At 41.2% G+C, this 144,179-nt stretch overlaps 1 protein-coding gene and 1 long non-coding RNA gene across 3 annotated transcripts; both read right to left on the bottom strand.

Annotated features, from left to right (window-relative positions):
- Nucleotides 1-26,758: 26,758 nt before the first annotated feature.
- On the bottom strand, nt 26,759-127,079 carry opn7b (opsin 7, group member b). Of its 2 annotated transcripts, none has more exons than XM_085259563.1 (6): nt 126,793-127,079; nt 40,803-40,890; nt 40,554-40,716; nt 39,238-39,365; nt 27,474-27,808; nt 26,759-27,368 (listed from the first exon to the last, which is right to left on the bottom strand). In XM_085259563.1, exons 2-6 carry the CDS (start codon nt 40,888-40,890, stop codon nt 26,868-26,870), a joined length of 1,215 nt encoding a protein of 404 aa, XP_085115689.1. In that variant the 5' UTR covers nt 126,793-127,079; the 3' UTR covers nt 26,759-26,867. The 2 variants fall into 2 exon arrangements, with proteins under 2 accessions (XP_085115689.1, XP_085115688.1); XM_085259562.1 differs by lacking the exon at nt 126,793-127,079 and adding an exon at nt 45,286-45,859.
- An 8,214-nt stretch (nt 127,080-135,293) lies between these two features.
- LOC146550945 (uncharacterized) lies at nt 135,294-135,705 on the bottom strand. The gene is made up of 2 exons (XR_014890266.1): nt 135,583-135,705; nt 135,294-135,495 (listed from the first exon to the last, which is right to left on the bottom strand). It is a non-coding gene; the product is annotated as an uncharacterized LOC146550945 (long non-coding RNA).
- Between the last annotated feature and the right edge of the window lie 8,474 nt (nt 135,706-144,179).

Here is a 144,179-nt window from a genome sequence, read left to right as displayed (position 1 = left end):
GAAAAGAATTGGTCTGAATTGGATTCATGTGTGAATGGCCAGAGTGATGAAGGTAACAGACCATGGCTCAGATTAGTGAGGTGGGTGGGCAGGGGTGAGGTGTCAGGGGATGGTGTTTGTTGACAGTCTGAATGGCCCTGGGGAAAAAGCTGTTTGTGAGTCTATTGGTGTGGGACCTGATTGACCTGAGGCAAGGATCAGAGGGCAGCAGGTTAAACAGGTGGTGGGTGGAGTACAGGGGGTCACCTGTGATGGCCCTGGTTTTCCAGACACAGGAGGATCTGGTGATGGTCTCCAGGGGTGGCAGAGGGCAGTGGATGATTTTTTTGGGCGGTGTCAATTTCCTTCTGCACAGCCTTCTCTACAGAAAGGTGTTTTCAACCACTGCTCCTGTGCAGTCCTGTCAAATCCCAACTGCATGTTGCTGGAATAGAGAAGAAATACCAAAGAAAAAATTCAGATAAAAATGCAGTGTGAAAGAAACAGACAGTGGCTTCAGTTCACACTTTTCTTTTTTTTTTTTTTTTTTTTTGGCCTGTCCCGTTTGGCTCTTTTGCCATCAGAATTGTTGTCTAAAGGCAAAGAAAGATGCCCAACGGATTTACTTTACCAAACTGACCATCCCAGCCTTGCCGTAATGGTCCATTTGATTCACCTTTTATTGTTTATTTTATTTTCACTTACTGAATACGGGACAGACTTGACTGGGGGAAAGAAGGGGAGAAAGAAAGAGGGAAAGAGAAACAGCTGAGAAGAGGGACGGGGGAGAAGGGCAAAAGACAAAAACCAACAGAACGGGCAGAGAAAAAAAAATGCATATATCAGTCACCTGGATCACCTGTTGAGAAAGAAAAAAGAAAGCAAGCAGAAGAGAACAAGAGTAATAGAATAAACAACATCACAATGATATATGGGAATATGACAGTAAATACTAAATGTTAAACATTATTGTGCAGCACATAAGATCAACAGAACACAGTGTGCTTTGAGGTAGGAGCCAAAAAGGGTGTAGTTTGTGGGTGTGATCACCCGTGTGTACACCTGTGAGCATGGACGTGCTTGTTTTTTGTTTTTTTAAAAGGTTCCTTCATGTAATAATCTGCTAGAGGGTGTGGGGGGGCCACAGCCCCGTCCTCCAGGGCGTGAAGCAGGTGTGGAGGAGATCAAAACTCCAGACATCCAGAGGCCCCCAGAACACAAGAGACCAAGGAAGACCAACAGAGGGGCAGCTGCGCCACTGTCCCGGAAAGAGCTGAGGAGAGTCCCAGATGAGGGCTCACTCAGCAGCCGCGGAGCAGAAGCCAGGGGGAGTTGCAGTGACGCGCCCGTGAGCTCCGCCGGCAGCCAGCTGCGCCTGAGTGACCGAGCCCCAGGCCGAGAGGCCGGGGGCACCCCACCTCCGAAGTGGCCTGAGCGAGCCCCAGGCTCCAGGCCCCGATAAGCGGCCGCCAAGGAGTGAGCCGGTGTGTACCTGGACGCCCATCCCCGGACACAAAGAACCACCAACGCACCGATGTCTGAGGGGGTCCGCCACTGGCAGGGGAAGTGGTGGTAGGGGGAGATAGGCCTCCAAACCTTGGAGGGCCTGAGATGTCCCCAGAGAGGTGGCGCCTGACACCCAACCTGACATATAGACACAGACATACAGGCACACACAGATACAAACATCCATTCCCACCCTCATGCTCTCATATGCACTTACTCCACACTCAACCAACGTGGAGACAGACATAAAGAGACGTTGTACACACGATCACACTCCCCAAGCGTACTCTACAAACCGGGTCTAGGTGCCCCCGCCCCTGGAGGGGGGAACTGCACCCAGACCCAGGTGGTGTTTCCCTTTTCCCTGCGGTGGGGGGAGGCAGACTGCCCCGACTCCGCAGCAGCAGGAAGGCTCCACACTCCAGACCGCAGTCGGACGGCCAACTCCTCCTCCTAGTCCTAGCCCCCCCCCGCTCCAGCAGGTCGCAGAGAAGACTCCAAACCTCCCTCCACCCGTTCATTGTAGTGTTGATGCATGTGTGTTCTAAGGTGCAATTAAAACCCAGGAGGGCATGGAGCTACCTGCCAGAGAGCAGCAGGTAAGCGCATGGTCGCTCCTGCTAGCCCTCAATGTCTACGTGTATTTAACATTGAGAGGTGGGCAACGATGCCAGGGGTGGGGTGTACACCCTGATGGTACTTTGGACTCCGTGTATCGTGCCCACCCCCAAGATCCTATATGTATGTGTAATGAGAGTGTGAGTAATGTGAATGTCTAAGTTGTGGGATAAAATTGAGGCAGAGGCAGCCAGAAGGGGACAGAGGGGGGGGGGGGGGGGGGGTAGCCTCCTCTGCACCCTGGTGACATACCCCTACTCCAAGGCCCTGCATGTGTGGGTGGTTGTGGTGGAGCGGGAAGAGGGAGGCAGCTGGAGATGGGGAGGGAAGGAAGGGAGGGGCAAGTGACCCCTCCCTGGGGCCAGCTCCCCCGCTGACCCCAGTAGGCACCCCCATACTCCGCGACCCGCCAGGGAAAGGGGGCCCAGGCCCATCCAGACCGGGCCCAGTGCAGCAGCGCTGCCCGGCCCCACAGAGCCCGGTACAGTCCACCCAACCCCACCACAGAGAAAACTGCACCCACCCCACCATCCACTCATCTTCCAGACTACATAAGACAATAAACACCCAGGCTGAGATCTTCCTCCACCTCTCCTGTATCTCCCCCTCCTGCAGAGGGAGCTCCTGAGGAGAGGAAAGCTCCTGCAAGATGTGACAATCTCCCCCACCAGTTGAAGAGCCCCCCAGGTGGCTCGACGCACCGGCGGCACCCTGCTCCAGGGCTGGGCCCCCATGCACCCACCCGCCCACAACCCCGGCAACACACCAACCAGGACCCAAGCCCCCGAGGCCCGGTCCGGGTCCCAGCCCAGAGACGGAGCGCCCCCAGAACCTCACGCCCATCCCGGACCCACCCAGGGCCAGCCAGGCTACCAGGTCAGTAACCCACGTCCGTCAGCACAGACCCTCCCCTAGCCCCGCTGCACACAGCCGCGAGGAAACAGTCACTTGAGAGCCAACAGAGCCCCTAACCGGACATGACCGCTACCCCGGGTTGAGCCCCCCACTTTTCACTGTTTTAAACACTGTTCCACTCTTGACTTTACTCAGCACATACAAAAATGCTCTAAAACATGATTAAATTTGGCTGTTTTGACTGAATGCAGAGGTTTTTTTGGGTTAGCACTTTGGCCAAAAATATAAGATCCTAAGATCCTAATATGACAAAAACACACTGGATAGATTAATCAAATAAACCAAGAAAACAGGTGTTCTGTGTACTGTGTTAATGTTAGAATAATTAAGACATTAGCATGCAACCGCTGTAATGATGCATGAGATTATTTAATCATTTTGCATTAAAATTCATAAAACTATCAACTGTGTCTGTTATCTCAGATAGTGATTCCAGTAAATTGCCTCCTGTGTGAGAGGTTTCTCTCATCCATGCCCTTTATTCTCCTTCACATTATTCATGTCTTCTGTTGGGGTCACGTTTGCCTGAGCAAACGTGAAAAAAGATATGTTCAGTAAAAAGCAAATCAAGATAAGCTGTAGCTTGATGAGTGAGTAGAGAGATTAGGACCACAACTGCTCCACTAAGAAGTTAATTGTATAGCAGCTTGTAGTGGAAAGTAAATCCATATATGGGAGATAAGTTATATTCTGTCTGACAGCTGGAAGCCTTATCACTGCACTGTTACATAATTAAGAGGGGATCATTTCTAAAGATCCCTATGAAGGCAGTCAGAAGGACATGTGTTATGGAAAAATCTTCACTCTATTTATATCATGAGCAACTCTGTCTTTGCATCAGGCCACTTTACCAAACTTGTATTTGAGAGAAGAGCTTGCACATCACCAGGTTACTGGACATACTGGACATTTTAAGCTCATAGATTTTAATTTTTTCCAAATGAAAAGCTGCACACAAGTCATAGTTAATGTCTTCATCAAAGCATTTTTTTGTATCTTTGATATTTTATCAGAAACCAGATATTTTCTAATGGGGCTCTTTATCTTCTGTGCAGATTCAAGCAGAATATATTTATGACGTTTTTATTTTTTTTCTGCAAGTGCAAGAAATTAGAAATAACTAAATACATAATCATGCTTTTGATTCTACAGGGTGGGCCATTTATATGGATACACCGTAATAAAATGTGAATGCTTGGTGATATTAAAGTCCTGTTTGTGGCACATTAGTATATGTGAGGGGGCAAACTCCTCAAGATGGGTGGTGACCATGGTGGCCATTTAGAAGTCGGCCATCTTGGATACAAGTTTTGTTTTTTCAATAGGAAGAGGGCCATGTGACACATCAAACTTATTGGTAATGTCACAAGAAAAACAATGGTGTGCTTGGTTTCAACGTAACTTTATTCTTTCATGAGTTATTTACAAGTTTCTCTTTCTTCACAGCCATTGACATGTCGAAGAGGTTAACACATGAGGAGCAGTTCAAAATTGTGTTGATATCTGGTGAACGCAGTAACCGGGTCATTGCAGCAGATTTCAATGCAAGACCCCCTACGAGACCACCCATCTCCCATGCTACAGTTAGCAAACTGCTTGATAAGTTTCGTGAAACTGGTTCAGTGTTGGATTTGCCAAAACGTGGATGTAAGAAAACTGTCACTAATGAAGAAACATCAGTGCCTGTCCTAGCTTCATTCAGCAAGAGCCCAGTGTTGGATTCAGTGAGGACCAACTCCTCTGACTAAAAACCTCAAGTGACATATAGTGTCAGATTTTACAAATACCAAAAGTTTGCACATTTTTTTCCTTGTCTTTTTGCACAGTCTGTACATTCCCTTCAGATTTGCAGTAGTAAATCTGAGAGGTTACTCTGGGATACCACATAAACTAGGGGCTGCAATCGCTGCACATTCTTCAGGGAGCTACTGCACACCAGCTTATGACCTGCAAACACTCAAATTATGCATGCACAACTAAGCTTGTTGACAGTTTGTGTTAAGGTCTCGTTTTTGAAAAACACAGTGAAAATCAAAGTTCGACACCAGTAAAATTAGATGCCATTCTTGGTTTCAGTTTCTGGTGAAAATAGTCAGCACTGATACTGCTCTTTTATTCAGAACACTTTACAGTCACACCAAAACCACTCACAGCAAACAAGGGACTGTCATATTTATCAGAAGACTCTGGAGTTCTGCATTTCGTTCAGGGGCATTTTGACATGTGGACCGGAGGGGCTGCCCTCAGTTTTGGAAAAAGTGCTGCAATGCTCTGTCATCCAAAAACCAAACAGAATTATATTCAACTGTTCAAATAGAGCTCAGCAAGTACAGGTCTGAAACATGGATGTGCAGAAGGGCAGCATAAATAAATATTTTACTCTGTGTTCCATATGTTAAAAATGTGATTTCCTAAATATGATCAAAACAGGATGTGACTCATAACACGCGGGGTGAAAGTATGTCATTTAGAAATTCACTTGTAGTGTTATGAGTCATTACGGGGGTTGTGAATGCGGGGTGAAATTAAATGGGGAGCAAAAGAGAGGGACAGAAACAGAGACATATGGTGCTGTCACAGTAACAGACGGGGTGTAGACATGCGGTAAGTTGCGGATGTGAACAAAGATGCAGGGTCAGCAATGGTTTCATACACACATACACACATACAAAAACCACATCTCTTCATCTTGCAAAGCTTCTGTATTTAAAAAGCATAACAATGCTCCCACTGACTGACAATAAGAACTGCTAAAAAGATTATTCAGCTTACTTTTCATTATGCTCCAAATAACAGCAGATGTTTTTCATGCTAGTCAAAGAATCCTTTCTTATCCTGAATCAAATGCTGCATGCCTAAAATTAACAATTACCATGCCACTTACTTTTTTTTTAAGATTCTACAAGGAGATACAGAGTAATTAGTTACTTCTGACTGATATGTTAAGCATCCAAATTTAACATGGTACATTATATTAATAAAAACATAACCAAGGTGAAGTAACATTTGTAGTAAATCAGTTTTATGTCAGGGGAATATAAATGTTGTTTATAGGAGGTGGCTTAGAAAGGCAGATGGGCTATATTTAAAATAGAAGCTATAACTCAAAAGAATCAAAGAAGCCATGATCAAGACAATCTTCTTGTCATATAATGCTGAATTGTACACTTAAGTCATGTGTGCAAATGCAAGCTAATTAGACTGGATGTTAGGTGAAACTGGAATGGCAGATGTGCTTTATGAGGCATGTCTGCCTACAGTGAGGACATTAAAACATTCAGTTTAAATCATAAAATGTTCTATAGTCTCCTCAAATAACACAGCTGACAAAGTATCTGTATTAAATCCTTTCTAGGCAAGTGGGACTTCAGCAGCTCATTATCTGAATCAAGCATCGTGGTGGCTCAGAGTGAGGCATTTCTGTGGGACTCTGCATGCAGGGCTGCACAAGAACTAGAGTTGGCCCCAGGGCATCTCCTAAGATCTCATAATGATGTAAACATTTCACACAAGTTGTAAGCATTTTTAAAAACAGGATTAATGCTATTCATCATGTTTTCTATCATGTCTAAGTAGTCAAAGAACAAAGGATTTTTAACAGTCCAGGGTGTAATTATTTTCTGAAGAGACAGCACTGTAAGCTGTGAATGTCCTCCACGTGACTGTGTGTGTTATCTCCAGGCACTTTTTCCTACAGTCCAAAGACATGTGGTTAGTCGGGTAAACTGGTGAGTCTAAACTGGCTGTAGGTGTGAATGTGAGCGTGAATGGTTGTCTGGCTCTCTGTGTTAGTACCGTGACAGACCAAGTGACCTGGGATATGCTCCAGCCCCACTATGAGCTGAAATTGGTTGAATGGATGTATGGAAGGTGTATCTGGTGTTGTTTGTCTCTTTAACCAAGAAAAAACCCATATAAACAATAACAATTTATAAATAATAAATAATAAAGCTAAAATAAATAATAATAATAATAATAATAATAATAATAATAATAATAATAATAATAATAATAAAAAGAAACAAACATGTTCTCTCACTGTGACTGTAGTGAATGTTGTTATTGTTTCTGCTGGTCTTTACTTCCTCCATTAACATGGTCTGACTTGTATCACCTGATTCATGTTAATGTACATGAACAGGGTTAACATTTGGAGGCTTGAGGCTAAAGACTTCAGATTTTGATGTGTCATAAATTATTTTGTGAAATAACCATAGTCCCCACACGCAGCTGATTTACATTTCATTATCTGTGTTTAAGTTAAAATTCAGGGACTGACACTTTTTTCTCAAAGCTTTGGTTCTTGGTTGCCATGGTGATGAGTGCCCTGTGGAGAGTCTGAAGAAAAAGTACATGCTGCATGGATGAAACATACTTACTCTTGAAATACATTCATTGTTTGCTAACTGTATCCACCACATTGGTTTTTACACAGTCAAGATGTGATTGAAGTGCAGACTTTCAGCTCTATTTTAAGCAGTTTAACAAAAGTATTTTATAAACTTGACAGACATTATTGTCTTTGAAAACAGTCATTTTCAGAGGCTCAAAAGTAACAGGAAAATTGTATTGTATGAGTAGCAGAGTCCTTTTTATTCCATGACAAACTAGGCAGGCAAAAGATGTTGAGTTGAACTTTTTGTTAGCAGTTCACTGGAAGTCAATGATGCAGTTGATGCACATTAGGGAAACCATCATCATTAATCTGACAAAATGCAAAACAGAATAAACCTACTCAAGAACAATCAACAATCTGGTACATTCTCAAAAATGAATGAATGCACTGGCCATGATAACGGCCCAAAGCTTGGTGCAAAAGTGGCCCAAAAGTTTCTCAAGGCAAATAAATTAAATATCATTCAACGGCCAAGCATGCTTTTCAGATACTGAAGACAAAACTTAATGCAGAAAGACCCACAAACAAGGAGCAACTGGAAGTGGCTGCAATAAAGCAGAGCATCTCAAAGGAGGAAACACAGCATTTGGTTGTGCCCATCTGTTCTACGCCTCAGATGGTCACTGACTACAAAGGATTTGAATCTAAGTATGAAAAACAATTCTTATATTTAACATTATGTTTGTGTGCCCAATTAATTTTAAGTCTCTGAAGACAGTGGACTGAACTGGGTCCAGTTCCTCAAGAGTTAATGCAATATTTTGTTAAACCCTCTGCACATCAATCACATCTAGATTGTCTTAGTTAAAATAAAAAAAATGTCCAAAAAGTTATGAACATAAAAGCTAAAACTCTTTATGGAATATTATGCAGAAACACAATATTCCTCAAAATGTCCCAAATTACTCCATATTTGCTACAGACTTTATGTGAGTATTCTGATCATGTGTGACTTTATAACTGACAGCAAAGAAGTAAAATGATGGTAATCCGTCAGACTGAGAGCTTAATTTACTGCTTGTTAGTAAACTGTTGTTGATTTGTGAATGAGTGGATAAAGGGATGATTTTGAACACAGTCCAGAGGCTTTATTAAATCAACTAATCAGATTTTCACTAAATGCTATCATGAGAAAGTATAACGTGTTTGGCTGAAGACTGACAGAAGCTCTTATTCATCGTCAAATGAAATGTTTGAGAGATGAAACAGAGATATCAGCGGCGGAGAGAACATTTACTTTACCCCCCTAAACACTTACTTGCTTAGGTCCTGTTTTGATCCTGAAATGACCTGTATCCCCTCAAAAGGAGTCCTAGAAGTACACATACACACATCTGTTAGTGTTTAAGAGACTATTTTGAGATGCTCTCCAGGCTTAAATGTTTAATCCAGTTAAATTTGTACTTTTCAGATTGTTAAATCCATCATGTGGAATGTCAGCTGAGTGTACAAGGTCAGCAAAACGTTGAAAGTAATTATTCAGTGAAAGAGTAACACACTTTTTCTCCTGCTTCTGCCTCAGCCAGAACCAGTTAAATCTAGTTTCATTTACTGCCCCTACATGTTTTTCAGTAAAGTGAGCTTCTGCTACCTTTATAAATACCTTTATAAGCCTGTAATGATCAGAGCACCCAGAAAAAAAACAACACACCTACAGCAAAAGATGGATTACAAATTTAGACAACACTTTCAGACAAAAGAAACATTAAAACAAAAGCAGCCGTCACTTTCAGTTAATTAATAGTTAAATAAAATGAAATTTAATACAATATACTGTCGAGTGAGTTCATTTTTCTAGACATGTAGAAAGTTAAATCACCACCACATTTTAAACAGCTAACTAAAGGTCCGTGTGTTTTCCAGGTTCATAGAACAAATCTTGCAAAATGCCACCTGAAAGCAGTTGTGTGTTACATGAATGCATTGAACTGATAGATGTTTTTTTGCCTTTGTAAGTCTATGTTGAACCAACCCCTTTTTCTCGTTCTACAGAAGTGACTTTCACTTTCCCACACTGTCAAGCTGATTGTGACATCATTGGTCTAATCCAATCATCTTTCTGCTGACCTTCTTCTGGCCAATCAGCCTTGACACTGCATAAATCTTACTTTGGATCTGTCATTCTCCCTTGCTGACGCATTTGTGCAACCCACCTCCTCCCCATCACCGCATCTCCATCATCACTCAGACTCCATTCAAGCCTCCATCTTCATCTCCAGCACCAACGTCATGACTCCAGGGAGTCCTGCACTAATTCCTATCACTGCTGGGATTCCATTCTGCTGTGAAGGTCCGTCGGAGTCTAACCACAAAATACTTCAAACTGAATTCTGTACATCAATAAATCATTTTCAGTTCCTTCTAATGGCCTCTACTTTTTTGAAATACAAATACTAATAGTAAAAATGTTGTATTGTTTAAAAACTACACAAAAAACACTGAAAAGTAATAAATAAAGTGGAATCATTGTACAAAGAACAAAATGGAAACATTATTCATAGAACATTACTATTCATAGTATAGTATAAACAGTAAATTACTATCATATTCAAAGATAAACTGAATGTAAAGTGTAATGTGATTCAACAGTAAATTATGTCTACTGCAGTTACAGAAACTGTACTAGACGGTTGAAGGACTTTAGCAGGAAGTTAAGCTCCTCCTTGAATCGCTACCTTATCGTGGTGGAGGGGTTTGTGTGTCACAGGGATCCCAGGGGCTATGTTGTCTGGGGGCTTTTGCCCCCTGGTAGGGTCTCCCATGGCAAATTGGCCCTGGGTGAGGGACCAGACAAAGAGCGATTCATAAGACCCTTATGAAAAGGACACCGAGGGAACAGTTTACCCTGCCCGGGATAGGGTTACCGGGGCCTCGCCCTGGAGCCAGGCCCGGGGAGGGTGCCCGAGGGCGAGCGTCTGGTGGCCGGGCCTTAGTCCATGGGGCCCGGCCGGGCACAGCCCGAAGAGGAGACATGGGCCCATCCTCCCGCAGGCCCACCACCCGCAGGAGGCGCCATAGGGGTCGGGTGCATTGTGTGCCGGGTGGCGGCCAGGAGCGGAGGCCCTGGCGGACTGACCCCCGGCTGCCAAGACTGGCAATAGGGACATGGAATGTCACCTCTCTGGTGGGGAAGGAGCCTGAGTTAGTGCGTGAGGTTGAGAGGTACCGGCTAGATATAGTCGGGCTCACCTCTACACATGGCTTTGGCTCTGGAACCAGTCTCCTGGAGAGGGGCTGGACTCTGTCTCAGTCAGGAGTTGCCCTTGGTGAGAGGCGGCGGGCTGGGGTGGGTATCCTAATATCCCCTCGGTTTGCTGCCGGTACGTTGGGGGTACGAGAGGGTTTGTTCCCTGCGCCTTAGGGTCGGGGAACGGGTCCTGACTGTCATCTGCGCTTATGCGCCGAGTGGCAGTTCAGAGTACCCAGCCTTCTTAGAGTCCCTGGGGGGGGTGCTGGAGGGTGCTCCACCTGGAGACTCTGTTGTCCTGCTGGGAGACTTCAATGCTCACGTGGGTAACGACAGCGAGACCTGGAGGGGCGTGATTGGGAGGAACGGCCTCCCTGATCTGAACCCGCGCGGTGCTCTGTTATTGTACTTCTGTGCTAATCACAGTTTGGCCATAACGAACACCCTGTTCGAACATAAGAGTGTCCATAAGTGCACGTGGCACCAGGACGCTCTAGGCCGTAGGTCGATGATCGATTTTGTAATCGTATCAGCAGACCTGCGACCATATGTTCTGGACACTCGGGTAAAGAGAGGGGCTGAGCTGTCAACTGATCACCACCTGGTGGTGAGTTGGATCAGGTGGCGGGGGAAGACGCTGGACAGACCTGGTGCACCTAAACGCGTAGTGAGGGTGTGCTGGGAACGTCTAGCAGAGGCCCCAGTCCGCGAGATCTTCAACGCACACCTCCGGCAGAGCTTCAACAGCATTCCGAGGGAGACTGGGGACATTGAGTCCGAATGGACCATGTTCAGCGTCTCCATTGCCGAAGCTGCTGCATTGAGCTGCGGCCGCAAGGTGGTTGGTGCCTGCCATGGTGGTAACCCCCGAACCAAATGGTGGACACCAGAGGTGAAGGGAGCCACTAGGCTGAAGGAGTCCTATCGGGCTTGGTTAGCCTGTGGGACTCCGGAGGCAACCGACAGGTATCGACAGGCCAAGTGGAATGCGGCTCGGGCAGTGGCTGAAGCAAAAACTCGGGTGTGGGAGGAGTTCGGAGAGGCCATGGAAAAAGACTTTCGGACTGCCTCGAAGAGATTCTGGCAAACCGTCAGACGTCTCAGGAGGGGAAAGCGGTGCTCTACCTGCACTGTGTATAGTGCTGGCGGAGCGCTGCTGACGTCGACTGAGAAAATTGTCAGGCGGTGGAAGGAATACTTCGAGGACCTCCTTAATCCCACTGACACGTCTTCCGAGGAGGAAGCAGAGTCTGGGGATGAGGGGAATGACCCGCCAATTTCCGGGGGCGAGGTCACTGAGGCAGTTAAACAACTCCTTGGTGGCAGAGCCCCTGGTGTTGATGAGGTCCGCCCCGAGTTCCTGAAGGCTCTGGACGTTGTAGGGCTGTTCTGGTTGACTCGCCTCTGCAATGTTGCGTGGAGATCAGGGGCAGTACCTGTGGACTGGCAGACCGGGGTGGTGGTCCCCATCTTTAAGAAAGGGGACCAGAGGGTGTGTTCCAACTACAGGGGGATCACACTCCTCAGCCTCCCTGGGAAAGTCTATGCCAGGGTGCTGGAAAGGAGAGTTCGTCCGTTAGTCGAACCTCGGTTACAGGAGGAACAATGCGGTTTCCGTCCTGGTCGCGGAACACTGGACCAGCTCTTTATCCTCTCCAGGATACTTGAGGGTGCATGGGAGTTTGCCCAACCAGTCTACATGTGTTTTGTGGACTTGGAGAAGGCATTCGACCGTGTCCCTCGGGGTGTCCTGTGGGAGGTGTTGCGGGAATATGGGGTGTCTGGCCCATTGCTACGGGCCATTCGATCCCTATATAACCGTTGCAAGAGCTTGGTTCGCATTGCCGGCAATAAGTCGGACTCGTTCCCGGTGGGTGATGGGCTCCGCCAGGGCTGCCCTTTGTCACCGGTTCTGTTCATAATAACTCGTCGACCGTGGCTCAGGGGGTTGGGAATCGCATCTGTAACCGGAAGGTCGCCGGTTCGATCCCTGGGCTCTCTGTCCTGGTTGTTGTGTCCTTGGGCAAGACACTTTACCCTACTTGCCTACTGGTGTTGGCCAGAGGGGCCGATGGCGCGATATGGCAGCCTCGCTTCTGTCAGTATGCCCCCGGGGCAGCTGTGGCTACAACTGTAGCTTTCCTCCACCAGTGTATGAATGTGAGAGTGAATGAATAGTGGCATTGTAAAGAGCTTTGGGTGCCTAGAAAAAAAGCGCTATATAAACCCATTGCTACGGGCCATTCGATCCCTATACAACCGTTGCAAGAGCTTGGTTCGCATTGCCGGCAATAAGTCGGACTCGTTCCCGGTGGGTGATGGGCTCCGCCAGGGCTGCCCTTTGTCACCGGTTCTGTTCATAATTTTTATGGACAGGATTTCTAGGCGCAGCCAAGTGGCGGAGGGCTTTCGCTTTGGTGGCCTCAGAATCTCATCTCTGATTTTTGCAGATGATGTGGTTCTGTTGGCTTCATCAGGTGAGGGCCTCCAGCTCGCACTGGAACAGTTCGCAGCCGAGTGTGAAGCAGCGGGAATGAGGATCAGCACCTCCAAATCTGAGGCCATGGTTCTCAGCCGGAAAAGGGTGGAGTGCCCACTCCGGGTCGGGGATGAGTTCCTGCCCCAAGTGGAGGAGTTCAAGTATCTCGGGGTCTTGTTCACGAGTGATGGGAGAAGGGAGGCGGAGATCGACAGACGGATTGGGGCTGCAGCTGCAGTAATGCGGACGCTGCACCGGTCCGTCGTGGTGAAGAGGGAGCTGAGTGTAAAAGCGAAGCTCCCAATTTACCGGTCGGTCTACGTCCCTACCCTCACCTATGGCCACGAGCTGTGGGTAGTGACCGAAAGAACGAGATCGCGGATACAAGCGGCAGAAATGAGCTTCCTCCGAAGGGTGGCTGGCCTCTCCCTTAGAGATAGGGTGAGAAGTTCGGCCATCCGGGAGGGGCTCAGAGTAGAGCAGCTGCTGCTCCACATCGAAAGGAGCCAGCTGAGGTGGTTCGGGCATCTGACAAGGATGCCCCCTGGGCGCCTCCTGGGTGAGGTGTTCCAGGCATGTCCCACCGGGAGGAGGCCCCGGGGCAGACCCAGGACACGCTGGAGAGATTATATCTCTCGGCTGGCCTGGGAACGCCTTGGTATTCCCCCGGATAAGCTGGAGGAGGTGGCTGGGGAGAGGGAGGTCTGGGCCTCTTTGCTTAGGCTGCTGCCCCCACGACCCGGCCCCGGACAAAGCGGATGAGGATGGATGGTTAATGAACTGAGATCTCCAAATTTTGACAGCATCCACCTCTCTACATCTGTATGCAGAGGGTAGAACTCCACCCTCAGGACTAAGCTATTGCCCACCTTCACCAGACCACAGCATAGAAAACAGCATTCACCACCACAGTGTTAAAACTTTTCACAGCATCTACTAAAGACTCACTTACTTATATTGAAATTTTGAGGCATTGCCTGCATTGAAGTTAACATTACAGCTAATATTACAGTTTTTATATTTCTAATCACTATTGTCTGTGGCCTCATATTTATAATAAAAGTACTATAGATAGATAGATAGATAGATAGATAGATAGATAGATAGATAGATAGATAGATAGATAGATAGATAGATAGATAGATAGATAGATAGATAGATAGATAGATAGATAGATAGACACTATCTCTACTTTCAAGATTAGGCTTAAAACTTTCCTTTTTGCTAAAGCATATAGTTAGGGCTGGACCAGGTGACCCTGAATCCTCCCTTAGTTATGCTGCAATAGACATAGGCTGCCGGGGGATTCCCATGATGCATTGAGTTTTTCCTTTCCAGTCACCTTTCTCGCTCACTATGTATTAACAGACCTCTCTGCATTGAATCATATCTGTTATTAACCTCTGTCTCTCTTCCACAGCATGTCTTTTATCCTGTCTTCCTTCTCTCACCCCAACCGGTCGCAGCAGATGGCCGCCCCTCCCTGAGCCTGGTTCTGCCGGAGGTTTCTTCCTGTTAAAAGGGAGTTTTTCCTTCCCACTGTTGCCAAAGTGCTTGCTCATAGGGGGTCATATGATTGTTGGGTTTTTGTCTGTATCTATGAAGCGCCTTGAGGCGACTTATGTTGTGATTTGGCGCTATATAAATAAAATTGAATTGAATTGAATTGAATAGATAGATAGATAGCTAGATAGATAGATAGATAGATAGATAGATAGATAGATAGATAGATAGATAGATAGATAGATAGATAGATAGATAGATAGATAGATAGATAGATAGATAGATAGATAGATAGATAGATAGATAGATAGGTGGTGGTGTGGTGGTTAACACTGTTACCTCACTCAGTACTGAGTTTGACTCTACCATCTCCACTACAATCCAGAGATGTGTAGTTAGTGGGGTCACGTTAAATGGTGATTCTAAATTGCCCATAGGTGTGAATGAGAGTGGTAATGGTTGTCTGTCTTTCTGTGTAAGCCCTGCAATAGACTGGCGATCTCTGGCCTTATGACTGTTGGGATAGGCTCCACCCCTGAAAATGTTGAATTGGATAAAGGGAAGAGAATGGATGGATGGATGTACTCTAGATACTTACATTCTTGATCTCTCATATATAAAGGGCTAAACATCCTTGAACTAATCAGTTATAGTGCATTTTAGGAGGCACACATACTTTCCCACACAAATTTCACAGGCTACGATTTAAGAGAAGGATTTAAAGATTAGAATGATGGAACAAGACAGATGGTCAACTATATAGCATTGCCTGTCCAGTCCTGATAATCACATCTGACACTGACATGCTATTATGAAATCATATCATCCCACTGCAAGAAAAATTCTGTTTCTGAACTGCATGAATACTGTTGATCGTTGCAAAATGATTCCTTGTTCCACCTTACAGTGAAAAAACAACGACCAAAAAACATGCAAATATTGCAGATAATCATCAGGAGGATTTACACACATCAATAAGTAACTGCAGGCACTGACAATAGTCTGCCCAAAGAGATGAAAAATACCTGCTTCTGGTTTCCAAATCTTACCTTATTCTACCTGAACATGACAGCATTTTAATGACCAATCATTTTCCCCGATCAAAGACAAGTGTCTACAACACCTATATTATAGATGTATCATTAATATTAAAGACATACAGTAGATTAGAGGCATTGGCACTGTCACACATCATTTGTAAAATTAGTTTTGAATGTCTACATGAGGAAAATATGCCCTGTCATTCAGTAACTAGGGGGAAATTACATAATGTCCATGTGAATAACAATAGGGGCTTCTCCAAATGTGGACCTTAACATGAGTGTGTATTATTAAAAATAGATCAGAAATGGCCTCTTTAAAGCCTGATCCATAAAACAATTGCCGGAAAAACATGTTTATTGATCACTCTGACAAATTAAAAAAATCTGGGGAGGGGCATCACACTGGTGATGTATGTAGAAGTGTCAAAACTCACAAAAAATGCCGTATCAATATGTCACACATGGCATTGCAAGATTATACACCAGTATAAGCAGTATGGCAAACAGCAGTAATAGTATAAATAGATGTTTTTTCATTTGACAGCGGATTGCAAGTAGTTGTGGAGTGGTTGAGCAACATCCTAAACATCTGGTTACTGCTTTCAATCGATTTTAGATTTTTGTCTAATTCATAAACACAGACAGTGCAATCAGTCTGAGACGGTCTGCACCAATAAGTGCAGCTTGTCTGGGACATCTGCCTTTGCAGTGGGGGACTGGACTGAACAGGTTTCCAACAGGTTGGATTCTGATTATATTTCCATAAAAATGAAAGCTGCTGTGTGCCCACTATATGGTTTGGTTGCTACCAGCTGACCAACTTGCCAACCGGTCAGAGAGTAGACATGTTTCCTTGGTGATTGGAGGTTGCCAGGGGTTGCTGACTGGTCGCTTGGCTTATGTGACTAATTGCTTATTTAACTTCACTCAATCATGATTTATTGAAATTATTTAAAAAAGACCCTGTGGCTGCTTATTATATGGGAAATAATCACCAACCTTAAAACCAGAATATTTATTACAGTGTATTGTTTTTAATAGTCAGTGTTTTGGGCTCGAGTCTTAGAAAACCATTTAGCCTTTGGCACAGTTAATTATACAGTAACCTCAGTGGCTGTGTTGTTATTGCAGCTGCAGACTGGTTCACTCATGTGTTGCACTCACATTTAAAAAATTTCTGTTTGTGTTTCTGTATATTTTAGGGCGAGTTACTGCAAACTACAATTTACATACTACATGCTATTTTCTAAAGCACCCAAAATGTTTTGGGAGTGTATAAATTAAATCTCATACCAATTAATCTGTCAGAGCAATAATTTGTAAGTCATGTACACATTATTTTCTTCTTTTATGCTCTTTGCTTAAGCACAGAAAGGTATGAGTTTTCTTCTGAAAGTCTGGTGGGAAAACATTAATGCTTAACACAAGCATGCTACAAAGTAGGCAGCATCTCACTCTGTCTGAGGCACAGGAAATATCCATAAAACCTCTCAGAGGTAGCAATTATCCAAACACACTGATGGGCTCAGAGCACTTTGAATATCACTTAATTTCTACACATATTCTCAAGATATTAACGTTTGTTGAAACATTCTGGGTAATCTTTGTGTTGAAAAATGTAAATCCTATTTAACTTTTCCTTGCAGGTTGGGAATGTAAATAAAATACATAGTGTGGCTTGGACCCAAATTTGATGTCAGGAAAATCTTCAGAATGAAACGAGTGATTCATTTTGGCTTCATATCACTGTCACCAGGGTGCAGGATCTTAAAAATGAGCTAACTGTTGTTGGCAATATTATGACAGATGTGACTAGAAGAGACGTACTGGCCCTGGATGATGCTCAGGCAACTGAATGGGAAGATTAAAATGACAGTACTTCTTTGGTTTTCAGGTGGGTTCTTCTTTGTTCACTACCGCTGGAAGGAAACAAAAATAGTGTTTCTATTACAGCTTTTTAATTAACTCTCTGTCCTGCGTTACTTTCTTCCTCTTACTTGATTTGTGGCAGCATGCCTTGCAGGTACAGGAGGGGAGGTGTTGGCAGATGATAACACCTCTAAAACTGACAACACCTGAGCACAGTGATCCATTTAAAACAGTTCTTGAAGCCCAGTTTCTGTCCTAGCTGACACTTTTTTTGCACCATACTGCATCATACTCAACATTCTATCCCACCCATCTTCTCACAGCTTGTCTTAAACAAATTGGCTTGTTCAGTGACTTCTGCAGTGACATACTTCTACTTTTACAAAGACAGCATACAGAAAGAGACCACCATTGTGTTCCTTTCTGAATTGGTTGGTTATTTCAGTTGTGTCTAACCTACTTTAATACTATTCCAGCCAGAAAATCTAATTAGACTAATATCCTGTGTTCGTGGATGACTTATTCATGTATGGGAGATTGGATGTTATTATTCATTGATGAAATTATTGTTACTGGCAGTGTAGTGTAGTTTGAGTCACTACAGCATGCAGACTGTGGAAGTGAAGACAAGGGTAGGGATTCTAAATGAATTTTAAGCAGGAAATGATGACTTGGCTTAGGTCTTAACAAGGACATTTTTCACATCATAAGATGTGGAACCAGGATCAAGAGAAGAAAGAATCCAACAAGTAAATAAAATGCAAGCATAAGTGTGAAAGCACAAAGGATTTGATCCCTGAAACTATTAAAAACACTGCAAGTACTGGCACTTGGAGAAGAAGTTTATGATTAAAAGCTGTCCCTGAAACTGAAGCCTTGTTAAGATTAATTGTACTTCATTACTTTGAAATAAAGAAGGAGGAAAATGTAATAAATTCACATTTTGCTGCTTTTTGCTGACAGTGTATACAAGGACCTTGGGATTCATTTACATATGCTCAGCCCTGTTTACACAGCTAGTTCACTCATTATTTGGCTCACTGAAGTAAATTTTCACATAAAGGGACAACAGTCAGGCACCCTTCCTGGTGCCTTGGGCAAGATTAGGATTTGATGTGCAGCGATTTAGGTAATTAAGTAATTTATTATTTATATTCTTCACAAAACAAACCAGATGATGTCTGTTAGTCTGGATTCTTATTGATCGACCAGCTGCAATTACCATCGTAACAAAGGCTGTGGGAAAGTTGCTAGATGATAGTGTTGTCAATGTGTCAGGACAAAAACGCGGAGGACAAGCTTGTTCCAGATGGAAAAAGTTTGCTTTATGTGTTTGAATGTGAAGTGAATGTGTGCCTATATAACCTGTATTTATTTATTTTTATTTTTAGTAAATCTAACCTCAAAGTTTCTGATAATGAAAACCTACAAAGTAGAAGGATGCATGAGATATAATCTTGTTCCTTCTAGCTGAAAATCCTAGTTTAAACCACCACCTCATGTGTCTCCAGTTGTAAACTTTGCTTAGTGTGTTTGTGCTTTCTCATTTGCATTTTGCTTTATTTCAAAGTACTACCCTGCGAGGGGAAAAACACTGCTAAAGGGGTACCCAGTTCATTGAAGTATAACCAAATGGGGTCAGAATGTGACGAGCCGGCAGTGAGAATGTGTTGACTTAGCTTCTGCAGTCACTCCACGATCATACTTGCCTCCCCATCCTGCTACTGGCAGAGTGTAGCTATTTTGGCAGATGGCGTTCAGCAGGGACATCTTGTTCAGGTGAGGTAGCCAGATCACGTCCATCTGTTTGCATGGAGTGCAACTGCTCTCAACTATATCTAAATCTGCAGGGTTAATGCAATAAGCCAGGTGTGCAAGGAAAAGAATGGGAAAAAAATGATGGGCAGAAACAACAGCAGCTGATAGTGTTTTCAATCTCCCATGAAATAAAATGGGGAAAAAATATTTGGCTTTTTAACGTTGTTTCAAGGTCAAAGATGTTGCTAAAACATAGATTTAAATATATGAGCTCAATTTTTCTTTTTCACGTTCATACTATATCCACGCACACAAGAAAGGAAGTTCATGTAAAAACCTCTCATTTTAGGTGAATAGCTGACAAATAATCACCACTGTCAGTCAGGATTCGTGTTTTGGAAGTGCACACCGCTGTTGTAAAAGTCAATTATGACTAAAAGTCCATGCCATCCTCTTAATGAAACCCCAATAAAACATGATGTACATGTTTGTGTGTGCACACAAGCAGGACATAATACAAGAAAATAGGGATAGACACAAGTTACAAGTTAGCAGAGACAGAGAGAGGCTGACCTTCACCTCAGGCAATGCTTTTCCTTAGAACATTTTTTTTCCTCAAACTGAAGGCTGATGCTCAAAAATACACGGATCAGTAAAGTAATCTAGTTGGCGGTCACTTGACAGGACCGTCTGAGATGTATGGCTACAAGCTGATATGACAAAAAGTCTATTATTGACCTTTGGCCTAGGGTACTGCAGTGACAAGTGCACTCATAAGCTACTTCATGCTTGAACATGATATTTGCGATAGCTTTTTAATGCTTAGTGCAGAACAATCAAAAGCTGCTATGTTTTAGGTCAGGGAGGCCAATCTTCCCATTACTAACCTCCATGTTTTTCTACTGAAGATGAATGAAATCCCCACATAAAGACAGATATATGGAACTACTACCATATTATGGTAAATGGCCTGTATTTGTATAGCGCTTTACTAGTCCCTAAGGACCCCAAAGCGCTTTACACATTCAGTCATCCACCCATTCACACACACATTGGTGATGGCAAGCTACATTGTTGCCACAGCTACACTGACAGAGGCGAGGCTGCTGGACACTGGCGCCACCGGGCCCTCTGACCACCACCAGTAGGCAACGGGTGAAGTGTCTTGCCCAAGGACACAACGACCGAGACTGTCCGAGCCGGGGATCGAACCGGCAACCTTCCGATTACAAGGCAAACTCGTGGTTGGTAAGATCCAGTAAGTTAAAGTGAGGTAAGGCTCTCCAGGAAAAACACCAGAAAAGCAGTAGTGATCAGCAGGGGCTTGTGGCTATCCCGTCACAACAAGAAGCCCTGCCTATGTCTGATGCCTGAACTGCACTGGACCCAGTTTCAGTGTTTATGGTTGGAGGACTAAGTTGTGTCTTTTAGGGCTCTGTGTATAGTATTTAAAAGTAGTTAAAGAAAACCCCAATTAAATACCAAATAATATTTATTTATCATTCCATTTTACTTCTGAACAAATGATATTGCATTGGCTAAATATATGTTACACTTTTTTAAACAATCTTTAATAATTTTAAAACAAGAAACAAAAGCTGTAAACATTTTCACAGTGCATCTGAAACATCACTGACAACAATGAGAATAATTTAATACATCTAACGCATTTGTTCAAGCCTATGTAGTTAGACAGAATTGTTTTCATATACATACATACAGACACACATATACATATTTACACAACACATTCAGCTTTGTTTGTGTCTAAAAAGCTGAAGAAAGGTGCATCAAAACTCCTGGTGTTTGTGTACTCATGAACAAAACTGCATCTCAGAAAATAAAAAGGGAAACATGGACTGATTTAAAGACTTGGCTGTTTTAGTCAGAAAATTCTAGTTGCATTGCTCAATTACATTAATCTTTATTTACAATGCATTAATACAGCTATTATAACACAGTGCAAACAGAATGTAACGTAATATTCTGACCAAGCATAGACTCAAAGGTCTTTGCCATGTTGCCAGGCTGTATCTTGACAGAATATAGAGATACAGAAGATACAGATACAGAAACCTTCAGAAAGAAGGTTAAGATTAATATGATTAGCAAAAGTTTTAACACACTCTAATGGTGGGAACAGGATTTATTAATGCAAGGACTAACTATAATTGCACCAAGCTTGAACTTTTTCAGACAGCTCAGACATATTGGCACTAAATGTAACCTCCCTCATTGTAAAATGCTCATATAAGCTTGTTTAACAACATTAAAGCCTTCAAAGTACTTAAATCTTTCAATTCAAGTTCACCAGATGCATGCACATTAACATCATTATAGATAAGTTTTCCACTTGGATAATGGGCTTTATATTATGGCCAATTGAATATCCAGCCTTTTTTCTCTTTTCTATAGACATTAGAAGGGGGAAAAGGAAGTAAGCAGCTCGTTTGGACTGAAACTTGTTTGGACTGCATTTAAAACATCAAGAAAATAAAAATCATCACCATTTCAAGACACTGCAAGGTGTTGCTCCATCTCTATTTTCATGTTTTGACTGATATTTATAATAACATACATCATAATTAGGCATTTGTACAAACACGTATTATCTTCATCCATGCAAACAATCGACATGAAATCCCTGACGTCAGATATATACAATGCAATATTATTTGAAGGAGTAAAGTCAGTGTAGATTACCCAGGTGAATGGCTAGTAGTACAGACTGCACACCTAGGTACTTGCAATATTTGTTCATAGAGTAGAACAGAATAGAAAAAATAGACATCAGAATCAGATTTTCACAGTTATGTTTCCTGTTTTGAATGTCCTTTTTTTGCCCAAAGACTGTGGGCAAAACAGAGCCTATCAAGCACTGGACTTGAAGCCGAGTCTTTGATATGTTGTTTTTCATTTTCTTTTCTTTTTTATTATGTTAACCTGGATATTGGTAGAAAAATATGACAGTCCAAGACAGTATTTTTTTGGCTTTGACAGTTAGTGTAAAGGTGACTGTAACCTTTGGTTGCAGCATGACAAGCAGAAACTTCACACACTTCAGTTTTTATACTACTTTTCTCATGTTTAAAATGTTATAGTTACTATGAAACCACCATCATTAGTCACATAACAGAAAAATAAGTACAATCATTTGTTTCTTTCTAGGAAATGTTTACCATACCATCCTGCACACAGTTCAAAGGCTTTGTGTCACTTATTTTTTTCCAACCTGGAGGTTGTGGAGCAAGAAACAGCAATGAGCTGCTTACCCTGAACATCCAGGAAATCTTTGATATATAAATGAAAAGCTGAAGATAATGTTGTCTACAACATCCTCATAAAAAATAAAAAACTGACTCTATGAGTCCGTGGAGAGCCTGTTGTTGTCTTTGCAAAGGGAGCAAGTTTTCACATGTACATGAGTCAGCTGAAATAAACTCGAGCTCCAGACGGCCCGAGGCTTTCCTCACCTCATTTCACAGTTAGCTCCAGGTTCAAAAGATTCTCAAACTTGAACTTCACAACACTTGACGTGTATAACTCTTTTAATATGGCCAGACTCGAGATTTTCCATTGCTTTTATTCTCGTGAAACCTCACAAAATAGTTTTAAGAACAATCAGAGTTATATCACAGCAAATACTACAGATCTGGGCTTTGTAAACTCTGAGCTGAAGGTTGCCTGGGGTTATCCCACTTTAGAGACTGAAGCAGCTGTCATTTGGTGTTCAGCCAGGAAACAGCACTGCAGTAGAAAACGCAAAAGGCTGCACTGTTGGTGGTGTGTTGCATGAGGATGAAGACGCACCAACCTAGTATCATATCGCATTAAAGTACCTCCTGACTGATCTTTAGTGTCGGTGTGGGAGAGAGTTTTTATGCGATGCAGAAAGTGTTGACCTTATTAGCTTTGATTAGTCGCATAACCAAAATGGATACAATCATACTTATGGCCTTCCCTTATCTTAATGACATTGTAGTTAATGAATATTGTAGGAAATTATATATTCAATAAACTAATAAGATGTGACTAACTAATAAATAAAACTAAACTAATCATAAAGTCAGTAGTGGATCTGATTGAGTAACATATTCATGCAAAGCTGGTTTAAGTAATAGATGAGTCCCATCAGATGGCAAAAAACTGTGAAGTAATTCCTAACACCGAGACAAAAGTTAGAATTACAACACTATGAGACATGCTTCTGCAACCTACCTCTCTCATATTCTGCATTGCTGTCACATATTTAATGAGTATCTAGTGAGTTATCACATTTAATCACTATTCTGCCCTAACTTGTGTCTTTTCTTTGCAGAAGTAATTTCTTTAAAGGTGGAGAATCTGGCACTCGTTCATATCTGTGACATATATAAGTAAGTATGACTTACTTTAATTTATTCAAACTCCCTGGATTCACAGTGCTCATACGTGTTTCAGAAAGAATTCTGCTAATATTTTAAAAAATTCCTGGATTTGAAATAGTTAATAAGTTTGGCAGTGTTTTTTGGGACAATTTTATTAAAGCTGCTTAATAGAATAAATTGGACTTCCCCCTCCTTTTCTTTCCTGGCTTGTCCAAGGTTATACAGTTTACTGCCTGTGCACAGTGCCAGAGCAAGTGAGGAAATACTGTGCAGCTGCTGTTTTCGGCATCATCCACATTTGAATAATATTGTGTGCAGCTGTGCATATTCATTTTCATATTCAATAGACCTCACCACAAAGTTTTACATGCACAACACCAAAAAGAGAAGTACATAATTCTGCTGAATCTCCCACGTATCAGTGTTCTAGCCTCAGCAAACTGAGCAATGCTAATGTCAGCCTGAACACAACTTAAGTTCACAACTGAGAAATGAGCCTTGAGCTAACAAGCGTCTAAGCCCAGGGCTAAGTGTCTTGTGAAAAGCCCATGTGGAGTATTATAGTTCAGGTGGTATTAGTAATTTTGAATCCATTTCTCCATAAACTGTCCCGACTGAGGCTAGAGGAGTTATTGTAGCAAACAGCAGAATGCACCACATGTGCTGACCTGGTTGTTTTGCATGACTTTAAGCTAATTATTCCATGCCAAACTGAACGTGAAAGCAGAAAATCTGAAATGCTTTTGTAGTTTTTGTGTGTGTGTGCGCGCTTGTGTGTAAACTGCACAGAACTGCAGTCTTCGGTCTCAGCCTTTCTGTAAGAAAGGAATAATGGTATCAAAGTCATGCCAGTTAATCACAAGTTGCACTCCAGCACATCCAATTAATTTTGCCCATGGCAGGTCGTTTTGTACTTTTGAGTTGATGGCCTATGCTGCCGGGAGGGAGGTGGTATAAAATTGCTTGTTGGACAAACATTTCAGTTAACCTCATCCATCCTCACTATGCTTTTTTTTTTTTTTTTTTTTTTTAAATTAAAATAATGTTGATGGGTGCTGAGGCAAAGCCTTGTGTCTCTCACATTAAAAACAAGCAAAAGAAGTACTAAAGGCAAGCGTTCTATCCACAGGCAGGCTTTTTTCTCCCATTTTGTTAAAATGGCTCTGATTAAAAGATCGCTCAGCTTTATTACAATTTTGGGTCTTAGTCTCATAGGTTTGGTGCTCAGTGAAGCCAGTAATAATAACACACTAACTTGTTTATTTGCGGAAATTTGGAACAGGACAACATTTTTTTAGTACCCTGATTAAAGCCTCTTTCCAAGCCCTAAGGCAACCAAAGATAATGAAAAAGTTTGTTTTCCTAAAGTGCTTGTTTTAAACCAAATAACCATCACACTTTTTCCTTGGCTAGTTGGGCTACATTGTAGAGATGCTTCTGTGACATGAAAAAAAAATCCTAACCCAAAATATGAAAAATAAGCTTTTAAGTTCTAAATGCTGCAGGTGTTTTTTTTTTTCATTTTATTTATTTATTTTTTCTTCTTCCTTTTGAAAAGAATGAAAATATGACCCAGCTCTGCCACCAAAGGCAACCTTATAATCCCAGGCTCGGAATTCAAGATAAATAAATCATCAATCAGCCTTTTAATGAGTCTTTTCCACAGTTAATGTCATAAAAGATACTAATTCATTTGCAGCAGAAATTCTGCACAAAGAAATGTCTTTTTGCTCTTTTAAACTGGTCTTCAGAAAGTGCTAAAACCACCCAAACAGAATCACTGACAGAGTTCAATGTAGTTCTGATCACAAACAGTTAGTGTCCATAAGTATTTGGACAGTGTTTTCTTTTTTTTTGGCAATTTTGCCTCTGCACACCATCACGGTGAGTTTTAAATCAGACAAGAAGTTTAACAAAAGTAACTGCAATAACCTAAAGTTTAAGTTCAGAAATTACAGTCATTTTTATTGTATTGTATTTTATTTTATTTTTTTTTCAACTTTATATGTCCCTCAATTTTAGAGGCTCAAATGTAACTGGACGATTTACTGTCAAAAGGTTTCATGCCCAGATGAGACCTGTTCCATCGTTACTCTACGACAAATTAAAATTGATGAAAGAATTGGAGTTAATTGCTGAACATGCTTTTTGGTAGCTGTTCACTCTAAATGTTGATATTTTCTTTGTAGATTAGCCTAAAAAGTCATATAAAATCTATCAGAGAGATAGTCTAAGGAGCTTGGAAAGAAAGTGGCTGAACTTCTTTAAGTTTTGTGAAGATGTTGCATGAAGACTTTTCACCTCTTCAGTTCTATCAGAAAAAACATTAGGACCGGTGAAATCAACAACCTGGTGACGTCCATGTTCTAGATTTCAGCCAATGATTGACTGCAGCGTATTTTCATCGAAGTATTGAAAACAATAAAATTATGTTAGTTAGTCCAATTACTTTTGAGTCACTGAAAAAGGGCTTATTATAAAAAATGGCTGAAACGCCTAAAAAGCTGACACTCTCCACTCCATCAAAATCTTCTTGCCTGGACAGAGGTGACTAGGAAAAATGGAAATAGAAGACAACATCTCCTCCTTGCAGATGTACCTTCTGGACAAAAAGGTGGCTCACCAAGCCAAATCTTTCCCTAAGTGCTTTGTATTAACACCCAAAGTGTCTGCTTTAACTATAGGAGTAGAGGTTTTGATTTCTCCTCGACAATGAGGTGAAAGCACTCTTTTCATTTTAGATACAACAACAAAGACAACAACAACAATAACAATAACCCTGTGGTCCTTCAATTTGAGGCATACATAAATACATAATATTTAAATACAGTACTCATAATAAACAGATAAAATGTGGTTCAGGGAGTAGGAAGTTTCATCGTCAGTTCCTCCCTCCAAGCCCAGCGTAAAATGACTTGCATGGTGACTCTTCAGTCTTGGTTTACACTTGAACTGATCACATAGTTGCTGACACTTGTTCATTTGACCTGATAAAATGCTGATGCACACACCAGTGAAATGTTTGGCTTGCTTATCCTCCTGTATTGGCTTTTAACCACATATTTTTTTGGCAGTATCACATATTTGAGGCATGAAAGTAGTTTTAAACTTTTTATTTCTTTTAAATCAGTCTTACCATTTTTGTTTGTTTGATTGCATTTTCACTTTCCCCCCAACTTGCACTTACTGTTATTTGGGCTTCATTCGTGCCACTTTTTGCTTCATACTTCATTTTCCACTTGTTCCTCTAGAGAAAGTCACTCTGCATCTCATTGGAGAGCTGGCTGACAGCCACTTCACTGTGTACGGATCCTTGAAGAATCCTGGCGGTTTGCTGAGGACTGTAGTCTATACAATTTTCTCTATTACCGTTGTCTGTTTCTGGGCAAGGACAGTGTCTGCAGGTCCTGTGGTTCTCTGGTAACCCATTGGATAACCTTGTAGAGTTGCATTCTTCTTTGTGATGGGACTGCCTGCAAATTCCCTTCTCTGCAGAGCCACCCTGGCACAAACATCCACAGAGTCTCCTTCTGCAATTCGCCACATCTTGACACAAGGACTTGCGAAAATTGGGCTTGAAAGCCAGGTAGACGATAGGGTTGTAAAGGGTGGAGGACTTGGCAAAGATAGCTGCCACAGCAAAAGCTATAGGTGGTACAGTTGTTGAGTTACCAAACGCTGCCCACATAGACGCAATAGCATATGGACTCCATGCTGTCAGGAAACCGATGCAAACTGCCACTGAAAGCTAAAAAATAGACACAACACAGCAAATAAAATGCAATGCAAACATGAATTCATGAAGGAAATAATATTTAGTATAAGTCATTTGAAAAGAAAATAATGCACGTACCTTAACGATAAGCGCTTGTGCATTGGTGATCTTGTTCTGTGGGGACATATGCTGCTGCACAGCCTGGTGTGAGCCACGGACAGTCAGCAGGATGAATGTGTAGGAAAGAAAAATTATAGTGCAGGGCAAAATATAGCAGAAGAAGAAGAGACAGATGATGTAGCTCATAGCTGCAGAATTATAGTTCGGCGCATGCCAGTTGATGCAGCATGCTGTACCATAAGGCTCAGGCCCGTACTCTCCCCAGCCCAACAGGGGACCGACAGCAAAGACTCCAGCGTAGCACCAGATGCCTGCAACCAGCAGGCATGCATGGACATATGAAAACTTGTTACCTAAAGACGAGTGTGAGAAGGCAGAGGGAGGACAAGAGAAAAGAGTTTTAGAATTGATTATTGACAGATAAGGACATAAAGAAGATATAGTAGGCTCCATTTAAGATACACTGTGATTTATTAACATACTACAAGTAGTACTGCACTTATCCAGCAAATAAGGGGCTCAGAGAAAAATGCCAAAACAACCCTGGCAACTAGTGATGTGCGATACCACTGATTTCCTTTCCGATCCGATACCAAGTAAAATTCAGGGTGGTATCAGTGATACTGATCCGATACCGATACTTTGTACAAAAACATATTTTATTTATTGTATCTTTTACTGTATCTCAAATTATAGCTTCATAATGATTACGGGACATCAGACTACTTGTTCTTATCGCTTAATAATGCAGAATTATCATATAGAAATAAAAAAAAACTGAAGTTGTGCCTACTTGAAAACATTGCCTGTAGCACTAAAGGACTCCGTGAGAGACGTCTGTCTCCCTCTAGCACCACCTGTCCCTCTCCTCCTCTTCAGTTCGCCTCAACATACACTCGTCATATTCTGTGATACGATTTACTGTGAGGTGTTTGATGAGGTTAGTGGTGTTGCCACAACACCTCACTGTCTTGCCACATGTATAGCAAACCACGTCTCGGCTGTTTGTGGAGGTAAAATACATCCATGCATGACTCCATTTAGGCTCAGTCATTGTTGTGAGTGCGCACGCCAAGGGGCTGCGACACATTTATACAGCCGTATTTCACACATGACTATGAAAGGCGGAACATGAAGTAGTTCCTTCAAAAGTAGACAATTATATAGTTTCTTTCCACTGTGTTCCTATTAAAGATAAACTACAAATTTACCCTAAATTACCAAAATATCGATATTTTAATATGAGAATCGATTCTAGAACATAAATGACTGGTATCGGAGGAATCGATATTTCAGTATCGATTCGCACATCACTACTGGCAACACTCTTCTAAAGTTGTTGTGAGTGAAGTGAAGATGAGAACAGAGGAAACCTTACTCATGACACCACACAGCCCCTTCAGCAGGATGCCAGCCCTTTTTTATGGTTCAAGCTGATGGTGGGGGGTCATTTTGCCCCAAGGCACTCACTCAACTGTGTCAGCAATTACAGTTGGCTTTTATCTGATTTTGGCCACCCCTTTCCCAATCAGAACTCCAGCTATCCACGTGGCACATGAAGGAATTATTATTTCTAAGAAAGTCCTCAACTCTCCCTTTTATAGTCTAGCCCACTGGAAGCTATTAGAATCATTCTTACATAAAGTAGCGTGAGACCAAGGATTTCTGAGGCGCAAATATGTTGGAGGCTTGCTCTGAGTCAATAAATTACACTTATTCTTGGTCTAACCTTCTGCTAGCAGATGGGATAAGTTGATGTGAAACTCCTGTCACTGCATTTTTGCGATTATTGTCTGGATCGAAACATCCACATTGTTTTGTTTGTGTGCTTGTTTGACTAGGAGGGCTGTGTAACAGTGTATAAAAGCAAGAAAACAACACATTTGAACAAAGTTTCTTGCAGGAAAAAATATATGACAGTGTAATTATTTGTGCTCATTTGCATTTCAAACACATTTGCTTGTGAAGCTTGTAGTCTCTTGGCTTTTATTCTCTGCATTATAGACTGTGCACCACTGAAAAACAGACAAGAGGAGCTATTTCATAACACAGCCTTCAATTATAATGTGCCTATTAGCCAAAGTTAGGACAAATCCTGAAATATCTGCATCATATACTGTAAGTGGACACTTTTCATTAGATGTATATAATCTCCACCTGCATCTCATAACTCATCCTGCAGCACTACATTAGTTTTGTGCTCTCTGTGCTCTTTTTTCCATTTGTTTTGATTTTGTTTCTTGAACAGCTTGACCTGCTTTTCTATTATATTAAAGTACTAGAACATGCCTGTTAGGCAGGGTTTTACTTAGTGGACTATAAAGATGATCGATGCAGCCCCCAGTTCTGTGATCCCTGCAGTGTGTATGGGCAAGTGTGCAAAGGATATAAATGAGAATATTGCTTAAATCTGGCACTTAATCAGCACACCCATTCATCGAGTGAGGATAGTAATAAGGGTTCCTAATTAAAACTAAATTACAGGTTATCAATTAATTTATGCCTGCATATTCAGTGTTTTTTTAAATTATGATATAAATTATGAATTATAGTCAAGTGCTGCTTCGGATTATCAAAGTTTCAAATATTAAAGAAAAGAATGGTTTAATGAAGCACATACAAGTAAATGATAAGTCTTGAAAATTAACCTTTATCAACCATGAATTCAGTGCTTTTTGGATGTGCTAACGGTGTATTGAAATGTTACACTGATCCAGAATCAGCTATTTGTGCTGGTTTGGCTTAGTCATAAATAACTGTGTAGAACAACAAATTCTCAGAGCCCACAAAACGTAACTGTGCTTTTTAACATTTTGTGGAGGAGTGCAGCAGCAGAATTTCCCTCAGTTTATAGTGTCCCATAAAACCCTTGGTTTCTATGGATTCAAGAGGAAAGGGCACCATATTACCATCAGATTTGTAGCAGTACAAACGCCAGCATGATGGTGAGAACTAAAGAGGTAAAATCCAGGATTAAAAACAAAATGCTAACTGTGAATAATTAATATATATGACACAATGAAATTTTAACTGGTTTATACTGTCCAGCTACACAAACATGAATGTTGCAATAAATGTTTCTCTTCCCTAATTCTGTCCCTGTTTTGAGAATTTAATTTCAAAACTTCAGCATTTCTAAATCTGGTCTTTTTTTCAATAATCAGTCTACTTTTACTCTTTTACTGCTGCTAATTAGCAAATAGCTGAACCCTTTTAGTTGTGACTGGAAAAAATCTCATTATTCTATCTGAACTCAATGGAAATTTTATCTAAAACTTTTAGACTATGGATGCAAACCCACAAATAAAAGAAGGTGAGTAGAAGTATGATTAGTGAAGCTTCGCATAGCAATAACACTAAGACTCTATTGGTATATATTGAAAAAAAATACTCACTTTAACCTGTGTAAAGAGCTGATGCTTTGAAGACGAAACTATTATTATTATTATTATTATTATTATTGTTGTTGTTGTTGTTGTTGTTGTTGTTGTTGTTGTTGTTGTTGTTGTTGTTGTTGTTGTTGTTGTTGTTGTGCAGCTAACTCTATGATTACCTTAAGTACTTGTATGAATACGAAGCAGACCTTGAGTTAAGCTAATACAGATAAATAATAAAGAAACGGTGAAGAGGTTTGAAAGTGAACACGTAAGGACCATCGTAGCTGAACTAAAAGAGCTTTCAGACAAGCCTGGCACACAGTTTTGAAAGGTTGAGATCAAGGAATCAACACCTTGATTTTTAACCCAGAATAAAGATGCCTTTGATGCTTTCACGATATTTAGATAACTGAAATACTGAAATGTTACATTCATTACAGTTTTTAAGAACAATTACCAGTTTTTCTATAACATCTGAAGTGGTAAAAATGCACATGTGAACAACTAACATTTTAAAACACACAATGAATGACAGGAAACACAAACTTTTATGTATTACAATTATTTGGATTCATTCAATTCATCTATAGCAGCCTTTCTTGCTGCTAAATCTGCAGTCATTAGTTGTTTTCGGACAATGACACATTTCGCGTTGTAATTTCTGTCTTTGTACACACCAGAGTGGATGATTAAATAAATTGTGACAAAAGTGCAGACTTTCAGCTTTAATTCAAGGGGCTTAACAAACCATTAAAATAGTACAGCTATTTCTGGCCTTCATAATCTTCAGTGTAACTACTAATATAAACCTTGAGGAAACCCTCTTGTTATCTAGTCATGAAGACATATATTGACTATAGACATATCTTGATTATAAACCTTAACAATGACACGCAAACTACCGTGGAGATGGAAGAGTTTTTCTTAACCATGGAAATAATTCTGTCATCACGCACTTTAGTTCTCGTCTGTGGTCTCTCGTGCCTTTTGGTTGTCTGGTGGTTTATTTCGATTTTTCAATCTATACAGTGGGGCAAAAAAGTATTTAGTCAGCCACCGATTGTGCAAGTTCCCCCACTTAAAATGATGACAGAGGTCAGTAATTTGCACCAGAGGTACACTTCAACTGTGAGAGACAGAATGTGAAAAAAAAAAATCCATGAATCCACATGGTAGGATTTGTAAAGAATTTATTCGTAAATCAGGGTGGAAAATAAGTATTTGGTCACCTCAAACAAGGAAAATCTCTGGCTCTCACAGACCTGTAACGTCTTCTGTAAGAAGCTTTTCTGTCCCCCACTCGTTACCTGTATGAATGGCACCTGTTTGAACTCATCATCTGTATAAAAGACACCTGTCCACAGCCTCAAACAGTCAGACTCCAAACTCCGCCATGGCCAAGACCAAAGAGCTTTCGAAGGACACCAGGAAAAGTATTGTAGACCTGCACCAGACTGGGAAGAGTGAATCTACAATAGGCAAGCAGCTTGGTGTGAAAAAATCAACTGTGGGAGCAATCATCAGAAAATGGAAGACATACAAGACCACTGATAATCTCCCTCGATCTGGGGCTCCACGCAAGATCTCATCCCGTGGGGTCAAAATGATCATGAGAACGGTGAGCAAAGATCCCAGAACCACACGGGGGGACCTGGTGAATGACCTGCAGAGAGCTGGGACCAAAGTAACAAAGGTCACCATCAGTAACACACTACAACGGCAGGGAATCAAATCCCGCAGTGCCAGACGTGTTCCGCTGCTGAAGCCAGTGCATGTCCAGGCCCGTCTGAAGTTTGCCAGAGAGCACATGGATGATACAGCAGAGGATTGGGAGAATGTCATGTGGTCAGATGAAACCAAAGTAGAACTTTTTGGTATAAACTCAACTCGTCGTGTTTGGAGGAAGAAGAATACTGAGTTGCATCCCAAGAACACCATACCTACTGTGAAGCATGGGGGTGGAAACATCATGCTATGGGGCTGTTTTTCTGCCAAGGGGACAGGACGACTGATCCGTGTTAAGGACAGAATGAATGGGGCCATGTATCGTGAGATTTTGAGCCAAAACCTCCTTCCATCAGTGAGAACTTTGAAGATGAAACGAGGCTGGGTCTTCCAACATGACAATGATCCAAAACACACCGCCCGGGCAACAAAGGAGTGGCTCCGTAAGAAGCATTTGAAAGTCCTGGAGTGGCCTAGCCAGTCTCCAGACCTCAACCCCATAGAAAATCTGTGGCGGGAGTTGAAAGTCCGTGTTGCTCGGCGACAGCCCCAAAACATCACTGCTCTCGAGAAGATCTGCATGGAGGAATGGGCCAAAATACCAGCTACTGTGTGTGCAAACCTGGTAAAGACCTATAGTAAACGTTTGACCTCTGTTATTGCCAACAAAGGTTATGTTACAAAGTATTGAGTTGTATTTTTGTTATTGACCAAATACTTATTTTCCACCCTGATTTACGAATAAATTCTTTACAAATCCTACCATGTGGATTCATGGATTTTTTTTTCACATTCTGTCTCTCACAGTTGAAGTGTACCTCTGGTGCAAATTACTGACCTCTGTCATCATTTTAGGTGGGGGAACTTGCACAATCGGTGACTGACTAAATACTTTTTTGCCCCACTGTACATACATTTTTACTCCTATGCAGATGACACCCAGCTCATGAAGCCAGATAACACACACCAATTAGTTAAACTGCAGGAATGTCTTAAAGACATAAAGACCTGGATGGCCGAAAACTTTCTGCTTCTTAATTCAGATCAAACTGGGGTTATTGTACTTGGCCATGAAAATCTTAGAAATATGGTATCTAACCAGACTCTTACTCTGGATGGCATTACCTTGCCTCCAGTAACGCTGTGAGGAACCTTGGAGTCATTTTTGACCAGGATATGTCCTTCAACGCACATATTAAACAAATATGTAAGACTGCTTTCTTCCATTTGCGCAACATCTCTAAAATTAGAAATATCCTGTCTCAGAGTGACGCTGAAAAACTAGTTCATGCATTTATTACTTCCAGGCTGGACTACTGTAATTCATTATTATCAGGAAGTCCTAAAAACTCGCTGAAAAGCCTTCAGTTAATCCAAAATGCTGCAGCAACAGTCCTGACAGGGACTAGAAAGAGAGAGCAGATTTCTCCTGTTTTGGCTTCCCTTCATTGGCTTCCTGTTAAATCCAGAATTGAATTCAAAATCCTGCTCCTCACATACAAGGTCTTAAATAATCAGGCCCCATCTTATCTTAATAATAATAATAATAATAATACATTTTATTTAAATAGCGCCTTTCAAAGCACCCAAGGACACTGTACAACAGATAAAAACTGGAAATATACACAACCCTTTAAGACCTACCATAGAACCAAGTCCGCCAGAGCTTATATTATATTTTTACATGCTGTGGAGCCATTTTTGGGAGCATTTCAAGTTGCTATACATCAATACAACCATTATAGCCCAGATTTTAATAATATGTATTCATTAAGTGCATAGTAATTACATAAATTGCAAAAAAGTGCAATAAACTACAAAAAAATTGAAAATCGTTTTTGCTTTTTTAACATATATTTGTACTTAGAGAAATTTAAGAGGCTTATCCCTCAATACTGTAAATACAAAAAAGTTGCACAACATAGTTTCCCACCACAGGAAATTTATTTTGAGTGTCTTCATAGTTTTATTTTTGAAATACACCAATTTTTATACACTGCAGGAAAAACGAAAATAAATATTATACTGCAAATTTGCAAAAAAGCAGCATATGCATCAAAATAAACTATTTCCAGCATTGCAATATGAGTCCTAAGCATCCCAGAAACGACACAGAAAGTCATAAAGTCAAAGATAACTTTTAAAAAGACCAGTATAGGCCCTGAGGCCCTGATGGTAAAAAAAGACTACATTTCCGCGAAAATGACGTCACTTCCGGTTTCGGGCAGGTAATGGCGGAAATGCAAAAGTTCGCGCTGATGTCTATTCCAACGTAGGAAGTGTTATGAACAGCTGATCTGATCGGCAAAGCGTGTTTCTGGAATGTTATGTTTTTGTTCCTGCAAGCGCTTTTTATGCAGTTTTTGCAAAGCTTTATGTGGAAGGAAACCGTGACCTAGGACAAGCTGATGGCATAAGATGTAAGTACAACTCCTCCGGTTTCATATGCAAAAAAAATTTTTGCGCTAGCTTACGTGGTTGCAGTGCTTCTGGGATTTAAAAATAGTTACGCAAAACAGAGCGTGCCCGCTCCGATCGGCTCTAAAGGGTTAATGACCTTGTAGGACCATATCACCCTATTAGAGCACTTCGCTTTCACACTGCAGGCCTACTTGTTGTTCCTAGAGTATTTAAAAGTAGAACGGGAGGCAGAGCCTTCAGTTTTCAGGCCCCTCTTCTGTGGAACCAGCTTCCAGTTTGGATTCTGGAGACAGACATTATCTCTACTTTCAAGATTTATGTTATGCTGCAATAGACGTAGGCTGCCGGGGATTCCCATGATGCATTGGGTTTTTCCTTTCCACTCACCTTTTTCACTCAGTATGTGTTAATAGACCTCCCTGCATTGAATCATATCTGTTATTAATCTCAGTCTCTCTTCCACAGCATGTCTTTTATCCTGTCTTCCTTCTCTCACCCCAACCGGTTGCAGCAGATGGCCCCGCCCCTCCCTGAGCCTGGTCCTGCCGGAGGTTTCTTCCTGTTAAAAGGGAGTTTTTCCTTCCCACTGTTGCCAAAGTGCTTGCTCATAGGGGGTCATATGATTGTTGGGTTTTTCTTTGTACCTATGAAGTGCCTTGAGGCGACTTTTGTTGCGATTTGGTGCTATATAAATAAAATTGAATTGAATTAAAGTCAGCATCTTTAACTAAGGATGACCACAGCAAACTGCAGGTGACCAAAGCAATCAGATTGAGGTTTTCAGTGCAACATTGTATTCTTCCTTTGTGATTGAGTTCACCTATACTGCTAACAACCTCCCACAACCACTTCCCAACCGGTCAGGGAATAAACATTTTCCTAGCAACCAGTGATGACCAGGCAGTAGTTAACCAGTCGCTAGGCCTGCATAACTGGGGCATAAGGGATGTCACAGCAATTTTAACATATACACACCACATATAGAAGATGATAAAAAAATAAATGTTGAAAAGTGAACATAGAATTTACATGCAAATCATATTCTGTTATAATACTTCAGTAACGATTAAACCAATAATCAATAAGTTCTTTGATAGTTTAAAATTAACAACACAGCATAGAAGGTTGCAGAATTTCAGTATGTAATATCAAAACCCTTTGCACAAAGAAGAAAGAAGGCAAACAATTGAAGACTACATGTTACCAAAGATGATTAAAGCAGTAATTTCTTCCAAAACAAAACATCAATTTATCTGTTAGCAGGTTGCCTCTTATTAGCATGTTTTAATTATGAGCAACACTAATGCTAATTCAATCATGTGTGTAATAGCTCTTCCCTAGATAATTTTATTCATTGTGAATCAAGCATTTCACTCAGGAAATTGTGATGTTGTTTATTTACGCTGTCCTTATCACAGTAGCGAGTAACATTAAAGCACAGTGTTGCTGAGAAACAAGATATGTAGAGTTAAATGTATTGTCTGTTACATGCAGCATATATAAGAACAAATAAAGCAATTTACAGTATTATAAACAACTCAAGAAAGGCTGGTTTTGCTAATTTTCAAAGCTACAATTTAAATTTTGTTTTTGTCTTTTTCTGAGAAAAAAATATTTCACCCTCATCGTGTTTGGAGGAAGAAGAATACTGAGTTGCATCCCAAGAACACCATACCTACTGTGAAGCATGGGGGTGGAAACATCATGCTATGGGGCTGTTTTTCTGCCAAGGGGACAGGACGACTGATCCGTGTTAAGGACAGAATGAATGGGGCCATGTATCGTGAGATTTTGAGCCAAAACCTCCTTCAATCAGTGAGAACTTTGAAGATGAAACGAGGCTGGGTCTTCCAACATGACAATGATCCAAAACACACCGCCCGGGCAACAAAGGAGTGGCTCCGTAAGAAGCATTTGAAAGTCCTGGAGTGGCCTAGCCAGTCTCCAGACCTCAACCCCATAGAAAATCTGTGGCGGGAGTTGAAAGTCCGTGTTGCTCGGCGACAGCCCCAAAACATCACTGCTCTCGAGAAGATCTGCATGGAGGAATGGGCCAAAATACCAGCTACTGCGTGTGCAAACCTGGTAAAGACCTATAGTAAACGTTTGACCTCTGTTATTGCCAACAAAGGTTATGTTACAAAGTATTGAGTTGTATTTTTGTTATTGACCAAATACTTATTTTCCACCCTGATTTACGAATAAATTCTTTACAAATCCTACCATGTGGATTCATGGATTTTTTTTTCACATTCTGTCTCTCACAGTTGAAGTGTACCTCTGGTGCAAATTACTGACCTCTGTCATCATTTTAAGTGGGGGAACTTGCACAATCGGTGGCTGACTAAATACTTTTTTGCCCCACTGTACATATATCACACAGAACCTTTGGGGATGTATGATACAGAATAAGAAAAAAACCCTTCTGCAACAGTAATTTTTTTTGGTCTTCTTAGAGCTACGCTGGAATTAAGCTATATCTACACTGGAAGCATCATACAGCCAGCCCTTTGATTCCTTGACCAAGTCAAATAAATAAGGTAATGCTAGCTAAGAGGCCAAATGTGGATATCAGATATGACTTGTTCATCCTAAACTGTAACAAGAATGGAACAAAGTATTGAATCATGTCATTCAATGAAGAAAGAAGAAATATCTGTTAAATGTGCAGGAATGAAACAGGGAAAAAAGAGAGATGCATCAGTTAGGTCTCATTCCAAGGGCATGAAACATTGATGTTGTGTCAATTTGGTAGCATCTCACAGATATGCGCCACGTGTCATTTTTTTTGTCAGCGCCTTATGTGCACAGTCTAGGCAGCAGTGAGACAAACCTCTCACTCACATGCTTGTAATAGACTCCTGCATATCATTTTAATGGAAGGGGTAAACACGCATTGAGGTAATTTCCAGTGCCAAAGCCTATTTTCTCTATCTTCGCCCAAGGAAGTACTCTATACAACACAACCTAACCAATGAGTTAAGTCCATCCATTCATTCTTCCACTCAATCAAATTCAGGGCTGGAGCCTATCCCAGCTGTCTTAGGAGAAGAGGCACCCTGGGCCTGGACAGGTTTCCAGTCTGTCACAGACCTAACAGTAGATTGCTCACATTCACACCTGTGAGCAATTTAGATTTACCAGTTGACCCCAATAATTGGATGTCTTTGGACTGTGAGAGAAGCCAGAGAGAACCCACACAAGCACAGGGAGATGCACATGCAAACTCCACAAAGAAAGGCCCTGGCCTGATGGTGGAATTGAACTCAGGACTGTCTTGATGTGAGGCACCAGTGAGTCAGGTGAGAATAAAAAATAGCCACAAATGAAATAAATAAAAGGGTTAAAACAAAGCCAAAGCTCCAAACTCAAATATCCAAAAGGAGTATAAACAAGAAATTAGCATACTCCACCACCACTCCTCTCAATGCAGACTTTTTCTAGTAACATCCAATAATGCTGCTGTTTTGGCAGCCACTTAAAAAGCAACAACGACAACAAAAAAGAACAAAACAAAAACACCTTCTGGGTTTGTTTGTGATGTTATCTGCGTCTAACAAAAGAATATTACTTGATGCACTGCAATGTGTACGTGTTGGTAGTGTATGTTGTCTCTCTATGCTTTTCTTTCTCTCTTCTTCTCATACTCCCCAATGGCTACAGCAGATTGCTCTCCCTCCCTGAGTCTGGGTCTGCCAGAGGTCTCTTCCTGTTAAAATGAGTTCTTCATTCCCACTGCTGCCAAGTGGCTGCCGGGATAGTTGGATTGTTAGGGGGCCTTGGAATAATACTGTAGAGTCTTTAGTTACAATATAAAGCATCATGAAATAATTATTGTGAAGTGATACTGGAAAGAGGCAGGGACACTTGCATCTTATGCCAACTGCATCCTGAGACCTCCCATAGAGAAACAGTTTGACACAGCAAAGTGGTTCATGTGAGTGAGTGAGCATAAGTTTGGTTGTGATTCAAAATGAGTTGCAGAATGAAAAAATGTTAAATGGAAAACACCTGAAAAGTTGCAAAAGGTTTCTGTAGATCATCCATGGAAAACAACCAATAATGGAATTACATTTCAAGTAAACTCACTGAGATCACACAGAATCTTATTTCACTGGTTTCACAATAACCCTAAACAACCATGTCTTTGATTTTCTTTATTGCCTCAGTTTGGGTCATTCTCGCGGGTCACTAAATTCCTTAGTGTTAAAATAGTGCATTGTTTTGCAATGTAAAGCATTAAAAACTGGTGTTGTTACCGTAGTTAGGACAGCAGACCTTGAGCCAGCAGACACAGGAGAGCACTGTTAGGTTGGTCAGACTGCACAGGCCAAACAAAACACCACAAAAGGCATACACAGTACAGGCTGTCTCATTAAACAACCACCTGAATGGAGAGAGAAAGAAAACAGAACATGTGTTACTGTGTGATATTAAGTGAGAGTTTGCCTGCAAATTCCCTTTGGTGAATTTCAGTCAATGAGACTGCAATACATTTTCTGGTCTCCTGGATCATATTCAACTGTAGCATGCGGTGAAGCACTCTGACCCAATAATGGTGCATATGACAGCTATCAGCAGCAAATGGTCAGAGAATAAGACAGCAGGCAGACAATCATAGGAAGAGACAGAAGACAGACAAAGGTATTATGTAGGATGCATGAACAAAGGAGACATAAATGCTTTCCACATTATCTAAAACATTTTTATCAGTGCAACACATAGAAAATATTACAAAAATAGGAAACATGTTATTGTCCAAAGCTCAATGACAGTGGAGTTAAAAAGACATTTGCATTGTTTATTGTTTTTTGCACAAATACTACTTAAAATCATACACCTGGAAACTTCACACAGAGTTAAACTGAAAATTCTGGCTTTTCATCTGCACTACACAGGGCCTTGCTATGCTACTTGTGTCTTTTTCAGCATTTTTTCCAACCTTGAGTAGCATCTGTAGTCATCTTTTCAGGCTGCAGTTGGGCTCAACAACCTTGTAAAGCCTCAGAGGCAAAACCCTCAGAGGCAGAAATCACTTACTGCTTCTTCCCAAGGTCTATGCTATGAGCACACAGCAAGAATTACAAGCAAAAATGATCTCAAAATTAGAATATCAACGTTTTCATAAATGTGGAGGGTTTTTTCAAATTTTGATTGCTGAAGTGACAATATCAGATATACCATTAATGTGTTGCAAATCTAGCATGATAGTATATTTCCACCTCCATTTTATACAAATGGAAAAATCACAAAATCCTTTAAAAATGCATTTATTTGTATTTTATCTGTCGTATCCACAAACAATCAAATATGATGAATTTATGTCTGCAAGCATCTGCTTACAAAACCTTAATTTGTCTTTTAATGCATGTCGTAAACTACTGCTCAGGCTGTTAAAGCCCTGGTTTTCGTCGGCAGCTACAGCCTTGCCTTTCAAACCACTCCTCTAACCTCACTCTTCATCTGTCTTTTTCCTTCTATCCTTGTCTCTCATGAAGATAAAAATGTGAAGATGACATAAAAGAGGACTAGATGAAATTTGAAAAAAAAATTGAAAACCTGAATTGTCACTCACATGTGTGTGTAGGTTGAAGGTATTGCAAATGGAAACAAGATTACGGTCATGCTCAGGTCACTGATGGACAGGTTTACCACAAAGAACTCTGCTGGCTTCAAGGAGGACTTCTTTCTATAGGCCACGAACAGCAGGATGCCATTTCCAAGCACCGACAGCACACCTAGGACACAGAGCAATATAATGTAAAGAGCTGAAGAATTTGAGTCCACATTAAAAGGATTGACCTTGGGGGGATAAATCACTCACCAAAAATGGTGTAGAGCGTTCCCATGATGAAGTCATTTTCTTTTGATATTTTAGACATGAACAGAAATGTTTCAGAGGCATTTCCCATCTAGAACAAAAATGGAAAAACAGACGGGTATAATAAAAAGGAAGAAAAACACAGAATATGTGTTTTCACCCTCAGGCATAAAAACACAACGGCAAAAATATCTGCATTAAAATGTTACATACTGACATCTTTGGAGGATTGAACACAACAACAAAATAGTTCACCCTGATCAACACTGTGTAAATAGGAGGCCATATCAAGCATATTTCATCATTTACATCAGACAGTCATTAAACATATCAGCCACATAAGTAAGAATTCCTTGAAGTTGATGTGTTGGAGGGCAAAAATGGATAAGGATTGTAACTTAAGGTGACTTTACATGGGTCAAGTCATGTTGGGGGCTGCTACTAATTTTCATGGTTAGTACCTTCCAAAACTTGTCCAAGGAAGATCAACTGATGAAGCAACAGTGGGGACATTGGTGCCCAAGGAAAAGAGTGCCAAAACTGCATACTGCAAACCATTTTGTTTCACACTTAAATGTGCTTGTGATGGACATCAGGACTAGGCCATAGGTCAACGAAAGACAGTGAGGGTGGTCTGATGAGTCATGTAATTCTTTTTCAGTATGTTTACAGGCATGCTGCTGAAGTGCTGGCTTGTCCTTTCAGTTCTCCAGATGTTAGCCTGGTCATGCATCCATTGGATGTGCAAAGTTATCCTTGTAACTTATTTTTCTTGCTATACTTCAAGAGACCAAAAGTCTTTTGGTTGCATATTGTGATTCTACAGAAGAATAGGCAAGTGGCTTTAATGCTTCCCCCTGCTTCTTTTTGAAACCTTCAGAAAATTCGCGCAGTCTCATCAAAGACTAGAGCAGAGAAGAGAAGATGGTGCAGAAATCCGATGCCACCCTTCACTTCATAATCACTCTTATCTTGAAAGGCCGGCAGAGATGTGCATACACAGCATGACCCACTGCCAATACAGTTTTCATTGTGACCAACACAAGTTGCTGATGTAAGCTTTCTACAGAAAATTATGGGCGGAGATAAGATGGAAATATATTCATAGCCTTTCTATTTACTCAATTACTTCACCTGTACTGAGGGGCACAGGCAAGTTAAATCACCTGGGGTTAAGAGTTGAGCTGCTTGTGTATAAATCCCTATAACCATTCACACTAGAATTTATCTTCAAAGAGCCAGAGATTTCTTTGTGTGGGTTTTCTAATTCAATTTTATGTGGCCCTTATGTGGCCAAGCATAGCTTGTAAGTAGATACAGTCCTGCTCAAGTTTGTGTGTAAGTGTAAACACTTGCTTTAGTATTTGCATAAGTATTGAGATATGCAATTTCAGTATTTAAGTAGATTTTTTCTCATAAACTGCTGGATGTAATATGTGACAAGCTGTAGTTACTACATCAGCTGATATGTATACTTTCAAGCCAGCCATGTTTTGTGACATATGATTTTTCGCCTTTTCCCTTTTCATTTGTTTTTTAAGATTAAATAGAAATATGACCTGAAACATCATATTTTAAAGTCCTAAAAGTTAAATGTGAGAACCTAATTAATCAAATTATGTGAAACCATTACACTTGTTCATTTACCTAAGAAAAATAATTATACACTTGCAAAGGGCCATAATAAGTGAATCCCAGATTTATCAGTATGTTTGGTTAAATTAGAATTAGGTGTTTTCAATGGCACTAGTGACAACTGTTCGTAGGAAACAATTTTTATTTAAGAAAGAAGGCTCTAAAAAAATTTGATCTTCACTTCATACCATGATGGAAAAAAAGGAGAAGGCTGGTCACGTAGTTGATAAATACTCCACTTAGACAGGGTATACACATGAAGGAAATTCAAGACTATTGATCTGCTCTTCATGAGCGATCAAACGTCACTCCAGAAAGAGTTCACAAGGAACTACAAGCCTGTCCCATATTTGCTAATGTTCATGTGTCAATAATCGTGAGAATACTGAGCAACAATAAAGCACTGCGTCCCAAAAAAGAGCACATGTGCACATCTGTTTTCCGCTAAAAATGAAATGATAGGCTTTTGGAATAATGTTTTGAGGACTGATGAGACATAGAGCGTATTGTCTTATGTCTAGGGAAAGAAAACCACTGCATTCCCATTTGTGGAAAATGGTAATGGTTTTCAGCCTGGAGCTTGAACACAGAGCAAGTTGGAGCAGGTTATACTGTATGTGGAGCATAGGCTACCATAGTGATATATCCTAGAGTGATCTACCCGAAGATACCAGACTAACGGTCTAACCCTGCCACATACTACAGGCCCATTTTGAAACTGAACCTTGACAGGGTCGTACAATTTGAAGGTGGAATAGAAGACAATACTAAAATAAAACTAAAAATGGGGAACAAGTATAATTGGGTGGACAGTAGCCAAAAGAGGGATGGTAACCAGGGAGTCAGGGACCAAGCTGAGAATTAAAAAGTTGATTGATATACAAATTTGTTTTTCAGAGATTCTAAAAAAAAGAGGCAATCTTTTTTTGCATGTTTTATAATCAGGTGCAGAGAATGGTGGTTCAATTTTTGTATGATGAGCAGAGAGCTGATTACAGTTTTTAGTGACGAAAAAAATGGTCAGCATGCAAACATAGAGGTATAAAGGAACCCAGAGTGAATGTATGCTGACCTCAAGTCCAGTAGCGAGAGCAAGAGGAAAATACTTACCAATGAACAGCAGAATTAATGAATTAATGAAAATAAGTTGATGAACTTCTAGTGCATGAACTTCTTTAAATTAAGATGCATTTTTTAATGTTCATTGAAAACAAAGTGTTTTTTTTCTCTTGATAAGTGAACAATTACTCTTAGCAAAAATAAATGTTAAATTGTCATCATCACTGAACACGTTGCTGTTAAAAAACAAAAACAAATTCTGCTTTATAGCTTGTCTTTTTATTCCATTCATGTAATGTGATCCCAAAGCAAAAGTATGCTGCATTTTCAGTCTCCTTGATTGACCTGAAATTTCAGAATCAGTTCAATAATCCACAGAATGCTTAAATCTTCTGCTTCTCATTCTCCTTCATCTCAACCTGACTCAAGTTTGACGACTTATCACCAAGGCAGCACCAAATGGATATCTCACACATGAAAAAAAACAAATGCATATTTATACCCTTTTCCTGTTTCGTGTAAAGCAAAACATCCCAAGACACAGCATTTGAAAATGAATGATGGAATAAATGTGCTCTTGTTGTGCACTCAGACTTTCAGACTACATTTTATGTGCAGTTCTGAGTATGTGCAACAAGTTAAGTGTACATGGGAGCCAAGCCAAACTTCCATTAAGGTTTTTTATGCCTTAATGAATAAACACTGAATATTCAGCATTCAGACATTTGTATTCAGACTTCATACCATGGCTGGACTATCAGCAACTTGATTCTAAATGATTGCAAATGATAAAAAAAAAAAATACTCTACCATCACATGTTGGAACAAAGTTTGTGCTAAAGCAAGGATATTTTCACATGGGCTGTCTATGTCTATGGCCCGAAGGGAGGTAAACTACTGTACTGGTCAACCTGAGTTGTTTGTGACTGCGATTATGGGTCATGAATGAGGAGATACTAATGATTTTATTGGCTAAAAAGAAGAAATAGTTGGTTAGGGTACATGAGAAGATGTGAGTTTGGACAAACAAATAGGTATGGACAAATACTTTATTTGTAATACTTGGGTGTTGCTGTTCACTCTCCATTATATCATTTAAAATTTATATTAGTCTTAATAAAAAAGTGTGTTGGTAGCTCTGGTTTCAAAAACATATATTTCAATTGGCAGTCAGTTCAGGAAATGAACCATTTAAATGAAGAATGTGGCAAAATTGAAAAGATCAAATAATGACATACAGCATACCTGGGCCTCAGAGACGCAGCTATGCAGACCTCTACTAAAATGTTAACAATTTAGTGTGATCCATTTTTAAAACATTTTCATGTTTGTTTTGGTTCTTTTGACGAGTTATTAATAGGGATGGGTATTGTTTAGGTTTTATCCGATACCGGTGCCAAATCGGTACTTTTGAAACGGTGCCGGTGCTCAAACGGTGCTTAAAGAATGGAGAACACAAAATTGGTCCAAAAACCTCTCATGTTCAGCTGTTTTTTGTAAAAATATAACAATGTTAGCCTTTTCTGCAGCTATGGGGCATATATGGTATCACTCTTGGCTGGAAGCAGTGCTTAAACAATGGAAAAAACACAAACTTTGTCCTAAACCTCTCATGTTTAACTGTTTTCCACTTTTTCTTTGGTCATTTTAGCCTTTTTAGCCAGGGTGAAGGGAGTATCTGCCATCAAACAAGAGGACAGCCGCATGTAGCTATGATGATGTTTGCTAGTTCACCTTACATGCATTAATGTAATAACGTGGTTAGCCTACTCAATGTAAATTAGCTACTCACGCAGAGAAGAACGGCTGCTGCCACCATCATCCGTCATCATTTCTGCTACACTGGCAGGGCTAGGGGCCAGGACTCTCCTCTTCGTGTTTTTGGGGGATGTTGCATAACAGGTAGGGGTGGGTTTTTATAATCGATTCATCGATTAAAATCGATTCTGGCTTGGATAACGTAAAATCGATTCATTAAAATCCTGAATCGATTTTTTAATATAAATTTATTTTGTCCGAAATGCCAGAATCTCTGGTGACATCTCACAAAATTTCAAGAACCACCAAACAGTAAATGAGAGCAGGTACAGGAATTCTGCACATAGACTTAAACACACAGCGCGACCCGCGGATCAGAATCAGTTAGATGTCGCCTTTCTCACAGTCGGGGCTGAAAGCCGACAGCTCGCTGATCCGGGTCCGCGCTTTGTGTTCACGCCCTTTATGCGCTGATTCTAAAGCTGTTAGTTTGATCTCTCTCCAAACAATATTGACCGAATCAGCAGCAAAAGAAGATCCAAACGCTTCACATAAACATCGTCATGAATTCACTCTTTTACTGTTTTGCTTCCATTGCGATGCGCAGCTCTCTCTCTCTCCCTCTCTCCCCCCCCCCCTCTCGAACAGTTTCGCTTTCTTCATTATTCGCTTGCTTGTTACGCACAAGTCTACTGTTGTTTACAGCGCTGTCGGCCGCTGTTTTTTTCCCTTTTACATTCTTCCGAAAAGAAAACCTCATTTCTGCTGTTCAATACTGAACAAATTTAAACTTTTTAATATTATTCAAAATGCAAAATGCTTAGCCGTGTGTCTAATAAAACCGCTGTAACGTCAGAAGTAATGTTCATAAGTTGATTAATGGTTTTCTTTCGTTTTTGATGTACTGCAGAATATTTTTATAAAATCCCAGGCCAGGAAAACCTTCATGTTTTTCTGTGTTTTATCCTCAGCTACTTTGACACAAAGGCATCTGCTGTGATGCTCACACCTTGAATAAAGTCTTGCGAGTGTCAGCTTCCTTTTTATAGATACAAAAATATGTAAATGTACTGATCTGAATTATAATATTTCTGACTGTCAAAATTTCCCAGATGTAAATCGAATCAAATCGAATTAAATCGAATCGTGGATCGAATCGATTTGGGACCTTGTGAATCGGAATTGAATCGATTCTAGAAATCAGTGACGATACCCAGCCCTAATAACAGGCAACCCACCCGCAGTAGATGTGCTCGGTGTGAGGTCTCGCAGCAAGCTATCAAATACAGCGCATTTCTGGGCTTTTAAAAAAAACGCTATGCGTCGCCAGGTGTTTCATCGGATTTGAGGTGTTACCTCCTTTGACAGTATCACAGTATCAGCTTAAAGCACTTGTTGCAGGCTGCTGAGTTTGCATCTTTTGCTGTGAAGTACAGCCAGACTTCTGACCGCTTTGCCTTGGACATTTTTAATCTGTAGCTCTGCTCTAACAGAACGTACGTACCTGGCCCCGCCTACTATCCTCGGAAACGTAAAATGATTGGCTAGATTCTAAAGTGTATCACAGCTCAGGAAAAAAAAGCACCGAAATAAAGCACCGAAATGTGCGCTGCTTTTCGGTCTGGTTACTACCGTTTATGTCAGAACCGGTGCCATCATGGCACCGGACACCGGTACCCATCCCTAGTTATTAATATTTGTTATTGCAGTAAAGTACTGCAGCTATAAAGTCAGACCATCTACAGGTTTAGTTGATAAGAAGCCTGATGCACTCAAACAGCATTATCGAGTGGAGGAAATACTGTAAACTACACAATCTTTTAGCTTACAATCACCTATTACTCTTCAGGAGGAATGAAAGATTCATATATATGCAATTATTTTAGCACAAAATATTAGGAAAAAATTTTTCTGTTACCATCTATAATTATTTATGAGTAAACTAAGAAACTACACCACAAAGTCAGGTAAGACACAAATAGCAGGAATTTCCACCGAGATTACTTGAAATCATATCACCACCTCTCTGTCATTACATTATTGTATTATTAAATAATTCAGGTTCATCTTGTTGATCATTTCAGGTCTTGGGCTACTAGAATGACACATTATTTAGGTTACAACTAAATATTACAAAAAATCTAGCTGTTGTCAGTAATAACAAGAAAATGAAGTAGAAGCTGTACTTCATATATTTGTTATAAACCCAAATTTACTACTCTTTTGTGTATAATTTAGGCTATTAAGAAGAATGTCCAAAAAACTGCTTTATCCATTTATTTTTTGCAGCCACGACACCTCATTTCATTTAGCATGCTTCCATAAAAATCAGAGATCAGCTATTGCAATAAACAAAAGATGCACACAGTTCCCGGGGCGATTGTGGCTCAAGAGTTGGGAGTTCGCCTTGTAATTGGAAGGTTGCCAGTTCGAGCCCCGGCTTGGACAGTCTTGGTCGTTGTGTCCTTGGGCAAGACACTTCACCTGTTGCCTACTGGTGGTGGTCAGAGGGCCCGGTGGCGCCAGTGTCCGGCAGCCTCGCCTCTGTCAGTGCGCCCCAGGGTGGCTGTGGCTACAATGTAGCTTGCCATCACCAGTGTGTGAATGTGTGTGTGAATGGGTGGATGACTGGATATGTAAAGCGCTTTGGGGTCCTTAGGGACTAGTAAAGCGCTATATAAATACAGGCCATTTACCATTTATTCCTTGTAAGGGGTAGAATTTGAAGTGTGATTTCATCTGGTCTACTCTAAAGAATGCAATATGCCAACAAAAAGAAACACTGAAAGAGCACAAAACAGAAAAGAAAATTCAGTACAAAAGGCTGAAAGAATGTAAAGCAGCTTTAATATGTGTAATTTTAAAGAATCTGGTTAAAGATAGACAATAACAAAAGCAATAAGGTTGCTCATTGTTTCAGCATAATAGGTGGTTTATGTCAGGTCTGAAAGATACCTAATAGCAGGGCTGAGCATCTGGGGTTGCCTAAGAAATAGATTAGAAAAGTTGTAAATGAATTCTTTACACAAGACAGGATTTGAAGGTTTCTTTATTGAAAAGATAAAATTGAAGGTTTTCTTTAGCACGCAAACAAACAAAACAAAACAAGAAACAAAACAAACAAACAAACATCTTTGCTACTGCTGAAGATTTATCCAAAAAATAAATAAATAAATAAAAAATAAAAGAAATCAGACTCTAAATCTACTGCTATTGGGTCTACTGCTGAAGATTTCTAAATCCCTCATCTTTAATAGCATGTTTATGCTTTTGCAAATAGTTTGAAAAGAGCAAAAGAACGGACTGTTCAGTTTTTGTCAGACTCTCATAGGAAACAAATATAATAGTAGCTGCAGATTTGGAGCCAAGTTATGCAGTTATTCTCAAACAATTTCAAAATGTGAGAATATAAGCATTCTCACCCAGGCAAATTGGCCCTGGGTGAGGGACCAGACAAAGAGCGATTCATAAGACCCTTATGAAAAGGACACCGAGGGAACAGTTTACCCTGCCTGGGATAGGGTTACCGGGGCCCCGCCCTGGAGCCAGGCCTGGGGAGGGTGCCCGAGGGCGAGCGTCTGGTGGCCGGGCCTTAGTCCATGGGGCCCGGCCCGAAGAGGAGACATGGGCCCATCCTCCCGCAGGCCCACCACCCGCAGGAGGCGCCATAGGGGTCGGGTGCATTGTGTGCCGGGTGGCGGCCAGGAGCGGAGGCCCTGGCGGACTGACCCCCGGCTGCCAAGACTGGCAATAGGGACATGGAATGTCACCTCTCTGGTGGGGAAGGAGCCTGAGTTAGTGCGTGAGGTTGAGAGGTACCGGCTAGATATAGTCGGGCTCACCTCTACACATGGCTTGGGCTCTGGAACCAGTCTCCTGGAGAGGGGCTGGACTCTGTCTCAGTCTGGAGTTGCCCCTGGTGAGAGGCGGCGGGCTGGGGTGGGTATTCTAATATCCCCTCGGCTTGCTGCCGGTACGAGAGGGTTTTTCCCGGTGGACGAGAGGGTTTGTTCCCTGCACCTTAGGGTCGGGGAACGGGTCCTGACTGTCATCTGCGCTTATGCGCCGAGTGGCAGTTCAGAGTACCCAGCCTTCTTAGAGTCCCTGGGGGGGGGGGGGGGGGGGGGGGGGGTGCTGGAGGGTGCTCCACCTGGAGACTCTGTTGTCCTGCTGGGAGACTTCAATGCTCACGTGGGTAACAACAGCGAGACCTGGAGGGGCGTGATTGGGAGGAACGGCCTCCCTGATCTGAACCCGAGCGGTGCTTTGTTATTGGACTTCTGTGCTAATCACAGTTTGGCCATAACGAACACCCTGTTCGAACATAAGAGTGTCCATAAGTGCACGTGGCACCAGGACGCTCTAGGCCGTAGGTCGATGATCGATTTTGTAATCGTATCAGCAGACCTGCGACCATATGTTCTGGACACTCGGGTAAAGAGAGGGGCTGAGCTGTCAACTGATCACCACCTGGTGGTGAGTTGGATCAGGTGGCAGGGGAGGACGCTGGACAGACCTGGTGCACCTAAACGCGTAGTGAGGGTGTGCTGGGAACGTCTAGCAGAGGCCCCAGTCTGCGAGATCTTCAACGCACACCTCCGGCAGAGCTTCGACAGCATTCCGAGGGAGACTGGGGACATTGAGTCCGAATGGACCATGTTCAGAGTCTCCATTGCCGAAGCTGCTGCATTGAGCTGCGGCCGCAAGGTGGTTGGTGCCTGCCGTGGTGGTAATCCCCGAACCAAATGGTGGACACCAGAGGTGAAGGGAGCCACCAGGCTGAAGAAGGAGTCCTATCAGGCTTGGTTAGCCTGTGGGACTCCGGAGGCAGCCGACAGGTATCGACAGGCCAAGCGGAATGCGGCTCGGGCAGTGGCTGAAGCAAAAACTCGGGTGTGGGAGGAGTTCGGAGAGGCCATGGAAAAAGACTTTCGGACTGCCTCGAAGAGATTCTGGCAAACCGTCAGACGTCTCAGGAGGGGAAAGCGGTGCTCTACCTGCACTGTGTATAGTGCTGGCGGAGCGCTGCTGACGTCGACTGAGAAAATTGTCAGGCAGTGGAAGGAATACTTCGAGGACCTCCTTAATCCCACTGACACGTCTTCCGAGGAGGAAGCAGAGTCTGGGGATGAGGGGAATGACCCGCCAATTTCCGGGGGCAAGGTCACTGAGGCAGTTAAACAACTCCTTGGTGGCAGAGCCCCTGGTGTTGATGAGGTCTGCCCCGAGTTCCTGAAGGCTCTGGACGTTGTAGGGCTGTCCTGGTTGACATGCCTCTGCAATGTTGCGTGGAGATCAGGGGCAGTACCTGTGGACTGGCAGACCGGGGTGGTGGTCCCCATCTTTAAGAAGGGGGACTGGAGGGTGTGTTCCAACTACAGGGGGATCACACTCCTCAGCCTCCCTGGGAAAGTCTATGCCAGGGTGCTGGAAAGGAGAGTTCGTCCGTTAGTCGAACCTCGGATACAGGAGGAACAATGCGGTTTTCGTCCTGGTCGCGGAACACTGGACCAGCTCTTTATCCTCTCCAGGATACTTGAGGGTGCATGGGAGTTTGCCCAACCAGTCTACATGTGTTTTGTGGACTTGGAGAAGGCATTCGACCGTGTCCCTCGGGGTGTCCTGTGGGAGGTGTTGCGGGAATATGGGGTGTCTGGCCCATTGCTACGGGCCATTCGATCCCTATATAACCGTTGCAAGAGCTTGGTTCGCATTGCCGGCAATAAGTCGGACTCGTTCCCGGTGGGTGATGGGCTTCGCCAGGGCTGCCCTTTGTCACCGGTTCTGTTCATAATTTTTATGGACAGGATTTCTAGGCGCAGCCAAGTGGCGGAGGGCTTTTGCTTTGGTGGCCTCAGAATCTCATCTCTGATTTTTGCAGATGATGTGGTTCTGTTGGCTTCATCGGGTGAGGGCCTCCAGCTCGCACTGGAATGGTTCGCAGCCGAGTGTGAAGCAGCGGGAATGAGGATCAGCACCTCCAAATCTGAGGCCATGGTTCTCAGCCGGAAAAGGGGGGAGTGCCCACTCCGGGTCGGTGATGAGTTCCTGCCCCAAGTGGAGGAGTTCAAGTATCTCAGGGTCTTGTTCTCGAGTGATGGGAGAAGGGAGCCGGAGATCGACAGACGGATTGGGGCTGCACCTGCAGTAATGCGGACGCTGCACCGGTCCGTCGTGGTGAAGAGGGAGCTGAGTGTAAAAGCGAAGCTCTCAATTTACCGGTCGATCTACGTCCCTACCCTCACTTATGGCCACAATCTGTGGGTAGTGACCGAAAGAACGAGATCGCGGATACAAGCGGCAGAAATGAGCTTTCTCCGAAGGGTGGCTGGCCTCTCCCTTAGAGATAGGGTGAGAAGTTCGGCCATCCGGGAGGGGCTCAGAGTAGAGCAGCTGCTGCTCCACATCGAAAGGAGCCAGCTGAGGTGGTTCGGGCATCTGACAAGGATGCCCCCTGGGCGCCTCCTGGGTGAGGTGTTCCAGGCATGTCCCACCGGGAGGAGGCCCCGGGGCAGACCCAGGACACGCTGGAGAGATTATATCTCTCGGCTGGCCTGGGAACGCCTTGGTATTCCCCCGGATAAGCTGGAGGAGGTGGTTGGGGAGAGGGAGGTCTGGGCCTCTTTGCTTAGGCTGCTGCCCCCACGACCCGGCCCCGGATAAAACGGATGAAGATGGATGGATGGATGGAAAATATAAGCAGTGAAATGACTGGACTTTGCATTGCTGCCACAAGATCTGGGCAAATTGGGCACTGAGCTGACCATGAATTCAGGTCAAAGTTCCTCTACAGCAATGTGAAAGACTGATATGGAAAAATAATACTTCAAGTTATTGCTGCTAAAAGTGCCTGTTAGTGTTCTTAGATTTCCATACACTGCTTTTGTACATTGGCTTAGTTTGTGTTAAATAAATAATCACACTGTGGACCAGATATTTTCTTATATGTCGTAATATGTAAAACTTTAGAATTAATGGAAGGTGTACTTTCTTTTTAACCATGGTTATACGTACTGGTTTTACCTTGAAAGATCAATAATGGAAATGTTCCACGTTAGGTTCTCTCTTTCTATATTTTAGCAATTTATTGGCAGTCTTGAGTCAAGCACTGGCACTGGAAGCTGATCTATATCACGCATGCTGATTTATGGAGGTGATTTATGGATTATATGTTATCAATGAGACCAGTATGAAGGTTCATAAGATCTCACAGAATGTGATCGTTTAGTGTGAAACCATTTCCTTAAATCGGGGTCACATCTAACAGAAAACATAACTCTCTGCTGACTTTTTATCAACACTGTGAAGGGTGCTAAAACTGTCTTGACTTCAGCTTGCCCTCTTTCCATACAAGTGACAAGCTTCAAAACAGAAGTACTGTACACAGAGAGAGAGACACACACACACACACACACACACACACACACACACACACACACACACACAGAACAGACCTTCACATGACACCACGTCTGCCTGTCTTTGTGATTATTTACGTTACCTCCCACTTCCTCCCTTTTACAATCTGCTCTTCTTGCGGCAATGTCAGGGGTACAAGGGGCAAGACTGGATTAGCAGTCCGAGAAGATGAAGTCAAGGCAGAGACACTTAAAATGAGAAAATGAAAGGGGAGGGACGTACAGCAAGATAGGAATGCATGCTCACCCCCATTAGTTTGAAAAGGGGAAAGAGCAATAAAATGTAAGAGAAAGTCATAACATGATTGTCAGCTTCTAGCCGAGTTGTGGAATTGGAGCTAATCACTGTAGAGAACGTCTTGGACAGTTTAAGCCTTGCTGTCACACAACCGGAACTTACAGTCTTCACGAATTACATGTACAGACACAAGGTTCAACAACAAAGAGCGAGGGCAAAATTTTCAAGGAGACAAAGGGAGGTGGAAATGTTATAAAAGGATTGTAGGCTGGGACAAATAGGCAAGGACAAGTGTAGGATGAGGGAAATCCTATAACTGAAATTGTCAGAAGCATCGAGGGCAGAATGATGGAGATTAGTCAGAAGAAATATGAGACAAAGAGAAAATTTTGTAGAAATGAAAACATCCAAGCAACTCTCACATATCATTGAATCCCCTTGTGGAAAGAAAAGTGATTAAGAGAGCTGGACACTAAAGAGTCCAGCTTTTCTTCTGAAGTTATTTGGAAAACAGATGACTGTTTCTCATTCACTGATCCCCTGAGTCTGATATCAAAGACAGCAGTAGGGGAATAACAAGTTGCACATATTTGAATTTGCAAGTCTTGAGTCTTTGGAATAGTGGTGTTTAGCTCTCTATGGCATGGCGTCGCTCTCAGGCAACAAACCACATTTATTGGATGAAAAGAGTTTGACCTTTGACCTGAGTGTTTATTCTTCAGGAACCAAATCTGCACAGGATGCAATGTCAGCTACTTCTAACGCTAATATCATTTTTGAAATAAGTATACAAAAACATATGTGCGTGTACATGAGTATATGAAGAAGAATATTTTGGTGTTTTAAAGACAGATTTTGATTTCATTTATTTATTCAAATAGCATATTTTTTTTAACCTTTGTGTTCCAACATTATGCAGTTGGAACACTTTTTTAGGGCAATGATGCTGAAGCAGTCAGTGATTGATATATCAATCCCAAGAACCTCAAGCTTCTAAAAATGAGGGTGAAATATTTTTTTCTCAGAAAAAGACAAAAACAAAATTTAAATTGTAGCTTTGAAAATTAGCAAAACCAGCCTTTCTTGAGTTGTTTATAATACTGTAAATTGCTTTATTTGTTCTTATATATGCTGCATGTAACAGACAATACATTTAACTCTACATATCTTGTTTCTCAGCAACACTGTGCTTTAATGTTACTCGCTACTGTGATAAGGACAGCGTAAATAAACAACATCACAATTTCCTGAGTGAAATGCTTGATTCACAATGAATAAAATTATCTAGGGAAGAGCTATTACACACATGATTGAATTAGCATTAGTGTTGCTCATAATTAAAACATGCTAATAAGAGGCAACCTGCTAACAGATAAATTGATGTTTTGTTTTGGAAGAAATTACTGCTTTAATCATCTTTGGTAACATGTAGTCTTCAATTGTTTGCCTTCTTTCTTCTTTGTGCAAAGGGTTTTGATATTACATACTGAAATTCTGCAACCTTCTATGCTGTGTTGTTAATTTTAAACTATCAAAGAACTTATTGATTATTGGTTTAATCGTTACTGAAGTATTATAACAGAATATGATTTGCATGTAAATTCTATGTTCACTTTTCAACATTTATTTTTTTATCATCTTCTATATGTGGTGTGTATATGTTAAAATTGCTGTGACATCCCTTATGCCCCAGTTATGCAGGCCTAGCGACTGGTTAACTACTGCCTGGTCATCACTGGTTGCTAGGAAAATGTTTATTCCCTGACCGGTTGGGAAGTGGTTGTGGGAGGTTGTTAGCAGTATAGGTGAACTCAATCACAAAGGAAGAATACAATGTTGCACTGAAAACCTCAATCTGATTGCTTTGGTCACTTGCAGTTTGCTGTGGTCATCCTTAGTTAAAGATGCTGACTTTAATTCAATTCAATTTTATTTATATAGCACCAAATCGCAACAAAAGTCGCCTCAAGGCACTTCATAGGTACAAAGAAAAACCCAACAATCATATGACCCCCTATGAGCAAGCACTTTGGCAACAGTGGGAAGGAAAAACTCTCTTTTAACAGGAAGAAACCTCCGGCAGGACCAGGCTCAGGGAGGGGCGGGGCCATCTGCTGCAACCGGTTGGGGTGAGAGAAGGAAGACAGGATAAAAGACATGCTGTGGAAGAGAGACTGAGATTAATAACAGATATGATTCAATGCAGGGAGGTCTATTAACACATACTGAGTGAAAAAGGTGAGTGGAAAGGAAAAACCCAATGCATCATGGGAATCCCCGGCAGCCTACGTCTATTGCAGCATAACATAAATCTTGAAAGTAGAGATAGTGTCTGTCTCCAGAATCCAAACTGGAAGCTGGTTCCACAGAAGAGGGGCCTGAAAACTGAAGGCTCTGCCTCCCGTTCTACTTTTAAATACTCTAGGAACAACAAGTAGGCCTGCAGTGTGAAAGCGAAGTGCTCTAATAGGGTGATATGGTCCTACAAGGTCATTAACCCTTTAGAGCCGATCGGAGCGGGCACGCTCTGTTTTGCGTAACTATTTTTAAATCCCAGAAGCACTGCAACCACGTAAGCTAGCGCAAAAATTTTTTTTGCATATGAAACCGGAGGAGTTGTACTTACATCTTATGCCATCAGCTTGTCCTAGGTCACGGTTTCCTTCCACATAAAGCTTTGCAAAAACTGCATAAAAAGCGCTTGCAGGAACAAAAACATAACATTCCAGAAACACGCTTTGCCGATCAGATCAGCTGTTCATAACACTTCCTACGTTGGAATAGACATCAGCGCGAACTTTTGCATTTCCGCCATTACCTGCCCGAAACCGGAAGTGACGTCATTTTCGCGGAAATGTAGTCTTTTTTTTACCATCAGGGCCTCAGGGCCTATACTGGTCTTTTTAAAAGTTATCTTTGACTTTATGACTTTCTGTGTCGTTTCTGGGATGCTTAGGACTCATATTGCACTGCTGGAAATAGTTTATTTTGATGCATATGCTGCTTTTTTGCAAATTTGCAGTATAATATTTATTTTCGTTTTTCCTGCAGTGTATAAAAATTGGTGTATTTCAAAAATAAAACTATGAAGACACTCAAAATAAATTTCCTGTGGTGGGAAACTATGTTGTGCAACTTTTTTGTATTTACAGTATTGAGGGATAAGCCTCTTAAATTTCTCTAAGTACAAATATATGTTAAAAAAGCAAAAACGATTTTCAATTTTTTTGTAGTTTATTGCACTTTTTTGCAATTTATGTAATTACTATGCACTTAATGAATACATATTATTAAAATCTGGGCTATAATGGTTGTATTGATGTATAGCAACTTGAAATGCTCCCAAAAATGGCTCCACAGCATGTAAAAATATAATATAAGCTCTGGCAGACTTGGTTCTATGGTAGGTCTTAAAGGGTTGTGTATATTTCCAGTTTTTATCTGTTGTACAGTGTCCTTGGGTGCTTTGAAAGGCGCTATTTAAATAAAATGTATTATTATTAAGATAAGATGGGGCCTGATTATTTAAGACCTTGTATGTGAGGAGCAGGATTTTGAATTCAATTCTGGATTTAACAGGAAGCCAATGAAGGGAAGCCAAAACAGGAGAAATCTGCTCTCTCTTTCTAGTCCCTGTCAGGACTGTTGCTGCAGCATTTTGGATTAACTGAAGGCTTTTCAGCGAGTTTTTAGGACTTCCTGATAATAATGAATTACAGTAGTCCAGCCTGGAAGTAATAAATGCATGAACTAGTTTTTCAGCGTCACTCTGAGACAGGATATTTCTAATTTTAGAGATGTTGCGCAAATGGAAGAAAGCAGTCTTACATATTTGTTTAATATGTGCGTTGAAGGACATATCCTGGTCAAAAATGACTCCAAGGTTCCTCACAGCGTTACTGGAGGCAAGGTAATGCCATCCAGAGTAAGAGTCTGGTTAGATACCATATTTCTAAGATTTTCATGGCCAAGTACAATAACCCCAGTTTGATCTGAATTAAGAAGCAGAAAGTTTTCGGCCATCCAGGTCTTTATGTCTTTAAGACATTCCTGCAGTTTAACTAATTGGTGTGTGTTATCTGGCTTCATGAGCTGGGTGTCATCTGCATAGGAGTGAAAATGTATGTACAGTGGGGCAAAAAAGTATTTAGTCAGTCACCGATTGTGCAAGTTCCCCCACCTAAAATGATGACAGAGGTCAGTAATTTGCACCAGAGGTACACTTCAACTGTGAGAGACAGAATGTGAAAAAAAAATCCATGAATCCACATGGTAGGATTTGTAAAGAATTTATTCGTAAATCAGGGTGGAAAATAAGTATTTGGTCAATAACAAAAATACAACTCAATACTTTGTAACATAACCTTTGTTGGCAATAACAGAGGTCAAACGTTTACTATAGGTCTTTACCAGGTTTGCACACGCAGTAGCTGGTATTTTGGCCCATTCCTCCATGCAGATCTTCTCGAGAGCAGTGATGTTTTGGGGCTGTCGCCGAGCAACACGGACTTTCAACTCCCGCCACAGATTTTCTATGGGGTTGAAGTCTGGAGACTGGCTAGGCCACTCCAGGACTTTCAAATGCTTCTTACGGAGCCACTCCTTTGTTGCCCGGGCGGTGTGTTTTGGATCATTGTCATGTTGGAAGACCCAGCCTCGTTTCATCTTCAAAGTTCTCACTGATGGAAGGAGGTTTTGGCTCAAAATCTCACGATACATGGCCCCATTCATTCTGTCCTTAACACGGATCAGTCGTCCTGTCCCCTTGGCAGAAAAACAGCCCCATAGCATGATGTTTCCACCCCCATGCTTCACAGTAGGTATGGTGTTCTTGGGATGCAACTCAGTATTCTTCTTCCTCCAAACACGACGAGTTGAGTTTATACCAAAAAGTTCTACTTTGGTTTCATCTGACCACATGACATTCTCCCAATCCTCTGCTGTATCATCCATGTGCTCTCTGGCAAACTTCAGACGGGCCTGGACATGCACTGGCTTCAGCAGCTGAACACGTCTGGCACTGCGGGATTTGATTCCCTGCCGTTGTAGTGTGTTACTGATGGTGACCTTTGTTACTTTGGTCCCAGCTCTCTGCAGGTCATTCACCAGGTCCCCCCGTGTGGTTCTGGGATCTTTGCTCACCGTTCTCATGATCATTTTGACCCCACGGGATGAGATCTTGCGTGGAGCCCCAGATCGAGGGAGATTATCAGTGGTCTTGTATGTCTTCCATTTTCTGATGATTGCTCCCACAGTTGATTTTTTCACACCAAGCTGCTTGCCTATTGTAGATTCACTCTTCCCAGTCTGGTGCAGGTCTACAATACTTTTCCTGGTGTCCTTCGAAAGCTCTTTGGTCTTGGCCATGGCGGCGTTTGGAGTCTGACTGTTTGAGGCTGTGGACAGGTGTCTTTTATACAGATGATGAGTTCAAACAGGTGCCATTCATACAGGTAACGAGTGGGGGACAGAAAAGCTTCTTACAGAAGACGTTACAGGTCTGTGAGAGCCAGAGATTTTCCTTGTTTGAGGTGACCAAATACTTATTTTCCACCCTAATTTACGGATAAATTCTTTACAAATCCTACCATGTGAATTCATGGATTTTTTTTTCACATTCTGTCTCTCACAGTTGAAGTGTACCTCTGGTGCAAATTACTGACCTCTGTTAAGTGGGGGAACTTGCACAATCGGTGGCTGACTAAATACTTTTTTACCCCACTGTATGTCTTCTAATGATGCTGCCTAAGGGAAGCATGTATAATGTAAACAGAATTGGTCCTAGCACTGAACCCTGTGGAACTCCATAATTAACCTTAGTGTGTGAAGAGGACTCTCCACTTACATGTACAAATTGGAGTCTATTAGATAGATATGATACAAACCACTGCAGCACAGTACATGTAATACCTACAGCATGTTCTAATCGCTCTAATAGGATATTATGGTCAACAGTATCGAACGCTGCACTGAGGTCTAGCAGGACAAGTACAGAGATGAGTCCACTGTCAGAGGCCATAAGAAGATCATTTGTAACCTTCACTAAAGCTGTTTCTGTGCTGTGATGAGCTCTGAAACTTGATGTTTGATATGAAAGGAAGTTGGAGATTGGCCTATAATTAGCTAAGACTGCTGGGTCTAGAGATGGCTTTTTGAGTAAAGGTTTAACTACAGCCAGCTTGAAGGCCTGTGGTACATAGCTGATTATTAGAGATAGGTTGATCATATTTAAGATCGAAGAATTAATTAATGGCAGGACTTCTTTGAGCAGTTTTTTAGGAATGGGGTCTAAAAGACACGTTGATGGTTTGGAGGAAGTAATTGTTGAAGTTAACTCAGAAAGATCAATTGGAGAAAAAGAGTCTAACTTAACAAGTACTACTAAAGTACTAAAAGTAGCTGTAGATAATGTTACATCTGTGGGATGATTATTGGTAATTTTTCCTCTAATGATAAAAATTGTATTTGTGAAGAAGTTCATGAAGTCATTACTAGTTAACGTTAAAGGGATGGTTGGCTCAAAAGAGCTCTGCCTTTTTGTCAGCCTGGCTACAGTGCTGAAGAGAAACCTGGGGTTATTCTTATTTTCTTCAATCAGTGATGAATAATAAGATGTTCTGGCTTTGCGGAGGGCTTTCTTGTAAATCAGCAAACTATTTCTCCAGGTTAAATGATGATCTTCTAAATTTGTGGCACGCCATTTCCTCTCCAGCTTACGAGTCATCTGTACTGCAAACGCTCACCAACGAGTGCTAAAGAAATAGCCAAAATTGCAACGTAAACTGGAAACAGAGAGGGTTTGCCTTCAATCTCAGAATTGAACCTTTTGAGATAAGTTGGTTTCATTAGGAAGGTGCAATGCCAAGGTGTTAGCCAGATGTGCCACAGGGTTGTAACAGGGTCAGTTATAACAATTTCTGAGTTCCCATTTCTTTCATGTAATCTTTTCACTACGCTCTGTTTGTGAATATAGCAAAAACTTTTATTTTTCTTTTTTACACCAAAACCCAGTTTACACTGCACAACACGTTAGTAAATCTGTAATACCCAAACTATAGCAAACATCTCCACACAGCCAGTTAAGGACACCTGCTTTTACAGCACCAAAGCTGATAATGATTATGGTAAATGGCCTGCATTTGTATAGCGCTTTTCTAGTCCCTAAGGACCCCAAAGCGCTTCACACTACATTCAGTCATTCACCCATTCACACACACATTCACACACTGGCGATGGCAAGCCACATTGTAGCCACAGCTGCCCTGGGGCGCACTGACAGAGGCGAGGCTGCCGGACACTGGCGCCACCGGGCCCTCTGACCACCACCAGTAGGCAAACACGGGGTTAGTATCTTGCCCAAGGATATTTGGCATGCAGCCAGGAGGCAGCCTGGGATCGAACCACCGACCTTCTGATTAGTGGCTGACTTGCTCTGCCACCTGAGCTACAGCCACCATATTAGAACAAATACAGGCAATTAAATACAAAGATCTGATTCATGTGCAATTACACATGAAGAGAAAAAGCAACACTCGCCAAAAGAACTATTTAATCAATCCTTTAAAATGATTGAAAACTCATTACCAGTCCTGACAATTTGAAGTCCTTGAAACAGGACAAGCGTATTTAAAAGCCTTATCCCTCTTAAAATTATTCTGATTCTCAGGAGAAACATTTGTAAAATATTGTGAGAGCTGTGCTGATTGTACATTTTACACATATATGCAAACAGATTGGAAAGAAGCAGCCGAAGAAGAGATTTGTATATAAAATTCAACCAATGGGAAGGTCTGCAGACATACAGAGATGACCACTTAGCAGCGACATACATAGAACAGGGATATATACTCAATTTCCACATCCACTAATAAAATGTAAAGCATACTGGTCTCTAAACTCTTTAGGTTACTGACCAGGTGCATTCAAAAGAGCAGATCACAGTAATACAGTAAAGGTATAAATAACTAATAAATAAATAAATAGTAGAGACATTAAGTGTTTCCTTACTTGGAGAGAGAGAGAAACAAAGTCCTTAAAAAACAAGAAATGTAATTTAAGTTTCAGCTTGGACTTACACACTTCTTGTCAAAACACTTGGAGATAAAAGGACATAATGAAACACTGCAAACAATCCTTTGTTGAAAAAAGGCTTTTTGCCAACAAAAACATACACACTTTGGAATACTTTATTAAAGCAGTAATAACACAGTCATATATTTTAGGCAAAGCCAACAAAGTGACTCTAGGAGCCTGTGGCGGGGACTAAGGACAATAACGGATTATAAAGCGCCAACAACCGGTATGACGAACGCGGCCGTGACTCTGGCAGACGAGCTGAACACTTTCTATGCTCGCTTCGAGGCTACAGCTAAGGACTCCAACAATGCTAGTGCTAGCGGCGCTAACGGCTGCAGACAGGAAGATACTGCCAGCACCGGAAACGTGCTCGTCATCTCCGAGCATGAAGTAAGGAGAGCCTTCAAGAGAGTGAACACCAGGAAAGCAGCAGGACCAGACGGCATCCCAGGTCGTATCCTCAGAGACTGCGCATACCAGCTAGCTCCTGTGTTCACTGAGATATTCAACATCTCTTTATCTCAGTCGGTGATCCCCACATGCTTCAAAGAGTCCATCATTGTTCCTGTCCCGAAGAAACCCCACCCTGCCTCTCTCAATGACTATCGCCCTGTAGCCCTCACCTCAGTAGTGATGAAGTGTTTTGAATGCCTGGTCAGAGACTTCATCATTTCTTCACTACCAGACACACTGGACCCACTACAGTTCGCTTACCGTCCAAATCGTTCCACAGACGATGCCATCTCTCATCTCCTCCACACATCACTCACTCACTTGGACACTAGAAGGGGGAATTATGTTAAAATGCTCTTCATAGACTACAGCTCTGCATTTAACACCATAATTCCCTCCACACTCACCACCAAGCTGGAGCATCTGGGACTCAGCTCATCTATGTGTCAGTGGATCTCCAACTTCCTAACTGGCAGACCACAGGCATTAAGGATGGGCGGACATGTCTCAGCCTCCACCACTCTCAGCACTGGAGCCCCCCAGGCAGGGCCGGCCCATGGCATAGGCCGTATAGGCAAATGCTAAGGGCGCCGTCCATCGGGGGCGCCACGCCAGTGCCACAAATGTTGAAAAAAAAAAAAGTTGGTACTATTATTTCTAAATACAAAAAATAATCCCACGTTAATTAAAATGCAAAGTAAAGCTTATTTAATAGAAATATTATTTGTTACAACATTACACTACACTGCTGATGTAGGGGGGCGCCACCTAAAATCTTGCCTAGGGCGCCAGATTGGTTAGGGCCGTTTCTGCCCCCAGGGGTGTGTTCTGAGCCCCCTGCTGTACTCTTTGTACACATATGACTGTGTGGCCACTACCAGCTCCACCACCATCATCAAGTTTGCTGACGACACCGTCGTGGTGGGCCTGATCTCTGATAACAACGAGACGGCCTACGTGAAGGAGATTAGGAATCTGGAGAACTGGTGCCAGAGGAACAACCTCCTTCTAAACGTCAGTAAGACAAAGGAGCTGATAGTGGACTTCAGCGCTAAGCAGGAGAGGAACTACCAGACCCCCGTCATCAACGAGTGCCCAGTGGAGAGAATGGACAGCTTCAAATACCTCGGAGTTCACATCACGCAGGACCTGTCATGGTCCTGTCACATCAACACCGTGGTGAAAAAGGCCCGTCAGCGTCTCTACCACCTCAGACGCTTGAGAGACTTCCAACTGCCCTCCAAGGTGCTCAGGAACTTTTACTCGTGCACCATAGAGAGCATCCTGACGGGAAACATCTTAACCTGGTTCGGGAACAGCACCATGCAGGACAGACGAGCTCTACAGAGGGTTGTGCGGTCAGCTGAGCGCACCATCCGCGCCGAGCTCCCTGACCTGCACTCAATCTACAGCAAGCGGTGCTGGACCAAGGCCAGGAAGATCGTGAAGGACCTCAGCCATCCCAATGTAACCTGGACGTGTGTCCCTCTATCTATAAAGAGCACTGGATTCCAGCCATAACCCGCCGCGTACCATAAGAACGCCGAAGGTCTCCTTTCGCGTTCCTCAGGAACGCCGTGGGACGTGACAAAACGTCGACATGTTACGCCTCGGGAGTGAGAACGCTCTGGCGGTGCCTGTTATCGGACCCGAAGTTAGCAACATCCCCCAAGAACCCGAAGAGGACAGTCCTGGCCCCTAGCCCTGCCAGTGTAGCAAAAATGATGACGGATGATGATGGCAGCAAACATCATCGTAGTTACGTGCAGCTGTATTCTTGTTTGATAGAGTGATATTATATATGCCCTATAGCTGCAGAAAAGGCTAACATTGTTATCTTTTTAGTAAAAAAACAGCTAAACATGAGAGGTTTTAAGACAAAGTTTGTGTTTTCCATTGTTTAATTACCGGTGTTGTATCAACAGAAAAATTTTGCAGAAAAAAAGAGACTGCTAAAACTAAAAACATAAGAGGTTTTTGGACAAAGTTTGTGTTCTCCATTCTTTAAGCACCAGTTCGAGCACCGGTTTAAGCACCGGCACTGTTTCAAAAGTACCAGTTTGGCACCGGTATCAGATAAAACGATAACCCTAAACGATACCCATCCCTAATTAAGTGTTTACTGACAATTGACAGTGATAGCGGACATCATCATCACAATTCCAACAATCCTCTCCACACAGACGAGCATAAACATACTCGACTATCACTAAATCAAATTTAACATGCATACACAAACACGATTTGTTATGACGCAAGTTCAGTTTACAATAGCGCTCGCTCATACGCTTTCTGGGTCACAAAAGTGGGGTGGCTGTAGATCAGGTGGTAGAACAGGTCATCCACTGATCGGAAGGTTGGTGGTTCGATTCCTGGCTTCCCCTAGTCTACATGCCAAATATCCTTGTGCAAGATACTAACCCCAAATTGCTCTCTGATGCATCCATCGGAGTATGAATGTGTGCAAATGTCACCTATGAAGCACTTAGAAAGATGTGCTTGTGCGAATGGGTGAATGCACAAGTTGTGTAAAGCACTTTGAGTGCTCAGATGAGTAGAAAAGCGCTATATAAGAACCAGTCCATTTACCATTTACAAAATAAACAACATATTTTCAGGCGAGAATGTGGGTGTGTAAACTTCAAATATCTGCTTGTTTTATCAAGACATCACATATATGCAGAAGTGCTCCGACGTTTTCGGACATGTCTGTTACCGACCACATCAATAGCTAGCCGGGGGTTCAAGGGTCACTAGAGCTGGTAAGAACAGCGGATTCCCGGCACATCATTTTCAGACCTCCCATGGTCCTTCACTTCTCAAGTTAAACATGATGTATAAGTCAATTAGATAACTTAAAAATATTATTGTTTGGCTTTTTTCAGTGTTTTATTTGTTCCTGAGTAAATCGGTTTGGCTGACATTAAAGTTATTAGATTCGATTAAATAAAACTTTATTAATCCCTTGGATGGGTTCCTCCGGGGTTTTCACACGGCTGAGTAAACATCAAACAGAAAACTGATTAAGCAGAAGTGTGAAATGGTCGAGAATTTACACCAGTGTCCTGTTATATTTTAGATAATAAGGAGCAGACGGCTGAATTTATTAAACTCCACCAAGACAATGGTACGCAAAGACAATGGTACACAAATCTGAAGGCTAGACCATCCCATTTCACAGCCTCGTACTTCTGGCCTTCTCAGTCTTCGAAGGACCCAGTCCACGTAGACTGAGAAGGCTGGGTCCTCCGAAGGATGCATCGTAGGTTTTTGGACACAACTTGTGTCTTTACGGTTTTTCTAGCTTAGCTTACCTTGTAGTCGACTCGCTAGTAGACCTCACACCGGCACATCTACTGCGGGTGTGGTGCCTGTTATCGGTCCCGGAGTTAGCAACATCCCCCAAAAACCCGAAGAGGAGAGTCCTGGCCCCTAGCCCTGCCAGTGTAGCAGAAATGATGACGGATGATGATGGCAGCCGTTCTTCTCTGGGTCAGCAGCTTAATGTCGTTCGTGTGTAATTTATGTTGAGTAGGCTAACCACATTATTACATTAATGCATGTAAGGGGAACTAGCAAACACATCATAGTTACATGCGGCTGTCTTTGTGTTTGATGGCAGATACTCCCTTCACCCTGGCCAAAAAAGCTAAAATGACCAAAGAAAAAGAGGGAAACAGCTAAACATGAGAGGTTTTTGGACAAAGTTGGTGTTTTTTTCCCCCATTGATTAAGCACTACTTCCAGCCAAGAGTGATACCATAAATCCCCTATAGCTGCAGAAAAGGCTAACATTGCTATCTTTAAAAAAAAAAAACAGCTAAACATGAGAGGATTTTGGACAAAGTTTGTGTTCTTCATTCTTTAAGCACCGGCTCGAGCACCGTTTAAGCACCAACACAGTTTCAAAAGTACCGGTTTGGTACTGGTATCGGATAAAACCTAAACGATACCCATCCCTACTCGCTAGCAGCATGGCCTCTTCACGTCCCTCCTGCACTTTCCTTCTCAATTGCGTCAGATGTTTAGTTACTCCTTGGCAATAATCATACCTGTAATAAGTGTAGCCTGTTTGCACCTCTGGAGGTCAGGATCACTGAATTGGAGACCTGGCTTTGCACCCTTAAAAAAAACCCATAACTAGCCAAGCCCCTGTGGCTGGTGCAGCCAAAGGTAGTGCAGGCCCCGCTAGCTGCCCCCCCCTCGAAAGACTGTCCTGAGCAGCTGGAGAAACAGAATGGCTGGGTGAGGAGGAAGCATAATCCTCAACAGAAGTCCCTGGTACACCACCATGTGTATAATTGTTTTTCCCCACTTTCAAAAGTGCCTCAGAAAGGAGAGACATCTAAGGCAAGAAGAGGGGTCCCTATTTGCCTCCAACTCTCTCAACAACACCAACGACCAGGACAAGGGACCACGACCTTCCCCAGTCCCCCAAACCCCTGACAGGCCATCACCCTCCTCCCCCTCCCTTTCTCCCTCCTCCCCACACCTGAAATTCACTGAGGAGATGATGGAGCGGGTCAATGCTGGGCTCAGATCTACCCCCCGTCCCAATCCCTTTTTGTCCCCCATAAACCCCCCACCAGAGCGGCCAAAGGTTCGCCATCGAGCCCCACCCTCAACAGAGCAATCGAAGTCACATTGCCCAGCCTCGCCCCCCTTAGTTCCTCTTCATGCCCTGTCTCCGCAGTCTGATGCGTGATGTGTGAAGGGTCCGGGCTGTGAGGATTATGGCAGTGATGACTTTTCCCAGGAGAAGCTGGGACCCTGTTTACTAGAAGGTTTTAAAATTTCTGTACTTTTAGGTGACAGGAGACATGTGGCCTGGTCAAAACACAGAGAGCTGCACTCTAAAAGATCTTTAAACATAGTAAACATACCTTGTGTGCCACAGACTGCTCCCAAACACGAGGGCACAAGTAATACCTCTAAAACACTTAAGTTGGCTTTATTAAACATTAGATCTCTAGCTGGGAAAACATTTTTAATTACTGATTTAATCACTGAGCACAGCCTTGATTTTATGTTTTTAACTGAAACTTGGTTGGACCAAAGTAACAGTGGAGCTGTTCTCATCGAGACGACCCCTCCTAACTACAGTTTTATCAGTGAGGTCAGGGCGAGCAGGAGAGGAGGAGGGGTTGCTGTCTTATTTAATGAATCATTTCAATGTAAGCAGCTATCTCCTGGAAGTTTTCAGTCTTTTGAATATGTGGCTTTACAGCTGAAGGCCCCATCCAAAGTTGTGTTTCTTAATGTTTACAGGCCTCCCAAATACTGCACAGACTTTTTTAATGACCTCAGTGAACTGCTGTCTGTGATCTGTGTTGATTTTGACTGTGTAATTATTGCTGGGGATTTTAACATTCATGTGGACAACCCTCAGGACAAAGGGACTAAAGACCTGAGTAACACTCTGGGCAACTTTGGGCTGACTCAGCATGTAACAGAGGCCACACATAATAGAGGACACACTCTTGACCTACTGATCTCCAAAGGCCTGAGCATTTCAAACATTACTGTGTCTGATGTGGGCCTGTCTGATCATTACTGTGTTTTCTTTGAAAGTAAAATCTCAGCCCACACAAATATATCAACAACAGTGATCACAAAACGGTGTATAACTGAACACAGTAGTGCAATTTTTAACCAGGTCTTCCCATTAACACCTGACCTGTCCAGAGGGTCAGTCAATGAGCTCGTCAATAGCTTCAATGCTAACATGTTAAATGTAATGGACACTATTGCTTCCATTAAGGTGAAGGTTATCTCTGGAAGGAAAAAGTCTCCATGGAGAAACTCCACACTGGTGAAAAATGAAAAAAGAGAGTGTAGGAAAGCTGAGCGCAGATGGAGAAAAACAAACCTCCAGGTTCATTATGACATTTATAAAGAGAAACTTCACAATTATAATTTACAACTGAGGAATGCAAGGAGGTCCTACTTCTCTGACATCATCACTAAAAACAGCCATAATGCTCGGGTCTTATTTTCTACAGTTGACAGGCTAACAAACCCTCCTGTGTCAGTGGCAGCTGAACTTCATTCGACCATGGCCTGCAATGACTTTGCCAAATTCTTCACTGAAAAAATCCAAAAAATTAGACAAGCAATTGGTACATCAACAGCAGATCCAGGATATGTACTGTGTCCACCAAAAAACTGTTTAAACACCATGAAACAGTTTCAACCTATTAACAGCAAAGACCTGGAGGACATCTTAGGTCAACTGAACTCCTCCTCCTGCTGTTTAGATGTCCTGCCAACAAGTTTTTTCAAAAAGGTCTCAAAGACTTTAGAGTCAGACCTGTTACAGATCGTCAACTTTTCTTTATTATCAGGTGTGTTTCCAGAATCACTAAAAACTGCTGTAATCAAACCTATACTGAAAAAGGACAATCTTGACAAGACACAAATGAACAACTACAGGCCGATCTCAAATCTCCCGTTTTTAAGTAAGATCATTGAAAAAGCAGTTTCTCAACAGCTCAGTTACTTCTTAAAACAGAATAATTGCTACGATGCCTTCCAGTCAGGTTTTAGACAGAACCACAGCACTGAAACCGCTCTGACCAAAGTGTTTAATGACATATGTCTGAATACAGACAGTGGAAAAATGTCAGTCCTAGTTTTACTGGATCTCAGTGCAGCATTTGATACAGTTGACCACAACATATTACTCAAACGACTGGAGAACTGGACAGGTCTTTCAGGAACTGTACTAAACTGGTTCAAAACATACGTAGAAAACAGGAAATACTTTGTATCAATAGGTAACTTCACATCTGAGCAGACAAGTATCACATGTGGAGTTCCCCAAGGTTCCATCTTGGGACCCCTTCTGTTTAACATCTACATGCTCCCACTGGCACAGATTATAAACAACAACAAAATAAACTATCACAGCTATGCAGATGACACACAAATATATATCACAATGTCACCAGGAGACCGAGGCCCTGTACAGGCTCTTGGTAAATGCATTGAGGAAATCAATGACTGGTTGTGCCACAATTTTCTCCAGCTAAACAAAAACAAAACTGAGGTAATAGTCTTTGGCACCAAAGAAAAACGATTACAGGTCACCAGAGAACTTCAATCTATACATCTAAAAACCACAAACCAGGCGAGAAATTTGGGTGTAGTGATGGATGCAGACCTAAACTTAGAAAAACACATTAAGACAATAACAAAGTCAGCTTACTATCACCTCAAGAATATATCAAGGATAAAAGATCTGATGTCTCAACAGGACCTGGAAAAACTAGTCCATGCATTCATCTTTAGTAGGCTTGATTACTGTAACAGCATCTTTACAGGTCTACCTAAAAAATCAGTCAGACAACTACAGCTCATTCAGAACTCTGCTGCTCGAGTCCTCACTAAGACCAAAAAAGTGGACCACATCAGTCCAGCTCTGAGGTCCTTACACTGGCTGCCTGTCCGTCAGAGGATAGACTTTAAAGTTCTGATGCTGGCCTATAAAGCTCTGAATGGTTTAGGACCAAAATACATCAATGACCTCCTGACCCAGTATGAACCATCCAGATCCCTCAGGTCATCTGGATCCGGTCTTTTATCAGTTCCCAGAGTCAGAACCAGACACGGAGAAGCTGCATTCAGCTTTTATGCTCCTTATATCTGGAACAAACTCCCAGAAAGCCTCAGATCAGCTGAAACACTCAGTTTATTTAAATCCAGGTTGAAGACTCACCTGTTCTCAGCTGCATTTGAATAAAGCACCAAATCCACACTTTAAGCTTAAATTTCAAAACTTACATTTAACTACTGATTTTATCTACTGTTCTGATTTTATCTGTTTTGATTTTATATACTGTTGTTTGTTTGTTTGTTAATTAGTTAGTTAGTTTATTTGCTTGTTTTAATCAATTTTAAATCATGCTTTTTATTTGTTTTTGTTTCTAATGTCTCTAATGTCCCAGTGTTTTCTGGCATCTTCAACTCCTCACTGCAGGCATGTCATGTGCCTGCCTGCTTCAAGTCCTCTACCATAATCCCTGTCCCCAAGAAACCTAGGATCACTGGACTAAATGACTACAGACCCGTGGCTCTGACATCTGTGGTCATGAAGTCATTTGAGCGCCTAGTTCTCTCCCATCTCAAGACCCTCACGGCCCCCCTCCTGGACCCCCTGCAGTTTGCATATAGAGCCAACAGGTCTGTAGACGACGCCATCAACATGGCCCTACACTTCATCCTGCAGCATCTGGACTCCCCAGGAACCTACGCCAGGATCCTGTTTGTGGACTTCAGCTCTGCCTTCAACACCATCCTTCCAGACCATCTCCGAGGCAAGCTTTCCCAGATGAATGTGCCTGATCCCATCTGCCGGTGGATCACTGACTTCCTGACGGACAGGAAGCAGCACGTGAGGCTGGGAAAGAATGTCTCGGACTCCCGGACCATCAGCACCGGCTCCCCTCAGGGCTGTGTTCTTTCTCCTCTGCTCTTCTCCCTGTACACCAACTGCTGCACCTCCACCCACCAGTCTGTCAAGCTAATCAAGTTCGCAGATGACACCACCGTCATTGGGCTCATCTCGGACGGGGACGAGTCTGCCTACAGGAGGGAGGTTGAACATCTGGTGTCTTGGTGCAGCCACAACAACCTGGTGCTGAATGCCCAGAAGACAGTGGAGATTATTGTGGACTTCAGGAAGCACACAGCCCCACTCCCCCCCATCATCCTGACTGACACCCCCATCACCTCTGTGGACTCATTCCGCTTCCTGGGTACCACCATCACCCAGGACCTGAAGTGGGAGCCCACCATCACCTCCATCATCAAGAAAGCCCAGCAGAGGATGTACTTCCTGAGGCAGCTGAAGAAATTCAACCTGCCAACACGGACGATGATGCAATTCTACACTGCAATCATCGAGTCCATCCTCACCTCCTCCATCACCGTGTGGTACGCTGGAGCCACTATCAGGGACAAACAGAGACTGCAGCGTGTTGTGCGCTCTGCTGAGAAGGTGATTGGCTGCAGACTCCCATCTCTGCAGGACCTGTACACCTCCAGGACACTGCGGCGTGCAGCCCGGATCTCAGCTGACCCTTCTCACCCTGGACACAGTCTGTTTGACCTGCTCCCCTCAGGCAGGAGGCTCCGGTCCATTCGCACCAGAACCTCTCGCCACAAGAACAGTTTCTTCCCCTCTGCTGTTGGACACATGAACAATAACCACATGACTGTCCCCGCCACTAACACATGACCCTACGCTGTGTCACTGCATTATTTCATGTTTGGCACTGATCACCACCTGCACTCATGTATATATCTTTCTACGTAGCACTCATAATTCTTATTCTCATGTATATATCTCATGTATATCTCATGCACATATCTTTCTTTCTACATAGCACTTTAATTCTTATTGTCTGCACTGAAGCACCGCAGCAATTTCCTAATGTTGTAAACCTCAACATCTGGCAATAAACCCATTCTGATTCTGATTCTGATTCTGATTCTGTAAAGCACTTTGAATCACCTTGTTGTTGAATTGTGCTATACAAATAAACTTGCCTTGCCTTGCCTTGCCTTGCCCACTATGTGACACACCCACTGGAGATCAAACTCTGGTACGATTCTGGACTGAGACATGTGAAGCTACAAACATCAGCAACCATAGTCAATTGTCTTCCAGGGGCCAGAGCAGGCGACATTGAAGGAAATTTAAAACTGCTGGCTAAGGGTAAACGTAAATTCTGTAAAATTATAATTCATATCAGCAGAAATGACACCTGGTTACGTCAATCAGAGTTCACTAAAATCAATATTGAATCGCTGTGTTACTTTGCCAAAACAATGTCAGACTGCAGTTTTCTCTGGTCCCCTCCCCAATCTGACCAGGAGTGGTATGTTTAGCCGCATGTTCTCCTTAAATTTTCTGAGTGGTGTCAAAAAAACAATGTGGGCTTTGAAGAAAATTGGGAAACCTTCTGAGGAAAACCTGTTTTTTTAGGAGAGACAGCAACCATCCCACTTTGGATGGAGCATCTCTCAATTCTAGAAATCTGGCTAAATTCATTAACCCAAAATATGACTATTGGGCCTCTCTGCAGTTTCTCTCCTCCTGTTATCCCCACAAAACCCTTTAGAGACTGTATCTGCTCAAAAAACCAAAAAAATCACAAAGAAAGAACAATATTGTATCCACAGCTGCACCAAAGAGTAAAACACTGAAATGTGGATTATTAAACATTAGATCTCATGAATTAATAATTGATCAACAAATCAATTTACTCTGCCTTACAAAAACCTGATTACAGCGTGATGATTATGTTAGACACAGAAACTGAACCCCCTATGAGGGTTCAGTTTCCATGATGATATGAGTATTGGGATTTTCTCTGTTTTCTTTATATTATTGTAGGGTCTTTACCTTACAATATAAATTGCCTTTAGGCAACTATTGTTGTTATTTGTTGCTATATAAAAATTAATTGAAATACAATTGAAAAATAAAATAAAATTGAATTGCTGTCGGTTAATTTATAAAGGGTATCACACTGGCTCACTACTGCACAATCACATACAGCAGTACAGGTAATACTGCTGATGCTGCCAAGCTCAAGGCAACATGCATGTGATGTAGAGAAAGTTTTATGACTAGACCATTAACCAGAATTTTTTTTTCCTTTTCATTTCTTTCTTGCACATTTTTATTTCTTCTGCTTCACTTTGTTGTCTGGGTACTCTTAAATATAAATAAGCCCACTCAGTGTAGGCAGAGATAAGTGTTAAGTTATTGGATTTTGATAAAGCTACACAGCTGCATACTGGATCAACTGGTCTTTCTGGTTTGTACATCAGTCCAGCTGTAAAGTAAAAAGAATTTACAAGTCCATTAAAAGACAGAAAAGAGAGGAAACAGGCGCGCGCGCACACACACACACACACACACACACACACACACACACACACACACACACACTCCTAGTAGCTGTGTGAGGTCAAGCAACTAGAAGCTTGGCACTTACCGAGCCATTACAAGCCTAGTTTAACTTATTATTAATAATTGAAAATCTTGCTACATTGACCCTAAAGTGTGTATGCTTTAAATCCAAATGCACAAAAAGGAGCATAAATAAAATACCCAGCCCGAGGGATGCATCTTTGAGAACTGAGCAGAGTCTAAACCAGAAGGAAATGATACAGTGGGAGCTTGTTACAACAAATAAGCACGATTATGTAAACAGGACATGAGTGATTATCTCCCAAAGCCCCCCTCCTCCCCCCTACATCCAGATAAGAAAGCCATGGAACATGAAGAATCCAGTCCTATGATTGCCCCCCCCCCCCCCCCTTTTTTTTTTCTTTCCCAGTGTTTGTGTCTTACCCTTCTATGATTAAAAACTCATCAATCATTCTTTACTCCGTAACCCAGTAACAAAATGCTGATGCATTCCTTGCTGCTTTCCATTTGCAACACATGAACTTGTTTAAGGTGTGAAAGGTGACCCGAGCTCCCTCTGGTCACATCACTGGTAGATTTTGAAAAATCACGGTTGTCAGAGAGCCAGAAATGTGGATATAACACATCATAACTCACAGTAAGTGTCACTGTGAATGCAGTTTCATACTTGCAACATTAGCAGTTAAAGCCAGCAGTATTTTCAGTGTCCAGTGATGTAGCTCAATCCAGGCTTGAGCTACATCACTTCTGACAGGGCCACTTTATCAATAACATACAATACTGTGCAAAAGTCACGAGTCAACCCACATTTCTTTATACTTTGCTTCCAAGGAGCCAGACTTTCTGTCAATATTTAAAGTGTACGTGAGTAATAGCTCTCCAGGCACTCTGGAGGTCTTTTAAAGTTTTTCTTTGAACATTTGCTGCTTTTACGACTCATTTTCACTCTTGTCCTTGTGCCTGACCATTTTGAGTGGAACGCTTTTTTTTGTTTGCTGAACACTGACCTATGAATCATTCAAGCGCAACATCCAAAGAAGAGCTTTGTCCTTGAAGAAGCCTTGAGAAGATTACTAAAAGAAATTACAAGATAGTTTAGATAAGAACAAAGGTGGTCATACAGAAAGACTTTAAAGCTTAGTAGAATTGAACAAACTCTGTTTTTTTGTAGTTCCATAGATATTTGCAGATGTTTCCCTAGAAAAACATAAAGAAATGAAAGGTGACTGCACAGTACTGTGTATCAGTTATTGAGGACAGAGGATAAACTACCCAAGACAAGCTCCATTTGGGGTTATTCCCTTCATTCCTCAACTCTGTTCCTGTTGTTGCTTCCTGCAATATGGTTCTTGATGAGCGAAAGAGAACGAAAAGAGAAAGAAGTTAAAATGTTTGTAGATGTATCCCATTGCTCCTCTTCCCTACCACAACCTCCTGTCTTCATCATTTAACCTGATGTTCCATTATCCCTAAATGCTATTCATTCCTCTAGCACCCTATTTCAGCCTGTTTCTCTTACATAAATATGGTTTCATTCTTTTTTCATCAGCCTGATATCAGTTCCATTGCTGTGAAGGCAGAGTAAAAAAAAATTCCATCGATATCTTCTGTTAATATGATGTTAAAATGGGGACAAGGGTTGAAATGTAGCAACAGCCATAAACTCTATGTGCAGCACGTCAGTTTCATTCTCCATACTGGAACTACATTAAACTGCATTTTTCCTTTTAAATAAATAAATAAAATTAAATATCGTTAAACTGAAAACAACACTCATAGAGACAATAGTTTAGTGTCTGTGTGAGTGACTGAGTATCTTGAGGATTGAATTTGTAGGCCACTGAAAATCACTGGTGTGTTTTATTGACATAATCTGTCTCCATTCCTATTCATTAAGTTTTTAAGATACCTGGTGGTGGGGGAGTCTATGAATTTGTCCAAAATATGCAGAATCTGTGCAATTAAAGAAAAAATCTTCTCTGAATACCAACACATGTATTGTTGTGTAGTTTTAACAACAATATATTTTAGGTAGCATTTTAAGCAGATTTATCAAGTTTTTTGTTTATTTTTTGTCTTTTTAGATGATGATGGTTTAGCTTTATAATTGTCATATTTTTGTCGGATTATTACTGAGAGAACTACTATATTTCTTGATACCAGTTGTTAGAAAATCTAATAAACTGTAACTGTTAGAACAGAGGAGTTTAAATTGTGAAGGAAATGCTTCCTTGGTCTTGTTCTTCACTCGTATACATATCTTAGTATAACATGAACTGTTGATGAATGAAATGTAAAGGAGTGCATTGTTTCTTTTTTGCAAATGGGCTGAAAGGTGCACAAGGGTGGCACTGTCAGAACCCTGGAAATAGGTAAAGAGCTGTTCCCTTATTTCATCCCACGTGTAACCTGCTTTCCTGTCATCTTCCGCGACCACTTTTTGGGCCTTTTTTTAAAAAATTTGTATTAGTTTTGCCTGTGCATTTCCACTTGCCACCCTGTGATTAGGTATGAATAATTACTTCAGTATTAGTACATAAATGTACAGCTCAATCCTAAAACACAAGCAAACACACACAAGTAAAAAAGAATTAATAGGGAGGCAATTACGCTGACTTAAATTGATGGTGAGCGAAGACTGTGTTGTTGTGCCCTGCTGGGCACCAGTGCAAGATGGCACACTGGCATGCTCCATCATTGAGTAAAACTCCTCAGCGACAGTTTGAGCCTTGGGGACTGATTCACAAGGCTCTTGAACACTTGAAAATCAATTTAAAAAATAAACAAAGTCAGATTGCTCCAGGTCCCACTCCTACCCTGATACAAAGCAGGCATAGCTAGCCTATGCAGCCCAACATTGGGAATATTATCAGTGATAATCCTTGAAATGAAAGTCAGGTCACTTTGACAAAGAACTCGTTTGCTTTCTACCCAGGTCGGTGATTCTCATGCACAAAGGGACAGAATGGGAATGCCTGGAGGAACATGTCTAGATTGCTAAATGCATAGCTGCCATGTGATCAGCTGATTAGACATTTGCATTAAAGAGCAGTTGCTCAGGTGTACTTCACAACGTGTGTAAGTAGTGTGGATTTTTGGCCATGTTTAGTGTAACTGATGTTAGCTGGATGCATCTGTTTCCTGATGTCTTAAAGCCTTTCTGGGGTGACAAAGAAAATAGAGCAACAGGAATATCCCACTGTGCTTCAATTAATTCAGTTACCAGTAAATATCAGTAATTATAATTTAAGTAAATATCAGTTGACTGGCACATTTCTCTAATGAGCAACCCAGGACCAAACTTAATCTTAGGTTATGAAACATTGCCACATGAAAATACAGGTTTGCATGTGGGGGGTCAAGTAACAGCAGAATCCAAAGCTTTGATCCTGCTGGTTCCTTTTTAAATGAGAATAGCTGATGGCAAGACTTGTAGACTGAGAGCTGCGCTGGCACACAGCCAGTATGCTGTATAAACAACTGAATTTCATGAAATTAATTACTATATGCAAATGTGTAGTTAATATATATTATATGTAAATCATTTTCATCTTGAAGTTGCAGTAATTTCAGACTTTTTCACTTTGAAGTTACTGTAGGGTGTACTATTTTAGCTATTAGCAGTTGGCTAATCATTTAATTAGATCCTGGACTGGACTGGACTCGCCACAGATCCAATACAGTGGGTCATATTTTAAGTTAACTAAACTTAAAATTAACAAACCTTTTAAAGTAACAAAACTTCAGTTATTAAAGATAAGTAGACTGTACTTAGTTCCTACATGATATTTTACAACGTACCTGTTCCTCTTTTTGCACATCCCTTCTTCCCTTTCATTGTGCCTGTTCCCCCTTTGATCCACAACCTGCTTTTGACGTCCCTGACAGTATTCCTTTGTTGGATTTGTTTGGATCCCGCACCTGGCAATAAAGTCTTTGAACTGTTCCTGCTTCTTAGATAATCATTACTTCAGCCACGTGTCAGGTACATTCGACCAAGACATGATTCTGTTTGATTATTTTTGCTTAAGAAATCTTAGGTAATGCTGACTGTTTATTTAAATTACTTTAAATTAATGTGGGAAATCGAAACATGTTGTCTTTTAATGGCTTGTCCAAGAACAAGTGAACTATGACATCAGTAGATAAGTCTGTCTGATCTTTTAATCCCTGCAGATAACTGAAAAATAAAACATGCCCTGCATGTTTATACCTGCTCCCCATGCAAGAATTTGAGTTTTGGAAATAACTTCAACGCCTCTACACATGACAGCCATCTGTGTTTGTATTTACTATGTCCAAATGCTGTTCCTGTTTTTTGTAGGGGGCACCAGATTACAGAAACAAATCTGTTTTGTATCTTATTGCTTCTTTTTTGAGCTTTTTGTAGCAAAAGTAACATGTTTAATAAAAGGTGTGTTAAAAATTCAACATTTAAAAGTAAAATCTAAAAAAAAATGATAATTAGATTACAACAGAGAAAGTAAAGCTTTAGTGCATGGTGATGTAGATGATCTCAAGACAGTAATGTAAAAACAACAGAATTCACATTTTTCTTGAATCCCTTGAAAGCGAGTGATTCCAGCTCATGGTCATCTGGTCAGCTGAGGACTCAGATGACTGAACTTATCACTTGTTGCCTCTGGTAGTGAACAACTGCTACGGTTGACTCTTTTGTTATGTCACCTCAAGATAGCCTGCCTGTCAGTGTCATGATTACCAGTGTAGTGAAAGCAAGCTCTAGGTTGGGCAGATAAAAACCTGAAAAATGGTCTTAAATTATGAAAAGAATAAGCAGGGTGTTACAGAGATTTGTCTTCAGTTGATCTAATAGAAAATGACATGATAGCGATCATATAATATGCTGTAAGCTGTATAAGTGACTCTAAGACCATGAAATGCTTTCAGATCCTAAAAAGTACATTTACTCCTTAGCTAATAGAGTGAAACACAGTCATATTATTAAAAACAAAAAACTGTGTTTTCTTTTTTGATGGTGTGAGTAAATTCACACAGCATGTAGTGATGTTCATTGTCCAAAGGTGCACAACCTTCCATAGTGCATGACACCATGTGTGTGTTACTCCAAACAATGAAGCTCATGTAAATCAAATCCTTTGCTAGGGTTGCTTGCGCTACACATATACTCTGACTTCCACCTGTTATATCTCCATCTGTTCACCAGTTTGTCTCTGACAAATTTCAAATGGCACAACAACACTCATCATTAGTGGTTCCTCTTGGTGTTCTTACTTTGTCTGTAATATCAGTGAATCCAACAACTCTTTCTTTACTGAGACAATAGACGGGGGCGATCGTGGCTCAAGAGTTGGGAGTTCGCCTTGTAATTGGAAGGTTGCCGGTTTGAGCCCCGGCTTGGACAGTCTCGGTCGTTATGTCCTTGGGCAAGACACTTCACCCGTTGCCTACTGGTGGTGGTCAGAGGGCCCAGTGGAGCCAGTGTCCGGCAGCCTCTCCTCTGTCAGTGCGCCCCAGGGTGGCTGTGGCTATAATGTAGCTTCCCATCACCTGTGTGTGTGTGTGAATGGGTGGATGACAGGTTGTGTAAAGCGCTTTGGGGTCCTTAGGGACTAGAAAAGCGCTATACAAATACAGGCCATTTACCATTTTACTGTCCCATCTTCTCACCTCAAGTTAAGCTTTGGGGTGCTGTAAACACAAGGCTTGGGTATTTATTTACACAAGGGTTTTTTTCTTTGTGGCAAAGACATATAGATGTATCTTGTTTGTTTGTTTTGTGTGTGTGTTTGTGAGTGAAAAGGAACAGGCTAGACTTGGGCTTCATTTCTCATAGAAACAAGAAAAGAGTTTTTGATTGTTTACCTCCGAAAACCAGGGTTCAAGCAGCATCATTCAGAAATGGCAAGTTCTGCCATGTGTACGAAAGAGTTTCAGGCTAAAGGAGAACAAAGATTCTTCTCCTCCTTCATAAATCATCTTCATGTTGCTGGCTTTTTCCTACAATGTGGTCTCTTTCCAACCTCTGAGTTGAAAGGCAGCAAAGAAATATACTTATGAATAATTGTCTGTTTAAATTTCAGTAGGTTAATCTAAATATGATAATTGCATGGCACAGAAAGAAGGAAAACATTTCAGTTTGATGGGCAGTTCTCCAACAAACCACCACTGCTGAATACATCCCAAACAACATGCAGGTGTTTGGTAAAAAGACACAGTCAAACCTGAATCTCATTACATGCTGAAAGAGCAGCATGCAAAGAAAAGGGATAAGGAACAAATCTGTCACAGGTGAAAAGGAGACTGCCAACGAGAGAAAAAATGTTTATGTCCCAAAATGCAGTTTCACAAATTAGAAAGCTGATACGTTTGCTTCTTTCCAACTTTCTACAAAATGTTAAACATTCGTTTGAGAAAATCGTGATTAATGCGGATTGATGTGCACTTAATGAATTATCAGTTACTGTTAAAACCAGTTTAATTATGATACAACCAGTCTTGTTGCAAGGCAAACATTAATGCTGTATTGTGTTCAGGGGAAGTGCTCTAAATATTTTAACAACAGGAAAGATCAAAGGAATGGGTTACTGGATGGAGGGAGAAACATTTTCCAATGCTGTATCCCTTACATAACATATTTCAAGTGCTTTGAGTGTTTCAAAATAAAGTTTCCATCTTTAGTTGGCGTGAGTGTACATATTTCAATTTTGCAGGAAAAACGAAAGACATTTTTTCATGTTCAGAATATATATAGATTTAATAATTTTCTAACATGGCAGATACCTTTTTTAATGATGTATTCTTATGTTAATATATAAAAAAGTCACTTCTCATAACATACTTGCTGCTACAAATTTCCAGTTTCTCCTCCAAAAATAATTACAGGAGACAGATTTGCCGGAGGAGGGTTTTGTTCAGATTGGTAAACAAATTTGTTGTTGTTTGTTAGTTTGTTTTTCAATGCTGTCTTCAATTAAACGACAGCAGTGAACTACTTCCTTCATCTCTTATGGGAGGTTTGTTTAGTTCATTGCACAAATGTGCCACCATATAAACACAGTATCGTTGCAATGAAACTCTCTAGAACATCATACACACTTTAAATACACTGTGAATATGTTTACCGTTTCTATTACAATGCATATACTCTTGCTGAGGGTTTGCTCAAGTTTAACTGGTTGACGGTAGGCATATATGTTCATTTTAAAACTTAATGGAACATTGTGCAGTATGGTGGTATTTTTAAAACTTCAGGGTTTTGCTCGTTATTTTCCTGCATGCCTGTATCCACCATCCACCTGCTGCCACTGTTGGCAGCTTTTGAGAAGCTACACTTCAACCACAGCATGCATCTGTCGGGTCTGAGTCTTGTGTTCTAAAGGTAAATTACGTGAGGTTAAAGTCGAGTTGCACATATATATTCCATGTGAGTTGGTTATGTTAAATACATTTAACTGGCCTCATGCATGCTGTATCACATTAATATTTACATTATTTATGAGCCTTTAGGAATTCCTGCTTCTTTGCAAACCTACATTTATGCAATTAAAAGAAAACACTGAATGAGACTAAGACTGACCATACATCCATCTGCTAAAGGAGACATCACAACCGTTATGGAGACCAGTTTTAGTCCCTCAAATGTGAAAGCTAAACCTGAAGACTTATTGTCATAATATCAAGAGTGTTATCCTTGTTACAAAAAACAAAAAAAAAACAAAAAACAACAACAAAAAACCAAAAATAAATGAAAACAGAAACAATTTAGAAAAAAATAAAAACTAGTCCAAAGGAAATGAGGAGTAAACTAGAACATCCAGGGAAGGCATGCCAGCAGGCAAAGACCACAGTACAAATCAGCAAAGAACAAGAGGATGACTAGGCTGTTTATACACAGACACATAAACAGTGGAAAGAAAACAGATGAGTAATGAGAAGCAGTGATAACTATCAGAATACAGTGAACACAGAGACAGGAAGTAAAACTTACACACAAAATGAAAGAAAACAAACCTTCCAAAGTAAAACACTGTAAAACTGAGGAACGCTAACACAGACATTCATACCAATACAACACAAAAACAACCTACAGGATACATACTGAACACGACCACATGAAGACTTACACTACACCTAAACATAGAAATGACACACACACACACACACACACACACACACACACACACACACACACACACACACACACACACACACACACACACAGAGAGAGAGAGAGAGAGAGAGAGAGAACAACTAATACCACAAATATTAACAATAACTATATTTAAAAGGCTTTAAAATGACTTTGGATGAAAATCAAACCAGTAATCCAAACCCTAAGAATAGAAAGCCTATAATATAGCAAAGACTCTAGATTCAAAACAATGCGGGAATAATGATAAACAGAGAAAGACTAAGGATAAAACAGAAAGAGAAATAAATACTGCAAACAAACTGTCAAAATTAGGAAAAAGTAAAAAAAACTCAAGGTTACAAGTACAAATATAAGCACATGAGGACTCCAATCAGCAAATATCAAGAAAAATAATGCTACAAAACCCAACAAACAGACCAAAAGTACATGTAAAGGATGCCTGCTAGGTTATAATTAGAAAAAAACCAAAGAAACAAATACCATAAGCATAACTAGCTCTTACAAAGGTCAAACTTTAGATATGAATCAAATCTAAAGTGAGAACTGAACTCCATAAAACTCGAAACCCTGGAAGGAATAAAAACTTCACTAGAAATAAATCAAAAACCAGAAACTAAGAAACAAAAAGCCCAGAATCCAAATATTAAAGAATACTAAACTCAACACCTAGTGACACATGCCACCAGTGCACTATGTATAAAGTTCAGTTTGGTACAAGACAAAATGAATAAGTTTAACATTTGTGTAACATTGGCGTATTAGAAACACTAAATCAATCTCTAATAATATTTTTTCTTAAATTCTATAAGAAAGTCAATTCATTATCGACAGATTAATTTGTTGATCTCTGGGATTTTGAATGTTTTTTTGTCTTCCATTCTCAGCTTTTGACCACTTCTGGCTCTGTGATAAGGGTCAAGAATACAATGTAGCTCGCAGTAATTAAGCACACACAGTCTCTCACCATTTATCATTGTGGTCAACATCTGGTTTACAGTAAAAACAATGCAAATCAGAAGAAAATAACTAACAAAAAAATAAATAAAAACAAAAAACTTGCATGACTGTCATTTCTAATTCCTCATCTGTCAGAATCCAAATTCATTTCCCATTTCCATAAAGTAGAAGCACACTTCTGTGTGTCCTGAAAGGCCGCACGAAACAACTGTGAGAAGAGCAAAATACATGCACACAAGGTAGAGATTAAAAAGAGCCATGTCTGGAGTGCAAGTAAAATATATAACTTTGTTTAGAACTGGTAATTTTCTTAGAAGTCCTTGGGCTTTAAATAATGAAATAAAGATAAGACAGTGAAGGCAGCGTGTCTCTGCTTCTGTTTCTGGCATGTGGCTGATGGCAGCCCAGACTGCGCTTCTATTCTCTAGTTGATATCCTGAGATCTCAGTCCAAATAAAAAAGCTTTCAGAAACACTGCACCACTCCTCAATATACAAACAACACACACATAACACAGCCTGCAAGATTAGCTTTGAAAGTTCATTTTATCAACAAGCGTGAGCCAAGCTGAGAGACAGATATAGGTACGGCAATGAGACAAAGAAACATACTTCCGCACTGCTAGACAGGACAGGTGTGTATTTGCCCACATGCTTTGCCTAAACAGTGTATCCATATCTCATAAAAGAATGATTTGTTACTAATTACAAGCATGATTCATTACTAATCAAAAATGTGAACATGACTCGTCACCACATGCCCTGCTTGTTTGTCATGGCATTAGGGTATTTTTAATTCTAGATATAGTGATTGAAGACATGTTTTTCACTTGGAGTGCTTAAACTTAGGGGTGTGTTTTCATAATCGATTCATCGATTAAAATCGATTCTGGCTTGGATAACGTAAAATCGATTCATTAAAATCCTGAATCGATTTTTTTAATATAAATTTATTTTGCCCGAAATGCCAGAATCTCTGGTGACAGCTCGCTGATTCTGATCTGTCGGCGGGTCCGCGCTTTGTGAGCCGATTCTAAAGCTGTTAGTTTGATCTCTCTCCAAACAATATTGACCGAACCAGCAGCAAAAGAAAATCCAAACGCTTCACATAAACATCGTCATGAATTCACCCTGACTTTTACTGTTTTTCTTCCACCGCGATGCACAGCTCTCTCTCTCTCTCTCTCTCTCCCTCCCTCTCTCTCTCTCTCTCTGTACTTCAACAACAATTTCCCCGTCTAAAAATCTATTTTCTTCATTATTCGCTTGCTTGTTACGCACAAGTCTACTGTTGTTTACAGTGCTGTCAGCCGCTGTTTTTTTCCCTTTTACATTCTTCCGAAAAGAAAACCTAATTTCTGCCGTTCATTACTGAACAAATTTAAACTTTTTAAAATTATTCAAAATGCAAAACGCTCAGCTGTGTCTCTAATAAAACCGCTGTAACTTCAGAGATAATGTTCATATGTTGATTAATGGTTTTCTTTCGTTTTTGATGTACTGCAGAATATTTTTATAAAATCCCAGGCCAGGAAAATCACCTTCATGTTTTTCTGTGTTTTATCTTCAGCTACTTTGACACAAAGGCATCTGCTGTGACGCTCACACCTTTGATAAAGTCTTCCGTGTGTCAGCTTCCTTTTTATTGATACAAAAATATGTAAATGTACTGATCTGAATTATAATATTTCTGACTGTCAAAATTTCCCAGATTTAAATCGAATCGAATCGAATTAAATCGAATCGTGGATCGAATCGATTCGGGACCTTGTGAATCGGAATTGAATCGATTCTAGAAATCAGTGACGATACCCAGCCCTACTTAAACTGTGCCTTTACTGTCACAGCGTGGCCATCAGGAACAATAAGTGGACCCAAGAGCAGATTCAGAATGGAGGCTTGGTAGCATGAACTGAGTGCTTTGTTTACAAAGTGAACACAAGAAAGGCATCTTGAAAACATGAACTAAAGCTCTGAACATGATTATGAATGATTAACATGAACTATGAGATTCTAGACCGAGATTAACTAAATGCAATACACATGGACAGTGAGGTTCTGGGCTAGGGCGACTGGATTCAGGTGCTCGAACTTGACAAACAAAATGCGGATCGAGAGCTGGTGGTCTAGGCCACTGAAACAGAGGGGGTCAGGGCGGTTCCAAGGATTGAATGAATACTGTTCCGGTTGTCTGCAGGTGAAGTGATGCAGGAGGAGGAGGACGTGAGGTAGAGACCTGGGTGAGTCCAGTGGAGAATTGTTCAAAGGTTTTCAAAACAGAGGAGTAGGGAGGCAGGCAGGTGAGGCTGAAGAGCATGCAAAGAAATGTTACCAGCTGTGGGTAAGCAGAGGAGACCAACATCCAGGCGTGAGAGGCTATGGCAGTGGTTCCCAAACTTTTTTTGCTGGGCCCCCCTTGTTTTACAAGAAAAATGTTCGTGCCCCCTGTCTCGCGCGTGCACGAGCACAAACACAAACACATTCTCCAACCACACACACCCATATTTTGTTCCATTGCGATTTATTTCACACCTCAAACATTTAGTAAACAATTAAGCAAATACAAGTAATCTGCAATAAATTACAGGTAGTAATAAAATAAACTACTAACTATGTCCACACGTACACGGGTATTTTTGAAAATGCAGCTGTTTCGTCCACACGTAAACGGCGTTTCAAATCACCGAAAACTGAGATTTTTTAAACTCCTTTTTTGCATTTACGTGTGGACGAGGAATACAGAGTTCGTCACGCAACGTCAAAGGGATGTGCCTTTTTTTCACGTCACGCTGTGCGCAAATTATTTTTTACATGAGATGAATTGCAGAATGGCAGATAGAGACAAAATACTGTTAATCTGACTATTTTCAGGTTTTACACTCTTACATATACACACGCAGTTACTGTCCCTCCTAGGGATGGGTATTGATAAGATTTTAACGATTCCGATTCCATTTTCGATTCTGTTTAACGATTCGATTCCTTATCGATTCTTTTTTTTTTTTTTAAAGGAGAACACTAAAGTCGATTAGCTTAGAACTGTGTTTTATATCTTCTCTTTGAACAAGATAGAAATTTAGGAGTAACATGGCCTTACAAACCCAACAGTGAGATCTTAAGAGAGCCACAGCCTACGGCTCTTCAATGGGGTGTCACAGGGTCCCCAGGAAAAAAAATGTATATGTAAAATAATAAAATAAATATTCTCCTGTAGCAATAACAAAGTTTAACATAAATTATTCTGTAGCAATTACACAAGAATATCCAGTAATGTCCTGCCTACAATTAAACACATTCACTTACCAAAGTGAAATCGGGGGCATCTGCTGTGGCAAATGGGTGCAAGCCTTTGACCACAAACTTAGACACTGCTCGGTGACATTCGTCTATCCTGGCCTGAAAGGAGACGCTACTGGTAGACTGCAGCGAGAACTGCCAGCATCTGAGCCAGCCAGACTCTGTCTCTCTCATCATGGTTATCTAAATGCAACGCACAGTAATAGCAGGTTTTGTAATAAGGTAAATTGCGCTAACATAATATGCAATGCTAATTGATTAGTTACCTGCAGTATAGAATAGAATAGAATAGAATAGAATAGAATAGAATAGAATAGCCTTTATTGTCATTGTACAGAGTACAACGAAATTGGAGTGCCACTCCCTTGGTGCAAGTTTCAACAATAAATATAAATGTAAAATATAAAAAGTACAAAAAAAACAATCGTAAGTACTCAAACAATAGTATGTACAATATATACAGGATAGCAGCATTAATATAATGACAGTATGAATAGCAGCATAATATAATGACAGTGACGGTATGGAATAGGTTCAATTGTTTTTGTGCTTATTTACTACGGTGATAGCTCTGGGAAAGAAGCTATCCCTGAATCTGTTTGTCCTGGTTTTATGTGACCTGTACCGTCGGCCTGACGGTAATAGTTCAAACAGTTGATTGCTGGGGTGAGAGTGGTCCTTGATGATATTGCCAGCTCTGCTGAGGTACCGAGAGTTTGCAGTGACCTCCAGGCTGGGCAGAGAGCAGCCAGTGATCTTCTGGGCTGTGTTGATGACCCTCTGCAGTACTTTCCTGTCTGCAGCTGAGCACCCTGCATACCATGTTGTTATGCCGTACGTTAGGATGCTCTCTATGGTGGCTCTGTAAAATGTCACCAGCAGCCTCTCCTCCAGGTTGTTCCTCCTGAGCACTCTCAGAAAGTGGAGACGCTGCTGGGCCTTTTTAACCACCGCTGTAGTATTTGCAGTCCAGGAGAGGTCATCAGATATCTGCACGCCCAGAAACCTCATGGAGTGTACCCTCTCCACACAGCTCCCGTGAATGTAAAGTGGGGCCGGGTCTGCTCTGCCCTTCCTGAAGTCCAAGATAAGTTCTTTAGTTTTCGTGGTGTTCAGTTGGAGGTTGTTAACTGAACACCACTCAGTCAGTCTGTTGACCTCATCTCTGTAGTCCGACTCATCCCCCCTTGAGATGAGTCCAACCACTGTGGTGTCATCCGCGAACTTTATGATGGTGTTTGAGAGATGGGTAGGGGAGCAGTCGGATGTGTAGAGCGTAAACAGGAGGGGACTCAAAACACATCCTTGTGGAGACCCGGTGCTGAGTGTGATGGTGCTGGACCGGTGGGGGCCGAGTCTGACAGACTGTGGTCTATTTGTCAGGAAGTCCTTGATCCAGAGGCAGATGGGGGTGGAGAGTCCCAGGTGAGACAGTTTCTGGACCAGGATCTCCGGGATGATATGATTGAATGCTGAGCTGAAGTCCAGAAAGAGCATTCTCACATAGCTTCCTCGGTGCTCCAGGTGACTCAGCGCAGTGTGGAGCGCTATGGTGATGGCGTCCTCGGTGGAACGATTTGTCCTGTAGGCAAATTGGTGGGGGTCCAGAGTGGGAGGCAGACCGGCCCTGATGTGCTGACAGACCAGTCTCTCAAAGCACTTCATCACTACAGGCGTAAGTGCAACAGGCCTGTAGTCATTTGGGCTGGCCACAGCTGTCTTCTTGGCGATGGGGATGATGGTGGAGGTTTTGAGGCAGGGTGGGACGGTGTTTGATGACAAGGAAAGGTTGAAGATTTTAGTGAAGACTCCGGTCAGTTCGTCAGCACATGCTCTGAGAACCTTTCCATGTATTCCATCAGGACCTGCCGCCTTCCTGGGATTCACTGACCTTAGAACACACCTCACTTGGTGCTCCCTAAGTGTTAGTGTGCCAGTGCTGGGGGCGGGTGGAAGTGGTGTGGCAGCTGAGGGCTTGGTCGTCTCAAAGAAGAAACGGTTTAGATCCTCAGCCAGTGAGGCATCAGTCCTAGATGTTGCCTGGTTATTGCTTCTGTAGTTGGTAATGTGATTGATCCCCTGCCACATTTTTCTGGGGTCGTTGTCAGCAAAGTGATCTTCAATCCTCCTCCTATAGGCAGCCTTAGCTTTCCTGATGCCTCTACTCAGGTCTGCCCTGGCCGCCCTATACGCAGCCCTGTCCCCTGACTTGAAGGCAGTGTTGCGGCTTTTTAGGAGGGATTGCACTTCGCTATTCATCCAGGGTTTTTGATTTGGAAACACCCTGACCCTTTTGTTGACGGTGACATTGTCAACACAGTTCCTGATGTACGAGAGTACAGTGTCCGTGTACTCCTGGAGGTTGTGGCTGGAGAATAAATCCCATACAGTTGTTGAGAAGCAGTCCTGCAGTTGAGAAAGGGCTCCTTCAGGCCAGGTTTTTATTGTCTTTGTCTGGGGCTTTGTTTTTCTCAGCAGGGGGGTGTAGGTGGGGGTGAGGGACATGCAGAGGTGGTCAGATCCAGCCAGGTGGGGGAGGAGTGTCGCTCTGAAACCATGCCTGATGTTTGAATAGACATGGTCCAAAGTGTGTTCTCCTCTCGTAGCAAAGTCCACGAACTGGACAAATTTAGGAAGCACAGTCTTTAGGCACGCTTTGTTAAAGTCGCCGGCGACAATAAAAACCCCATCGGGTGGGCAAGCTGTTGTTTGTTTATGGTGTTGAGCAAGAGGCTGAGAGCCGTGCTAACGTTAGCATCCGGCGGTATATAAACAGCTATCACAATAACTACTGTAAACTCCCTCGGGATGTAAAAAGGTCTGCACGAGACTGCCAGAACCTCCAAATCAGGAGAACAGTGTGTGTGAATGATCCTGCTGTTACAACACCACTCGTTATGCACGTAAACACATAGCCCCCCTCCTCTGCTTTTACCTGAGTTGCTGTTTTGTATTTTTGTAAACAGTATTAACGGGAGAGGACGTGGAAACGCTACCGCTGCTGCTGGGTTGAGCTTCGCTAGTCCGGAGCGGATCAAAAACACGACATTCGTTGAAAGCAATCGCGTGTTTTTTGAGCAAATGCTTTTGCATATTCGTAGTGTTTCCTCCCTTTGATGAAATCTCTACTTTGCAAGTATTGCAAGTTGCCCTGTTGTCATCCTTTCTCATAAAGTGTAGCCAAACTTTTGAGCGTTTGTGCCGCTCAGGCGCCGTGTTTCCTACTGGGTAAAAGACGCTACTCAACGTGATGACGTCATTCGGGGCGACTGGAATCGATAAGGGAATCGTTTTTAAAAGTGGCAAACGATTCCAAGGAATTGAAACAGTGGGAACCGGTTCTCAACAAGAACCGGTTTTCGATACCCATCCCTAGTCCCTCCATTTAGAAAGGCAGAGGCATCACGGTGTAATTATTTTACGTGTAGTTTTTTTTTTCATGTGTAATAATATTCAACATTGCTGTCAATACATTTTTCAAAAAATGCCTCTCTGTGCAAAATGGGTTTAAAAACATAAACAACTGTGGGATAATGTTTGTCTGTGATTTGAACAGCCCAGCGCTGCTCCCGACGAAGGAAAAAACATTTCTGCAGGGGAGACCTACCTTGGCACTTGTGCAGGTGAAGCCAAAGGGAAGATATGCGTCACCATATTTTCTAGTCTTTGGCTTAGAATGAAGTTGGTTTGGAAACACATTCAGATATGCTTCATCTCATGCTTTGCGTTTCTGTGGGCGCCCCGTGCTAGCAGTGTCCAAGCGTTTTGTCCCCCCCCCCCCCCCTCTTTCATTCCGCGCCCCCCCTGCAATGGCTCTGCGGGCCCTACACTTTGGGAAGGTCTGGGTTATGGCAAGGTTGGTTAAGTATTTTCCATGATCCGAATTGGTTAGCAGACAATCTGGCAAAGGCTGGTTGAGAACAGTCGTCTTAAATACAGCTGATCTGATTAGCTCCAGGTGGGAATCCTGGGAGGAGCGATGAAGGCTCCACCCAGAGGGGGAATTACTGTGACTCACCCAGACTATGATATTTACTTGTTTTTGCTAATGAAGAAAGGTAGGCCTAAGAAGTACAACAAGCTGTTCATACCTGAGGCCTTAGAAACTCCCAAGAAAATACTCACAGCCTTGACAAGCTGTTCTCCACTGAACCATCCGAGGTGTACTCTCAGTAAAAATCTGAAAACAGCCCCACCAAGGCTGGAGACGGAGCAATACTGGAAGAGCATATTGGAGGACACAACCCATAACAACAACACCCACAGACCACAGCAACCTTCCTGAACAGAATCAAGTAACCACCATAGCTGCAGACATCCAAGAAAGAATCTCAAGCATGAAGAGTTGGACAACACTAGGCCCTGACAAGATTTACCTCTTGGCTTAAGAAGCAAACTGCACTCCATGAGAGTTCGGCAACAGAAATGAACCAATTGCTAATGGATGAGACACACCCAGAGCTGCCAAAAGCCAGACAGTTCTGATCCCCAAGGATCCACAGATGTGATCAGTCAATAGCCTCAGCACGGCATGCAAGCTCCTGTTGGACAGGCACATTGCTCAGTCATTACATGAGCAGCGTTGAGAAAGTGGCAAAACACCAGAGGGAAAACACAAACTACTAATAGACTGATAGAGCACCCACTGAAGAGTGTAAGACCAGACTGACCAATCTGTGCATCTTGTGTACTGACTACAGTAAAGCCTCAAAAGAATGCCTCACACATTGATCCTGGAGAGTCCAAAACTATACATGATCAACAGGAGCAGTCTCTTGGTCTACCACACCAGGAAAACCCCCAGACAATCCATCACATGCACATACTGTAACAGCAGGGTTCAAGATGCTAGCTGGCAGGGCATCCAAGATCTCTGTCCAGAAGAGCGCAGTCCTCAGGAAAAGTAAAGACAATGCAAAGACAAAGAACAAGTCAGGGATGAAGCAGGAATGACCTGACTTTTAATGAGTGCTTTATCAATACTAACTTCTGATCCAAAATTTAGATAATGTTGATACCAATTGTATACTAAAGAACTGATGGAGAGATAATATTTAATAAATGTAATAATTCACAATTTTCCCTTTATTCATTTGTCATTTCAGACATACAAATTATTTTGAATCATTTTATCCTGAAGTGTACAACCATCTCGTGTTTTCAGAAGGACTAATGGCATTGACCATTCCTTTTAGTTTATTCGTACTGTGCTTACAAGATAAGTTACAAGGTAAGTTATTAACTGTGCCCATAATTCAGTCATATTGCAATTCAGTCAGAGCATGCTGGAAAAAAAACTTTAGCATGCACCCATGGCTTACTCTGAGGCAATGAGTATAATGTGAATACTTTTTAGTACTTTACATATATTTAAACGTTTCTTACTTGTTTTTATTTCTTTACCTTGTATAACTTATAATGTAGATATAGCTCCGAGCAGAAAATACTTCTCCTGGGACTGCAATAATAAACGGTAAAGCAGAACAGATAGCAGATCACTCTTTCAAACTTATTTTAATTTAACTGTGTAACCCACAGTGTTAATTTCATTTTGTATAGCCTGCAGCAGCTCTGTTTGTAATTACACCCACTGTAATCAGTGCATAAAAACTTGCATTAATTCCAACATTATGTTCCTCAAGCCTTGTATGCTCCATCTCGAACGCTAATATTAAAAAAATAAATGTTTTGCTGAAGTGAAGTAATGAATTAATTAGGTTTTGTAATGCACAGTTTTAAATACCACACCCCTGAAAACAATATTTTGTACTCTTAAATGTTTTCATGCGTGCAAATAAAAATAATTATGTTATTCTGGCCAATTTATTATAAAATAGTTCACTTTTTATGACTGTTATTTGACTGTTATTATAGCCAGCCAGCAGTTTAGGAAATTGTTTTCTGATAGATTTTCACTGGGTTATCAGCTGGGAGTTAAAGAAGACTGTTCACTCTTGCAGACAGAAACAGGCCACTGGCTTCCTTCACTAAGAGTTAGAAACAGTAACTCTAGTGAGCAAATAACAGCATCAAACTGTGGCTGATCATGTGGATTTTATGGCAGATCTGTGCTGTTTCGATGTGTTCACAAGGGGAAGGTTTTTGACATCTGAACAGAGCGCCTTTCAGGAGCACTCTCTGACCTATGGAGAAAGGAAAGAAACACGGGGACAGTCTCTTCTCATATTTTTTTGGATTTCTGGATGCACAACTTATTATGGTAAAAAAAAAAAAAGAAAAGAGAAAAGAAAAGAAAAAAGAACGAAAAAGTGGAATTTGAATAATATGTCCCCTGTGAATAAGTAAATGCCTACCTTATCATCTCAGTGTTTTCCAATTTCCTTGGCTTGAAGGACATTTGTGGTGATGGCGTGTGAAGATTAAATATCAAAGTTTAGTTGCTAGAGCCTGGGTTTGTTTTCCACATCAGGTTTCTTTAAAAATAATCAAACTCTGAACAGAAGATGATTTCTGTGAAGCTGTTTTAGTAACTGGCCAGTTTTGTTTATTATTATTGTGAAAAAAAGAGGGTCTCAAATGAGACATCAACTGATACACTCTTCTGACTGGGCTATCATGCACATAAAGTATCGTGTGCATGATATTACAGAGACTCTGTATCTGGCTATTAAAGTAATATTGTTTGTATGCAAAACATGAATTTAACTGTACAAATGCATTAATGAAAAGCTTAAATTTAATAAAACAATCTTCGCCCATTTAATCTTTTGCTTGCTTCCAAAACTTCAAATGTCTTACTTGCATGTACAAAATTACACAAAAACGTCCATAAGGTTCAAGGCAGTATAAAGAAAAAGCCTTCTTCTGTTCTGTCTGCAACTTTTTAAGCTAATCTGTTGAGTGCAAATGCCAGCCCTTGTGACTGGAGTTGAGGAGCAACTTTGGCTCAGTCAGGACATATAATGGGTGCTCAAGTCTCCTCTTGTCTGGGCAGGAGACTGAAACCTTAGTTGCCCCTGATGCGACTGATGTGTGAATTTTAGATTAAAAGTGCTCAGATGTTGTACAAAAATCCTTTGAGGACTCAAATAGAGTTGAAAAGTGCTACACAAGTACCAGACTATTTACTATTTAGTACACTTAATATAGCATGAGTCATCTGTTGGACATCTGGTAGATCATGACTCTATTGCATCTGACAGGCCAGTTGGGCTATTGATGTCACATGTGACATCAATAGCCAACCCCTTTTTGACATTTCAGTATTTGAATGTGTGCTGGGAATACTTTCTAGAGGGCAGCGGATGTGTCAGACAGCTGCAGAAAGTTAACATGTGATTAGTTAAATTAAAAAGCTGTCAGTGTCTGCTGTGCAGTGGGGTTTTTCTGTCTTGTTAAGGTCAATATTCATATTACTGCAACTGTGTACTGTCAGAATATTAGATTTTAAAAAAAGTCTTGCAGTTGTCAGTGTTTTGTGGTCTTTGTGGGCATGGATTTTTTGCATGTGTGTGTGCCTGTGTGCATTGCTCATTGTTTTGGTGCTCTGCATTGCATTAAGTGTTTTGGGAATTTAGGGTTTCAGCCTTTTTCCATTATGCTTCTGCACGAAAAGAAGTCAAACAGTGGCATTTGGTGCAGAGAGAAGCACAAGTCTCAGGTGTTATTTTATTCTGAGTGGTAGAATGATGGTGGTTGATGGTGATTCTAACTATGAGTGATGGACAGGTGTTTATTTCTAACACCTGCTCTCACCTGCTCCTCAGCACGCAGAACTGTTTAAGTCAAATCCCCAACTGCAGTTTTGTTCAGGATTATTTTCTTATGCACCTCTGAACTCTCTTTATTGAAACTGCTGTTTTTACGTCTCTTAGTGGAAGTCTTGCAATGTGCCTCTGCAATGGGTGCTGGATCTTCTCTAGTGTCAAAACAGCAAGAAAAATAGTAAGAAAGATAGTTACGGGTAGCTAGCAAACGATTCAGCAGGAATTTTAAAAAATTGTGAAACTGTCAAATGTTCTCACCAGGGGTGATTTTAGCCAAAATGAAGTACCCCCAAAGATATCTTCCTTTTTTTCACAATATTTGCTGTTTGTGTGACACACTACTAAAAATATAAAAAGATTACAGTACTTGGTTGAAACGTAACATTTCAACAACGAAAGTATAGATACACCCCCCCCCCCCCCCCCCCCCCCACCCCAATGTTCCCTCTAGTTTTTCATGTGTCTGAGCGAACACACAAACTCCCTGAGCGGTCCCTTGGATCACTATGAGCGACATCAGACGTGTGCGCTGTGGTCACACCGGCATCTAATCCATCCAAATTACATGGTTTATTAAAATAATCAAATTACACCATTTACATTTATGTTAGACTATTTTTAATTAACTGCTTTAACCCACTTACAATGAAAATTTAAAACAAAATCTAGTCATTGACCTGTGTAGCATGTTACTAATATTGGAAGTAAAAATAACTTGAACTCCAATTTCGAAAACACAACTTACTTTTTTCTTTTCTTTTCTTTTTTATAAAGCTCTGACTTGTATTATGAGTATGAGTCTGTGGTCTGGGAGAGGGTCCTGTCTGCAAAATATAGTATATAATGACCAATGCTGGGCAATTAATTATATAGTTACTTTTTCAAAAAAGTAACTCAGTTTGGCAAACAGCAAAGTTTTTTGCAGCTATATTTTTTTAAATGCAGCCAAGGCATTTTTAAATAAACATTTCAAACTATTTACAGAACAATCAGTTGTTCTGCGTCAAATTTGATGCCACACAAATCATTTGTGACACTCCAAAAAATATTTCTGTCCACTATGAGATAAAGGAGAACAACAGTCTGATACCTGCAGGCCTGACAACAGGAGATGTGTCACCTGTAACATTCAGCAGTCGCCTCATTGTTCTGACACACACAACAAAACTACACTACACACTAACTACACAAGATTTGCGCTAAACGTCTTAAATGTCTCACATCTCAAAGCACCGCCGTCACTCCTAAAACTTCCCCCCGTTTCTTAACAACTAGATGCCACGTTGCCATATCATTTTTTGATTGGTCGACATGGTACTTTTTTGGACGAATAGGAAAGGGAGAGGGGGGTTGAGTTTGTTTTTGCTCACAGGTGGAGAGCGCTTTCGAGCCTTTTTTCTTATAAAACGCAGTTTTTACCATTTCTTCCCGCAGTAAATATAAACAACGGTAGTATTCAGCAAGGAAACCAAACATTGCAGATATTTTTTATCATAACTCTGGTTTTACGTGGCCTATCAACACAATTTAAAAACTGGTATAAAGTCCACACTTTTTCCGTCAATTGTTCCATCTGTCCTGCTCACACATCTCCAATGGTTGTCCACGTTGTTATTAACGTGGCTTCACTCCACATCAGCCACGCCGCTTTGCTAGCTAAAACACGGGTGTCGGCACATAAGGACGCTGTCATAGTCTGTCAACGACGTTGATTAGCTGCATATATACGAATGTAAATCGCATTACAAGGGTTACAAGTTAGTTGACTGTTGTGTTATCAGTGTTTTGTGTTCAGAATTGCCAGTTACTTATGGCATTTGGTACCAAACCAATTGGTACCAAGTGTGCTGTGACGGGGGTGGAGGAACGGCCATCCAGTCAGAGGCTGGATGCAGCAGAGTGGAGACGTCAACAGGAGGAGGATGCTGACATCAAGCCAGTGCTTGGGTGGATTGAGGAACAGCGACAACCCCAATGGGAGGAAATCGCCATGTTGTCACGGGCCACAAAGGGACTCTGGTCCATGTTTAATGCCTTGCGGCGGCACAATGGAGTGCTGCAAAGGGACTGGAAGGAACCGGCTACGGGCGAGACGAGGTGGCAGCTGGTTGTCCCGCGGGCCCTGCAGGAGATGGTGCTTCGCGCAGTGCATGGGGCCCCAGGGTCTGGCCACTTTGGTGTCACCAAAACACTCCGCCGCCTCCGGCAGGGGTTCTATTGGGCCCGACATAGAGGTAGAGGACTTTTGCCGCCCCTGTGACAGCTGTACAGCACGGAAGGGACCCACAGCCAAATCCCATGCCCAACTGCAACAGTTTCCTTCAGGGTACCCTATGGAGAGGGTGGGGATGGACATCCTGGGTCCTTTTCCCCGCACAGAAAGGGGAAACCGCTATATCCTCACAGCTATGGACTATTTCACAAAGTGGCCAGAGGCATACAGTTTACCTGACCAAGAGGCCGAGACAATTGTGGATGCCCTGGTGGAGGGGATTTTCAGCAGATTTAGGGTGTCTGAAGTAATCCACACGGACCAGGGCAGGAACTTTGAGTCCCGTGTGTTCGCGGCCATGTGCGAGAAACTAGGCTCCCATAAGACCCGTACAACTCCCCTCCACCCACAGAGTGATGGACTCGTTGAGAGATTTAACCGTACACTGGCAGAGCAACTGGCGCTAGTGACGGCTAAACACCAACGTGACTGGGACAGTCATGTTCCCCTGGTCCTCATGGCATATCGTTCGGCGGTCCAAGACTCCACTTCGTGCTTCCCTGCCCTTTTGATGTTGGCCAGGGATGCTGATGGGGACCAACCAGGTCCTGACTATGCGAGGAAGCTCCAGGATCGCATGGATTCTGCTCATGACTTTGCTAGGAGGAAACTGATAAGTGCGGGGGCGCGGCAGAAGAGGAACTACGACGTCCATTCCAGAGGCCGACATTTTAAGGTGGGGGAACTGGTCTGGGTGTGCAGCCCCCAGGGGAAAAAGGGCAGATGCCCTAAGCTGAACAGTGACTGGGTTGGACCCTGTAGGGTCTGGAACGTCTGGGGGAAGTGGTGTATAGGGTAACTGCCCCCAAGGGGACGGAGAGTCGCCCTGCACCGGGACAGACTGGCTCCCTATCGGGGTGCGGCCACTTCACTGGCACAACAGGGTGGGCCGCAGACGGACATGGACTCCACCCATACAGACTCTGCCACCACCATTGGGACAGCCCCTACTGTGAGTCCTGTGAGCCCTGGGCCCACAGCCACTTTGGGCGTGGCCCCTCCCCCACCTCCCTCCGGGCACCTTCGCCCAAGGAGGCACCATAGAGTGAGAGACTTTATCCACCCTCGTGGGCGAGGGACTTTGACGGGTCGGGGTAATGTAACGGACTGGGTTACAAGTTAGTTGACTGTTGTGTTATCAGTGTTTTGTGTTCAGAATTGCCAGTTACTTATGGCATAGTTGGACCACACCCGCAGCATGGTGATTTACTGAGTGTCCTTGAATGTGCAGTAGTCTAGAGGCCGGTTGGCCTGTCAATCAGATCAGCTACCAATGACAGAGAGTCTGGAGGAGAGCAGGTGTGTGGTTGGCTGAGAGTGTTCGGGGGGTGGGGGTTAGAGAGTGTGTGTGTGGGGCGGAAGAGAAGGAGAGTGTCGGGGGTTGTGCTGTTGCTGAGAGGCACTTTTTCGCTGTTGTTTTGGCGTTGGCTACGGCCCACAGTAGCCCGTGTTACTCTTCTAAATAAACACCGGTAACTGGAACGCTGATCGTCTGTGTCTTCTGTCGAGGGACGCTACATTACTTTCAATTCAGATTTTTTTGTGCGCAACGCAGATTTTCTGTGCGCAGAGACCGTGCCAGCAGTGCGCAATTGCGCACGTGTGCAGCTTAGAGGGAACATTGCCTCCCCCCTTCCCAAAATGGTTTGTTTTGCGGAGCAGAGGTGTGAGTGCCTGGCTTAAAACAGGACATATTAGCTGCATTTAACCTTCAGTTACTCTTTATATAGTTAGGTTGGAGTCAGAACATGTTTCTTTTTGTCATGGTCCTGGGTCGGTGACCCAGCGCTTTTAGTTATCATTTTCTAGTTTATGATGATGATTATTATTGTTTGAGTTCTATGTGTTATATTTGGTCTGCCTTTGAGTCTGTGTCTCTGTCTGTCTATGGTGTCACCCCATCTGTTTGTGAATCTGTCTGTTTAGTTCAATGTCTTGTCTGGTTCCATGTGTCTGAGTTTCCTGTTTTATTGTGAAGGTCTGTCGTATGTGAGTGTGCTCAGTTTACGTTTCCCCTGTCTCGTCAGCTGTGATTTCTCCCAGGTGTGTTCCCCTCCTGTCTCTCATCCCTTGATTACTGCCATCTGTGTATTTAAGCCCTGTGTTTCTCTGTGTCAGTGTTGCGTCGTACCCTCAACACGCAGACCTCGTGTAACCACACCAGCCCAGGACCTCCACATCCAGCAGGTTCACCTCCAAGATCGTCTGAGACCAGCCACCCAGACAGCTGCTGGAACAACTGGTTTGCACAACCAAACAATTTCTGCACAAACTGTCAGAAACCGTCTCAGGGACGCTCAACTGCATGCCCGTCGTCCTCATTGGGGTCTTGACCTGACTCCAGCTCGTCGCCGTAACAGACTTGTGTGGGCAAATGCTCACATTGCTCACATGGCGTCTGGCACGTTGGAGAGGTGTGCGCTTCACGGATGAATCATGGTTCACATTGTTCAGGGCAGATGGCAGCTGAGAATGTCCCAGTTCTTGCATGGCCAGCATACTCACCGGACATGTCACCCATTGAGCATGTTCGGGATGTGCTTGACCGGCGTATACGACAGCGTGTACCAGTTCCCACGAATATCCAACAACCTCGCACAGCCATTGAAGTGGAGTGGACCAACATTCCACAGGCCACAATTGACAATCTGATAGACTCCATGCGACGATGTGTTGCACTGCATGAGGCAAATGGTGGTCACACCAGATACTGACCGGTTCTGGGTCCCCAGACCCCCAATAGCGCAAAAAACTGCACATTCCAGGGTAGCCTTTTGTTGTGGGCAGTCTGAGGTACACCTGTGCACTACTCATGATGTCAGATCAGCATCCTGATGTGGCACACCTGTGAGGTGGGATGGATTATCTCAATATAGCAGATGTGCCCACTACCACACATTTGGACTGATTTGTGACCACTGTTTGGGAGGGATGGTTATATTGTGTTTCTGGAATGAATTTTAGGTCTCTACGTCCATCCCATGGGGAATGGGAGCAGTAACAAAGGTGTTGCGTTTATATTTTTGTTGAGTGTATGTTCCTAGTGTTTGGTCTCCTGCTCCAGTTTAGTGTTTCTTTCCAGTGTTTCAGTCCTTGGTTCCTCTGTTCTGACTTTTGGTTTTCTTTTGGTGAGTTTAGTTTGTAGGAGGTTTTTCCCAGCAATAAAGCTGCGCTTTAAGTTTCACTTCCGTGTCTGAGTTCTGCATTTTGGGTCCACCACTCCTGCTTGCCTGCCACACAGCGATTCATGACACTTCTTAGCTGAAAAACATTACACCCAGGTAACCTGCAGTGTTGAAAACAACGATGTTTGCTACCCTACAATCCGTCCTGCTCTGTAGTAAAATCAGCGACATTTGACCGTCCTGTTGCTCCCATTGAAATTTATATAACCTATTTAAAATCTAAAACCTAAAATTGTCCTTAGCCTACTGTTGTTACCACTGTCCTGTTTGAAATGGATACTGTGGCGTGGGTGTGGTCTCTGGCCGGCTGCAGAGGAGGGGTGACGCAGTGAGCTCCCGGGGTGGCGCAGGGGCGGGGTGAACAGGTGTGCTGAGAAGTGAATGTGATTGTCACTCTTTATATGTTCACAGTGACAGTCGGAGGTGGAAGGGCGGACGTGACAGCAGAGAGCGGGAGTGACTGTGTCCCAGTGAACTGAAAACCACAGTATTAATAAAAGTATTGCTGTCCTCACACCTGTGTCCTGTGGCTACTTTACAGGACAGTAGCTAACTGACTGGATGCCCATTAACCTCATAACTCCTGTTGTGTGTGTGTGTTTGTGTAGAGAGAGACAGCCAGATTTATAATGGATATAAGGAAGTCACATTCAGGTAAAAGTGTAAAATCAAATGATCCGTCAATCAAGAATAATGTTGGATCAGTGTTTTAATATTTATATCTTTTATTAGATGTTCATGTGGTTTGGTTATTTGCCTTTTGGTTGAAAGTACACTGAGAGAGGACTTTTTGTTAGTGAGCTTAATAGTTTTTTTTTCATATTAATGTCATTTTTCATTTAATTGAATACAATCTGTGTATGATTGTCAGTCCGAACAGGGAGAGAGGAACGAGGGGAATGTGAGGAGAAAGGGCAAGGTCAGGAAGAACCAGGTAAGAAAACAGACAGGGAACAGTGACAGGCAAAACAAAAACTGTTAAACCGACAAAGTGAAAAAACCTGATTTTACTCAACACAATCTGGAAGTTGTGTTCTCCCTATATTAAAGCTGCTATACAGAATCTGCAAAACAAACTGGGTTGAAACATTTTGACCCTCTTTAACAACATTCCAACATAACATTATAATTGATTGGGGAGATGAAAATTAATGATATATTTTTATGTGGTTCAGCCACAACTCTACTAAAACCTCAGCCAGTAATAGGTAGGCCAACTTTTGGACCGTCCAGTTGTCTCTATGACTGCCGCAGTACGTACGTGAGGAGCTGTAAAGAGAAGCAGAGTGCTCTGTTTATAGTCTAGCTAGCTTGTTTCAAAGACTATGTACAGCAGCTTTAAATGTTTTCCAAAAGCACACATACACTTACTTTATCAGTGTTTCTCAAACTTTTTACAGTGTGTACCACCTGATAAAAAATGTCAAGCTCTCCTAAGTACCACTATGAAAGCATGAAAGTCATAAATCTTACAACACAAAATTTGTATTATTAAATTAGTCAAATTAGTATCTGCAGTAAAGATTTTTTCATGCATTGTATACGTTCACCACAGGCAAAGTTGCCTCTATTTTTATATTTTTTTTTTTCTATATATTTTGTAATAATTTATTTGTAATAATTTATTCTGTTTTGGGAGTGTTTTTTTATGCATCTGTATTGGATGCATAACTGATGCAGGGACTGACAGAGACAGGGAAGAAGTCTCATTTAGGGCTGGGTATCGTCACTTTTTCCTAGAATCGATTCGATTCCGATTCACAAGGTGTCAAATCAAATCGTGGATCGAATTGATTCAATTTGATTTAAATCTGGGAAATTTTGCCTCAGACAGTTAGGAATATTATAATTCAGATCAGTACATTTACATATTTTTGTATCTATAAAAAGGAAGCTGACACTTTCCACACTTTATCAAAGGTGTGAGCATCACAGCAGATGCCTTTGTGTCAAAGTAGCTGAGGATAAAACACAGAAAAACATGAAGGAGATTTTCCTGGCCTGGGATTTTATAAAAATATTCTGCAGTACATCAAAAACAAAAGAAAACCATTAATCAACATATGAACATTACCTCTGAAGTTACAGCGGTTTTATTAGAGACACAGCGTTTTGCATTTTGTATAATTTTAAAAAGTTTAAATTTGTTCAGAAGACTATTGAACGGCAGAAATTAGGTTTTCTTTTCGGAAGTAAGTAAAAGGAAAAAAACAGCGGCCGACAGCCTGTAAACAACGGTAGACTTGTGCGTAACAAGCAAGCGAATAATGCAGAAAAAAGATTTTTAAACGGGAAACTGTTCTTGAAGTATACTGAGAGAGCAAGAGAGAGAGAGAGTAAGAGAGAGAGAGAGAGAGAGCTGTGCATGAAGTGTGGAGGAAGCAAAACAGCAAAAGTCAGAGGGAATTCATGACGATGTTTTTGTGAAGTGTAGTTGGGATCTTCTTTTGCTGCTGGTTCGGTCAGTATTGTTTGGAGAGAGATAAAACGAACAGCTTTAGAATCAGCGCAAGAAGGGCGTAAACACAAAGTGCGGACCCGCCGAAACATCAGAATCAGGGTGAGAAAGGTGGCATCTCACTGATTCTGATCTGTCGGCGGGTCCGCGCTTTGTGTTTACGTCTTTGTGCAGAATCCGTGTACCTGCTCTCATTTACTGTTTTAGCTGTTTGGTGGTTGTTGAAATTTTGTGAGGTTTAACCTGAGATTCTGGCGTTTCGGGCAAAATCGATTCAGGATTTTAATGAATCCACATCACGTTATCCAAGCCATAATCGATTTTAATCGATAAATCGATTATCAAAACCCACCCCTAGTCTCATTGTGACAAGTAAAGTGTATCTTGGCTGGCTGGGCAGCTCTCTGGGTGCTCAGCACCCCCAAAGCTCTGATCCTAGAATCGCCCATGGTTCTCACCCTTCACCTTCTACACTATGGTGGGCTGTTTAACTGAAATGTTTTTGCTGTAAACGATTCTCAGTGATCATCCTTCACATTAAATTCAGGTCAGTTTGAAGCAGAAGTTGGAAGTGGTGCAGCAGTTCAAGTGGTTAGAACGTCCAGGGAGTATCATAAAAATAAGAACCACCCTGGAAGCTTTCTGGACATGTCTGAGAAGATAACCACACACTTTTGAAATGCCAACTGTCTGCAGAGAACCATTTCAGATTGGAAATCAACATTTTTGATATGCACACATTTCTGTCATGACAAATGCAAAGCATAAAGGAACCAACTTAAATAAGTTACAAATACTAAGGACTTTTATGGGGAATATTTATTCTGTTTGGGTATTCAAACTGTATTGTATAGTACTGTATGCACACCAGCCACACTATCAAAACCACTGACGGGTCAAGTGAATAATGCTGATGCTGAAGCTATTTTCTGCTGGACATTCTTGGTTTCTGGCATTCATGTCTATATTATTTTGGCATGCATCTAAACTCCATTTCTCCCCAAGCAAACCCACTCATGGGAATGGCATTCCCTGACACTAGTGACCTTCCTCTAGCATGATAATGCACCCCACCACACTGCTCAAGAATAGCTAGAAAAAACAGCACAGCAAAACTGCCCTGATCCCCATCCGACCGAGTGTACAAGTGATGCACCAGAACAACCCTGATCATAGAAGACTTTACACACAGATCTGCTGCAAACATGTGACACCCACTGTGGATGTTATCAGTCCAGATCCTGTATCCATGTGTCAATGTGTGAGGGGCTGTTTAGTCATGTAACATGACCAGTGAGGACAATGACTGCATTATTTCACATCATCACATCACCCAATGACAGTATTCTGGTAAAATAAAAATCATTTCAAAAACAGGATCACTTGCCAAGGAAACACTTTTGAGCATATCATTGCAATTACCATGTAAACCACATCTCTGCAAGCCACCACAACTTTCAGTAATCCGTTTCCCCGATTCGCTACAAAATGCTCTGTTGTTCCAAAATAAATAAATTATAATTTTTTTTTTATATTACATTACAAGTTAGCCAGTCATGAACTTCAGCATAATGGCCTTCAAGGCTCTAACATCCTGACTGCAATGGAATGAACAGAAAACAAAAAAGCAAAAGACGACTTACTAAATTAATCCAAGAAGACATTATCACTGTAACCTCAGGCAGAGTCACTGCTCTACAGATCTCCTTAGATGAGGTCAAGATAGATAAGATTGAACACTTCAGATCAGTGCTTTATTTTAACCTCACAATAAACAACAAATGAAGTATTTGGCCTGCTGTTTTCCACAAGGATATCACTGAGGAAGAATAAAACCAAAACACACAATAGCATTTTTGTTTGTTTTCTATGAACTGCTGAACTGACCAGTTACACAGAGAGAGGGGAAAAGGGGGTCACAAATGCTTTTATAATATACAAGGAGCCTTGTGTAAGACAACAATGAAGAAACTGTTTCAAAAAGTGTACAAATTTCATAAGACACTGCTTAATTTTGTAATTCAATAAGTAAAACTTTAATGACAATCGCATATTTACGTACATCAAACCCATGTTTATATCATGGTTAAAAGTTACAAGTATCTCCATATTTCACTGGTTATAAGAACAGGCTGTGAAGGATTACCAAAAAAAAGGGCCCAAACATACAAACACATCCAAAACTTGCGTGCCATTTTTATATACCATTTTCCTTGTTTGATGGACACTGTTAAAAATGTTTTCTTAAACTCTTAAACTATCTCTTTCTTAAACTATCTATGCATTTAATCAATAAGATAAAAGAGAAAGAAGGACAATTTCAACAGCATCTCTTAGTTTCTACGTGATAAAGAAATGCTCCTGTAGTGAATGAAAAAATTGTAAATTTACTTCCTAAATTGTAAGCAGTAAAATGGAAAATCACAGAAATCTATAAATTAATTATCTTGGTGTATTGTGAATGGCTATGGGGGAAGTCCAAAATTTGTCCTACTTCATATTGTCCGAAGCCATCCAGTGGACCAAAATTGAATCTTTATCAGACCAATTCTGACCCCCGGACACTAGATTTGACACCCCGGCTATTCACCCCTAAGAAAAAGATTATGGAAAGAGGACACCTTTATAATAAAACACAAGACAAAAATATCTCATACTTGAAGGAACGTATACCTTTACGTGTACCTTTATGTACTCTCGAGGGAGACTTGATAAGAACACTGCATATGAAGGATTCATGCATTCAGGCTATTGTTTAACGTCCACATGGGAGCTGAACAATAGGCTATACTGTGTCATAAGAGTTCAGCCAAAGGAGTCTTCTTGAACTATAATAGTTAATTCAGTCAGCTGATGACAGAATGAGGACATTAATGGGATCTTTTTTTAGCAGTATTACACAATCAATGACTTTATTCAATGATGTGGTTCTTTCCGTTACAAAGAAAACTCAAATCCTTGTTTGGCACAGTACTTTCTTCCCTTTTTCCAGAACCTTGGCACTGAATATGTCATACACTTTAAGTTATAAAATATGTATGATGATGTATGCGGTTCTGCTTCTCAACCGAAAACACTGACTTTCAATCAAAGCAATAAAAATATATTCTGTTGTAGTCAAACTGTCGAGTTTGTACTTAAAACTTTTTGGTTTTTTATTTTAAACTAAATGTCAGCATGCTAATATACACACTTTGCAATTATGCTGATGTTTACAGCAGGAATAGAGATTACAATGCATTTTGCATAGTGAAGATCACAAACCACAAACAATTAAAGCAGATGGAGTCATGGAGTCATGTTTTGTACACAACTTGCTATGTTCCATAGTGCTGGAAAGAATGCAGACCCGCTGATGGCTCTTCCTGAAAAGTCAAAACCTCTTTTAAGTTGTTCTTCCTGAAGGAAACAAAAACTTCTTTTTTCTTATTCTTTTTTGTGGGTTGCAACAGCAGAGTCATCTACCTCCATTTCACCCTATCCTCTTCTGTCACGCCAACCCTCTGCATGTCCTCCTTCATTACATTCATGTATTGTCTCTGTGGTCTTTCACTTTTCCTCCTTCCTGTCAGCTCCATTCTCACATCCTACACTTAAAACAGTCATAACACCTGAAATAAGATTTAAGTCTGCTTTTATTGTACAGTGCAGTGAAGAAGAGAAAGAGAGTGGGGGAAGAAAAGAAAACAAAGGGCCTCGGGTTGGAGTCAAACCCTGACTGCCTTGCAACCCAAAGTCACCTGCTAAGCCTGTGAGCCCAGCCAACTCCCTGGAAAAAGGGTTAGGTAAGGGTTTTCAAGAAAATGAAATTTATCTGTGGGTAAGGTTGCAATTGAACTTAACTTTTAATTTATTTACATCTAGCTTCATACATTAAATATGAAGCTAGATGCTGAAATCCACACACAAATCGTCTGACAGTTATTATAATCACATTTATAGTTTATAAGCATTTTACCATGTTGGCTTGGCACATTAGAATACCAACATTGTCCAACACATAGTGCAGTTTCCCAATTCATCCTCTGGCAATGATAAAAGCCTGTGTTACACTTAGAGTACTGACAACCCACAAAAGATATTCCAGTTAAATTAAAAAAAAATCAGACTTGCTATGGTATAGTAAAAAAACATATCAAAGGTCTCAGTAGCATTCTTCTCCTGTCCACAAAATGTAGAAAATTGCATAACAGTCTAACTAATAGGCCAACATTCCTTGGAGCCATGCCACTACACAAAAAGCAGAGGTGTCACAGTGTGCCTTCAAACAAACATCAAACTGTTTTCAGCCTAAACAGAAGGAACAACAACACATAAAGACAATCCTGTTAGTGTATCCAGCACCAGTGCTTATGAAGAGACAACTTGCCAGTTTGCAGTGTTTTCCAAATCTCATGTGACCGCAAAACAATGCATCCAAGTTTTGACAAAAATCACCCACAGATACTGACTTTTAAAGGGGATTAGCTGGGAATTATATGACTGGTACTTTATGAGAGCTTAGGGAATCACACATAAGCTTAGGTATTAAACCTGTATGCTAAATATTTGATGTTTTCTCTACTTCAACCAATATATAACACAAATCGTCATATAAAAAAAGATGTATGTAAAACGTATGACTATAAAAACTATACAATTTTTACATTTTTATCCAGTAGTAGCTGTGTGTTTGGTGAGTATATACTTTAACAGCGATTTGTTCCCTTTGAAACGGCACAGCCGCACTATTCTCATGTTGCAGAGTGAAGAAGTCATTTATTATAGCATGCAGTGACCCAGAGGAAGGCTTACACTGAAGAATCTAATTTTGGTTAATCAAATGGCTACAATGGAGAAAAGCTACACCTCATTTGCATTGTCTGTTGGCTGATCCACGGTAATGGAGTGAAAGCTGCAGAACATGTGCATGCCAAAAAGCTTCAAGAGAGATAAAGTGCTGGCAGGATGCCAGTGCTTGGTCATAAATGTAATTTACACCCACCTCAAATCAAGGTCAGACATCTATAAAAAAAATATTTCACCGATGTTTCACTTCTAATTTCAGACCCTTTCTAAACTCCCTTCTAATTACTTTACAAGCTGGGTTATATTCAAAATTGTGAGTTCCATGGCAAAGGAAATAGGATTTATGGTGACGAACAGCTTGATCCTGAATCTTGATATGAAACTGACCAAAGGAAATGAAGTAATTGATAAAGGGGGGCAGAAGGGAAGAGATCATTAGACTGATTCAGTGGCAGATTATTTCTTGGACAGATGCTGACAGAATACTGAAATAAACACATTAAACTAGACTCTTGAGACTGCTCATTGAGTAGATTTACCAAAGTAAAGCCATTGACTTCCAAGCATTTGCTGTACCTTGAATCCAGGGCTGTAACCAGGGAATTACTGAGGTCCAGAATTTTGCTTCTTGATGCGTCATATTTCAAATTTAGCACCTGTTGTCCAATAAAAAATGGATAAGGCTATACTTCTAAAGAGACAAGGTCCTAGAGATGCAATATAATCAAAGGCAGAAATTTAGAAAAGTCTGAGGGACTTTATTTTACACAGTTTCCCACTTTAGCTGGAGGAGCTGTTTATGTAGAAACATGGAAGATGAGTGTTTTTTGTATAAAACAAGGAAATAAAGTAAACCTTAAAAAGTTATTTATTCACTTGAGATTTAAGTAGCTCAAGAGCAAAAGTTATTCAATGTCTTTGACCCTACTCATTCCCTCCTGGCATCTAAACCAACCAATTATCATTCCTCATGAGTCATGCGTCAACCTAACCCTCTAAATACAATCAAATTAGAGGCACTGTGGAACAGGACATAATTTAGGAAAATTCCTGTTGAGTCTTTTCAAAGTAAAAGCTATCTCAATCCAGATGGATTATTTACCAGGTAGCTGAGGGAAAATATATATCCACAATGACAATGTTACAGTTCCACTATACCTGAATAGAGCACTCACTCACAGCTTGTCACATACGTTGGCTAATAAAAAAAACTTTGAAAAACTTTTATTTAAGAAATTATAGTCCATTTCAACATAAAAGACCCCCCCCCCTCCCCCACAAAAATTCAGTCATTGGTGATTGGAACACAAATAAGCTGTTGTTCCAATGTTAGCACGAGTCAAATCTTAAAACACTGGGTACCCTTTTTGCAATGTACAGTCCAATGGATTTCAGCAGAAGTCTATCAGATGTTGCCTTAGGCAACTGTTCTCTACTCGTAGTGTCAATGTTACAGTGAGTGTTGGTTAAAAGAAAGCCAGGAAAAAAGGCTTGCGTTTGTTCAAAGTTGTGACAGGATGCATTAAACTGAAACTATGATGCGTTTGGTTGTCTAGTGAGGAATAATTTCATTGGGAACAATCCTTTCATTCAGTCAGCATTTGTATCCTGCAGCCCAAAGACCAGTCTGTAGTCAGTGCATTAAAGCAAAATTATTAGTGGCCATGAAGATCTGTGTTAGACAAAAACAATGCTTGTCTAGTTTCTTATTGAACTTATCTGACATTAATGTATGCACTGTTTTCATGTTGTGTTAAATGAAGATACTTATTACATATAGGGAGAGAGTTAAATGTCTACAGGTGGATGGTAGGATGAAGGTGGAGGGGGTGTGAGAGAACTGTCAGATGGAGAAATTTGAAACTTTGCAGCCTAAAAACAACACCAAATTGTAAGGCCCGAAGAAACTGCATGTTACCTATGTATGATGCAGTGCAGCTTGGGATGTCTGCCTGAAAAAATCTTCAGGCTCACTCCATTTTGAATATCCAAATACAAACTGTTTAACCGCCAAAATACAAGTCAATAAACATCACAAATGTAGTGTAGCGTTGTTTTTGAAACAATCTAAGAAGCCAAAGGAAAATAGATCATGCAGCTCTGACCTCTCTGTTACTGTCGTTAAGAGCTTTCACTACAATGTGAGGAAGTGATATTGCTGAAAAACTGATAGAAAAAAACTAAATGTCACAGCTTGCCTTGGCAGACCGTGTTTAGGGTCGAAGAGGACCCAAATGCAGACACTTAGAATAAAACTATAATTTCACAAAAGGCGAGCAGTTTATTTGTGGCCGGGAAAAGGTACAAAGCAAAAGGCAGAGGTAAACTGAGGCAAACCTAACTAGAACTAAACTGGGAAAACTAAATGCTAAACACAATAGACAAAGAATAAAACCTTGAGCATGATAAGAACCTGGACATGGAAAAACCTGGATAAATGATGGCAAGAACTCGACAGAGGACTTAAATACACAGAAGGGTAATGAGGGAAGTGGAAACACCTGGGGAAACACAGCTGACACAAATGAACACTGCTCGCACTACAGGCTTGCTTGTTGTTCCTAGAGTAAGTAGAATGGGAGGGAGAGCCTTCAGATTTCAGGCCCCTCTTCTGTGGAACCAACTTCCAGTTTGGATTTTAAGATTTTAAGATTAGGCTTAAAACTTCCCTTTTTGCTAAAGCATATAGTTAGGGCTGGATCAGGTGACCCTAAATCCTCCCTTAGTTATGCTGCAATAGGCATAGGCTGTCGGGGGATTCCCATGATGCATTGAGTTTTTCCTTTCCAGTAACCTTTCTCACTCACTATGTGTTAATAGACCTCTCTGCATTGAATCATATCTGTTATTAACCTCTGTCTCTCTTCCACAGCATGTCTTTATCCTGTCTTCCTTCTCTCACCCCAACCAGTCGAAGCAGATGGCCCCGCCCCTCCCTGAGCTTGGTTCTGCCGGAGGTTTCTTCCTGTTAAAAGGGAGTTTTTCCTTCCCACTGTCGCCAAAGTGCTTGCTCATAGGGGGTCATATGTTTGTTGGGTTTTTCTCTATATCCACTATTGTAGGATCTACTGTACAATATAAAGCGCCTTGAGGTGACTGTTGTTGTGATTTGGCGCTATATAAATAAAATTGAATTGAACTGTATTGAATTGAACATGACACCACAGAGGAAGCAAAACTAAACACACTGAACATGGAAACAAGACTTTCAAAATAAAGCAGGAAACATGGAGACACATGAACTGGAACATGCAAGCTTGACACAAGAGACAGAGAGAGGGGCAGGAGAGGAGGAGGGACACAGAGGAGAGAGACACAAGAGGAACCTACACAGACAAGGAGATAATACATGATAAACAGAAAAAGACTCAAGTAGACATGGAGGATAACATAAACTAGACTAAACTTCAACTAAGACGAACTAATAATAACCCCTGAACTTAACCTTATCTCATAAGTAATCAAAAATGACAAAATAACTCAAAATGCTGGGTCACAGACCCAGCCCCTTGACACAAATATTCCCCTTTGAAATTGTCACAAGGCAGATGCTACTGTCACTCAAAGAGCACATTTATCCACTCAGATCTGATTATCTGTCTGTCAAGCTCAGTTATTCTCCACTTAATTCTCTGACTCTCTGACTATTCATAAACAGTAAATATATAAATTTGTCTTAACCTTTTAGATGCTGCAAACAGAGGATTCTCAATTCATGCTAGTCACAGAAAGTAGGAAGTAGCGGGAGATTATGAGACTTTGTGGCTCGGTCAAATGTCTCAACAGTTTTATGTAGATAAATAGAGTCTAAACATGTTTGACACTGTATCTGAACTTGTTAAGTCAAACCTAAGGAGTAAAACAATACACTGGTGAAATCATATTGACTATGTGCATGAGAAAATGCTAACTTCCTGGTTTGAGACCGGATGTGGGGTTGTGCATTTCCGGCAGCTTTACTTTGCGGTCAATCGCTACTGCGAAGATATACTCCAAAATCATGTCCAAAACTCGAAAACGGAAAGATTGCGTTAAGTTACAAAGAGCAGAAGGTGGGAACACTCACTGCTGTTGTGTCATAAAAAATCTAATGATCAATTTTGACGTTTAAAGAGTTTAGATCGATCAGTTGTTTACATCACTCAACAGCAGAACTGCATTACTGCAGCAGAAGACACATCGTCCACATTCAGAAGCACATCTCTGTATAGTGACTGGTCTTATGATTTAAACAGGCAAATGTTCAGCATTCAAACTACAGGTGAAGAATAGTCAAACCAGATGTTTCCCCCGTTATGTCGATATCAGCTAGTCAAGTACACAGCTACACAGCATGTTAACAAACCGTGAAAAAAGCCACACAAAAAATGAATGATTGCTGGTAACGGTTTCTATACATTAGTATTTATGAAGGGTATGTTGTGACTTACCTTCAAAATTACAGCGGTCCCTCGCTATAACGCGGTTCACCTTTCACCTCGCTGTTTCGCAGATTTTTTAGTGCAAGTTTGCACGTTTTTTTACGTCACATTGTGTCCTGCGACCAGACGATCTCCTCCGTGACGTCTCTCCCGTACAGTACAGAATCGCTGCATCGATCGCTAGCAGTGTGACTCTGAAGTGCAGTACTGTATGTCCACAATGTCCACGAAACGTTTTGTACCGTCAAAAAATAAAATTGGCTACTTGATTTCACCTATCGCTGGTTATTTTTAGGACATAACACCCGCGATAAACGAGGGACAGCTCAGAAATATAACATTTGAATCCCTTTTCTCTTTTGCTCTGAGGCGCGGGGCAAAAATATCGACAAGTCGATGAACATCATTTACAGATATATTGGGTAAATACCCAAGACATCTATAGAAATGTAAATCGCCGCTTGATTCATTCATTTGCTTAACTTGTTTTGGACCTTAAACCAGGCGCGAATAGGACACCGGAAACAAAGCTCCCCACAGGAGTTTCCGCACCGGAAGTAGCATATGCTAATGTGCACATAGTCAATTAGTGTCACTGTTATTTTGTATTGAATTGTAGCCTCATATGAATTTTGATCCATCCATCCATCCATTCGGTTCCGCTTATCCTTTTCAGGGTTGCGGGGGGCGCTGGAGCCTATCCCAGCTGTCATAGGGCGAGAGGCAGGGTACACCCTGGACAGGTCGCCAGTCTGTCGCAGGGCCAACACACAAGGACAGACAACCATTCACACTCACATTCACTCACAAATTCACACTTAGTGGCAATTTGGATTATCCAATTAACCTATCCCCACAAGCTGCATGTCTTTGGACGGTGGGAGGAAGCCAGAGTACCCGGAGAGAACCCACGCAAACACAGGGAGAACATGCAAACTCCACACAGAAAGACCCCGACCTGATGGTGGAATTGAACTCAGGACTTTCTTGCTGTGCGGCAACAGTGCTAACCACCGTGCCACCGTGCTGCCCATGAATTTTGATATGAATTGGTTTTTGTATATATGCGTTGGCGTCCTAAATGGTGCACAGCTCCAAGAGACAATGGATTGATTGGAAACATTGTATACAGTGTATATAAATGGCATCAATGACACACATATTCCTATCAATGCCCCAATGATACTGCACCAGCCAAAAGCAAATAGAGGGGGTGACACTCTATTTTCCTCCAAGCCATTGTCACAAAAGCAAACTCCACAACCTCCTTTACTATCATTTGTGACATGAATGTGCTATATTTCTTGATCCCTAAACTCCCTAAAGTGTTTTTGCTGACCACAGGTTCACAGATTTGTAAGTGCATTGCTTGAATGATGCTATATTTTGTTCAACTCACCCTTCCACAGAAATGCAAAAGAGAAGGTGGCAGTAAAATATGAGTCTCTAATGCCGGGCTCACACTGTGCGATTTTGTCAGTCGCGCGATTCAGCTCCTGCTCAAACTGTACGATTGACTCGCAGGAGTTAGAAGTTCGTAGGTCACGATGCAGGGTCTCACACTATACGACCCGATGCTCGGATGCGACCTGAGTGCTCACACTGTGCGTCCATAAAAGGTCCATGAAGGTTATAACAGAAATTCTGTCGCTCCCTCTCCCTCTCTGTCTTTCACTCACACAGACACGCACACCACCACCATCAACTTTGCTAAATTGCTAATGAAAAACATTGATCAGGCAGCTGTGATTGAGCAGCAGTGTCTATCCAACTATTTTCACGGTTGTTGTGGTCGTGATAATTTTGTGAGGCCACATCGAAAAGGCTCGGATGAGCTTTCCAAAGTTCTACAAGTGCCTCCATCGCTTGTGTCCAGATCACACGCTGCACTGCCGTGCTGCGCCGTCTTTTTCGCTGACATTTGTGTTTGCGCGTGCGCAGTGTGACAAACTGCGGTGACACCCTCACCTCAAACAGGTTTGAAATCCTCACGACCAAGCGATTGATGATCGGAAGCTGGTCGTGAGGTGTTAATCGCTTCTCGTTACCCCATGTATACTACATGATGCACGACACACGATGAAGGCCAAAATCGGGCCAATCGCCAAAACGGTCGCACGACTCAAAAATCCCCTCAAAATGGGCCAAAAATCGCACAGTGTGAGCCCGGCATAATATGAGATACTGGAGGTTGTATTCTTGTCTAAAATATACTGTTTATTCAGTGACTTGTATTTTTACAGTATTTTTTTGTTTTTCCACTATATAGAATAACATCATAAGAATATATCAGTCACAAGCTTTGTACAACAAACAATGTTCATTACACAAGACAAACTGTGAAAGAGTATTTTTTTCTTTTACTTTCTCTGTGTCTGCCGCTGTGATGGTTTCTGGATCCTGGGCCATCGTAAGACCTCAGGCACCGGCGGCTTGGTGTATTTTTAGGCAGCCCTTTCTTCATCACACCTTTCTACAGATCTGACAGTTGGCTAGCTTCTCTCTGTGCTACCTTGATCTTGGCCATCATGGGAGTTACTGCTGCTGGGTACTGTTCATCTTATTGCCAAGCTTCTCAAGAATCACTGTTGCCTTGGTGTAAATCAGCTACTTTGGTTGCAGTGATGGATTGGCCTTAAAGCAGCATTCACATCTTCATGTAGTCTTGGTAGTATATAGACTCTTTAAATAAGTAAATTGTGAAATTCTGATACATTGGCAACAGTGACAGATTTCAACAACTAGAAATTACACCCCTGCTGCAGGTGGTTTTAGCACTTCTATGAATTTCTACAATTTATGGGTTCCTGGAGAATTTTGGCGTGATGACATTTATAACTTTTTCCTGTGAACACTAATTAATTTTTGCTGCCTCGTGTCAAGAATTAATCATAAAACTTAGCTGACGTATGACTTCTCCAGGCCTCTGTAGCACTTTCATGTCTCTTATCTTTACGGTATGGTGTGAAGGCTTTTTAATAATATTTTTTGTTCTGGATGTTTTAGATTAGGAAGACATGAAGTCTTGAGTACCTTTGGTAAATGCCAAATCATTAGGTACAAATAACTAGGTAATACCTGAAACTGCATAACTTTTGGAGCATTTATGGTCAGCAGGGATATTTTTTATGAGTAATTTTCTACAAAAACCCTGACGTCAGGGTTTTGTAGAAAGGTTTTGTAGTTTGCTGATAAGCTGTTGATGTCATACACCAAAAGGATCCTGCCTTATACATTATACAGGACTTCTTTGTGATTTTCAGCTTTTATTTTTATAGCATGAAAACGAGTATTTTTAGCATATTGGATACAGGCAGTCATGTTTTTCCTAAACGGTGTAGTCTTTTAAAACCCTATTCATGTGTTTGGAACAGCCAGCGAAAGCTGTTTTTCCTGACCTTGAAATGCATTTTTCCCTTGTAGAAAAATACATGTGTGGATGACTGTTTTGTGCCAGTAGGATGTCCAGTGCACAGACTGGAGGTGAAAACAGGTAGGAGGTTCATTCATATCAGCAGGTACAAAGTGAGTTATTTGTATATTGGTGGAACATGTCTGCTGCAGTGTGAGTTTTTCAACAGTTGGGTTATTTTCAAATTCTGGTTCTTTATCTGAAACTGGTGAGCATCATATTACTACATTTTTTAAAGAATTCAGAGTGTGTCACCCTCAGACCTGACACAAATGAGGTGGTTATAGGTTGATAGAAGGTGTGGGGTGGTACTGGGGATTTGGATCTGTGTCAGACATGAAAAGGGAATGGCAAGAGGGAGAATAGCACAGAGATGTAATGTAATCTTTCAGAGGAAAAGAATGTGAGAGATGAAGAGGCGACACTGTAAGATATGTGGACTGTTCTACTAACTGCTTGTCTGAATCCTAAATGAATCATCTCGAAGTTTATGGCAATGGAAAGCCTGTGTGCATAACGCATGTGGGAGTTTGCAGTGCACAGAGTTTCTCCACCTGAATCTGGTATTCTTGGTTTTATATATTTAATCTTATAGGTGTTGCTGATGCTTTGTTCTGAATGACTGGAGGGAGGATTATGAAAGACAACAAATGGGTACTTCCCATTTTTGTTGCCATGGATGCATCTTGGGAACAAATTTGTCGCTGTTGCAAATTGATTTTACTTGAGTGATTGGACTTGCTTTTCTTTGAAGATGGCAAAGTAGTAAATATTTAAATATATCCATATGTATGTGTGCGTGTGTGAGAGAGAGTATTTCTGTTTGTGTGTATGGATATGGATTTACAGATAGAAGAGAACTGAAAACCAGACAAAAGACACATACTAAAAGGATGCTACATGTTCCAGCTGTAAAGACATGATAATCAGTTCTAAATCCAACAGTGTGTTGATTTTGTTATACTTGCTGGCTAGGTTGTTGGATATGTCTATTCAGCTTGCCAACTTAAATGTGCTTGCCTAACATTAGTGTAGGCACATTTTAATAATCACATATAGACAATATATGACACACGCTATATGAAACACAGTAATATAGTTATTGTATTGTAGCTTCTTAAGTGTGGGAGATTACAGCACCATATTTAAAGAGGAACGGAGACAGACATCTGGCAAGTATGAACACAACCTATTAAATCACCAATATAACTCAGTGTGTAAATGTGATGGAATTTAGCACACAGGTGTGTGTGTGTGTGTGTGTGTGTGTGTGTGTGTGTGTGTGTGTGTGTGTGTATGTGTGTTTTTATTTATGCATTTGCTAGTGTACTGGTGTATGTGGGCAAAATCATGTTCATGTTGTCCTTATAGTCTAAGCTGAGAGTGACAGCCTCATACATAATGCATTAAGAACATGAGGATAAGGATAGTTGACATTTGGTTGCTCGTCATTTAGGATATTTCTTCCCTGGGGGGGACTACGCTCTCAGATAATCACACATGGGTATTAATACACACACACACACACACACACACACACACACACACACACACACACACACACACACGTTGCTGTACATAAGCCAAAGTATACAGTATTTCTCATCCGGGTACTGTAAATGGCAGATGTTCAAGTCAGAGTCAAAGGCTGGATTCAGCTCTGTGTAACCGTATTAAACAATAGCTGATTAAACAGCTTAAAGCACAGTGTGCATGCAGCATGGGCTCATGTGTCTACAATGCTTAGTGAAATGTGAGAGTTACAGTCAAATATGTATAATTCAAGCATTTTTAATTCTTATTCTTTGGTTGCAATTACGACACAGTTACATTTTTTTTTCATTTTTATAATATTTGTCCAGAATGTAAAGTGTAGCCACACTGCATCAGTTATGGTATTTAGACCAGCATGTTACATAAGTTCATGTTGTCTACTGAAGCATATACAGTACATAACACACATAACTCGGTGACACAGACATGTAGGAAGCAGCTGCGCAGCCAGGGCTTACTGCTGCAAGAACACTTTTATTTTTAAACCGTCTGTTTATTTCATCAAGAGGAGATCAAATGTGGGGAATGATATGAGCATGTCACAACAAAACTTAAAGAGCTGTCTGAACATTTTAGATTTATGTTTGTCAGTCATTTACCGGTTTACTGTTTTGTATAGTTAACTAAAACCGTGCGTTGGGTGAACACTTTTGATTATAGAGTTATAAGGTTAAAGTTTGTGCCAGAAAAGATTTTTATTTTCAACCTTTGACTCACCTGAGTTAATCTCCTTGTAATGTGAGTAAATTTAATTTTAAAAAGGCAACACAGCACATGAATATTGTGCCACTTGCGATAATGTCAATATTGCACCATACTAAATACATCAACACTTAAGTTGTGTTCGCGCTGAGGGCAATTTTTAATAGCCAGGGAACTTGTGACTATGGGCGAGAGAACCACAAGAGAAGGGAAGTGGGTTTGGAGCTGAACTCGATTAACAGGTGAATATCAGCTTCAACTCAAGTCGCAATTTTGCTTTTCAAAAAGAAAACTATGCTCAAGAAAGGCTGTAAAAAAAAAGAAAACAGAAAGAAAACAAAGGCTGTACGACAAGCCGAGGAATTTCAGAAGAGAACGGTATACATGCGAACGGTGTGACGCAGTGTTTAGAGAAAAAAAATTAAAAGATACCCTCCACTAAAGGTGGTTATAGTGTGAGCATTAGGCTGAGAGTTGAACGCCCTAATTTGACACAGTTGGGTATTTAAGGCATTTACCATTGTCATAATTAGTACCAGTATAGTCTGGTACTATTTGCCCTCAGTGAAAACTTTACCTGTGACATCCTCAAATCCCAATTAATCTCTTAAGCCCCAAGCCTACCTGATCTCCTGCTTTTTGCCCCCGTATCAGGGGGCGTAGGGGCTTAAGAGGTTAAAAATGATACCAATTAAAGAAACATGAAAATTACTTCAGGGAACCATTATGATCTGATTTTATGCTGAACGTGAGCCTGTGAAACAGCAGGGCACAGTCAAAGGAGCTGGTTACCTTGCTCAGAAGTTGGATTCCGACTGTTGCCTGCAGCTCTTCATCTACACCTCAGTGTGGAAGGTCCTTCTTGTTCCACTTCACCCTGCATCATCTTAGACTGATTCACTGTTAAAATTGTAGAAAATGCCAGTTTTTTTGTTTTGTATGCAGTTTCAGTGATATGAGATCGCTTACAAACACACTGCAAAGTTTCCCTCTGACTACTTCATAATACAAATGCTTTTAAATATAGCTGTTGTTAAATGTGTTCAGCAAGATTTCTTTTGAAATCCTGACTGTTTAATTAGCATGACTAAAAACATTTTGTATGAGAGACTTCAGCTTGTAGTACTGTAAATTTTGCAGCATGTTTATGATAGCAGCATATTCTCAATCACTCTTTGGCAACAGTGTAAGTTTATTTAGTCAATAATTTAATTTTGACATTTTAATTAAATTTCATTCATTTTTTTTATTTAATACTTATTTAATCGTAATTTGCAAATTTAATTTTAAAGACTTTAAAATTAATTAATTAGTTAATTAATTAATTTTTTAAAGAATTTAGTTAAAACTCTTTTCTCATCCAGATAATTTCAGGCAAGGCCTTGCATAAACAACATACTGCAGCCTTTCGCCAACTAAAAATATCTGGTGGCATTTGCATGATGAAACAAATGGATACAGCTGGACTGTTGAGCAGCTAGACTTCTCCATCAGAAAATAATGGGACAACATTCCTCTCCCAAAAGTCCAGCAGCTCAGTACCCAAACATTTACGTACTGTTGTTAAAAGAAAAGGGGAAGCTAAAGATGGGCAAACATAGCTCTATTTTTGAGACATGTTGCTGTCATCAAATCGAAATGTCCCTACTTTTTTTTTTCATTTTGCATTTTCCCAGTTTAAACATTTGACATCTTAGTCACCCTTTCTATTATTGCTCGGTAATAAAGTGGTAAAAGTAGGGTAACAAGGCAAAAATGAAATCTAAATAATTACAGCTCAATTACCAAAGTAATAACCACTGAATATCCAAGTATCGTGGCAGCAACAGTGGTCACATTTGAGTAACATTACACTAAAATGAATATAATTGGATAATAAAGGGCCAAAAACTGGGTGTAATAATGTGGCTGCACTGCTCGGTAATAAAGTGGTGATAGTAGAGTAACAAGAATGTCATAATGTGTGATTTCTAAGTTATTACCACTAATTACCTGTGGTAGTTTCTGTGTGATAATCAGGAACCACAGCTGCAAAATTGCCTTTAAAGTGATGCACACTCACTATTGACTTAATTAAATCTAAAACCGTGGTAAAAAAAATAAAATGTTCTGTGTACTTTTTTTTTTCAGCCATAGAAGCACATCATCTAACGTGTAAATCTCTAACATCCACTGAATCAAGCAGTCTCCTTCTGTGTGTGTTGCTGTACTTTTTCTGAGAACCAATTATCCAGGCACACTGCTGGGGACTCAAGTAAGTGCACCCTGAAGTTAGAGGTCGGCGGTCTCATTTTAGGTGCCTTTTCGCTGTTGCTAGGCAATGGGTGTAGCCTGTCACTCTAGTTGCTAGGCATCATCACAATCAAAGGCAAATTATTTCATGTGATGATGTCACACCTAGTATTGTAGGATATGGTAACTCAGAGAAGTGATTTTTTACTAAGCGTTTTAAAGAACCATTACTACCTCAATGAGTTGTCAATGAGTTGTCACAGCTACTGTCAAATTACAGCCACTCAATGTCAATTGTTTTATTGGCGGGCATTTGACTCTTGCCTTACACAGTGTATATTCAGCTTTCAGAGTGTTAACATTTGATGAGAAGCAAGAAGTGCAATGTGTCTGCCTTCAGCAAACATTAGGTGTAAAATGCATGCAAATTATTACCAATTCAATAACTGATATTCATTGTAGGTTGGAGAATTGAGAGGCTTTTCCTTGTGTTTGTTTTTACTTGAGCCCGCAGCTGCAACAGAGCAGATAGTGAGAAGCAAACATGATTTCCCCATGCAGCAAAAGTAAAAAGTCAAGACATGGTTAATGAATCACTTTGGTAACTCCAAACTGGATTCACTCAATTAATGCTGTTAAACTGCATTCCTACACACAAGTTGCAGATTAGGACACTAAATTGCAAAGAAATGCTTCTTTGGACACACTGAGGAAGTCAAGAAATTCTTAACTTTTATTAGCTCTTTGTGTTTGTCCTTAAAATGCAATTTCATATGGTCCACATACAAAGCATAGAGTAGAGATAGTGCTGCGTACAAGGAAAAGCTAAGGATTTCAAATGAAGTAGTCTATAAATAGACTAAAGAGAGAAAAACAAGGGTCTTTTTGATGTAAATTGGGGTTCTCAGCCGTTCTGTGTATTTGTAATGTATTAAACTCTCAATGTGGTAAGAAACAATTGAGAATGAAAGCAAAGAGGGTATTGTGCTCTTCGGTGTCACATTATCCCTTGGGCATGTCCTGTGATTTCTGCTGATTTGTGCTGGGAAGAAGGGGAAATCTTTGACAAAATTGTTATGGTCTTTAGAAGCTCTGAGATCAGACTCCAGCTAAAAAAGCTCTTTGTAGAAAACTATGTGCTTTACACTTGTTCTGATTCTCATAATGCCCTAAGCAGCATTTTCCAACTTTCTGTTTAAGACATTCTTGAATGAAGCTGGGATTTGTGATCTGTTGTTTATATGGTTTTGTATTGGGTTTTATTTATTTTTGTTTTTTAATTTGGAAAAGCAGTGAAGAGCAGTGTTATTGGAGGGCCAGATATGTAAAAGATTTATTTTATTGATCCTGTTATTTGGTTTTAAGCCTGTAAAATTTCATATAAAGGATAAAGATTATAAAAAGACTGTTTGAATTTTTTTAACAAGCGATAAATAATTTTGACCTTTATTACTTTGACTGTAAGATAATAAATATTATTGCTGCATTAGACCAAACAGAGTAATAAAAAAAACAAGTTGCCGTTCTATCACCCAAGACTTGGACTGATTGTAATAACACAAAAACACTGCACAGTAGACTGTCCGTATACACTGTAACTGACTAAATGCAATTATAATTCAATTATACCAATGTAGCTAATTATGGTAGAAGCATATTAAGATGTACTAATACTAGTGCTGTCAAAATTATCGCGTTAATTGTTAAGATCAACGCGAAATGTTTAATGCATTAAAAAAATTTAACGCTGATTTTGTTTTTTTATTAATTTCCTGTAATCTAAGACCTTTAAATTCATGAGCACCTCTGGAGGAGGGGGCAACAGTGTGCTATGCTGGCGTTTGGCCTGACAGAAATGATTAGAAGAAGAAGAAGAAGTGACACCATGCTACTATCTAGCTAACACTAGCTAACACACGCAAGCATGGACGAGGGCAGACTTTTGGGTGGAAAGTTTCTCTTTAAGAAGTTGCCTGATGGCTTGTTGGACAAAACGAGAGTAAGATGCACAATTTGCAACGCTGAATTCAAGTACCACAGAAGCAGTTCATCACTGGCGTATCACCTGAGAGCAAAACACCCAACTGAATCCACCTCTACGGGACCTCGCCAGTCTACGCTTCAGGAGTATGGTGCTTGTGGACGAATAACAAAAAATGTGAGAGAAAAGGTAACCAATTCCTTGGTTGTTTGGATAGCTAAAAACTGCCGACCAGTTAGCATAGTAGAAGATGATGGACTGAGAGAAGTCATTCGTGCTGCATCAGGAGATGAGTGTTACAATCTGCCCTCGAGAGGAACCATTGTGTCGAGACTGCACACTTTGTATGGGGACCAGAGGGCTCAGCAGTCCAGCAAGCTTGTGCAAGTAAGGAATGTCGCTCTCACCGGAGACCACTGGACTTCGGTGAACAACGATAATTACTTAAAATATAAAGAATAAAAAAATGTAATTGGAGCCAGGCTATTAATAAAGTAATTGAGATTAATCGCAATTAATAACAGAAAATTGTGAGATTAGTTAGTTAATTTTTTTTAATCTATTGACAGCACTAACTAATACATCAACTACTAACAGTAGATTATCATTTAATTTCCTGTCAGATTCTCAAACATTCATTCTGCATCTTCATTAAATGTGCAAAAAGATGAAATTCAAATGACAGACATCAAGTTAGCAAAAGTAAATGAAACATGATTTAGTTGGCCCACAGCCGCACGCTTGGTCTTACTAGTTAATGCAGTGGTTCCCAAATTAATTTTTGCTGGGCCCCCCTTTGTTTTACAGAAAAATGTTTGCGCCCCCCCCCCCCTGCACGCGCACACACACAAACGCACGCTAACACTAACGCACGCTAACACTAACGTACGCTAACACATCCTCCAACCACACAAACCCATATTTTGCTCAATTGCGGTTTATTTCACACCTCAAATATTTAGTAAACAATTAAGCAAATACAAGTAATCTGCAGGTAGTAAGAAAATAAACTACTAACTCTTTTACGCTACGTCCGCACCTACACGGGTACTTTTGAAAACGCAACTGTTTCGTCCACACGTAAACGGCGTTTGGAATCACCGAAAACTGAGATTTTTTAAAACTCATTTTTTGCGTTTACGTGTGGACGAGGAATACAGAGTTCGTCATGCAACGTTAAAGGTATGCGCCTTTTTTCACGTCAGCTGTGCGCCACGTTATTGTTTACATGAGATGAATTGCAGAATGGCAGATAGTCAGATTAACAGTATTTTGTCTCTATCTGCAGGTTTTACACGCTTACATATAAACACGCAGTTACTGTCCCTCTATTTACAAAGGCAGAAGCATCATGGTGTAATTATTTTACGTGTAGTTGGGTTTTTTTTCTGTGTAATAATATTCAACATTGCTATCAATACATTTATCAAAAAAAATGTCTCTCTGTGCAAAATGAGTCTAAAAACATAAACAGCTGTGGGATCCTGTTTGGAGAGCCTGGCGCGTGCTCCCGACGCAGGGAAAACCAATTCTGCAGGGGAGACCTGGCACTTGTGCAGGTGAAACCAAAGGGCAGATATGCTTCACCATATTTTCAAGTCTTTGGCTTAGAATGAAGTTGGTTTGGAAACATATTCTGCGATGCTTCATCTCCTGCTTTGCGTTTGTGTGGGGCGCTCCATGCTAGCAGTGTCCAAGTGTTGTTTTTGGGGTTTTTTTCCCTTTTCATGCCGCCCCCACCCCGCAATGGCTCTGCCTAGGGGGCGGGCCCCACACTTTGGGAAGGTCTGAGTTAATGGATCAATGAGCCTTTCCGCCAGTTTGTGTGTGAACATAATAACCACATGTGTGGCTTTCCACTGGAAATATGATGAATCTTCATTCATAATGCACTCCTATACACCGTCAGTGACCTCTTCCACTTACATCTCACCATAAAAACAAGGGTAATAAGGCTTTTTTTGAGTGTGTGCGTGTTCATGTGTGTGTGCATGCCCTCTTTATTCATAATCAATGACGTAACCTTGACTATCGTTCTAGCATGCTAGCACTTTCCCCAACTAAATAGATTACATTAATTTGTTCTGGCAAATCTTCAACCCATTTTAAAGGAAAGATGTAAAATAACAGGAGCAAATAGAGTAAAAAGTAGTAGTCCGGAAACATCAGGACACCAACATGATGTAATCACCTTGAAGAAAGAGCAGATGTGGTGAGTGGTCAATATAAAATATCACCTTCCTAATACAAAGGTACTTGGGAGTTCTCCTTCATCTGCTCCATAAACCTGATTTATTGTGGACTCAGCCTTTCACACCCACTGGTACGTCACTGCAACCCGCCTTCCCTCCCACATTGATGTGGAAACTGATGCTTGAAATGACACCTCCATAAAGTCACAGAGTGCGACTAGCTGGGTTATATCATGGGTTATAAATAAATAAAGTCAGAGTCAGATGACACATACATACACGCATTCATCCACACAAGCTAAACATGTGCCACAAATAGGTGTATACTTTCATAATAAGTAGGGCATCAACCAGCGATTATTATGAGGATCTTAAATGTCAGAAATGAAAGACAAAAAGATTCACCATTCACTGAAGTCAAAGGGATGTCTTCATAACTTCATGTTAGACCTGCAACTAATAGCTCAATTTTTAAGATTAAAGAATCATTTGGTCTTTAAAATGTCTGAAACAAAAACAAGGTCACAAAGATCTTTGAGGATTCATAAATAATTTCTGATAAGGCTGAAATTCTTGCCAGTCTGAACAAGACTTTCATTTTCTCTGATTCTCTTAACATTACTTATCAGATTCCCTCTAATGTTTGCTCTAATGATAATATTCTCAGAAGTTATTCCTTTAATTTTCTTCCAGAGACAGTCCCACAGGTGCATAAAGCCCTCAAACATTTGGAAGCCCACAAGCCAGGAAGTCGGCAGGTCCTTTTAACCTCAAACTTTTACTTTTTAAAGCTAGCAGTGGATTTTATTATTCTGCTTTTGCCATATCTTTTTAACCCTCTCAAGGCAGGCGTTGCCGATTTGCAACAGTTAAAAACTAACAACCTGATTACCCCACATACATATTTTCAGAGGTGTGGACTCGAGTCACATGACTTGGACTCGAGTCAGACTCGAGTCATTAATTTTATGACTTTAGACTTGACTTGAAAAAATGTTCTAAGACTTGTGACTTGACTTGGACTTTTACACCAATGACTTGGGACTTGAATTGGACTTGAACCGGTTTACTTGAAAAGACTTGATATTTTACCCCAAATATAAAATTTAACATGCATATTATATGGAGATTGAAAATGTGACATCATTCACGGGTAGAACCGCAAAGGATTCTGGGAACTCGTGGCAAGCGGTACTAGCGCACGCAGGCTTTCAATTAAAATCAGTCACACAGCCATAAAAAGAAACACAAAAATGTCAAGAAGCTGTTGTATTATTAACTGCAATAGCTGGTCGCATGACAGCCACGGGAAGCCGACGGGTAAAGAGATCGGTTGTTATCGGATTACGTCGTTGAAGAGAAATTGTTCGAGCCATGTTTCCGAAGTAACAAAGAGGCGACTGGATTGCAGCCATTCAAAGATCAAATATAACGTCCTAGAACACTCCAGCTCACAGGTTAGTCTGCTCCAAGCATTTACACAAAGGTCAGTCTGCTGTTGTAGTTAATACGTCATTTTTCTTAACATAATTGGTGATATAGGTTACAAGCAAGTCTGGCGCTGAACAGAAATTGTCGCGCTATGCTCCTTTATTTATTGTGCATAAATAGTAAATTGTCCTGACACAATATTGCGTTTCGCTTCTGTTATTATGGTACATTGACAAAAACACATACTTTTATTCACAGGATAAAACAGGTTTTTTGTATCACTAATTGCCCAGTACGATTACAGCATACAATATTATTGTCACTGCTACATTTCTGTGATGCTACCAGAAATTATTTCCACTACTAATTAATTACCGTTGAGCTCAAAGGTCCTATTAATAAACGGTTAACGAATGTGTATTTATGACGACAATTTGTGAGACTGGTAAACTTATGATACGTACGATGGTCTTTCGTTCTACACGGTGCATTTCAAGGTCCTGCACCCATCCGTCGGTAAACTGTACCTGGGCTTGTTGCAGTGACCGGAAGTTACTAAACTTCATGAGTGTATGCACTCACTCCAAGAACCGTATAATTATAAATATGCATATAAATATGCTAAGATGAGATAGCTGACTTCATCTAACTAGCAAATGTTTTCCAGGCTACGTTGGTGATACAGTTTTTTTAATGTGTATGATATTTTTGTCATGCGATTTTAAAGCTGGTCCTACAACCGCATCCAAGAATAACATGCAGCGTATCTCAGAACTGTCGGTGAAAATTATTCTTGGAGCTAGGTTTAATTGAGCTGCATTTTAAAGAGGTGCAATTTCACAATTTGTGTATATTTTCTAAGTTCACTATTTTGTCATGTGTTGAGAAAAACACAGATTTTAAAATTACATGGTCTAATATTTACATTTAGCATATAACTGCAACATTATTTTTTCGTTTGTTTTTTTTAAAGACTCGAAAGGACTTGAAATTCAAAGTTTCAGACTTGTGACTTGACTCGGACTTTTACACCAGTGACTTGAGACTCGACTCTGACTTGCCTGACATTACTTGAGACTTGACTTGAGACTTGAGGATAAAGACTTGAGACTTACTTGAGACTTGCAAAACAATGACTTGGTCCCACCTCTGCATATTTTATTTGAGTTTTTTTTACTCAGAAGTACCACTGCAGGACTTGGTTGTGCATTAGCAACAAAAAGTTTACTTTGAGCCTGAGAGGGTTAATCTCTCTGTGGCAACTTATACAATTTATCCAGATAAAAAAACAGCATGCAACATTGAGCTTTTTATTGACATCTATAAAGCTTTTGACTCTGTGGATCAGTTTTAAACTGAAGACTTGAAGACCCATGTAGGAAGGCTTTGAATAATATCCTGTTGGGCAGATTTCAATGCAATCGCCCAGAGTACCACTTCTAGCTTCCTGGGCTCATCTGAAGATGTGCCCCAGAAATTGGTCCTCATCTCGGACTGATCTTTCTATTCATATTGATTAAAATATTTGAAATTCAAACGTCAGCTTTTTCACATAGAAGTCTACTTTGCAACTGCCTCTAGTCAGGTTGTTTAAGTCCCACTACAAATCAATACTCCACAGAATTCCCAGTTTGATTTAAAACCCTGCATTGTTCTCAAATGCTAAACCTTCCACTGAAATTCACTGAAACTTTAATTTATCAGTACTTTTTATGTATCTCAGATATTTATCATGTTCATTTTTAAAATCACTACTGTGGCTACGTAGTGTTTTGTTTGCCTCTGCTGATATCTTATCAGTGGAGGCGTTTGTGGTCCTTGAATTCTTAACATTAATCTTTTCCCATGTCTGATCCTCATCATTACATATACAATTACCAGCTACTGACAGGTGAGATTAATTAATACTGTTTCAAAGGTGTCAGTTATGTGAAGGGGGTGGAAGCTGGGGTATATATCCTATTAGACACAGTCATTCCTTGGAGAGCTAAATGTGGGTAAGTGATAGGACCTAAGAGATTTTTGAAAAGAGACAAACTGTGATGGGTAGAAAGGGTCAGATGGCCATGTTCTGCAGAGGTTAGTGGAAGGAAGGAAAACCAATGCATAGGTGACAGGGATTTGGGCATAGTGATGTGCATTGGAAGTAAAGGCTGGCTCTGATCTCTAATGTTGTCACACTGCAAGAGCTGCTGAGGAATGGTTAGAGGACACACCAAAGACTTCTAGGCATTGACTTGTTTTCAGTTTGATGTATCTTCTGTGCTGTAAGAACAACCTTACAATGTGACTGCTGCTAAAGTCTTAGTGCCTAATGCTACAAGTTGCCTTTAGAGTCTTTGTTTGTTTTACAAGTCAAATATTATGCAGCTGGTTTGTATATAGCCTCCGTAAGTAATTAAATATCTTTGCTTTGCCTGTCAGGCTTTTCTAGTCTAGCGATGCTGTGATCATCAAATTAACAGATGCACAAGCGGTTAGATTTCTCCCTGTGATACTTTTGTTTTTATCTTTAGCACTAAACACCTTTGATAAAGATTTTATCGAGCTGTGATTAAATTAGAGAACCAAAAAGCTTGAAGGCAATCACATTTGATTTAGCTATTTGGGCAAGCTTTTGCGTCATACAACAGTTCAAGAAGGCATCATTGTAACTGAGCAGAATTGATTAGATAAAATCAAATCGAGTATTGTTTGGTTAGCTCATAAGATAACCAACATAAAGGATTTGTTCTTAGCCCATTAACACAAGAAAGTCTTTATTCACATTTGACCTTTCCGTGTCAAACTCTGATGGTAAACTCACCATAAAACACCAAAGCAAATAGAGTTAGACACACTGGAGTCTCAACATGAGGCACGCAGAGACAGAGAGAGATTCTGATAGATACAGCTGGCATTACTGAGGGAGCAACGTATCTTTGGTCAAGCTCCTCAGGAGAGACACTGATGATCCCTATTTATGTTTTATGAGAGTCTTCACTACAAGTACATTCACTGACACAATTTACAGACACATCAACCGGGAAATCCGAGTCGCATGTATGGCAGGGGTACATTTTGCTCCATGTTATTCAAGGTTAATCAAAGTTTAATAGAATCTTCATCTTATAAAATACACTCGGTGTACAGAGTAAATGACTCAAAGGTGTTTTAGCCATAGCTACTGTGATTCACATGACATATTTAAAGTGACTTTAATTCAATAGATGATGAAGCAAGAAAACCAAATAACTCAACAGCTTAATCTTTTAAACCTACACTTACACGCTCACCCAGTCACCTTTTATTGCTTTAACTCCTTAAGGAAAAGAGTTACTCTTGGATGTAAGAACATATAGTAGGATTGTGTCTTCGTTAATTCGGTAATGTAAGAGCTTTGGGATTTCAGCACTTGATATAAGCAAGTCTATAAAAATGTGTGTACATGTTAAGCAGGTCAGACAATAAACAGTGAAACTTGAGCTTGGAACAAGCTTGGGACAAGCTCAAGATGTACTTGGCTACATGTAGTTTCTTTATTTAAAAAAAATATTATTCTAAATTTACAAAGCTTGTACAGCAATACTTTATAATCAGAAATTCAGTATTTGAGCAAAGAAACAGAAAACTTGTACGAGTCTGGTTACAACACCAAACACATCCAGTCAGTAAAATAAATGATCTCCTTACCTTAATGAGAGGGTATGCCAGGGTTGGCTGGGGATCATGGGTGTTGAGTCAGGTCCAGTGCAAAGCTGGTTAAATCTTCTCACACGTGTGGTAGTGCTATGAAAACCAGTAGAGTTGAACATGCATAGCCACTGGTAAACTCTGGTGTATACTACGCGCTCAAGCGCTCCCTCACCGAGTGAGCACACAAGTCGTCAGCAGCAGCAGCCCGACAGCTGTGCTCGGGGAGATCCAAGAGTCGTCAGATAGAAACAGACATGCTGCCTTGTGCTGCCGGTCTCTGCTCTCCAGCACTCTCCTCTGTCTCTCTGTCTGCAGCTCCCACTCTCTCACCAGTCTGTGTTGCTCTGCTCTGTCTCTCTCTCCCCCCTTAAATCTCGCTCTTGTACACACATGCATTTTCCACACTGCATCTGCTGCCTCGCTTTCTCTCACAAACACACACACGCGTACATCTCTCTCAATTTTTATGTTCCAGCATTTTTCTTAACACACCACGTTCTCCTTGTAGTTACCCCAAATACTCTTTAATGGTTTTAATGTCTCTATATTTTCCAATTCATTCTAGTTACTTTTCCCTCTTTACAATCTCTCCTCCCAGTATTTTTTTCTGTTATCACATTTTCACTTTTAGCCCTAACCCTTGATGTACATTGGATTTTAGAGATTTAACATACTATACAGGAGAAAGACAGAGGCACTGAAGAGAGAAAGATGAAAACAGAAAGCTAACCGTGAGAATGCAAAGGCACAATGACACACGCGCACAAAATGAATATCTTAATGTGGGGAGTTCTCGGGAGTGGACTGGGGCACAGGTTTGACTTTGAAGTGCAACTGAAAGCAAAATGTCATGCTTAATGTTCGCTCCCTTAGCACAGTTTATTGCTACCAGCAAAGTCACACTAGTGTGGGTGCATTTGCTCCCCAAGTTGCTTGAATAGAATTTCACAAGGCTGGAGAAAAAGGGGTCCCAAAAGCTGCAACAACACAGAATTTGCAGACCACACTAATTATAAACTATTTACATTTTCATACACAAGATAAAAATTTGTCTCAGCTGGAGTTAAAACACATGAAAATTTCAGAAGATTGTGTGACGGGGGTGTAAAGTGGGAAACGATTAATTTCCAGTGCCCCTTATTCAGCATTCATGGGTCTGAGCGAATGCATCTCAGCAATAGCAACATCACCATGTTAACAAAATCTATCCACATACAGGCAGATATATACAGTGGGGCAAAAAAGTATTTAGTCAGCCACCGATTGTGCAAGTTCCCCCACCTAAAATGATGACAGAGGTCAGTAATTTGCACCAGAGGTACACTTCAACTGTGAGAGACAGAAAGTGAAAAAAAAATCCATGAATCCACATGGTAGGATTTGTAAAGAATTTATTCGTAAATCAGGGTGGAAAATAAGTATTTGGTCAATAACAAAAATACAACTCAATACTTTGTAACATAACCTTTGTTGGCAATAACAGAGTTCAAACGTTTACTATAGGTCTTTACCAGGTTTGCACACACAGTAGCTGGTATTTTGGCTCATTCCTCCATGCAGATCTTCTCGAGAGCAGTGATGTTTTGGGGCTGTCGCCGAGCAACACGGACTTTCAACTCCCGCCACAGATTTTCTATGGGGTTGAGGTCTGGAGACTGGCTAGGCCACTCCAGGACTTTCAAATGCTTCTTACGGAGCCACTCCTTTGTTGCCCGGGCGGTGTGTTTTGGATCATTGTCATGTTGGAAGACCCAGCCTCGTTTCATCTTCAAAGTTCTCACTGATGGAAGGAGGTTTTGGCTCAAAATCTCACGATACATGGCCCCATTCATTCTGTCCTTAACACGGATCAGTCGTCCTGTCCCCTTGGCAGAAAAACAGCCCCATAGCATGATGTTTCCACCCCCATGCTTCACAGTAGGTATGGTGTTCTTGGGATGCAACTCAGTATTCTTCGTCCTCCAAACACGACGAGTTGAGTTTATACCAAAAAGTTCTACTTTGGTTTCATCTGACCACATGACATTCTCCCAATCCTCTGCTGTATCATCCATGTGCTCTCTGGCAAACTTCAGACGGGCCTGGACATGCACTGGCTTCAGCAGCGGAACACGTCTGGCACTGCGGGATTTGATTCCCTGCCGTTGTAGTGTGTTACTGATGGTGACCTTTGTTACTTTGGTCCCAGCTCTCTGCAGGTCATTCACCAGGTCCCCCCGTGTGGTTCTGGGATCTTTGCTCACCGTTCTCATGATCATTTTGACCCCACGGGATGAGATCTTGCGTGGAGCCCCAGATCGAGGGAGATTATCAGTGGTCTTGTATGTCTTCCATTTTCTGATGATTGCTCCCACAGTTGATTTTTTCACACCAAGCTGCTTGCCTATTGTAGATTCACTCTTCCCAGTCTGGTGCAGGTCTACAATACTTTTCCTGGTGTCCTTCGAAAGCTCTTTGGTCTTGGCCATGGCGGAGTTTGGAGTGTTTGAGGCTGTGGACAGGTGTCTTTTATACAGATGATGAGTTCAAACAGGTGCCATTCATACAGGTAACGAGTGGGGGACAGAAAAGCTTCTTACAGAAGACGTTACAGGTCTGTGAGAGCCAGAGATTTTCCTTGTTTGAGGTGACCAAATACTTATTTTCCACCCTAATTTACGAATAAATTCTTTACAAATCCTACCATGTGGATTCATGGATTTTTTTTTCACATTCTGTCTCTCACAGTTGAAGTGTACCTCTGGTTCAAATTACTGACCTCTGTCATCATTTTAAGTGGGGGAACTTGCACAATCGGTGGCTGACTAAATACTTTTTTGCCCCACTGTATACATCTGCCAAACTACTCTCTGTGCTACTTTTAGCTACAGCAGGTGTCTTCAGATCCGCATTTTACCACTAGTACACAAACACAGAAAGACAGACTGAAAACAATGCCGGCCATGCTGTCGCAGCTGGTTGAGATGTCACATCTGTCTTCATGACTTGAATGTGTGACATGACATACTGATGGGCGATGGCATTACAGAATTTTTCCAGTCTTTTGCCCTTGACCCCACTTTTTTAATATGCATCGCTTGCAGTGTATTAAAAATGTAGCTATGGTTATGAAAAAGATAATATTTCTCAAATTAAAATTTCATATTTAGTCTTTTTCTTTCAGTTATTCGTCTTTATCATCTCCCTTCATCTTACCCTATTCCTAGCATCATCATGCTGTCACACCAACCCTGTGCAAAACACTTCTGAAGAAGAGTTTTGAATGTCCTTCAAGAAGTCCAGAGAACTATTCTTGAAGACTACGTATAAATATTACAAAAAAGCTTATCTAATAGAGTTCAGGCAGTGTTGAAGAATAAGGGTGACCAAACTAAATGCTGACATTGAAGTTATTTAAAATTGTAAAACCCTTGCTTTATTTCCATTTATGTCTGCACCTATTTCCCCTTTTCCTAGAAAAATAAAAATACATGAGGGAGGATTTTAGAGTTTTGCATACTATTTTGCAGAATAAGACAACTGTTGAAAGCAGAGTTCGTTCCATTGTAGACAGACATAGAGACAACACAGTGTTGGACAGGTGCATACTTGACATGTAAACTGTAACGACAGATGAGACAGGCTGTAGGTAACAAATGCTGAGTGCACACATGGTGATACCCCATAGCCCATCACTGATAGCCCATCTAACACAAGAATAAGGATGTGCAATTCTTCTCTAGTACAGGGCAGAAGAGGGGCTAACAGTGGCTACCTGTCACCCACAGCAAAATCGATCTGCATTTGAATCTTCTGCAGATGGGCCCTTTGGTACGGAGTTTGCATGTTCTCTCTGTGCCATGGGTACTCTGGCTTCCTCCAGAATAAAGTGCTGTATGGGCAAATGTTTCTTGTAGTCTAAAGTCCTTTGAATGTAATGATTTATTTATGAATGAATTGTAAAAATTTGCATGCAGCGAAGGATTGCTGATCAATGAATTTTTTGTTTATTCTGGGGGAGCGAACGTCTTCTTCATCATTATCAGCACATTTTTTAATTTTAGTACAAATACTTAAAAGTGTAGTAAAAGTAATCAAAGTGATAAAGTACAGACTCTGAAATGTACTCACAGTAAAAAGTCTTTAGAGAACATTTCTACTAACTATTTTTGTGCAAAGAGAACAAACAAAAATAACTATTTTAACAGACTCCACACAGCCACTCTGCACCAGGGCAACACAATGTTTGGCTCTAAATTCAAGACAAGCTAATCTGTTTGTCCTAATGTTACACGTGAGCTCTAAATTTCCAATTTAACAGATATTGCAGAGAAGTCCTCAACTTTAAATGTAACCTCTCTTCTTCCTCTCCTGTCCTGCCTTTCTTACATCTTTCACCTTCTGTGAGTGAAGCCATCTCACACTCTGTTCTCTTCCTGGGAAAAACAGCACCTGTAACTTTAGTTGGCAGACAAACTGTGTGAGAAATTGCACAATTCTTTGCTTTGTTTCTGAAATTTGTTGAATTGTTTGAACAATTGCATTTTAAATTACCTGCCACTTAAAAAAAACATTGCTCTCTTTGTGCTCGCTCCTCTTCTGTAGCGCTAGCTTGTTTTCCTCAGTATTCACTATTTTCCACATTAGTACCTCCTGTTGCTAGCCTGTCACACAAACTATATCTGCTGTTGATACAAGATAATTACTTGGATACAAAAGTGGTAATTAATTGGTAAAAACTTACACATTACTGCTCTCCTTGTTTCCACTTTATTACACCACTATTACCACATTATCACCGAGTTGTGTTGCCAGGTCCTTACTCGAATTAGAAAGTAATGTCACCACAAAGTCATGAACCCACAGTCAAAATATTTCCTTTCCACCTTCATTCCTGTCATTAGCTCAAGTGTTTGCATATAAAGAAAAATCACAGCCACCATACCCTGTTTATCCTCAGAATCTAGCAAACTAAGGATTTGATTGCTTTCCTGAGGAAGCAGGTTATTACAAATATACCATTTCATATAGAACATATAGAGTGAAGTATGTGATCTATGTTCCTTCACATGTTCTCATGCCAGGCAAAAAAGAAAATCTAAGGACAAATAAGCAAAAAAACAACACAAGTCTGCCAGACAGCCGAAAGGCTGGATCAAAAAAGGCGGACCCAAAAGCAGACTCAACAGAAGGGAAGTTTCACAGGAATGGAAGGTTTATTACATCTTTTTCTCAAGAGACTGAATCACAGGGGAAGGAAAGAGACAAGAGTCTCCTTACTTTGTTTGGCAGAGCTGTGGAGCTTTGAGGGGGAAGGGGAGTGTCCAGGTAAATGTTGAGGTGTCCAAACAGAGAAGGATACAGGAGGGGAATTCCTTCGACAGGTGTTTGCTGGAGCAGAGAGCCGGGCAGGTGAGTGATCTGGGGAATCCTGAGAGCAGGTGAGTGGTACAGGAGCCGTGGATGTTGCAAGAATGGCCAAAGGGACAGTGATCCAAGGAGTTATTGAAATGTAGGAAAATATGTCCTTAGGCGTGGAGACTGTAGCACAGGGAGACGGAATATTAACATTTGGAAAACAAACTTGAACTCATACATGGAGGCTGATTTACCACTGGGAGTAGCAGACGATCTGGCAAAGAGTGGAAATCAGCGCTGGCCTTAAATGCAGGACTGCTAATTGCTGCCAATGGCTTGCAGGTGAGACTGGGCTGGCCCTGGTGCCAGACTCCGCCCAAGACCAGCGAAGCCAAGGTGGAGGAGCCGAGTGGAAAAATAACAGAAACACAACACTTCCCCAGATAATGGCGAAGTAAGCTTGTTTTTTCTGTACGGAGTATTTAGTGACTTTTTCCACATTTCAGATCCAAACTTGATCCATGAATATCTGAGAACACTGATTGGTTTACCTGCTTGAGTTATCGGAGTCAGCCTCACTGGTTTGACAACAGGAGCTGAAGCAATGTTTGTAACTTCCAGCTGTTTCAGTTAATGAAATATGGCGTGACACAGCATGCGAAAGCATTATCCATAACTATTCATTATTTCAAGTCAGAACTATCAATTACTCCCGAGATAGATTCTATCAGGACCTAACAGCAAATAAAAATCTACTCTGTGCAACTGAGACAGTTGAACTGTCACACAAAGACGTTTTATACACAGCAGTTGCCCTCAGGTTGAATCCTGAGCTCCATCATTGCTGTTGGGAATGTTTTACAGTCATGGGCCACTTTCTTAGAACGCTTTTGCTTTCAGAACTGCCTTAATTCTTCTTGGCATAGATTCAACAAGGGGCTGGAAACAGTCATCACAGATTTTGGTCCATATTTTGACACAATATCATCACACAGTTCCTGTAGGTTTGTCAGCTGCACGTCTATGATGTGAATCTCCCATTGCACTATATCCCAAATGTGCTCTATTGGAATGGGATCTGGTGACTGTAGAGACTATTTGAGGACAGTGAAGTTATTGTGATGTTCAATAAATCAATTTGAGTTTTGCACATTATCCTGCAGGAAGCAGCGATCAAAAGATTAATATACTGTGTTCATAAAGGAGGGACATGGTCAGAAACAATATTCTGGGAGGCTGTGACATTTAAACAATGCTCAGTTGGTACTAAGGATACTACATTGATCTCTGGCATCAGCAAGACTCAATCAACTCTTCAGCAAACTGTGTCTTATTTAATATTTTTCTTTTTTTCTCTGGATCATTCTCTGTAAACCACTGTCATGGTCCTGGGCCATGTTGGCCCAGTATTCTTAGTTTTTGTGTGTTTTTGTATTTTGTTCCCTATTTATGCCTTGGTTCCTAGGTTATTTAGTTAAGATGTTCCTTATTTGGTTACCTCCCTGTGTGCCCCTGTGTATCTGTGAGCCCTCGTCTCTCCTTGTGTTTTATTCCATGTTTTCCCCAGCCTGTTATGTCTGTGTTCCCCCCGTGCTCTCTCTCCTCCTGTCTGAACCTCTGTGTACTTCCTGTTTTACTTTGACAGTCTCTCGTCAGTATGCGTCATGTTGTGTTCACTCCTGCCCTGTCTCGTTATGATTATCTGTGTCAGCTGTGTTCCCCGTGTGCTCCCACTTCCCTTGTTAACCCTCTGTGTATTTATGTGCGTGTCTCCATCAGGTCAGTGTCGCGTCGTCAATGTCTTCTCCCCGAACCTGTGTGTCTTTCTGTGTTCCCATGGTCTTCTGTTAGTATTCCCAGTTTAGTTCTGTTCCTTTGTGAAACCTGCAATAAAGCAGTGATTTTGAGTTCAGTTCCTGCCTCCGTGAGTTTTGCGTTTGGGTCCTCATCTGCCTCCACACAGCCAGTTCATGACAACCACAGAATGTAAAATACTCAAACCAACTCGCCTGGCATAAACAAAGTCAAGGTCAGCTAAATAACCTCTCGTCCCCATTCTGATGTTCAGTTTGAGTTTCAGCAGGTCAAATTACCGTGTCTACATGACTAAATGCGTGGAATCTTTTAAAACCGAGATACAACCAGTCTTTTGAGGTAGCAGCACCAATGTTTCCTTTATATTTCCCTCAAATGTTATTTAAATGTCTGCTAAAAACACATTTCTGTAAGTACATTTGTTCATGATCTATATTTTGGTTAGTATAAATTTGACTTTTCATGAACATTTACAGTGTTTATTGCGTCTGTATTTATGTCTGTACAGTGGTGTGAAAAAAGTGATCCCGTTTTTTTTGTATGTTTGTCACAATTAAATGTTTCAGATCATCTAACAAATGTAAATATTGAACAAAGATAACACTTGTAAACGCAAAATGCAGCTTTTAAGTGAAGGTGTTTATTATTAAAAGGATAAAAAGTGATTGCCCATTAATCCTAATAAATGGTTGGGCCACCCAAAGCAGCAACAAATGCAGTTAACCATTTGCAATAACTGGCAATAAGTCTTTTACTGCACTGTGAAGGAATTTTGGTCCAGTCATCTTTGCAGAATTGTTGTAATTCAGCCTCACTGGAGGGTTTTTCAAAGATGAACCACCTTTTTAAGGTCATCTGAATTAGATTCAGGTCAGGACTTTGACTAGGCTACTTCAAAGTCTTCATTGTGTTTTTTTTAAGCCATTCAGAGATGGACTTGTGTTTTGGATTATTGTCCTGCTGCAGAACTCAAGTGTGCTTCAGCTTGAGGTCACAAACAGATGGCCAGACATTCTCCTTTAGGACGTTTTGATAGACAGCAGAATTCATTGTTACATTTACTGTCCTGAAGCAGTAAAACAGACCCAGACGATCACACTACCACCACCACATTTTACTGTTGATATGATGTTGTTTTTTCTGAAAAGCTTTTACTTTTATGCCAGATGTAATGGGACACACACCTTCCAAAAAGTTCAACTTTTGTCTTGTCAGTCCACAGAGTATTTCCCCAAAAGTCTTGGGGTTTACCAAGATGTTTCTGGCAAACCTGAGCTGAGCCTTTTGTCACGGGCTGCGACGGCAGACCGTGGAGTTGTAGAGAAAGTAGGGCCCAAACGCGAGACTCAAGTGAAGGACAGTGGATTTATTTATGGCGAGTGGACAGAAACGACAACTATATACAATTCAAGCACTGTGACTCCTGTGGCGATTCCTCCAAGAATCCCACACAGTGCACGTGTCCATAGCAGTGAAAAGGTGACAACTCCAAAAACCCGATTCCACTCTGTGATTTCCCCTCGTGACGACGTTCCTGACTCCCGACTCCTGGTGACACAAAAACACACACAGCTCAGCAGGCAGCCTTTAGTAGCGAAGCCGATCACAACACACTAATCTACGGAGGTACTTAACAGGTTCGACTTAGTATAATCCCGCGCCGACTGGGGCTCCGCCACCTTCTTAAATAAGGCGCCCCTCATGAAGCCATCAGCTGCAGCTGGTGAGGGCTAATGGGCGGCAGGTGCGGCAGTCCCCAGTGCGGGAACACTTCCGGGTCGCAGTCCCCTCAGCGACCCCAAAACATCTGGGAGCACCCAGGGAGAAAGGACAAAAAGGGAGAGAAAACCACCATAACATATGGAAAAACATATACAAGAAATACATGAGCTCTGGGTCATCAGACCCAGACCATGACACCTTTATGTTCCTGTTGCTCAGGAGTGGTTTTTGGCTTGGAACTCTGCCATGCAGGCCATCTTCGCCCAGTCTCTTTCTTATGATGGAGCCATGAACACAGACCTTAACTGAGGCAAGTGAGGGCTGCAGTTTTTTGGATTTTGTTCTTGGGTCTTTTGTGATGTCTTGGACAGGTTGTCGGGGTAATTTTGGTCGGCCAGCCACTGCTGGGAATGTTCACCTCTGTTCCATGTTTTCGCCATTTGTGGATAATGATTCTCACTGTGGGGGAGAGATCTCATTTACTTTGTTTCTCATTTGTCCCTGAATTTCCTTGGATCATGACATGATGTCTGGCTTTTGAGAATGTTTTGTTATACTCCACTTTGTCAGGCAGGTCCTATTTAAGTGAATTCTTGATTGGTGACTGACAGGTGTGGCATTAATCGGGCCTGGGTGTGGCTAGAGAAATTGAACTCAGCTTTCCAAAGTTGTGATACATGTTGTACATGATGTTATAGCAGATGTGCTGGTGGAGTGGGGGGCACAATCACTTATTCACACAGCGCCACCTGTGGGCCACCTTCATTTAGAAACTGCATGTTGTGTTTACTTTTATCTTTATCTTAATTTTAAATCTTTTGATGATATGAAACATTTAAGTGTGATGAACATACAAAAAATAGGGAATCAGAAAGGGGGGAAACACTTTTTCACACCGCTGTATGTACTGAACAGACACCTTAAAATTATTTTTGTTTGTTTTTTTTTACCTACCCTAATATCTCGATCATGGGTGCCTCTCTTGGCTTATTGTCTCTCTTTGTCTTTGTCTCTGTTTTTTTTTTCCTTTCTGTTTTAATGATATGAGTGCTGGGACAATCTGTGGTTTTTGACAAAAACCAGAAGAAAACAGAAATGGCTCCTAGGAATACATGGAGTGTTTTGTTGAGGAAAAAAAGAGAAGATTGTGGTCACATGTTAGTACACACTGGACTGTAACAAATCAGTAATCCTTGTGTCTCTCTCCAGCATGACTACAATAGGACACACACTGATGCACTTCCCACGAGCTTGTCAGGGGATTGCTATTGAATAATCCATTTGACTTCTTATGATTCTTAGACCAATAGATGTGGAATCATCATGACTGAATGCATATTTTCAGATTTTGAGGCACCACAGCTTTTTCAAATTTAGCGTAGATAGTACAGAATCTTAGGTTGGAGAGTATTTACTACATAAACTATTTTCTGTTGTAATTATAATGCATCAGTGTGCTATGATAATATCACGTTTATCTGTTTCCCTATAGCAGCCATAACAGCTTAGTACAATATGTGTTTTTATTAACTTCTCATAAAACATACTGGTTCAAGGATAAATTACAGGGTTTTTACTAAAATTATAAGAGTTTTATACAGCACCTGAGCCAACTTTTTTTCATTTCTGGTTGCCTGGTTGTGTCTTATCTTTCTCTGTGTCACTGCAGGGTCAGGTAGGGCCCCCTCCAACCGCCGACCTCCACTACCCAGTTTCACAGAGAGAAAGAGAAACAAACATACAATGACAGTGAACCAGGTGCAGTGGAGATAACACACCTCTCAAGGCTTATGGGTATTTTAGTTGTGTTTTAGTGTTTTTCTGTAGGTTACATATGTTTTTTAGGTTCCAATTCTAAAGTTGGAAAATGAATTTTATTTTCATTGCTTTTTAAAAAGCTGTAAGTGCATAACTGAACGAACTTTCACACAATATAATGTCATGTAACAGTATTCATTGTGACATATACATATTCAACACCATAATAACATAATAATTGAAATAGGAAGATATGCTGCACAGACATTTGAGCATTACTATTATCCAGTGTAAGCTCCGTATCTGTGATTCCAACGTGTTTGTTCTCTGTTTCAGAAAGATAAATATCTTTGTCTTAAAATGGTCAAAAAAAAAAGATGTCAGAAGACTCCAGACTGAGAGTTGATCTGTGTTTAGCTATTCATCAGTTAAACAATCTTTCAAAAGTGGGGATGATTTATTACTGTGATACCGTTCCCTATGCTTCACTGAGCTGATTTCAAAAGAAAAATCTAAGTGTACGATCAGCTAAAAATGAACCACAGATTACCAGCCAAAGGATTTAATTAATATTTAGCCCTTGTAAACAGCTATGTGCATGATTCTGCCCTAAAACAAACCAATCAACAGGCATTATGCTGTGAAGACAAAGCGAGTAAGACAGAGAAAGAACAGAGAAATCCAAAACACAACTGATGAATGTTTTTGGGAGTATCGACTATGTGCCATGAAAAAGACACAATATACCATCATGAAAACATAATCCCACTAACACATTATGGTTTGGAGCTGTCTTGCACCAACTAAAGGAAAAAAATTCCCAGTTTTATTAAGTTAGGTGATTACTGCAGGTCGGGATGTCCTTAATTTGAAGCTGAGTGAGACTTGCGTTGCGACAGGAACCACCAATAACTGCAAACACTGAAGTCAAAGGAGTTTGCAAAGAAAAGCGTCTCGACTTCTTTAAGTTGCTTGAAGATGTTTCACCTCTCATCCGAGAAGCTTCTTCAGTTCTAAGATCAAATGGTGGGGAGTCCCAGATTTAAGCCTAGTGGGAGTGACCCCCCAAAGAGGGACAAAAGGACCCCCTGATGATCCTCTAATCGCCTGAGCCAAGGTGTGAAACTGGGTGTGGGTCCCAATCAGCCAGAGTTTCAGGTGAGCTCTTTGTGAAACCTGGCCCCACCTTATCATGCAAATTCCTGAGATCAGATGGCCCAGGATGTGAGTGGGCGTTAAGGCATCTGGGGAGGGATCTCAAAACTGGATTATAGATGGCAGAGAGTTGGTGTCGTAAACCCCCGCCTCTGTTCAAAGATGGTCGCTCACAGTGGACATAGATGGCTTCTTTCACTCCTCTTTCAAACCATCTGTCCTCTCTGTCCAAAATGTGAACATTGGCATCCTCGAAAGAGTGTCCTTTATCCTTAAGATGCAGATGGACTGCTGAGTCTTGTCCTGTGGATGTGGCTCTTCTGTGTTGTGCCATGCGCTTGTGAAGTGGCTGTTTGGTCTCTCCAATGTAGAGGTCTGGGCATTCCTCGCTGCACTGTACAGCATACACCACATTGTTAAGTCTGTGTTTTGGAGTTTTGTCTTTCGGGTGAACCAGTTTTTGTCTGAGCGTGTTGCTGGGTCTGAAATGCACCGGGATGTCATGCTTGGAGAAAAACACTGAAGTAAATCTATTATAAAATGTCTTCAAACAAATAAAACCCTCCTTTTGTAGCCAGCCATAGGCCAGAGATGAACCCAGTACACATGCTGTAAAATAACCTTGAGACAAACACTTACAATAGAGAATGTTCTCCTCAGTATTGTAAAGCAACACACTCCACACACACTACACAGCTATCTCTATTTATTTAAATATTGTAAGGCTGTTGAGCAGACAAGGCCTGTGCATTTATTAAATCCAAGTGTAAATTTAATAAAAAATGCAATAAAAAGCAGCAACTGTCACCACTGAGCTATATATTCATATGTTTATATTTTTTCTCTTTTTGTTTCCATTTCTTTCCAAAATTTCCTTTTTTTTACTTTTTTTTTCTTTAAATATTTACACTGAAAATGTGCAGAAGAAAAGGTGGGCGGACTAATGAGCTATAACTGCAAAAAATATGTTTGTTTTTTTTTCATTCAAGTCGTTGAATTTGACCTGTCATCACCCATGAGGAACACTTTATTGACTTGGCATGGATGAACAGTAAACTAAGCGTTGGTTCTCACAATCATTGTCACTGTGTAGGCAGAGTGCTACACACAAGCATGCCTAGAGCCGCTGAGATGTGTCAGCCTTTCTCCCTGTAACACGTAAAAAAAATGTCAAAACATTACATCCTTCAGAATAACAGTACTAGCACCATAATACACCATTAGCGTAACTAATCTGTCTTGGGCAAGTTTCCAACATGCACACAAGTTCTAGGAAGATATCACTCAATGCAGAAAAGCAGAACATTATATAGATTTGGAAAATGCCAAGCAGGCGATATACAGCTCTTTTATTGTGATATATAGACGAGCAATAACGTGGGCTTTGCACAGGCCACATACTGTAATGTAGTCATGACGATGATGAATTTGAATGTCAGTTCATCCAACTGAAACAAAGTGATAAATCACTAATTGAGTTTTACAACTTGACAAAGAGATAAGAGTGACCTTGCACTGGAGTAAACAAGCAAGCGTGTCCCGAGTGTGATCAAAGACGCACACATGCTAATGACTAGTGTGTGGATGTGGATGTGCTCCTACATCACGGAAACATAAACATAGCTAACATTCTTTAAATAGTTATAGCAGCATAAATATCCTTAAGAGTTTGATGCATTTTGATAATGTACAGTTAATGTGTTTGCTTGACACACATATGCTTGTTTACGTGGTTGAATTTTTTTCTCTTTAAGTATACTGAGGACAATAAAACAAACAAACAAAAAAATCCCAACAAGCTTGTCTCAGTTTTTGTTTTTTCAACCACACCACATCTCAGTCAGTCAACCCTTCCAGAGCTTCTCTGCATGTTTTGATGATTATTTCTGACACTTTCTCAATCCTCTGGCTCATTTTCAGTCCATGTCTCCATGTCTGTCCTCTATGTAGGTCACACATGCTACTCTAGCCACTAATTTGTCTTATGTCAGATAGCTGGTTCCAGTTAATGAAGCAGAAAGCTTTGCATCTATAGTTTGTTTCTTTTTACCCTTTTAGAAAGAAGAAAATGTTAAGGACAGTTTGTAAAAAAAATAAAAATAAGGACGCTTGTGAGTAGGGATGGGTATCGTTTAGGTTTTATCCGATACCGGTGCCAAATCGGTACTTTTGAAACGGTGCCGGTGCTCAAACGGTGCTCAAACCAGTGCTTAAAGAATGGAGAACACAAAATTGGTCCAAAAACCTCTCATGTTCAGCTGTTTTTTGTAAAAAGATAACAATGTTAGCCTTTTCTGCAGCTATGGGGCATATATGTTATCACTCTTGGCTGGAAGCAGTGCTTAAACAATGGAAAAAACACAAACTTTGTCCAAAAACCTCTCATGTTTAACTGTTTTCCACTTTTTCTTTGGTCATTTTAGCCTTTTTGGCCAGGGTGAAGGGAGTATCTGCCATCAAACAAGAAGACATCATGTAGCTATGATGGTGTTTGCTAGTTCACCTTACATGCATTAATGTAATAACGTGGTTAGCCTACTCAACGTAAATTACACTCGAACAACATTAAGCTACTCACGCAGAGAAGAACGGCTGCTGCTGCATCATCATCCATCATCATTTCTGCTACACTGGCAGGGCTAGGGGCCAGGACTCTACTCTTCATGTTTTTGGGGGATGTTGCATAACAGCCAACCCACCCGCAGTAGATGCGCTCGGTGTGAGGTCTCGCAGCAAGCTATCAAATACGGCGCATTTCTGGGCTTTTAAAAAAAACGCTATGCGTCGCCAGGTGTTTCATCGGATTTGAGGTGTTACCTCCTTTGACAGTATCACAGTATCAGCTTAAAGCACTTGTTGCAGGCTGCTGAGTTTGCATCTTTTGCTGTGAAGTACAGCCAGGCTTTTGACCGCTTCGCCTTGGAAATTTTTAATCTGTAGCTCTGCTCTAAAAGAACGTACGTACCTGGACCCGCCTACTATCCTCGGAAACGTAAAATGATTGGCTAGAAGTGTATCACAGCTCAGGAAAAAAAGCACCGAAATAAAGCACCGAAATGTGCGCTGCTTTTCGGTCTGGTTACTACCGTTTATGTCAGAACCGGTGCCATCATGGCACCGGACACCGGTACCCATCCCTACTTGTGAGTGGGTGGCAGAATGGTTCTGTGGTTAGCACTGTTTCCTTACAGCCAGGATGCATTGGGTTCAAATGCAGCCTGGGGCCTTTCTGTGTGGGGTTTTTATGTATTCATCGTGTCTGCATGTGTTTTGTCCAGGTACTCCAGCTTCCTCCCACATTTTAAAGACATGCACAGGGTTAGATTAATTGGTGAATGTGAATGTGAATGGTTGCCTGGTGCTATGTGTTTGTGATAGATTGGCCACATGTACTTGGGTCTACCCTGCCTCTTGCCCTATGACAGTTGGGAAAAAGCTCTAGCTCAACTACTGTGCTGAATTCGGTAAACAGAAGAAAACAGATTGCTGGATATTTGTAAGCATTCACAGCTTTTCTAAGGTCTTGCCATAGGATGTCAGTCATGTTGAGATCTGGACTTTGACTGGACCATTGCATCGACTTGATTTTTTTTCTTTGCTGGCATTTTATTTATCTGTCAGACACACATTCTACAGCTAGTATAAGTTGTTTGTGCTGATATGCGGTGTTTGGATTTTTCTAATGTGCATTACTGTCAGGGTCTGCGGAGGCAGACCGTGCGGAAACGTGTGTGGTGGACCCAGGTGCGAACACAGGCGAGGATGCAGGAGTGGATTTAAACAAAAGCGAGCCGTTTATTATGGCTGATGAAAAGGAACAAAACAGAGTGAAGGCAGCATAAGAGTAACCGTTCAAACGAAAACCTAAACTGGAAATAAACTAAGGAAAAGCTATGGCTTGGAATACGGAACACAGAGGTGGTAACACAGACGACGCGACACAGACTGTATGAAACACAGAGACTAAATACACATGAGGGATGATCAGGGGAAGTGGATGCACACGGGGAACACAGGTGACACTGATAATCATAACAAGACACGGCAGGAGTGAACGTAACACTGATGGGAGATGGGCAAAGTAAAACAGGAAGTACACAGAGGTTCAAACAGGAGGGGAGAGAGCACGGGGAGAACGCAGACATAACGGGCTGGGGAAAACATAGAATAAAACACAAAGAGAGACGAGGGCTCATAAATACACAGAGGGGCACACAGGGGGTGAGAGTCACGAAGGGAAAACACATAAGGAACAACGTAACAGATCAACCCAGGAAGCATGGCCTAAATAAAGAACAAAATACAAAAATACATGAAAACTAAGAATACTGGGCCCACATGGCCCAGGACCATGACAATTACATTGCCAGACTTGTTCAGTTGTTTTCTGATTGCACTCTAACATCCTAACTGAAGCCAGTAGAGTCTGAGATGTAGTCTGTTTTCTGTTTTCTTTGAGCATTGCAGGGTCTGACCTTGCAGTGAATTTGCAGGAATGTCCCCTCCTGGGAATATTGGCAACTTATTGTTTTGAATGTTTTTCCAATTGTAAATAATCTTTCTCACCGTAGAATAATGGCCTTCAAATCATTTGGAATGACCTGATGACCATCCACAGACTGGTGTGGAACAACAATTGTTTCTCTGAGGTTATTGTTAATGTCTGGCATTGTTTTAAAACACACCGTAATGCTCCAAACCCCATAACCTCCCCAAATCACTGCTTTTAGAGTGGTGTTCATGCTTATTGATGATCAGCTTGTCAAGTATACAGTATTTGAACTACCAGTGCCTGTTTGCTACTTACCCTCTTAATTTCTGTGGAAGTTATAGCTGTAAGGATGTAAACTTTCGTGTGCATGCGACTGCATCTAATACTACTTATTAGCTTTTTGCCAGTCTACAGGGAGTCCCAGTTCCCTACTGAATCTTTGCAATCATCTGGATAATCATAGTCCTAAACATCTTGATTTCTCAGTGTTCTAATAAGAAACAACTCTCATATTGCATTTTTCTTTCATCTTGCAGTCCCCTGACTCCAAATACAACAGTGCATCTCCAGGCACTCCGTTCTCAGTCTCTGCACGTAACTGGATTGTTTGGTTGCTGCCTGTATTTCAGTAACAGACTTACTGTCTTATAGTTTCGTAAAATTTGCTGTGGACAATTTGCACTGCAAGCATTGAAAGCTTGATTTATGAAGTGAAAATAACTGACAACATTATCCTCTGTCAGTATGTGCAGGTGTCATAAATGAAAAAGCACATGGTGTCCTTATTGTGAATAGGGCTGTGTGTGCTCTTGTCTCTCTACTCTCGTGTAAAATACAACTCTGCTTGAGCACGTCTGGCTCTGTGTTATGAGTAATGTTGGGTGAAAGTTAATTCAAAGTTTCCCACTGAGCTCTAAAATGTTCTGTCTGCTTATCTCCACACCTACACCAGCCAGATCTGCACCTTTCCTTTGTTTCACTCACCAATTCACACACGCATACAGAGATTTTTGTTTTATTGTTATAAATTCTGTTGTGTTTTAATAACATGTTCTGAAGCCATCTCACTGCCATTTCACACTTTTTTCTATGTAATGTCATGGGT

This window comes from Mchenga conophoros, linkage group LG20, assembly GCF_057382185.1.
Source record: "Mchenga conophoros isolate Kocher_MC1m ecotype Shallow Benthic linkage group LG20, M_conophoros_male_GT1.1, whole genome shotgun sequence".
Lineage (NCBI taxonomy): Eukaryota > Metazoa > Chordata > Actinopteri > Cichliformes > Cichlidae > Mchenga > Mchenga conophoros.
This window is presented reverse-complemented; position numbering and strand designations above follow the sequence as displayed.

Coding starts and splice junctions, on each gene's coding strand:
- opn7b (XM_085259562.1), bottom strand. CDS start 45,315: ATGATGGTGGCAGCAGCCGTTCTTCTCTGC. Junction 40,717..40,802: donor AACGCTCTACACCATTTTTG/GTGAGTGATTTA, acceptor TCTGTGTCCTAG/GTGTGCTGTCGGTGCTTGGA. Junction 27,809..39,237: donor GGTCTGCTGTCCTAACTACG/GTAACAACACCA, acceptor ACTCGTCTTTAG/GTAACAAGTTTTCATATGTC.